This window comes from Colossoma macropomum, unplaced genomic scaffold (assembly GCF_904425465.1).
Source record: "Colossoma macropomum unplaced genomic scaffold, Colossoma_macropomum, whole genome shotgun sequence".
Lineage (NCBI taxonomy): Eukaryota > Metazoa > Chordata > Actinopteri > Characiformes > Serrasalmidae > Colossoma > Colossoma macropomum.
Window position 1 is genome coordinate 208 of NW_023495737.1, and position 144,179 is coordinate 144,386.

At 38.7% G+C, this 144,179-nt stretch overlaps 4 protein-coding genes across 5 annotated transcripts; 2 read left to right on the forward strand and 2 right to left on the reverse strand.

Annotated features, from left to right (window-relative positions):
* Positions 1 to 23,355: 23,355 nt before the first annotated feature.
* On the reverse strand, positions 23,356 to 81,265 carry LOC118802900 (PH and SEC7 domain-containing protein 1). The gene is made up of 16 exons (XM_036563324.1): positions 79,874 to 81,265; positions 77,831 to 77,948; positions 75,268 to 75,802; positions 72,948 to 73,397; positions 65,006 to 65,197; positions 64,243 to 64,323; positions 62,484 to 62,596; positions 60,602 to 60,660; positions 58,271 to 58,360; positions 44,379 to 44,422; positions 37,230 to 37,402; positions 32,937 to 33,007; positions 29,976 to 30,133; positions 27,592 to 27,736; positions 27,308 to 27,451; positions 23,356 to 26,142 (listed from the first exon to the last, which is right to left on the reverse strand). Exons 1-16 carry the CDS (start codon positions 81,155 to 81,157, stop codon positions 25,870 to 25,872), a joined length of 3,930 nt encoding a protein of 1,309 aa, XP_036419217.1. The 5' UTR covers positions 81,158 to 81,265; the 3' UTR covers positions 23,356 to 25,869.
* Positions 81,266 to 103,491: 22,226 nt separating this feature from the next.
* On the reverse strand, positions 103,492 to 109,206 carry fbxl15 (F-box and leucine-rich repeat protein 15). 2 transcript variants are annotated; one of them, XR_005006800.1, is made up of 5 exons: positions 109,093 to 109,206; positions 107,931 to 108,090; positions 106,349 to 106,851; positions 104,455 to 104,807; positions 103,492 to 104,344 (listed from the first exon to the last, which is right to left on the reverse strand). XR_005006800.1 is itself a non-coding variant. In XM_036563333.1 (5 exons), the coding sequence occupies exons 1-4, from the start codon at positions 109,167 to 109,169 to the stop codon at positions 104,618 to 104,620; spliced, it is 930 nt and encodes a 309-aa protein (XP_036419226.1). In that variant the 5' UTR covers positions 109,170 to 109,206; the 3' UTR covers positions 103,492 to 104,344; positions 104,582 to 104,617. The 2 variants fall into 2 exon arrangements, 1 of the variants encoding a protein (XP_036419226.1); XM_036563333.1 differs by having other exon boundaries at positions 104,582 to 104,807.
* A 3,387-nt stretch (positions 109,207 to 112,593) lies between these two features.
* Positions 112,594 to 115,024, forward strand: gpx9 (glutathione peroxidase 9). The gene is made up of 4 exons (XM_036563328.1): positions 112,594 to 112,672; positions 113,395 to 113,525; positions 114,261 to 114,391; positions 114,967 to 115,024. The coding sequence occupies exons 1-4, from the start codon at positions 112,600 to 112,602 to the stop codon at positions 115,022 to 115,024; spliced, it is 393 nt and encodes a 130-aa protein (XP_036419221.1). The 5' UTR covers positions 112,594 to 112,599.
* Positions 115,025 to 132,501: 17,477 nt separating this feature from the next.
* Positions 132,502 to 134,646, forward strand: LOC118802901 (protein rapunzel-like). Its single transcript, XM_036563325.1, has one exon. It carries the CDS (start codon positions 132,522 to 132,524, stop codon positions 133,293 to 133,295), a length of 774 nt encoding a protein of 257 aa, XP_036419218.1. The 5' UTR covers positions 132,502 to 132,521; the 3' UTR covers positions 133,296 to 134,646.
* Positions 134,647 to 144,179: the final 9,533 nt, after the last annotated feature.

Consider the following 144,179-nt stretch of genomic DNA (forward strand, 5'->3'; position numbering starts at 1 on the left):
AGTTCTGCTAAAATACATTCACTGGTCCATTCACTGTAAACATGTAAGTTATGTGAATGAACTCAGCGGAATAGAAGAGGAAGAAATCACTGTACCTGGTGGTGTAGTAGTGACCTCCTCTGTGAAAAGAGTCATAGTGAGATAAATTTAACAGTGTGCATATACAATTTAAAAAATAAATAATTAATACATTTAACAGTATGTAACTTATCTACTGACAAAAGAAACATACCTGATAAGATCACCCTTAGATCCCTTTCAAACTGTCCACTTGTCAGTTGTACCCAAAGTGTAAATGTCCCTTTGTCTTTCATGGATGCGTTTTGAATTGTGTAATAAATTGCAAGATTTCTGCCACTAACAGTGTCACTTTGTAGTGTAGTTCCATTCTTTTTCCATTTGTATAGGATATAGTTGCAGTTTGGTTCGTCTGTAATTTTGCAGGTCAGGGTTAATGGCTTCCCAACTGTTCCATTTATGTCGAGACACCTGACATCATCTAGAAAAAAACAAAACAAAACAAAAACAAATAATGAATACATTGTCAATAAATACATTGTAAAAGTTCACTAAAAACACGCTTTAACATAAGTGAACTGACTTTTGTTACCTTCACTGGAGCAGACTGTGAGAAGCAGGGCTTGGATCAGCACAAACTGAAGTAGACACATGCGGTCCATGGCCTCAGTCATTCTGGAACTGCATGTAAACATGTAATTTACTCTATATAAATATATATAAATCAATAAAGTGAAAGTGGAAAGCAAATACAAACAACCAGATGTTTAATCTACAATTTTAATTGCAATTGCTACACTGCATGCCTACAAAGTTATTTCTAGATTCCTCAGCTAAAGTGAAGTTTGTAGCTACTGATCCCTTTATTTTATTTTGAATTTTTAATGTTACAATCAGAGCTTTTAAAGCATTTTTGTTTTGTTTTTAAAATAATGATAATTGACAATTTCAAAGACTAAACTGAACATCTCAAAAACACTTTAGTTACACTTTAACTATAACTGAAGAAGCATGAGAAGCATTTCAGCTGTATTCCTAAACTAAAGTCCATATCACATTGCTTCATTTACAAAGTGCTTTAGGACAGTGTAACTGGAGAATGACAGACAATGCATATTGCAAATGAATAAAAATCAGTCTGACACATTAATATTTTGTCTAACAGTTTCACTGCACTTTCAAATAAAACAACTTCATATTTTTGCATGATTTGAAAACTCCAGTTACGCTTTGCATTGTATTAAAATTTCACGATCAACGTACCAACAGAAATGCTCCACAATTACTGGGGAAAAAATCTTGTTCCTTTAACTTCCACTACAATTAAGAACATTTCACTTCTCCTGTAAATTTTGTAGGTACCAGGTTTTTTACATCATTGATTTTTTCAAATTGAAGTTCTGAGATTCCTGTTTTTCATTACAAATATGATTGCATGTCCTACTGATGACATCTAAAACGAATAAGTAGTGCTGTATTCAACATTTTCAGTCGTCTGATAAGGGGTCCAGCAATGTTTGAAGATATTCAGTAGGCTATCTGTGATGCTTACATGCAATGTACCTTCTGGGACTGTGGTGGCCTGTCAGTCTCATGATAAACACTTGTGCCTTCATAGTCAATGCTATATATCTCTGTTTCAGATACATAAGGTTTGCTCTGTCATCGTTCCACAAGGTTATTGGCCTCCTGGCACTGTTTTGAGACTGTGATAATTCCACTGACTGACAAACATATAAGGAACACGTAAGGTAGGGTCCACAAATGCATCTCATTATCTGAGGATACAATATCAGTATGTTCCATAGAGCTGTCTATATAGGTCTGACACAGCCCTGTTAACATCTGCCCACAATGTGTTCATTCGTTGGTTATGGATGCTTCTCCCCAATTAAACCTCTGTTTTCTATGCCTCTTTTTCTTATCATTTATTCTGCAACACATTTTCTTTGGTCCTGTCCCTCGAGGCTCCAAGCTGAAAAAGAACTGTGTCAGAATGACTGAGTTACACTTCAGGTAAACAAACTTTCGACCTCTCTCGCGCAGTTTCACTGTCTCTTGTGGGCAAACATTCAACCGCTCTCGCGCAGTTTCACTCTCTCGCGCGCGGATTGTTTCTCTCGCGTAGTATTTCAACCTCTTTCGCGTCCTAAAGGTTCATTCCGTCTCGTGTTTCTTCGCGCGTCTTTTGCCATAATCGGCGTGTCATAGTAGCGTTAGAAGGTTCGGGGCTGGTTAAAGAATATTCAGAGCTACAGTCCCGGACGGCGAGGCCAGGCGACGCCTCTGTTCTGCAGAGCCTGAGGAAAGGATAAAGAGCACTTACAGTGAAGAGTAGCTAAACGCTGCCTGTCCAAACATGACTGAGGTCAGGAGATCCTTGCTGCCCTTTCGAGTCTGAAACTTTACGCTTTCAAAATGGAGTTTTTTCTGCTCACATGTGATACTGATCTCCAGAAACAAACAGTGGAGGGAGGGAATAAAATGACTGCGGAGACCCATCCTACCCATCTAGCTCTGTCTAGATTGTATCGCACTGAAAATCATGACATCAGCTTCGTCTTCAAGTAGAGGAATTTTAGAAATAAATGACATTAGAAATGTATCTTTATTTTAGAACAGTAACAATATAAAGTGTCAGTTTATCACGAGCTGCAACAATATCGTGAACATCACTTTATATTGAGACAAAGTGATTTGTAAACAACTGAAATAGTGTACATACAGACACAGTGTCTGTGTTTTCATACATTTCTAAAAGTTGTTAATGACAGACTTTTTTTAATCTATCCATAAACTAGTCAGTGTAATATCATCCCAAACGTAAACACATCCAAAAGGAAATGAGGACGCCTGACTGCCGCGTTGCAACCACTGATAACACAGCGCTGTTGTAGCTACATAGTGTAATAGTTAAAAAAGTTCAGGACTGAAGGGAGCGATAGAGTCAAGTGCCTGTAAACCACAACTGCTGTTACTGCAATGATCACAACAACAACAAACATGCCAGCATCTGTAGAATGTGTGCTGCTTTACTTGTTGCATAAGTGAAAAAGGGAAACACAAGACTAAATAGTCTCGTCCCATTGACTGTGCAGGACAAGGCAGGTTATTCTCCAAGATTACGCGCTCCTCAACCGGTCAATAGGTTTTCTTAGCAGAGAGCAAAGCACCTCTGCCTGTAGCTCTACATCAAGAACTTCTGCAAAATGTATTAGAGAGATAAATCTGCACTTGCACTGTATTATAAATCGCATATCGCTGCTGTCGGAAAAAAACTCATATCATCATTTTTCAGTTTTTGACATTATTTGAAAGAACCTGTTGCCCATTAGATTGTTTGTAAATTTCATGATGAATGGATATAAAGGAATGACCCAAAATTACTGGGCTTAGGTTAAACTGATTTAGGATGCTGTAAAAACCTCTTAAAAGATTTAAAGTAGTAATATAAAAAGCTGGAACATCTTATAATGCTGTGTAATACTTACATAATAATCTTATTTCTTACAGTAATATATAATACATGTTTAGTATTCTGTAGATAAGTATAGTAATTGTCTGAATTTGCTATAAAATTGTTATAATAATGCTGTACAAATTGTTGTAATGAAGAGTAATTGAGAGTCCATGTTGTAAATAAATAATAAATCTGTTAAGTCCTCTACTTCTTCAAAGTCTTTCACTGCACTCTGAAATGCAAGATTTGTGAGTGGTCAAAACCCCAATAATTTAATTCGCGTAGACCTTAAAAAGACCAGCCCCAAACGCATAGTGAAATAAACCTCGCTCTACTCAACGTAAGATCGCTAAATAACAAAACACTGCTGATTCAAGATCTTATTAAAGAGCATAAGCTAGATTTTATGTTTCTGTCAGAAACGTGGCTTAGTGATAATGGCACAGCAACTCTGCTTGAAGCTGCTCCTGAAAACAACTGATTTATGCATGTAGTAAGACAGGGCAAACGACGAGGAGGAGTGGCCTGCGTTTATAATAGTGACTTTAACTGCAAAAGTACCTCTATTGGTGAATTCATGTCTTTTGAGTATGTTGCAATCAACCTTTTAATGATACGCCTGTGTTAATAATTGTAATATACAGACCCCCAAAGCAAAATAGTAATTTTGTTTGTCAGAAATTGTGGAATTATTATCAGTTGCGTCCAGAAACTACGATAAGATTCTTTAACTTGCATATCGATAATCCTTCAGATAGTAATGCATTAGAATTCATTAGACTTCCAGAGACATTTGATGTGAAGCAGCACGTGGGCAGCTCTACCCACGCTCGGTCACATCCTGGATCTGGTCATCACTAAAGGTTTAAACACAAATGTGTCCCAAATCTCTGATGTTTTCATAACAGATCATTTCTGTATTTTCTTTACAATCAATTTAGAAGTAAAGAAGAAAGTACCTGAAAGTTTAAAAAACGTTACATTGACTCAGAAACAGTTTGAAAGCGTTTATAACTGTTCAGCAAATACATATCTGACTCCATCCTGTAATGATCTAGTCTTCGATCTAAGTGCTAGATTACGGGGAACTCTTGACATTCTCGCTCCAGTCAAACGGAAGAAAAACTCACATACTTATAAAAATCCATGGATGAATGCAGAAATACGCCAGCTTAAATCGGAGCACTTACGGAGGAAAACTAAACTGCAGGTACATTATGATATTATCAAAGATCAGATCTCAATCTATAATAATGCTACGAAGATATCCAGACAGTTACACCTCTAATTAATAGATACAAAGATAATACAAAAATCCTTTTTTCCACCATAGACCGACTAATTAACCCCAGCATTACTGCTAGTGCGTCTCATGGTGATTTATCTTCTAAAATCTACGAAGAGTTCGCAATTCATTTTCAAAATAAAATAGACCTGATGACAGGGGGTAGCTCAGCTGACTGAACCACGTTCCTATAATGTTCCTGATAAGCTACCTACATCAGTGATATGATATATTGTTAGCAATTCACTATCTGGCCCTCTCCCGAGTACTAGCCCTGTTCCCAAAATCACGCCACCTGTACCTTATCATCTCTCTAATCAGTCGCACCTTAAATACTCCTCCCATTCAGCCAGTCTGTGCGAAGTATTGCCAGTTCTTTCGAGTCTGACTACTGAGCGTTTGTTTTGTCTGTCTTTCTGGTATTTTGAACCTCTGCCTGATCTCTTGGAATCTGCTTTTTGTCCCTTTTGCTCTGTCTGCCTGGCCTTTTGAACTGATTTCTCTGTGACGACCTTTTTTGCTTTGCCTTTTTACAACGAGTTTTGGACTGCCTTACTGTTAATAAATCTGCACATGGAACCTTCACAAGTTTCTGACTCTGCTTCGTCACACATCTTTCTCTGCTTCGTCACACATCTTTCTCTGTTATCAACTATAAGGAGTTACAACTGTTACAACAAACTAAGTTCGTCCACATGTGATCTTGACTCCGTTCCTACTTCATTCCTTAAGACGGGTTTTGATTGTGTACAAAATTTAGCTATTATAAATTGTTCTCTGTCAACAGGTGTTTTTCCAGATCCTTTTAAGACTGCCTTGGTGAAGCCTCTAAAAAAAAAAAAGAGTAGCATGGATCCTTCTGTACTAAATTATTTTAGACAATTTTAGATAATTTAAGTAAAGTCTTAGAAAAAGTTGTTTTTTTAAACAACTAAATGTGTATCTAATGTCAAATAATTTATATGAGGAGTTTCAATCAGGTTGTCATTTTAACCACACTACTGAGACAGCATTGATTCGCGTTAAGAATGACCTCAGGCTGAAGCACAAAATTCTTCTGTTGTGATTTTATTAGGTCTTGGTGCAGCTTTTGGTACTGTTGACCACTAGATTTTAATCCAGCGTTTTGAATGCTGGGTTGACCTCTCGGGCACAGTTTTAGAATGGTTTAAATCATATTTAAGTAACAGGCAGTTCATAGTTTCACTTGGAAATCATTCATCAAAAAAGATTTGCCATTTTTGTGGAGTACCTCAAGGCTCAGTCTTAGGGCCTTTGCTTTTCTCTTTGTACATGCTACCTCTAGGTGATGTCATTAGGAAGCGTAATACAAATTTTCACAGCTATGCTGACAACACCCAGTTATACATATACTTATATACTTATACTTATTTCTATTCCTTCTGAAGGTCAAGATTCTGTAGACAGACTAGCCTTGTATCAGATATTGTCGCAAAATTTTCTACAATTAAATCATAAAAAACTGAAATATTGATTGTTGGTACAGAAACTCAGAGAAAAATGATTAATGAGAAATTTGGTTCTTTAGCTTCATATACCAAATCTGAAGTACGAAACCTGGGTGTGATCTTTGACTCTGAGCTCACACTGTTGCAGAAGTTCAGTGTAAACACAGTCGCTAAAGTAGCTTTTTATCATTTGAGAAATATTGCTAAAGTTCAGCCTTTTCTCTCTCAGAGCGACGCAGAGAAACTTGTTCATGCATTTGATACAAGCAGACTTGTCTACTGTAATGCTCTTCTTACTGGACTTCCTAAGAAAACTCTACATCCCTTACAACTTGTACAAAATGCGGCAGCGCACATCCTAACAAAAACAAAACAGAGAGATCACATCACTCCTGTTTTAAAAGGACTGCACTGGCGACATGTATCGTTCAGGGTAGATTTTTAAGTTCTGCTACTAGTTTTTAAAGCTCAAAATGACCTTAAAGCACCCGCTTACATCACAGGGTGTCTGTCTATGTTCCAGCACATAATCTAAGATCTGCAGATAGCGGCCTGCTACAAATGCCCTCTGTAAAATACAGAAAACATGGAGAGACTCTTTCAGTTATTATGCTTCTAAACTGTGGAACTCAGTTCCACCTTTTATTAGTCAAGTTCAAAGCTCACTTTTAAGAAGCACCTAAAAACGTATCTCTTTAAATTAGCATTTAATTAAAACTCTGCGTCTCATGGTGTTTATCTTCTATTTTGATCTGTTTCATTTTCTGCTGATACTAAATAAATACTCATGATTTTGTATAACTATGTTTTATCACCTGTCTGTAAAGCACTTTGAGCTGCCACTGGCATGAAAAGTGTTATATAAATTAAAATTATTATTATTCTTATTAAAAGTGATTTTTATTTTTATTTATTTCAGGTTTTTGGAACCCCTGCTTACTATATAGATTATATTGCACTAAAAATCTGAACTTGAGTCACAGTGAATGAAAACTAATAGAAATTAGTTAATTAACAAGTTTCTAAGTGCAGAAGAGCCTGATCAGACCAAAGTATTCACTCTGTTCACTTGTCTGAAATATTTTTAAGAAAGAAAAAAAAATAGGAAGTCAATAGGAAGGCTCTCTCTTAAAAAGAGAGCCTTCCTATTGACTAAAAGGTGTGTATAGTACTGTGCAGAACTCAAATACCACCTCTATGTTTTTTAAATTCCACTCAGTACAATCATTAAGGATCAAGAAGTGGTTACTGAGAAAAATAGACAAAAAAGAAAAAAATATTTAAACATTCATTTTTCTAGAGATTTTTCTATGGAAAAAATTCACTTGCATATAGAAGGGGAAGTCAAAGAAAATAAGTTTAAAAAAGCAGGAGTTTCCAAAACTGGAGCTCAAAAAGTTATTAAAACATTGAGAGGAATTAAACTCCTATCAACTGTGCAAAGTTAGTAGACCACCAAAACTGTCACCATCAGATAAACAGTACTCAAAGCTTTCATCTTTGAGAGAGAAGACAAAATCAAACACTTTTCCTCCAGATCTGAAACAATCCACAGGTGTTTCTGTCCATCTTTCCACTGTGAGAAGACAATTCAACACAGTGGATCTGAAAGGATGTGTAGCTGTCAAGAAGCTGTTGCTGAGAAAATGAAATAAAAAGAACATTCAGATTGTCTGTTTCAATTCAATCACACAAACCAAAACTTGCAGTTATGTTACACATATGTTAAAAAACACGTTTGCAGAGATGTCAAAAAAGGAGAGAAAGAAAAAAAAGTTAGATGTGGGTGCGGACTGTAATTTGGAGCTGCAGTCCATTGCATTTTCACAGAAAATACTCTTGTGGTTTTCCCACAGGGGTAACTGTTTGGTCTAATTTGGAAATGTTTGATTCTTTGATTTTTAATTATTAGGCCTAAGTTGATTTTTTTTCCACTTAGGTTTTATCACTTATAGAGATGTTACAACCCCACTATGGACTACTGCCTGCAGAACACTAGAGGGTGCTTCATGGCACACCGGTGGTCAGTGGCCCACAGGTTGAGAATCACTGGCGTAGTGTACATTGTGTCCGACGAGGGTGGACTTCGTGTGAGAGTTTGTCTACCCTCCTTGTATGTCGTGTCCTCCTGCATTACCCCTCCCTGTGGTTTGTGCTGGGCTGGGCATTAAGTCTTTGTAAGGACTTATTGTTGAAGTGCTTGTTTCAATAAAGAGCATTTGGCCGTACACACAGTTTTCTTCATCTTTTTTCTGCATAATTTCTGCATTGCTACATTATGTTTTGTTTAGTACTTGTAAGAACATACAAGTGGGTCATTCTACAGCAATGTCCATTTTTTTGTCCCTAGCGTTTACAGATATATTACACTTAAACATGTTAGGGTTACAATTTATTTATATTTTAAAATAAAACAATAAGTTATTTTAACAATTACACCCTCTTGAGCCTCAACTTAGCAATATCGGTTTTAAATCAATTATTTAGAATTCCAAGCACCACAAAAGTGCTTGTCCCCACAGCCATATTTCAAAGAAAAAAACACATTTTATTGCAATTTTAACTACAATATTCTACACATGACTATGGACTTTATAAATTAAATGACAAAGAAAACAAAAGCCAAATAAATATTATAAAATATATAATGACAGTTGTTGTCCCCAGGAGTCGTGTCACTGGTGTTACCGCGTAACAAAAAATCTCTTATTTTGAAATAAAATCACACTGATGACATCACTTGACTTTTCCTTTTATCTGTTATCTGAAGATCTATGAAAAAAAAACACATGTTAAGTCCACTGTGTCTTTTCAGTTATCAGAAATTTTACATTCAGCTCATGATTTCATATGAAGTTTTTAGTTGAAGTCACTGGTGTGACCTACTTTATTCTTACATAATTGTGAAAAAATAAAATACAAATGGATTAAATTTCATATTTTAGTGGATGTTCCATGATTGACAACATGTGGTTTGATGCTCTGTAGCAGCCATTTTGTAAAATGCATTTTTCATCGAAAACATCACTGGTGTTACTGTCTCTGGTGTTACTGTCTCTGGTGTTACCTTTCTTATATGTAACACCAATGAGGATAGGTAACACCAGTGACAAGTGACATCTATGGAGAGATAGAAAAGTGGCTGTTTCTGTAGAATGACCCAAATATTACAGACTAATACACAGAGCACAGCTTCCTGCTATAATAAGTTTGTGTGAAGTTGAGTTTCAAATTTACATGCAGGGAAGCTGAGAGGTGCACTGTCTGAATGTACGTATTCCATGGAGCAGATAGCAGAACATAAGAGATATGAATGACAAGTTCTTGACTTTCATCTTGCCCTCTCTATATCAGTTCAATATAGGTAAGCATCAGAGTTTTACCTGATGTGAGCAGCTGCCAGAGGTCAGTGGAGGGAAAGAAGCAATGCAGCATGTGTGAACTTAGGAGGTCTGCATCCTAGATCAGTCTTGCTGAGATTCAGCTGCAGGTGATGGGCTGCCATCCTAGATGAGCTGTCAACTAAACTTGCCAAGATGTGAGTAGCTGAGTATCTGAAAGTGGGAAAGAGAGGATGAGTTCAGTGTTATCAGCGTAGAGTACAGAGTGAAAAGAAAAGAGGACCAAGCACCAAGCCTGGTGGGACGCCAGTGGAGAGTCTGCATAGAGTGCCTATGTTGATCCTCTCCATGGATACATCCAAATACCCCCAAAGTTATTGCTTCTTCCTCCTGATCCAGATCCTCACCTTCGTGACCTAGGAATAAACTTCCAAGATGCCATTCTACTATCTTGCAGTGACAGGACAAGAAACAAAGAAAATAGTCCTAAAGCATAGCAGCTGCACTGAAGCTGTACAAAACGGCCTCCTCATCTAGATGATGTCCTATGAAAACACAAAAGCAAATGAACTTCCTCCAACATCTCACGCTAACAGGAAGTGTCATTTTCACATCATTAACTTTCTGCTAATACTTGTGACCACTTTTTGATAAAGTGTGATGGTGAGACTTGTGATGCTGATTACCTGAAAATAGTGACTTTTTAGGTGATGTTGTGTAAATTCTCTACGCAGACATAAACACCCAAGAGTGGTGAATTACAGTTTTGAATAATGTACATTTATTTAGGTAATGAACAAGTTTTGTAAACATCAGATCTGTATCATATCAATGTATGAAGACAAAAAAGAAACCAAAGCCTGTCTTTTAAATTTCAGCCAAAACCACAAACATACATACCATGTATGATTTATTTAAAGCTTATATCTGTGTATCTATGCTTATCAATAAACTCAGAAAAAAATAGATAGGCTTAATTCATTTGTTTCCAGTGTTCCAGTGCACAGTAGATTGATGATTTACAATTATGAACAGTTTATGTAAAAAATAAAATTAGGTTGTTTAGCACTGAGATATAGCCTTATTACCATAAACAAAGTAGAAAGTAGCTTGACAAAAATGGGCTCTTAGCTAATTCATTCAAGTGACCACACTGTGTCAGTAATATTGTGCTATTTCACAGAAATCAGATATAAAAAGTGCAAAACAGAAAATAATACATATCCATATTTGCTACTTTTATGCAAAACATTTTACAAAATGAACATCTGCACCACTGGAAACCTGCCCAGTGTTTATATTGTAGCTATACCAAAAAGGACATTGGTGTGCTTTATTAAAGCCTGTAGTTTCAGCACAGCCACACTTTACACAAGAGGCAATTTTTGTCTAACAATTCGCTCTAAGCAAAGCTTAAGTCTTGCCTTCTCGGCTGTCAGCAATAGCGACTTCCCAATCTAAAGGAACACACACAGACCAGCCATCTTTCACAAAAAGGGTCCCTCTCCAAACATCCCAATGAATAAACTCAAAGACCACCACTCTAAAATTAACATTATAATCACACTACAATGTGTTTCATAAAACTGACTCCATCTTTTCAGTTTGTCACTTCATCATTTCCTGTCCCTCCTTTGTCAGCTACGACTGACTGATTGGCACTAGTGAGACAGCTGTCACACTGTTCTTTGAGATATGTTTTGTTTCATGGAGAGGTCATCATTTAGTATCTCTCCAAACAGTCTTCGAGAAACCACTGTTATATACATTTTGTAGAAAACTGCCAAACCAGTGAGGCCTAAGATGGTCAGGATGGCCACAAAATTACAGCCACACGATGATTATGAGGACTGTTGTTGACAATATCATCATTTTCTGTAAAAAACAAAAAAGAAGAAAAGAAAAGAAAGGAAAAGACAACATTACTACATTACTACATTAGCACTAGTGAGACAACTGTCACACTATTTGTGTTTTGTTCCATGGAAAGGTCATCATTCAGTTTCTCTCCAAACAGTCTCTGAGAAACCACTGTTACATATTTTCTGCAGAAAACTGCCAAACCAATGAGAACTAAGATAATCAGGATGGTCACGAAAATTAGAGCCACATTATGAAGACTGACAAAAGTTTCTGTAAAAAAAGAAAAAGAAAACATTATTACATTATAAATGTAAAGCAAAAATCACGGCAGTTTCTACAAATATAACAGAATTTAATAGGCAGATAATTTATGTTTGTGAAGATGAAGTACAAGTGGCATTAACAGTTGCTTTAACAGTGGCAAAAGCGAAGCCCTTCAACCCCTTAAAATCCGAAAAAAAGCTTGTTACACCCAATGGCTTATCATATATCAAGCTGCATGAAAGCAACATAAATTAACTGTTATTCTTTAATTACATCAGTGAGGAATGAAAGCCTGGATGGCCAGCAGGATATTTAGAGGAAGTTCACAAATATCTTTATTGTCTTTATTCTCCTCAACACGTTTCTTTGTGTAGATTATTTGCTAATCATTACATTTGTGATGCTATGTACGTATGTTTAAATAGTCCTGATATAATATATTCACTGGTCCATTCACTGTAAATATGTATGGTGAGTTTTTCTTCTTATGTGAATAAACTCAGTAGAATATTAAAGGTACCTGTACCTGGTGTAGAACTGACTCCCTCTGTGAAAAGAGTCAGACAGAGATAAATTTAACAGTGTGCACTGCGACTGTAAAGAATTATGTAACTTATCTACCAATAAACGAAACATACCTGATAAGATTATGTTGAGATTCACTTCAACACTTCCACATGTCAGTTGTACCCAAAATGTAAATGTCCCATTGTCTTCCGTGGATGCATTCTGGATTGAGTAATAAAATGTATGATTGTTGTTGAGAGTCTTGCCATTTTTTAGTGTAGTTCCGTTCTTTTTCCATTTGTATTCAGTCCATTCGTATTTTGGTTCACACATAACATTGCAGGTTAGGTTTAGTGGCTCCCCGACTGTTCCGTTTCTGTCAGGACACGTGACATTTTCTGAGAAAAACAATAGAAAAACCAAAAATGATGAATACATTACACACACACAGATACTTGTTCACATATACGTGTTGTATGGTTTTATTTCAACTTTAACATAAATGAACTGAGCTTCTCCACATGCAGTGCAACAGTCTATGAGAAACAGGGTCTGAATCAGCACAAACTGAAGCAGACACATTTGGTCTATGGCCTCTGTCATTCTTTAAGTGCATGTAAACATGCATTTAGATTACAGTTCAAAAGTGGAAAGCAAATACAAACAAGCAGATGTATGAGAACAGAAGTTCAGGAAATGATCTCAACTCAGTTCATTGCAGTGCACACAATTTACATTTTTATTCCAAAACTGCTACATTGAGTTTCTTGTAGGTTCTTCAGCTCTTACTGAAGTTCTTACTGATCTCTTTCTTCAAAAATGAGAAATGTCAGAATGAGAAAATCGGGGCTTTGTAATAAAGGAGCATGTATGTTGTATGTTGTAACTTGTATGTTTTGTTCGATTGTTTTTAAAATAGTGACAACTGACAAGCACATATACTAAACTGAACATGCTATAATCACTTTAGTTACACTTTAACTGCACATAGACTCATTATAAGCATGAAAGCTGTGTTACTAAACCAAAGCCCATGTCACATTGCTTCATTTACAAAGACAGATTTAGGGCAGCGTAATTGGAGGGTGATCAAGCAAGCATGTTGCAAATGATTAAAAATCAGTCCAAAACATTATAATGTTGCCTATCAGTATCACTGCATTTATGAATAATTTTAATTCTGTATACATTGTTAGCCATTTAATTTCGGAGATTCCTGCATTTGTTTATAGATAAGCTTTCACGCCAGAAACAAAGAGTAAAGCTGGTGAGTGAGGTGATCCTCGCAACTCCTTTTCAGAATGAAGCTACTTTCAGAATGAATGTGTTCTGCTGGCATCTAATACTGATCTACAGCAACAGCCAGTGAAGGGAGGGAATAAAAGGAGTAAAAGGACTGGAGGAGACTCCTCCTACCCGTCTACTTCTATGTAGATTTCAGTGTATTGCACTGAAAATCAGCTTCATTCAATTTTTTTTAAATAAGATGTTAGAAATGTCTCTTGCATGGCTATAATAATAAAAAATAATAAGAATGTGTCATTTTATCACCAGTTACAACAGTTTCTTAAACATTACTGTCAATTTTGAGAATAATGTTTAAGAAACTAAAATAATATACATACAGATACAAAGAACACAGCTGTTCCGTGCTTGCTTATGTTCCTTAATGACAACAAGGACAGACTTATTCTCTCTGGAAATCTATTCATTAAACTAGTGAACGTAATAAAAAAAAACTTTTATTGCACATCCAAAATATATGTGCAATATATGTATAAATGTAGAACAGCATATGTACATATATATTTCTTCAAAATTCAAAACATATGCCAATTTATTGCAAACTGTGTAACAGCTCAGCACCAAAATTCCACACAAAGAAAAATCTATGTACTTACATACATACACACATTTATTACCTCATTTTCAAACCATACATGCCTCATTGTGTATCAAGCCTATTTAAGTGAAAATGAAATAAAAAACAATTTATAGTATTAAAGTCATCAGGTTTTTATATTTTATAAAAGATCAGGCTAAAAAAAAGGAACATTTACAGTTATTTGATAGCATAGTGGTCAACATTTATGTTTCTCATGTTGGAGACCCTGCTTCAGATTGCACTTTGTGTAATTTGCATTTTAAATTATATAATAAGCCAATATATACAAATTAGTCCATATATTAACAATTATATATATATATATGTGTATATATATATATATATATATATATATATATATATATATATATATATATATATATATATATATATATAGACTACTAGATTACTGTAGATTATCGATATGTAGATTACATATATGTAATGGTATCTTTATTGTACATATATGTTACAAATATGTTTGATTAATAAAATGTGTTTTATTATGAATTTGCATTTCATAATTATGCAGACATATTTTGAAAAGTATATATAAGTATATTCCTTTGCGTGTGGGACTGAAGATCATTGATCTGTTTGAATAGATTGGTTCCTTTATTTGGTTCCTGCTGACCACAAAGAGAGGCTGTGAAATGACATCACTGTATATGGCTATGGCTGAGTTCTCTCTTGGCTCTCTCTGCTGGTTAATTGGTGGTGTTGCAACAGACAGTGTTGTACATGTATTAGCTTGAGCAAACAAACATGCATTCACAACTGTCATTTTTGCTTGAACTCCTAAAAGCCTCAATGGCCTCAATGTGTCAGTAATATAATGTTATTTCATAAAAATCAGATATAAAACATGCAAGACAGAAAAGAAAACATCCACATTTGTTACATACATGCAAAACATTTCATAAACGTGACATCTGCACCACTGGAAACCTGCCTGTATTTACTTTCTCCATTAAACTTGATCCCATCTTTTCATTTTATCACCTCCTTATTTTCTTATTTCTTATACTTCTCCTTATTATTAAGACAGTTTGTCGCACTATTCCCTGTGAAACGTTTTGTTTCTTGCAGAGATTAGAGTTCAATTTCTGAGAAACCACTGTTTTATCGTTTCTGCAGAAAACCGCCAAAACAGTGAGGCCTAAGGTGGTCAGGATGGCCACAGAAATTTCAGCCACGTGATATTTAGGAGGACTGTTGCTGACAGTAGCGTTATTTTCTGTAAAAAAATACCAAAAACCACATATATGAGAATAGAAGTTTGGGAAATGATCTCAACTCAGTGGATTACCTTGCAGTTTTTTTTTACGATTGCTTAAGCATGATTTTAAAAACACGGTTCATTTTGTCCAAAAACTACACGCAGCTCATATAGCCACACACACAAGCAGCAGGAAGCCTCAGATCTTTTGAAAAATTAAACACCTTGTACAAAACTGTGAAATACATGAATAACCAAATACAACACATAAGACCAGTACTGCACACTCACAGTGTTGGGCACAATACTGGATAAATACTGAATACATTGTGCTTAATGTGTTCAGTAATGTATTCCATTACAATATATAAAAAAAAACAAACATGTTCAGAGTACATTTAGAATATATTGATAAAGCACATGGGAAAACATGGTCATATCTTTCTCTTACTTTTTTTTTAATTTAATTCACACTGTTCTTTGCTGTCACTTTTTAGCAGTTTTCTTTCTGTGTTTTTTAAGGGAAATTCACTTATTATTATAAAGATTAAAAATTCGTAACATTTTTTGGGCTTTAGCCAGAATAACTTTTGGTAAAGAAACTGTTAATTGAGGTCCATCTAACAAGCATGTTTGCTACCTGCAGTGCGCTGATTGAAAAACAAATATCAGTGGTGTTTCTTTTGAAGATTTTATGTTTTTTTCTATATTGTGGGAAAGTATTCTAAAAGTATTTCGCTAAAAATGTAAAAAGTAACTGTATTCTGAATAATGCCTTTACTAAATGTAACGTGGACTGTATCACGCATCCCTCCAGCTCCGACTCACCCTGGGACATTTCCCAGAGTTCCCTGGGAGATCACGTGACAGTAGGACCTCCGCAATCCACCAATCACCATTCTCAATTAACTTAATACTGATCTGTTTCACCTGACCTGTTTATCATATGACTTGTCCTAGCTTAGTTTCATAAGCCCAGGCTGTAGACTAAATACTTTGAGAGGCATTGCTTCTCCTGGTAGAGCTACTGAGCATCATATCTGTTCTGATTCTTCTTGACCTACCTGCAGCTTTTGACACAGTCACAGTTTTGTCTATGCTCCACAAATTGCTGTTCATCCCTGGAACTACAGGTCCTCACCATGATCTTGCCATCTCATTTAAGAACTCTTTGATCGTTCTGTCTGAAGATGCAAGAAGTCTTGCTGTGATTCTGGATGGCCAGTTATCATTCTCAGCTCATATCGCCTCCCTAACCCGGTCATGCAGGTTTCTCCGGTACAACATCCAGCAGATTTGACCCTTTCTCACTCAAGAGGCCACCCAGGTGCTAGTTCAGTTCTTGTCATCTCAAGGATTGACTACTGCAACTTATTCTTGGCTGGTATGGCTATGCAGGCCATCAGACCCCTGCAACTCACCCAGAATGCAGCAGCATAGCTTCCATCTTCCTAAGTTCACTCATGTCACTCCACTGCTGCGCTCGCTTCACTGGCTTCTTGTAGCTGCACGCATCAGATTTAAAACCCCGATGTTGCCTACAAAGCCAAAAATGGAACAGCCCCTCCCTACCTAAAGGCAATGGTTAAAACTCGAGCCTTTCAAGCTTCAAGTACAGCATGGCTTCCCACGTCATCCTTCAAGATGCATGGAATACAAGCGTCAAGACTTTTCTCTGTCCTGGCAGGTGGTGGAACGAACTCCCACTGGCTTTCCAAACAGCAGACTCTCTCGTGGTCTTCAAACGCAGAATGAAGACACATCTGTTTTTACAACACTTAAGTGAACACTAGGTTAAGTACTTAGTACAAAACATTTCAATATGTTTAATGGTTTCTTTTTCTCTCTGTATCAACACTTGCTTTTGTTTCTTGCAATATTTGAGCTCAGGACTGGCTTTCTCTCTATTTATAACTAGCGGAGACATTTTCTCTGAGTATAGAAAAAAGCACTTTGTAAGTCAGTCTGGATAGAAATGCTGCCAAATGCTGTAAATGTATTGTTTAAATGCACGATTATGGGGTTATGAAGGGAGGAATATACATTTGTTTTTGAGAGGATTTTTTTCAATTAAAAATTATACTCTCAGGCATTAGACAACTTAACCTCCCCTCTCCCCCCTAAGCAAAGGGCCAAAGGTCCCCAAAAGCATAATGGCACAAAAATATTTTAAGACATATTCAATTTTGTTTCACTGGCTAGCTAGCATTAGTGTTAAATTCTAACTATAGTGATTCAAGAGAGTGGATAAAAGTGCAAAAGAGTAGCAGAACAAGCACTGAGCCTTGTGGGACACCAGCAGAGAGTCTGTTGTAACCATTAACTGACAGGATTGATGCAGTTATTAAAGCAAGGGCAGATATAACAAGTAGTATAAAATAAATGATGCATGCAACTGTTCATTTTTTTCTGGGAAACTTATAAGCATTTTAGACAAGATTCTAGACTAAAACTCATGTCACATTGATTTATGAACATTGGTTAGAATAACTGACAGTGCAAGTTACAAATGATTAAAAATCAGTGTGTAGAAAAATCAGTGTTATCTGTCAGTGTTACTGCAAATGAAACAGTGATCATTAGTAAAATGACTCCTGAATATATTCTTTCTTTTTTAAGTTCTGAGATTCCTCCCTACATGTAAGCATGCAGCTGCTCTGAAGCTGTACAATACAGTACTCAATGGCCTCCTCATCTACATGGTTACATATGAAAACACAAAATTTAAATGAACTTCCTCCATCATCTCACACTGAAAGGAAGTGTCATTTCCACATTACTGACTTTCTGCTCTATAGTGTTTGTTCCCATCATATGTCCCAACACATAGTAGATTAATGATGCACAATAGTGAACAGTTTATGTGGAAAATAAATTTAGATGGTTCAGCACTGATAAGACCTTACAAGCAGATACACTTAACTCCAGTGGTCACAGTAGAGAGTAACCTGATTAACAATTGGCCTTTATTGAGCTAATTTATTCAATGACCACACTGTGTCAGTAATATAATGTTATTTCACAGAAATCAGATATAAAAAGTGCAACACAGAAAATAATACATATCTACATTTGTTACATATATATAAACATTTCATAAAAGTGACATCTGCACCACTGGACACCTGCCAGTGTTTATTTTCTCCATTAAACTGATCCCATCCTTTAATTTTATCACCTCCTTATTTTCTGTCTCTCTCTCCTCAGCTATCACAGACATATTGGCTCTATTGCGACAGCTTTCACACTATTCCCTGTGTTATGTTTTGTTTCTTGCAGAGGTCAAAGTCCAGTTTCTGAGAAACCATCGTTATACAGTTTATACTGCCAACCCAATGAGGTCTAAGATGGTCAGGACGGCCTCAGAAATTTCAGCCACATGATGATTAAGTGGACTGTTGCTGGTAATAGCATCATTTTCTGTAAAAAAGAAGAAAAGAAATAAAAAGGGAAAAGAAAAGAAAAACATAAATACATTATTAACGTAAGGCAAAAATCACAGCATTCTCTACACATATAACAGAATATAATGGGCAGATAATTTATGCTTGTGAAGACAAAGTACCAGTTACTTTAACAGTTACATTAACAGTTACATTAACAGTTACATTAACAGTGGCAAAAGCAAAGATTAACACCTTAACATCCCAGGCTTGTTATATCCAAAGGCTTTTTCTTCAGAAACTACATGGAAAGCAATATAGATTAGCTGTTATTCTTTAGTTATAAAGATGAGAAATGAAAGCCTGGATGGTCAGCAGGATATTTACAGCATGTTAACGAATGTATTCATTATTCTATTCAAAACGTTTCTTTGTGGATTATTTTGTAATTGCTACACCTGTGATGTTATATATTGTTTAAATTGTCCTTATAAAATACACTAACTGGTCTATTCAGTGTAAATAGGTGAGTTTTTTTATGTGATGAAAGGAAGAGAACACTGTACCTTGTGGAGCAGCAGTGACTCAATCTGTGAAAAGAGTCAGACTGAAATAAATTTAACAGTGTGCGCTACAGTTGTGCAGAAATATGTAACTTATCTACTGACAAAAGAAACATACCTGATAAGATCACGCTGAGATTTACTTTAATAGTTCCACATTTCAGTTGTACCCAAAGTGGAAATGCCCCATTGTCTTTCCTGGATGGATTCTGAATTGGGTAAGTAAATGCAAGATTCACAGCGCAATCAGTGTCACTTTTTAGTGCAATTCCATTCTTTTTCCATTTGTATAGGATACACTTGCAGTTTGGCTCATACGTAATTTTGCAGGTAAGAGTTAATGATTTCCCTGTTCCATTTATGTCAAAACACCTGTCATTTCTTGATAAATAAAACAAAAATAAACAATAAATACATTGTTAGTAAATACATTGTAAAAGTTCACTAAACACACACACACACACACACACACACACACACGAACACACACACATTTTAACATAAGTGAAATGACTTTTGTTCATTTCACTGGGACAGACATGGCCTTGGTCTGCGGTTCATGGCCTTAGTCATTCTGGAAGTGCAGTAAACATGTAATTAGATTACAGTCCAGAAGTGTAAAACAAATGTAAACAACCACAGTTTTTACGAATGCTTTAGCACAAATCCACACACACAAGCTGCAGAAATACACAATTGATAGTTGGGTTTAATTATTTCTTGTATATTATTTTCCCCAGGACTCAGTACCACTGCCTTTTTTCCTTGCATCTGCTCATTACAAGTCAGGAACAGATGAAGGAATGCTTGCTTACACAATATTTACTAGCTGGAACTGCTTAACAATACAAGTGGATAGCTAGCTTGCCTTGATAACATTCTCTTGGTATATGCTGCACATGCACTCACCCATTTGTAGAGAATATGGTGAAGGATGACTCATCTTTTCACACTTTTCCCCACATTTCTATAGTGCTTAAGTTTTTTCAGTACTGAAATCTCAAATGTGGATCTCAAATGCTCAATCAGTAGACACATTAGCTAAGTAAGTTCTTTTGACCCAGTGCCCCACTGGATAAACGTTTTTGGAAATAATCATATAGACCAATAAAAATGTTTGTACAGTCAAATTTAACTGAATCTTGATAATTAAAGTAAAATAGGGAAACTTTTACTGAATTTACATTTACACAATGGTTGACTCTTACTTATTTTGAATTTTATCTGGGTGACTGCATTATCAGGATTTTTGAAGCCAGTTGAGGTCAGATGTACATTTATATCAATGCCTATGTATATTGTATATGTATTGTTTAAATATATGATTATGAGGGTTATGGAGGTAGGAATATATACATTTGGAGGTAGGAATATTTTTATTAGAAGCTCCCTCAGACAAAGGGCAAAAGGTCCCCATAAGCATAATGGTCTGAAACTACAGTATTTTGAAGACATAGTTATTAATTATAGTTTCACTGGCTAGCTAGTATTAGTGTCATGTGCCAACTATAGTGATCCGAGAGAGTGAATACCGGGGGAAAAGAGTAGCAGACCCAGCACTGAGCCTTGTGGGACACTAGCGTAGAGTCTGCATGGAGCCCATGTGGATCCTCTCCAGGGATATGTCCAAATACCCCAGAAGATCTTGCTTCTTCTTCCTGATCCAGTTCCTCTTCTTCATGACCCAGAAACTGATTTCTCTGAAGCCATCTCTACAGCAAAAGGCCGTGAAGAGCCAAAAAACACATCTGAAACATCCTGTTCAGTCATTTTAAAGCTGTACACAGCATAGAACTCTGTTGCATTCTAATTCAGATAATGATGGAAAGAAGCATAGCAAATAAATCTCAGCAAACTCCTCTGTCAATCTTGAGCTGCATGTAAACATTTCATTAGATTACAGTGCAATAAGTGAAAGTGAAAAGCAAACACACAGTTTATAAATCATTATAAAGGATGATTTAGTTGTATTTTTGTTTTGCTTGTTTTGTACCCGGTTTATTTAAGAGGGGGCTAGTATGGACAGGAACTTGAGAGGAACTGACATAATTAATGCTGTTATTAAAGCAAGGGACACATAGCTAATATAAAAGAAATGATGCATGCAATCATTTTGAAATTAAAGTGACAATAAATGGGCACTCATTGCACAGCAATGCTAATAACACTGCTACTGACTAATAGCCTGTTTGTGTACTCTGCACTTAATGTGTGCTTACACTTACGCCGTCGGTGGTCAACAGTGAGTGATGTGAGGTGATCCATGCATTTTCCTTTGCCCTTTAGCTGAAACTTTCAAAATGTATAAAACTACAGACCCCTCATCTATTCCTGTCTGGACTGAAAATCACAATATTCATTTTATCTTGATGTAGCAGAATGAGGGTTGGTTGTCACAGTTTTTCTGTTGTATTGCCACAGTTTACCATGGAGATAATTGGTACAATGTTAAAAAAAATGTAAACTGAATTTTAATTGAAAATTAAAAACCGCTAATATACATATACAAATAACAATATCTCTCAAATTTCTATAGGAAGTCATTTTTGCTTTGATGCTAATGGGATAGTTGTCCCCACCTTAACAGACAGTGGTCTTCTGATGTCTTGATGAGCCTACATAAGTGTTGGTCAGCAGAGAAAACATTCTAATGTCCCCTCACATGCCCGTGAAATGAACACTGTGCCGTCCGGCCCCACTCTGCTCTACTGGCTAGTAGGCCTGGACGATATGCAAAGATAACTAGTACAATAATTTCTAGTTAAAAATTGTGATTATCGATTATATAGCCTCCCTACCCACATCCACCTGCCCTCAACCAAAATATACAGTCTATGGCAGCCCCTGGTCACACTGAAGCAAAGTCAAAACATGTCAGCTTTTATTTTTGGTTCCATGCACTCATAGCGCTTCTTAACCAGCTTTATCTCTCTTTCTCTCTCAAACAGAAAAAAACAGACTATTGGGGCACGCACCCAATTCTTAATGGACTGTGAACCACAATTTCTCAGCATATTTAAGAATGTGTTTAAAGCTGTTTTATAAGTCCTCTCTTCTTCGTCAGTTTTCCAACTCGGCCATTCTTACCTTTTAAGCATTGTCATCGGTTTACTTGTCAATCATCAACAATATCCAATTACAGATCTACTGGCTAATAAATAACCTCTTCTAAGTTCAGAATAGTGTTGAATAATAATCACTATGTTGAATAGCCCACTGTGAAGTTCACATATGTAGTTCATTTCTGAATTATGTAGCTCACAACAGTCAGAAAAGTTCACTTGTACTTGTTCAGAATTTAGTGTTAAGGGCTACTTCATTAAAATGTGAATGAAAACTAATGGATGAAAGTAGTTAGCATGTGCTTGTTTGCATTTTACAAACTTTATAAACAATATCAGAATTCATGCATCGTTTCAGCCCCCTCCATACAAAATGAAGGGTTACTAGTGCTGTCCACATTTACCTGGTGGCCAGATGTTTATAAACAACGATTAAAAGGGCATAACCAGGAGACCAAAGAGCTTAAACTGCCCACTAGTCGTGGACTGCAACATCAAGGAAAAGCAGGGAGAAAAAACTGTTTTTTTTTAAAACAAATAGTGGAAAAGATCCATCCTGACAATGTTTTGTGAACCACTAAAATGTCAGAGATACAGATATAGAGCTGTTCAGTGCTTGCAAATATTCCTTAAAGAAGGTTATAGCAGACTTTTCTCTCCAAATCTATTCACCAAAACAACTTAATGTAATAAAAGCTTTTATAATTTGTAGAATTGTGCCTAGAATGGGTTTTCTTCTATTTTACATTGAAAAAAATGCAGTGCTCTCTTGTACACAGACATTTCTGCATACTTCCTTATTTTGGACACTAAAGATTATTGGCCTCTTTAAATAGATGTGTTTCTTTATTTTTGTTCCTACAGGCCATAAAGAGAGGCTATGCAGACACCATTTCCTTACAGAATTCTTTACAATGCAACTGATGATCAGAAATGAAACACCAGAAAATTAAAAGGGGGTATTAAGACAGCCTAAAGATGTATACATGTAACCTTCAACCTTACAAAAAAACGTGATTTGTAGATTTTTCCATCTTTTACATGTAGTAGAGTTTTACCCAGCCCCGTTACCCTTCACAATCCTGGCAGTGAATTAAGAAAAAAGAGCACTAATATTCACGGGAAACAATGCACAGAATATAAATGAAAGCAGACCACAATTTCATGCCGTTTATAAATATTCAGGTGCTGGTTATAATTACAGTTAAAGATTAATATGCAGTTTTTTAGTCAGACAGCAGGCCTTTTGTTCTCATCACAGCCTTACAGGACTGCATAGGCTGTGTTCCATCAAAACCTGACACTGATCAAAAAACTGCACTCATCTGACAGCAGTTGTGCGTGCATGTGTGTGTGAGAGAGAAGCACATGCATGCACACACTCACGCACACTCACAGTCTGTGTGCAGTGCTGTAGTATAGCCATAGAAATGACATCACTCTCTATGGTTATGGCTGAGTTCTCTCATGGCGCTCTCTGCTGGTTAACTGGTGGTGTTGCAACAGCCAATGTTGACCTTAAATCAGCCTGAGTAAATAAAAATGGCTTTGCAACTGTAATTTTTGCCTGAACTCAAAAAAAGGTTAAGCACATTACATTCACATCTTTTTTTTGCATCTCTCCTCTGATTGTTCATCCAATGCTCAACAGCAGAGATTACAGAGATCATACATGGAGTTAACAGTTTGCATTTGACAAAATCTGTGATGTGTTACAAAGGTGCAAGTTGGTCGTATACAATTGATAGTTCGGTTTGATTATTTCTTGCATATTATTTTTCCCAGGACTTGGTACCACTGCCCTTTCTCTTGCTTCTCTTCAAATCAGATCAGGAACAGATGTGGAAAAGCAGACAAGTTTGCTCACGCCTCATTTACTTGCTGGAACTGCTTAACCAAACAGATAAATAAATAAATAAACAATGTGATGAGAAACCTAGAAATGTCTAGAATCCCCATCGTCATGATTCTCTGAGTCATTAACATTCTAATAGACAGCGCCTCAGTAACTAATGTACATATACATTACATAGCATTACAGTTTCACCTGTCCGTTCTTAATAGTGCCTTTATCATACAGGATAAAGCGAGCCAAATGGAAATGCTCTGAGCATACAAATACAGGCCCGTGTCGGACAGATGGATGCTGATAATCCATGATTTAAGATGTGCATCAAATACATTCCACATACATTTGATATATTTCGTCCAGCATACGCCCATTCATCACTCATACACACAACAAAGGACAAATTTCAATGTTAAACAATGCCTAAGTGTTGTAAAAAATCACAGAGACACATTCAGAGAGCTGGGTGGGGAACATAACAGGCCTGAAAGACAGCCAAACTACACACGGTATATTTCATATCACCACTAGATTCGCTGCTTTTCTGCAAAAGAGAGGAGATTACAAGAAGCCATCACTATTCAGCCATGCTGGCCACAGTGGACAAGAACACTCAGCCAATAGAACCAATAAAAGGACAAGGACAGTAATAATATTCAAAGGTAAATAAACTCCAGAGACATATATTAAATGTATCTCAGATAGGAATAATAGTTAAGATTGAGTGCAAGAGACATTCTGGGGCAAAAATGATCATTGTATTTAAAATGAAAGGTTTCTGGTATGATCTACCTACTGTTCATAATAGTCAGCTCGGCCCAGGAGCCTTTTGTAGTCTTAGTGCCATTCATAGCAGACCACTGCGAAGTAATCACTCATTCTGACTCCGTGATTGGCAACTATTGTCAAGTGGTTGCTGAAGTAGGTGGACACAATCCATTCAAAAATGGCCCCTTATGTGATGTTTGGCACTTGAACCAGTGCACTAACTATCAAATAAAGGGCCATTAGGATTTAGCCCAGGTATATACAGAAGATGCACAGCTGTCTGCCTTTATGAGCAAGTTGAAATTTCCCCATCTTACATGATACAACCTATGAATGCTGTTCAGCGCACTGCTCTTGTGGAATGTGACGACCCCTGTTGCTATGAATTTAACAGAGATAAACAGGTAGTTTAGGTATGATTTGTTGTAAAACAAAAAAAGTGCAAGCAATGACTTGCCAAAAAAAAAAAAAAAAAAATCACCACAACACTGAATTGTTTTTACATGCAGGGAAGCTGAAAGGTGCAATGGCCCCTGCATGACGGTAATATTCTGATGCTAACAGTCACTTTAAAGGTATTGAGCTGTTTTGGTCCCAGGGCGGAGGCGACTGGAGAGTGTGTGGATCCATAGAGCAGATGGCAGAAAGACGGATGAGCGGACGTGTCCCCTCTACCCCCTCTCTCTCTAGCTCAGTTCTCTCCTCGTTTCTCAGATCAACATCCTTTAAATACTTTCCTCTGCCCCTCCTCCCCCCACAATCACAACCCAGGACTCTGCTATCATTCACCAGCTGGCCAATCACAGAGTCAGACTCAGTCAGAATCTGTGCCACTTCCTGCGGGCACACAGAGAGCAGGAGGGCGCACACAAGTAAGAGAACGACCTCACTTCCCTTCCAGCACAAAGAGCTTCCAGTATGAGTGGTAACAGGTCACTTTTTGACAGCCTGCCGGTAGCTGTGTCTCTGGCCTTGTCCACGGACGCAGCCTGCTCCTGTACCATTCCCAGTGGCTGGAGGGTCCCTTGCGGTGCTGGGACCATCTCTGGTGCTGCAGGTCAGGCTGCTCTCCTGGAGAGTCGGGCTGGACTGAGCCCTCTGCAGTGAACCCTCTTCTAGCAGCATGGCCTCAAACACGGACAGATTGTCGTCTCCACAGCGCTGCTTTGCTCTCAGCAGCATGCTGTACGTCTCATACCGCGTTTTCTAAGACAGAAAGAGAGTACATAAATATTAATTAATAAAGTTTTTTGGGGAGTGTAGATTTTAAACCAATCTTCCCCCCAGTTTCAGTAGCAGCCAATTCCACCTGCTAGGTAAGGCTCTCCTGTCATACAATGATACCAAGCTGGGAGGGTGGACTCTAGCACGTTCATCCTCTGAGATAAGTGAATCGTTACTGTGTCTTTTCAAACGGCGGCTAACACGTCATTGGACAAAGAACATTGCCAATTCTGTTAAGGCAACTAAAAGATGACCATGTTGGCTAGCATCATGCTGTGTGACGGGGGAGAGGCAGGACCATCCTAACCTCCCAGAGAGCTTGAGGCCAGTTGTGCTCTCTTGGAATCCTGGCCACAAATGGCTGTGGCATCAACAGGGGTCAAACTCATGATCTCCCAGCGAGAGAGCCAATGATTATACAGTTGTGCCACTTGGATTTGTAATAAGCTCTTGAGACAAGATACACAGCATAAAGCTTGACAGGGCAAAGTATTGATGATGGATACATTTTTATTTTGAAAACAGTATTGAAAGCGCTAGACTGCCTCTCTATCCCACATCTTAGTTTCCCTCCAGACCAAATGATGGAGAGAAATATACTACTGTCAGTACATTAACTGAATGGAGATGATCTAATTTTGAAATTTCATCTGGATGACTGCATTTGCAGGACTTATTCCCCTGGAACATCTTCATGGTCGGGTCATCTATTTTTGGTAATTAGATAACAGTAATCTATGCATTTATTAAAGTTCTACAATACGACAAAGTGAAAATTATGAGAAAATGCATTTGTTTCTGAGAAGTTTAGTTTAGTTTTCATCATAAAAACACAAAGTTGTTCATTTTAGTTTCACTCACTAGCTAAAATTAACTCCATGCGAGAGCTATAGTGAGCTAGCTACAATTAAGTCGACATTTTTAACTGTTGGAGTTGAGTTTACATTTGAGTTACTCAGCTAAGCTCAGCTGAGCCACACTTAATAAGCTCTGTAATGTACACTATCATCTGTACTTCTGAATCAATGTTGAACGTTGTTGCTTTGCATGGATTATTCTGCAAATATCAAATGACAAATGATGTACAATGCCCCCTGAGGTCTTCTTTTTACCTTCCAATAGTGGGGCAAGATGCCAAGTCTCTTACCTCAAACTCTAGATATTCTTCCCTTAGTCTGTACTCTTCTAGCTCACGACCTTTGACCTTTCGGTCCGGTGGGTACGAGCGGAGCTCGGCCAGCTCAGTGGAGGTGGCGTGAAAGCGAGCCTCGTGAGCTTGTACCTGCTCCTCCTACACAAACACACATACACACAGCGTTTAGTGAGAACGCACAGTTTGAGAAAAGAGTTTGTGGCTGCAGAACAACCAGCAGAGGCGCAGGAGCCAGATAATGTGCAAAACATGCAGCTTTTCTAGTTTGATCATGCGACCTGTGAGAGTTTGGAGGTAGAGCCTGGCAGCAGCGGGCGGCTGAACTTCTTCTGTGAGCCAATGGCAGCTGGCAGGGGTGGGGCAGAAAACATGGCAGCGACTGTGTTGATGCGAGTGATCCAAGACTGCATTTGTTCTGCATTCCTGCACACACACACACACATATCAAGAACATATCAAAACCACACCAAAAATAATTAATAAGCATGTGCATTTACTCATTACTGTGTATCTGACAAACAGGTGCTACTGCTAGGTGTAAAATAGAGCAAGAAGCAAAAATGCTGGGGTGGAATAGGTTATTTTCTTTGTATAATAATTTTTTGATTCTGGATCTAAAGATGAGCATAAGCCTAAAGCACAGAAAGCCAGCTTTTAATTCTGGGCCAGTATTTTTCATAAAAACACAAACTCCTTGAATTGCAGCTAATCATAAATACTGGGCAAATAAATTTAAAGCAAAATTAAGTTATTTGAATTATTTGGTCCCAAACTATTTATTTATTTATTTATTTATTTATCTATTTATTTATTTATTTACACACACACACACACACACACACACACATAGTAACTGCCTCAAGTCTACGACCCATTGACATCACCAGTCTCTTGATCTTTTGAAATACTCTCCATACATGGATCTAACAGATGAAGCGTTGTGCTTAGGATCATTTGCAATCTCAGTATTTCTACACACTTTCTCTTTTAATCACTTTTTTTAAAAGATGAATCTTTACCTCATCTGCCCACAAACCTTTGCTCCTAGCTAATCTTTGTATTTCTTTTTAAATTTCTTTTGTTCTTGGTGCTGATGAAAGGTTTGCAGAAGCTGGAAATATTCAATACTGCTGCTTTTGCCCAGTTATTCAGAAACAAAAGTTGACATTCTGTGCTTTAGTAAAAACACTGGTAAAATGTGGTATCAATTGCTCAATAAAGCAGAACCAAGAAAGGTGTAGCTACAGATTACAGACCCCTAAGAATGCATATTATTTAGGTGTCCAAGTTGTCTCTCTGTCTCATACACATACATACACACGGACACACACGCACACACACATCTCTGGTCTTTCCATAAGAGCTGTAACTGGGACAGAACTGCAACTGGAGCAGAACAAAGTCTCCTGAGGGACTGGAACATGTGGGGACACACATGGATATACAAGCTCAGTATAACATACATACACCCTCTCACCCTCTCACACACGTGGTGGGTGGCTGAATGATGTGAGTGAAGAAAGAGTATGTAAAAACATCCAGTGTGTGTTTAAAATGTCCTTTAATAAGTATGACATAATTGCTCTTTATGTAAACTCATGCCAGTGTAAACACTACGTAAGTTTTGGGGATTTGGAGACCTCTCTGGTGGAAATGTTTAATTGCATGCAACATGCAAAGAAACGTTTTTAATATCAGTTGTGCTTCAGACCCCTTTCTCGAGCGGATCAATCTGATGACTGCAAGAGCGCTGAAAGGGTATTCAAAGAGAACTTGGTCAAAACTTGGTTAACGTCATGTTTTCTAGGGGTGTGAATTTTCTACTATTGTCATCATATCTTCATCAGTATAAGGTTGATTTTGACAGTGCAGCTTTTGATGTGGAAACTGTCAAACTGAAAGACAATGAAGACACATTATGTTAAGTTTTTGTTCTGACAATAATTTTTGTCCCGTGTTATTTGGACAGCCCCTAACAGATTATCTACAGATGTCCAAACTATTAACAAACTATCAGACGATACACTCAACAGCATTAGGGTCAGGATTAGGACTAACATCAGGATTAGGTTTAGGACTAGAGTTGGGTTTATGATAAGGAAAAAATAAGAAATTTAATAGGTATTTAGATTAATTTAAGTTAAATACAAGGTAAGTCTCTACAAAGCTTCTACAATGTGCTATCTAGATAAAGTGTTACCTAATTTTTACACTTCCCCCTGTAGTTGCTAGTACTGTCTGCTTCATCTGGTAATCAACTGAGCACAAATAAGAGGGGGGCTTCACCCTCTTTCTGTTACACTGTACAGACATCAGTCCTCTCGGTAATCTTCTCTGTAAACTGCTCTCCTTGACCTCCTTATATCTATGATTGATGCTTCAGGCAAAGACTGCTTCTTCAGTTCTTGCTTATTTATTTTAGAATTTCCAATGTGGCATCCCAAGCTGTGAGGTAGATAACCCTATTTTTGTGCCACTCTTTAACATCCTCTTCTTAAATAACTATTGATTTTATATGACAGTGACTAATATGGGACTCACAATGTTTGGAAAAAAGGGGAACAAACAGGCAGGATTCTTAACAATCAGTTCGTGGGTGCACAGTGAAGCCTGATATATAATATATATGTATGGCTTAGGTCTTATTCAGAAATGGACTCACGGAGCCTGGAACAGGTAGACTCTCCAGTCGGCTGTGCGCAGATAGAAGACGTTGGGCCGTTTATGGTAGTCAGTGGCTCTTATGGCCAAGGAGTGATGGATGGACACTGCATTCTTCAAATCTTCATTAGAGAGCTGCTTATCAGGCCTATACTCACCCTGTAACAGCAATTAATTAAACAATTAATTATTACTCCATCAATCAAATCCACATATCAGATCAGACTTTTACACCTGATATATTTCCTTCATCTCTTAATTAATTGACTTTATCTGGGAAATTATTCTTGGCTAAACCCTCAAAGGGCATCAAATACCTGTTAAATGTTAACAAATATTACCAAACACCTATCCTACCCAGATAGCAGCGTGACATTGATCCAGAATGATCATTTTGGTCGTGGTTAAAATTTCAATGTCAACATTGTGTTGGATCAACCTAAAACTATTAATGAAAACTGGCAGCTTCTAATATTGGCAACAGTGATGTTGAATATCCATTAATTTATATGAAGGTGAACTGAATGTTGTTAGTTTGAAACACTGGCAGTAATGACATGGAGTATTCATATTAGTCTGACATGCCAATACGACCTGTGCACCATGCTGCTTGAGTCCTCCTCATAGTACAATATTTTCTTATAGCTAAAAAGAAATCTGTTCTAAAGCATCACTTATTTACCATTATGTTATGGTGGCAAAACTTCTGCTCACAGATGTTCATATTAGCCATGCTAATACGAACATAAATTAAGTATTTGTTAAATTAATTACCAATAAATTAAGTCTTTATTGGTCATTATTGAGCCAAGAAATATGGCTGCTTTTGAAAGAATATAGAGGAAAAGAAATATTCTTACTGCTATGTGTCTTATACAACAAGTGGTTAAAATACAGCTTGATTTCTTGTTTTTATTTTTCTGAGCACCCCAAAGAGAAAGGACATCTCATGAGTAACACAGTCATTTGGTTTGAGTGTGACAGTTTTACTGACAAGTTATTTTTGAAATGTTCTAGCTCCCTTTTAAATAAAAAAAATCTGAAACTAGTAAAAGGTTTTGTTGTTTTAGAGCAAAAAGGTTAAATATTAGCAGCATGTCTTCGATGATTTTTTACTGAAGTAATGGGATTTTTAAGGGTTGAAAAATGACTGAGGTACAACTGGTTTCATGTTGAATTTCTGTTATCCTTTCAACGTTGTTTCAATATTAATTCAGAGTGCATAAAGAATCAACCTTGTATTAGAATATCAATTCAACAGCAAGGCCTTAACGTTGATTTAGCATCGATTCAGTGATTGATATATTGCTTTATGGGTAAGTTCTCAAACGTTTTCATATGTAAGAAAAAAAAATCACTTTTCATAGTGCTGGAATGCTCCTTTTACTTAAGTAAAAGTATGCAGCTTTGAAAGAACTTATGTAGAATGTAAATGTGCTCACTGAATGTTTTACTTTCTCAGTGCCTTATTTTGCCTTCTTTGCTGATTCACTTTATAAATGTGCTCTGCGACATTTACTGAAAGTTCAGTCCAAGACGATAATTGCTACACTGCAAAATGCCATCTGCAATTGTTTCAAATATCAGCAGCATCATCTGACATACAAGTTGCTGACGTACCACATTAAAAAAGGCAAACACTTTTAAACCAATGTTGCACAAGCACAGATCCCTGAAACAACTACTTAAGTGCTGCAATTAAGAAACCGTACAATATAAGTCTTGCAGTGGTTATAATGGGTTTACAAAATCAAAGATAACACGTTAAGGAGTCAAGATTTCACACTGCTGCATTAATTCTTGATAAATATTAACATTTATTGGCTTTTTTTTCTGCCAACATGCTGTCCACTGCTGCCATTTGACGGTTGCCACAGAAAAGCCAGCTGTGTCTCCAAGGGAATCTTCCTGGATGGAACCACCACTTCCTCTTAAGGGGCAGAGTTAGCAGAACCCGGAGCAGTCAGCTGGCACAGGCCGCCAGACCACAGGCTTGACTCCAGCTGGAGCACAGGGCCTTCTGGCCTCAGCCCAGCATTCTGGATTAGCCAACTGATCCGGGAACAGAAATAGAACTTGACTTGCACATGGCTTTGTTGGGTCAGCCAGCTAAAGCGGTAAGGCTGGAAGTCTGCATGTCTGATACTGTGCGAGACAAAAGAGAGCGAGCTTTCTGATACCCTCTGCATGTTCTGCTCTGTTTTAAAATGCAGACTCATTTAAGTTTGTGGTCCCAAAAGAAGTTTAACACTTAGGAATCCAGAATCATATTATGTGGTGTCACCATTAACTCTATGCAATACTAAATCTAGCAGCATGGGGTCGCAGTGGAGCACATGTACAACAGTCCGATGACTGTCGCAGTGCAAAATATCAGTCCACAATAATAGTAAGACTGGCGCTATTGATAAAATTCTATATCTTATGAAATATATCAGGGTATCATGGAATCAGATAGCATTAAAGCTTGCATTACTCTGTGCTTCCTGTACTCTGTGTTAAAATAATGTCTCACAGAATGTCTTTTCTTCTCTTGAAATTATGTCAAAGAGAACAGCATTTAAACGTCCAACAGACAACAGGTTTCCATAAAGAGGTATTATTTATATACTATTTATGTATATTTTATTTTCATTTTGAACTGTTCTTTCAAGAAAATCTGAGGCAACCAGCAAATGTCGCACACTGTATACTGGTACACTGGTGAAGACGATATTTCAGTTTTTCCTTTGTCCCTAAGTGACAGTGTGCACAACACATGCTTCACCATTACTATGTTCTATTTCAGAAACAGTGTTGCTCTTATGGCAGGTAGAGAAATATTGATATTAAAGAGCATCAAAACATGGCTTTGACCCTCTATTGAGTCAACATCTGCCCCAAGAGTGAGAAAGAGAGAAAGACAGAGGCAGAGATGAAGTTAAGGGAAATGAATTTCCATGTCAAGTTAACCCATTCTCACCTTCTGGAGATAAAGAATAAGGCCCTTCAGGACGGCATAGAACGTCTTCCAGCCTCTCTTCCCTCGAGGAGCTACAATTCACAAGATAATGACAACTTGTTAATTTATTACCCAGGCAGAAGAGGCAACAGAGTCTAATGTGCTACATGAATCAACTGTAAAAGCTCAAGGGAGCAGTTTAAACAGTTCTTCTCTCAGTTCTTTATCACTAATAAAGATGTGCCCCAGTTGTCTGGTAAAGGCACTACACCAAAGACTGTCAAGTCGTGTAATGTGTGTATAATGTGTGTATATTCTTCAACAAGTTTAATTCTGAGGTGGGTTTATCCAACCCAACACTCTTTGTGCACTGCACAGTTTATAAGATTCCAGTAGCTGATATATTATTAATTGGGGAAATGTCATTATTATCAGTGAGATAGATGAAAATATTCATTGTAATTACAATAATTATGTGCGCTATTTTTACTTCTGCATGAAAATATAGACTGGTCTGATACCCCATCCAGATGGGACACCATGGCTATACTAGAGAACACCAAATTAAAACTGGACTGCAAATGCTAGATTCATGACTGATATAAAAATCTTTGTGGCTGATACCAATACCAATTTTAGGGGCCAAATAATTCTGGCAAGTATAATTATAGATATATTTTTTGTTTTATACTAGAACAGTTTAATTGGTTTGTGATGTTAAATTTGTTTGTGTGTCATATGTAAAGAGAACCACAATAAAAATAAGCTTTAGGGCTTTATTGGGTTTTAGTCCTCAATGGTGTAAAGTGTGTGTAATGGCTGCTGTGCAGCACTATGTGTATTTTTAATCATCAAATCAATTCAATTCAACTCAACTAACTGATACGATTGGGAGTTTTCAAATGCCCCACTTTTTAAACTCACCGTCTTAAATAATATAAATATTATACACTGAATGTACCTATAATTTTTGTGGGTTGGTTTCTGTTTATTACTGTTTCTTTTTTTATTATTCTCCATTTTGTGTTATAACATGTTACTCTCATGCTAAAGTTTAGGTTATACTAATGCACTAGTTCAGCCTGCACTGATATCATGTAGTCAAAAATAAGGTTTAATTTCTGGAAACCACATTGTTTTACTTATATTTAATAAAAGACTAGAAGCTGATTATTTTGGACTTCTGTGGACCCATGAACAATAGCACTACCGAAAGGTTGTAAGAAAAATATGAATTGGGTAAGACAGGGCTGATTTATATCTAATTCAAGCTGCAGATACACACAGCCAGTCTGCGAGTTGCCACAAATTTGCTGTAACGTAATACACCGAGCGAAATGCCCCCTAACGCTGTTACCTGCCCATTTGAGCAAAAGTTTTTTAAGCCAACAATGCCAAGCTTTGCTTTGCCAAAGTTAAGAGTCAGTACTAGTTGGGGCAGATAGGTCAGTTCTAAAATCTGATTGGCTGAAACACACTGTAAAATAATTCTGCTGAAATTGAGAGCAGGCTACCGTCGAATTGTATGTCATTCCATGGCAGTTTTTAATTGAGAAACATCTTAATTTGTTTCATAAGATGTCTGAATTTATCCGATTTACACCACTGCAATAAACCTGATTTCCAAAAGGTACCTTACGGGATTTGCATTTTTTTTTATTATGTTAGTGCTATGCTACAGCAGTGGTACATGGACATTTAGAGCTTATAACACTACATTTAAAGCTTACAACTGTAACAGATACTAAGGTAAGATATATTTTATAATTTGTATATGTACAGATTCCTTCAGTAATGGTTTGAACTTACATCTTGTCACGTTCTGCTGATGTTATAGTCAATGCTGCTTTGAATTATACCATGTTCTATTAACTTGCTACAGCATTAGGTACACATCAACATTTACACATTTAAGTTAGATCAGTAGTTAGCTAGAAGGCTCACTTCACTGTGTCATTGCTGTAACTGTGAAGAGGCTCACAAACATGATGCTTTTTTAAATCCTGGCAATGGTGTGACCAAACAAAGTCACTAATTAACGCTGCATTAGATAAAACTGCAGGTCATTATTATATTGATTATATATGTCATTGTTTAATATATAAAAGTAAACGCTTACTATAGCTGCCATGTCTGAATTAGCTATGTAATGACCATGTCAAACGAATCAATGACCATCTTTAACCTGTTTAAAATGTCGTATGCTTGCTGAACTTCATTAATGAATTATAGTGTGAACTTGGTTTAAATGCAAAAATGTAAAATGATCAGTTTTGGTTATCGTATTGAATTCTGGGAATTCCACTTCACTACCTCAACCCATCAGCTACTTATGAAGCTCTTGGGAACTCAGACCTTAAAGGGGAAAAAAGGGTGAATACAATCTTCTTAACAACTTTGCATGAAAGAAACTCATGAATGATTGCTTAAAGAGACTACAGCATTTTTCAATCTAATCTACACTCAGTGAGCACTTTATTAAGAACACTACTCATTCACGCAATTATCTAATTAGCCAACTGTGTCGTAGCAGTTCAGGGCATAAAATCATGCAGACACAGGCTAGCAGCTTCAGATAATGTTCAGCCACCAAAATGAGGCAGGGCCAGAGCGAGACTTGTTTTGAGATCCAAAATCCAAAACCCTATTCTCACACACACACACACACACACACACACACACACACACACACACACAAAGTGGGTAGGCCAACACCGTACATACAATTTCCAAACATGTTACTGTCCCACAAAGTCATTACATCAGGCTATAGGTTATTCCTAACAGCAGCGTTGTCATAACTCTACCTAATCCAACAGTTCTGCCCTGATACTAAACAATAGCAGTCAATCAGAAAGCTAGATTCACATAAACACAACCAACACCATAGCACCCTTCACTATAAAGCTTGTGTCCGCTCACCACAGGCACACATCTATCCAGAAAATCTGAAATAATATGAAGAGAAAAAACAAAAAGTTAAATCTACTAAAAGGCACAACGTTGAGGAAAAACACAACAAACTTAAAACCTAAACCTAATCATCAAAGCCAACATATAGGTTACTGCCACGGTGAGTGAACCCAATGAAGACGACATTACAGTTAAAATCACACAGCTGACGCGCAAAGACGAGGAAAAATAACAACAAACTTAAAATCCTAAACCTAATCATTGTAGGCAAAAGCATATTGCCATGGTGGGCATGAAACGTGTTTACGGTCCATTTATGTCCAATGACTCGATGCACTGAAGTAACATTAGGCGCTTGCTTTGACATTTTCACAAAGGCCATGCCAGCTTTTGTAGTTAAAGAGCATTAAGTACCACATTCACAGAAAACCGACAAAGATGACATTTTTAAATTTGTTTTTGGCTTTAGATCAGTAGAAAATGACCCACTTTAAGGAACTGATATGCTTTTAAACGTCCTCAGTCAACTCACATCTTTTACCCACAACTGGAGCTTCAAATTCAAAAACCGCCGCATGATAACAAACTGGCTTGAAGCAATAGAGGATAGCAATGGTTGCTAAGCAGGACTGAGGGCTAAAGAACATAAGGCAGAGTTTGGTGGAGAGCATAATGATTTGACTTAATAAATATTCTTCCCCCATCTGACTGCGTAGGCCTGTGATCAACCTGTGGCTAGGCACCTGCAGTAAAGAAAAAATGTTAACACCTTGTTGATGAAAGAGGTCAATGAAGAATGGCCAAACAGGTTTGAGCTGACAGAAAGGCTACGGTAACTCAGATAACCACTCTGCACAACTGTGGTGAGCAAAAAAGCATCTCAGAAACCACAGCACGTCAAACCTTGAAGTGGATGGGCTACAGCAGCACAAGACCACGTAGGGTTATAATTCTGTCAGCCAAGAACAGAAAGCTGAGGCTGCAGTGAGCTCAGGTAGAACGAGAGATTCACAGCATGTAACTGCACTTGAAAAATCTGTAGGAATGCCTTCATGTCAACATAGACCAGAATCTCAAAGGAGTGTTTCCAACATCCTGTGGAATTCCGGACACAAAGAATTGAGACTGTTTTGAGAGTATTAGCATAGTGTTCCTAATAAAGTGCTTGCTGAGTGTATATCTGTCACATGTGTTTCGTACAACTGTAATTTTGATGTGTTTCCCTGTACTTGGAAAAGACCAAGAAAGCCTTGACTGAAAACTAACTTAAGTCAATGGGCAGCTGCTTGTGTTCCTTTACTAAGCAGAGGGAAACGTGATGAGTTTTTAGGCTACGTAAAAAGGCTAAAAAAACAGTGGTAAATGAACTGATACAGGTGGTGAACAAGGTGTTGTACGCACTCCTTTTGCCATCACAGTCAGCGTGGACTTTGCGCACCAGGAAGCCTGTCTTGTAAAGCAGAGCGCCGGATGGTGGTACCATTCCACTGCCCGTACGCTTCATTCCCCTCGAATTTGAGTCCCCACGCCGCTCCCCCAGCTCAGAAAACGACTTACGCAACTCCTCTTCATCACTAGAGAGAGAGAGAGAGAGGGAGAAAGAGAGAGGGAGAAAGACAGAGAGAGAGAGAGAGAGAGAGAGAGAGAGAGAGAGAGAGAGAAAGGGAGAAAGAGAGAGGAAGAAAGAGAGAGGAAGAAAGAGAGAGGAAGAAAGAGAGGGAGAGAGAGAGTGAGAGAGAGAGAGAGAGAGAGAGAGAGAGAGAGAAAGTGAGAGAGAGAGAGCAAAATAAGAAAGAAGGGGTATTATTATAATGACAAAGTCATAAAGAGAGAGAAGGAGAAGTACAAAGAGAGATACAGAGAGAGAGAGAGAGAAATGAAGAGAAAAATAAGAGTACAAATATGATAAAAGACAAAAACTAGAAACCACAATTCATATCATTACGATGACAATTTCACACAAAAAAGAGAAACAGGAAGACAAACACAAAAAGAGAGATAAACAGAGACTGAATCGACAGAACAATAAGAAAGAAGGGATATTATTATAACAACAATATTAATGACAATTATTATAATCTTGTAGAGAAAAAAAGAGAGATTGACAGATATAAAGAGACAGAAACAGAGAGAGAAGTGAAGATAAGTGAAAAATAAAAGAAGAATTTTTTTGAAAATATTACACACGCTATCATAATCAGAATAAGTATTATTACAATATCACACAAAAAGGACGGATATAGATGGAGAAAAAGATAGAGGCAAACAGAGAGAGAGATAATCAAGAGAAAAATAAGAGGAGAAGAAATATTATAATGAAAATATCATGCTAAATAAATAAATAAAGTAAATAAATAAAGGCACACAAACCCTATTTCTCACTAAATGAAGCACTGGGATGATCAAGTAGGACAGGGTGGAATAATTACTAATGATTTATAAAAATCTCTGCTGTTCTGCTCTGTGTTCTTGTTCTATCATGCAGACGCAGCTGAGTGATGGCACAGGAGTGCTAATGATCACTGTTGACTCACGTCCTCTCTGTACTGAGGCTCAGTGTGATATGACAGGGTTCTGCTGCTTTGTGTTTTCTCTGAAGTGAGAGAAAACTCTTCCCTTTGCCTCTCTCTCTCTCTCTCTCTCGTTCTCTCTTTCTCCTTCTCACTGTGCTGTGCTCACCAGAGGACTCCTCCACTTCACGCTCTCTGATCAAACCACCCTCCCCTGTGAGAGAGACACGCTCGCAATCGATGGCATGTAAGACTGCGTGTTAAGAGGGAATGTGTACGTGCATTTGTTTATGTGTATGTAGAGATGTTAAACACTACCATCTCTCTCTCTCTCTCTCTCTCTCTCTCTCTCTTTCTCCTTTTACAGTAATCTCTCTCCTCTGCAGTCTGAGCAGATCTAAAGCCAAGATCTTTTCCCTACAGGAGAGAACTCTGCCATTATAAAAAGATCTTTCATCATTCTGTGCTGCAAACCAACCATTTTCTTGTAAGAACCCAAAATGCCACAGTTAGCTGAAGACTTTTATTCAGTCCTAATGAAGACCAGTTCTTTCATACCTCAGCTGTTCATTAGCTCACATTAATTCTGCCCCTAAGCTTGTAAAGTATAACTTGTAAAATATGCTTAAATCATTCTGCATGTCTACCATCACTTTGACCACTTTGTCTCTGACAGAAATCTTTAACTAAGATTAGAAATCTAAAGAGTGAGAAAAGGAGAAAGAGAAAAGAGAAAGTAATAGAGAAAGAGTGACATTAAGAGAAATATTAAGAGAAAGAAATAAGGAAAAGGAGGGAAAGAAAGAGTAAGTGGAAAAGTAAGGGAAAGAAAGAGTAAGTGAAAAAGAGTAAGAGAAAGAAACAGAATAAAAAGAGAAAGGAAGGGAGAAGAAGGGAGACAGGAGAAGAAGACAAAAAGAGAGAAACAGAGGAAGAGAGGAAGGCAAAGAAAAAGAGAGATCTGGTAAGAAAAAGAGAGAGGGAGAGGGAAATAAAGAAAGAGAGAAAGAAAGAAAGAAAGGGTGAGTAAAAGGGAGAAGGAGAGAGAGGTCCTGCTATACTCAGTCAGGCCGCGTGACGTCTCTCTCTGGGGAAAAGCTGCCAGCCTGTCTCTGCCACAGGACCAGCCTGGAGCCAACACTGCTACGGAACCTCGAAAGGCCCAAAAATGTGCTACTGTCCTTCCTCTCACCTCACTCAGCCTCTCCTGAACACACTGCATGAATTTAAACCACAAATGCATTTACAATCCAGTTATGAGTGCACAGATGAAAGCACACAGACTGTAAGCAAACAAAAACCACGTGTACAAATAAATCAAAACAATGTGAGGTTATAAACAATTTTAAGAACATGCAATAAAGCTGTGTGCTCATTCACCCCACCCCTCCACAAAAGATATATTGGGCTATTTTAAACCATTAAAAAGCCATTCTACTACTGTGCTAATAGTTCTTCCAGGTATATTGTTTATTTTGGTCATCTGTATTCCACGCTTTGAATTGTTTCCTAAAGAATCACATTCAAACTGAATGGTTGTGAGGTCTGGAATCTCTAGTTTCATGTATATTTGTATAGAATAGCTGTGGGGTAGTTTGGTGTATTCTGTCAAAATCAACACAGTAGTCCTGTTAAAACATTCTGCCATGTTACAGCTCTGAAAGTGAGGGCCAGAACAGCTAAAATGGACCTTAACCAAACGCTGACCCTTAAGTGTCTTGTTCACAAGTGGGCAGTGAAAAAGTGTTCAATCACACATACACAAACACGGCAGACTGACAGAGCATGTGCAGAAAACTTCAAGCTTGTTGCCTGGTAACTGCCAGCCTTAGCTCACACAAAGGGAAAAATAGAGAGAGAAGGGGGGAGGATTGATACGAGAGAGAGCGAAAGACAAAGAAAAGAGAAATCTAAAAAAGGTGATACAGATTCAGAAACAGCTCAGGGAAACACCTAATGCTTAATTACACACCCTGAGATACACTGCAATCACGTGTGTTTTCTTCCACAGTGAAAAACGAGCATAACTGTTGTGCTAATCTGTAATGTGTTGATCACTGGAGAGGGGAGTAAAGAAAAAGAAAAGAAACAAAAATGAAAGACAATGAGAAGGACAGCAGGAAAGAGACAGACTGACCGACTGAGGGCAGAGGGTGAAGTGTATAATTATTGAGGAGCACAATGATTAGGCCTAAAAGAACAGCATGCAGAGGGAAGAGCAGCAGCTAATGAGGACAGGAAGACTGCTTAAAACATTCACTTAACACATTCACACAACCTCACCTCTCAATCTCAACGCTCCAAAAAAGGAAAAGAGGCCTTAAAGCATTCATTTTGACGCTTAAACAAACACGGCGCCAAATCTTAAAACATGTTCACATCATGTTTGTATCACTTGCCACTTTACTTCACTGCAAACAATAGTGTCTGATCAAGTAAAATGATCTCAAATCTAGTCGGTATGTCAAATATTTCCCATTTTGAGATGGTCATGCACTTATTACTAGATTATCTAGCTTATTTCTAGACATTATACACTTGTTTAAGGTAATTTTATTAAGTACAATTATCTCACTATACTGGCAGATAATTTTGCTGGTTTCAAGCACATTTCTTAAAACAAGCAAAATTAGCTGCCAATATAGTGATAATTTTACTTAATAAAATGGCTTAAAACAAGTACAAAATGTCTAGAAATAAGCTAGTCTTAAATTAAGTTTACAACAACCTCAACCAAAGAAATATTAGATTTATTGACTATATTTCACACAATTTTACTTGACAAGATACCATTTTTTGCAGTGTCAGTCCACCTACCATATACAATAGCGTACAAAAGTCTTTCTTTTTTTAATTCCAATTAAAACAGCCATTAGGTACAAATTATTCCAGCAAAATATATATATATATATATATATATATATATATATATATATATATATATATAATACATTTCCTAGAAAGTAACAACTAAAAATATACATTTTTCAGCATCTAGTGTGTCCACCCTTTGTCTTTATTATAGCTATTATTCTTTTTGGGAGTTGCTTTCCATCATACAAAGAAATCTGCAGAGATAATATTTCCACTCCTCCAAAGTTCCGTCTTAGAATTTGGTTGTATTGTTAGTTGGTTGTAGTTTCCCACAATCCCAAACATCCTAAACACATTCAGTGATGTTGAGGTCTGGACTCTGGAGTGGCTTCTGTTCTCACAGAGGAGGGATGAACAGAAACATCTGCAGAGTTTTTCAGATCTGAAGCAAGAAATGGAACGTGATTTCTTCTCTCTCATCTAATAGAAGCGCTGTCCGAGGGGGTTAATTTTGGTGCTTTACTAGGTCTTGCATGGTTGTTAGGAGTCACATTTGACACTCTATCGCTGAATCAGTTTTTATATTCTAGTTTTGTTTTTTTGGCTTTCCCCTTAAGGAAAGTGTATTACTTTATATTTAATCTCCTGAAAAATGAATGACATGTACTGAATGGCCATTTTGACTGGATGTTAAATAAATGAATAACTGAAAGAGTGAGTTCTGACTTTTGCACAGTACCATAGACACACACACACACACACACACACACACACACACAAGGAGAATGACAGAAATATCTCCAATGACAGCCACAGGGCAGAACTGGGACTCTGTTACACATTCATATAGAAAAAAAAGATCAATGAAATTCTGGCACAATCTCAAGCAGGCGACCCAAATTCGATAAAACACAAAGCTCTTCCAGCCAAGCATCTCTACACACAGCCTCATTCAATCTGTGTCTCACTGGAAGGCAATCAGAGAACACAACCTCTATCCAAACTACTATTAACCTAATGAGCAAAACTCATAATAGAAATACAATCAAGGTAAGTGACCAAAACAAACCATCAAACTTCAAACAACAAGTTTATAGACACGTGCTCATCAAACACTTCTTCTGAAATCAGGAGTACTAACGGGGAGTTAGATTTGCCCCCCCCCAATTCACTGCAGTGACAGCCTCTACTCTTCTGGGAAGGCTTTACTCTAGATGTTGGAACATTGCTATGAGCATTTGATTGCATGCACATATAAGAGCATTAGTGAGGTGATTACTGATGTTGGTTCTAGATAACAAATGCCACTCTGTCTCATTCCGAAGGTATCAGGATGAGTTGGAGCGGCGTTCCTGATGCCTCATCACTCTTGAGAATGCAGTTCCACTGCTCCACAGTGCAATGCTAAATGGCTTTATGCACCTCTAGCAGATGCTTGACCTTAGGTTCATGTGTGAGCATCTCATTGTACACCTGTACACCTGTGTCAGCAATTAAAGCTCATTTTAAAGCTACACTATGTAGGTTTTTGGGATCTGGAGACCTCTCTGGTGGAAATGTGTAGTTACATGCCTCACGCAGAAGAACATTCTGTAATTTCGGCTGTGCTTTGAACCCCTTCGACTGCTGATGGCTGCGAGTGTGTTGAAAGAGTACCAAAAGAGAACTCTGTCAAAACTTGTTGAAGGACGTGTATTCTGTGGATGTGAGTGAATGATCTACTATTGTCATCATATCATCAACACTATCATATTTACTTTGCATTTGAGATCTAAATAAACATCAAGCTTCTTTTTCCTCTTTTTCTTCTCAGGCTCAAGCTTCTTTTTGAGCCTGTGCATGTGACGTTAAGACATAAAGACGCACGACATGGTCCAAAGAACTCTCGTGACATCACACAGTTGACCTGTGAAGTGCTATTTCATGCTTCTGTACAGACACCATATTTTTAGCATGTTCTTTTTTCTCATGACTCAGCATCGCTACTTCTTTCAGTTGTAACAAAAAAAACATACATAGTGTAGCTTTAAAGTAGGTTAATCACTTATTAAAAGGGGTGACTGGATACTTTTGAACATGTAATGCAACATATGAACACAGTTACATCAGTGTTTGACAAGAACAGAACCACAAGGAGGAGAGAGGATCGACATGAAGAAATGCAGACATGTCTCATGTCTATCAATCCCTGCTGTTCTCCTTTCCCTCAACATCCCAGGACACCCTCCCCCACCCCAAAAGCAGGTTTCTTGCAGTCTCTCTCTTTCCTCCAGTATCATAATGGTACTTCCAGCACGCCATATATCTCCCTCGCACCATCACAACTCTTCATTTATAATACATGATATGTAAAGTGTAATACGACAAGCTTGTGTGCGTTAAACAGTGCAGCTGTGAAAAATGCTAAGTTATTGCAATGTGTTATGCAGCAAGGCGGCAGAAAGTGGACTGGCCTTTCTACTGCAGCGCAGTGTGTGTATATGTATGTGTGTGTGTATATGTGAGAGAAAGAGAGAGAGCGAGCGAGCAAGGGGGAGGCTATTTTAAGACAGGTAGTAGGAGGACTGTAAGCACACCTTTACTCTGGATGCAAGAAGGCCCCTTTAAAGAGTGTACTGATGTGCGTTTTTTGCCTGTTTGCGTGTGGGTGTGTATGTGTGTGTGCGCGAGTGAGTGCGCTGTACGTTGTGTGTGAGACAGTGAATTCAGATCAGCCAAAGGAGAAGAGCTGCTACTGCGGAGCGGTAGCCATGGAGGCGTAACCATAGTAACAGCACTAGGAAAGCCAGGGACTTTAATTGGTGACTGCGATGGCAAAGCAAGAATAGAAATCTTTGACACAGTAACGCCCTTACAGCATCATCGCAACAGACGTCATCAATACACACAGACCTACCATCAATTCAACGCACACATCCACCATCCCTATTACTGCTGCCACTACAGTGCAGTCTATGTACTGTTGCTCGCTGCTCTGATCTGCCAACGTTCCACGGTCCCTGTATGACATCATAAACCTTAACGTTATTCCATTTTGGCATCACCTTAATGGACTATAAAACTGTGCACTGCACCCACTATCGAATGTTTGGAGGGACCGGTTCTGTGACAATATGGTCATGGCAAATTTTATATGCTACACCAATCGGCTTGCAGAATCTGCAGCCAAGGAAAACATACAGGATCCATTTTCATTATGTAGAGTAGGAGCAAACAAAAGACTCACATTGTCCACTGAAGCTTCTCATTCTTGATGGAGTTGTAGAGAGCCTGCAGAGAGACACAACAGGTAATTAGCCACAAATATTAGTCTCTGAGGATGACAGTCAGAGATATCTCTATCACAACTGATAGCTCATATCCTCTGTCACTGTATGACAATAATGGCACAGAAACAGATACAGAAAGAATGATTGTTTCCTCTACCCGATCCCATCCATACAAAGCACCATTGAGAGTATTGAACCACAAATAACCACGCAGTCAGTACCAATTATCACAGTACTGAGTCAACATGGCAACAGGGCCTTATTCAGGGTTGGCAACTGACAGCAAAAGCTTTCGACGGAAATTCAGAATGATTTGTTACAGAGACACCAACTCAGAATCATGTCATTTTAGATCAGTACTGCATGCTGAAAATGGGATGCCTGCTCTATACACTAACAAAGGAACGTAACATGCTTGTATGTTTTTAGTTGATCTATAGTGCATGTGATCAGTACAAGGAATAGTACCATCAATATGGTGAGATGTGCACAGGTACACAAGTACGCAGCTAAATGTTCGAGGTGCTAGTATTCGCGTACCGAAACCATTATTTGTTTTTAATTTTTATTTTGAGTTTCGCTCAAAATATTTCTTAAGGTCTTCTTAAAGGAACTCTAAATTCCTCAATGATTTTTCGATGTCTTCTTTTCAATTACAAGCTGAGAGAGTGTGCGGCGTAAACCAGAAATTAGCGTGAGGTGCTGGAAATTAGTGTATTCATTCAACACAGCAGACTGCAGACTAATGACTAAAAGCTGATGTTAATAATATGCATAAAGTATGTTATTTAGACAAGCAATCAGTGGTCTAGACTTTGACACAAACATGACTTTTGGTTTTGAATGACATGGAGTTTTTCGATCCACAGCATTACTGAATCAGTTGATATAATTACATAAAATATTGAATTTCGATACCCAGTTCTACTCTTTTATGAAACTGCAAGTTGCCATAACCTAGAGGAAGTGTTACAGCAACATCTACTGAACATCACAGACAGACTAGTCTTTTCTTTTCAGCATCTGTGTTAGGGTTTGGAGTGACAGCTGGAATTTGACTGACAGCTGTTCACAAGATGCCAACTGCTGTAATCAGTGAGATGCTTGAGATGCTCTGGATTTAGATTGATCATGTGAGTAAATGGTGCAGTTTTACAGCTGTATGGAAAGTACATAATCAATGTGTGCATGTGGCTTACAAAATTAACAGTTATCACAGTACAATGAAACCCATTATAGTACTGTAACTTCATAGAGTAGACCATGATTTGTAATTTTATTTTTTTTTGGTAAAGAGAGGACAAACCAACCTTCCTCTTTTACTTGGTCTGGTATAGGGTTGGGGGCTATAATGGTAATGAGGTATACTGCGGTATTCAAACATGATGCTGGTATTTCAAAATTATGATGCGTCATATTTCTATTCCTCATCTTGAACAGCCAAATAAACACATTCTAGCAATTGTACACATCGGGCGCAATGCTTTTTTTTGTTTTGCTGGGGTGTATCACGAAAAGCAGACAGAACACCTATCAAAAAATATCCTTTGCTTCTCATAAAACAGGCAAACTGTGACCTTATCCATGATGCTTTCCAGTTTGGAAAACGCACAAGGAGAACAGAGTGCGTCTCCGCCTCATTCAAGTTTTGTACACAGCCACACAGAACTCAGGTCGAGGTGCTTATGCAGATGCAGATCCACACAAGACAAAGTACAAAACAAACAGGCCGAAGTGCAAATAAGTCATCCTTTTTTCTACAAGCACTGTTTTGCACTTTGGAAATGTTAAAGTAGCAAGGAGAGAGTTATGGCTTCATTGAGCAGTTGAAACTTTGAGTTTAACTTGTATGTTTGTAGCCCAGTTTGAGCCCCATTTGAGCTGCTTTTGGAGATTCTAATTCTTGTAACAATTGCAAAAAAATTCCAGTTGCCGGGACACAGCTCATCTGCCATCTTGGTTGTCCCCATGCCAACCATGTTAGACAGTTAGTTTTACTAAGCCAGACTCAAACATGTTCTGTGGTGAGCAGAGCTGTTGTCATGCTAGTTAAGCTAATGCTAATCACCCCTCCTCTCTCCTAGTTAGCAACGCTGTTTATCATTTATCAATTGTTAGATGGATGGTTTTAAATTTATCGAATGATGACCTGAAATTTGTGTATGGTGTTCACTTATTTGGTGAGTAAACAACTAAATTTTCAGTCTTGAAATAACAAGGACAAGATTACAAAAGCAGTACTTTTTGGAGACGATTTGAAGGAATATAAAAAAGGGGATAGCAGCCAAAAACCCTATTGTGGAAAACCATACATATAACCATAACTTCTGTGAAGCTCCTAAAAAATAGTTAATTCTGTGAGAAATATATTTGTGTTTATGCTTGAGGTGTGCTTGATGCTTCTACATATGCCTGAGGTATGAATATCAATGGCGAATAGTCTTAACATATCAGCCATCATCCAAAAGAAACCAGCAGGCATTTTTCCTCTGGGCCAAACAAATCATACTCACAAACATGTTAATTTCTGCAACAATTAGAGCCAAACAAAGCCAGCGGGAGAACGTCTATAAATGATCTACTAGTGAATGTCACTTCGATATTAACACCCCTCCATCACCCTCCCACACACCACAAATGCATGCACAGTCCAAAACAGCACTGCTCACAATAAATTAGCAATAGTGTGTTATTGTGATCTTCAATATAATGGAAGGTTAGATTGTAGGAAAGTGAGTCTCAAATGTGTGACAAGACATTTTCAGCCATATATGTTAACACAGAGAAAAGGGTGAGACAGGTAAAAGGTGTGAAGGAAAACCAGAGGTGATGAAGAGGTGGTAAACAAGTACCAGGGAAACAAGAGAGACAAGACAAACAAGGTAAATAAGTAGGGGTGTATGATATATTGGTGGCTATTACATTGTTTGCTGATAAATGGGAAAATGTAAATTCTAAACTGATATATGTCCATTTGGATATACATTTTTTTTTTAAGAATAAAAGCTGATGTATAACAGGAAACACATTTTTATTTCTCTAATAAATGCGGCGACCATCTCAAAATAGCATTGATATTTCTTGTTAATGTAAACCCCACTCAACAACATACATCATTTAAAAAAATCTTTAAAGTGGTCTATAATGCATTTTGGAACATAATCTTTTAATTACAACCTATTATTTAATGCATGCACTGACGCATGTGTTGTCACTTGTACTTAACCATTTCTGTTCTTTTCAACTCAATAAAATGCACAGCATAGTGGCTAACTCCATCAGAGATTTCATTTCCTGTTCAGGCAGGGCCAGCACTGTTTTACAGATTAGAGTGCTGGACTCATAAGGCCAGTTTCCCTGACCCAGATCAAGCTTAAGCCTAAACTAAAAAGAAATTCCAATAGTGAATCACTACTGACACTTCAGTAGTGTAAGACAAGGCTTAATCTATTTCTGGAACACCAGTTACATTCACCTACTGTTTTGAATGGCTACAGAGAATAATGACCACTAAATAATGTAAAATACTGATGCAAAATAATGTAAAAAGCTTACAATAGGCTACTTATTTAGCTGCGTCATGGCTATATGCAATTACTTAATATATGTTTATGCTCAGTGCGCTTTATATATATATAAAGATCAAAGCAGTGGTTCCCAACCCTGGTCCATAAGCCCTTCCTGCATTGAAATGAGTGTGTTATTATTATTTTTATAGGCTCAGAAATTCCACATCAGTGCATCCCTGTAAAAAATTGGGACAGGTGAAAACACAAGACAAGTAAAAAGGTGATAGAGGTGAACTTGCAAGTGACGTAATGAGATGTGACAGATGAATAGGTTATAAAGGTAAGGCAAAGAAACAGGTAAGGCAGAGAAGCCAGCGTACCCTCTTCCTCTTCCGGAACTGTGGGTGCTTCTGGCCATCCTGAGCCTTTCCCAGCAGGTCAGGGAACACCAAAGGGTTTGAGGGAACGTGAGCGGGGCGTGCGGGGGTAACGGAACGGGTCCATCATGCGAAAATCTCTCCCATAACGTACAGAACAGAGTGAGCGTGAGCGCAGGCGACCCGCAGAGTGGAGACTGTTCACGCCAATCATGGTAACTGAAAGAGGCTCGATAAGTCCTGAGGATTCTCTACACTGTCCAACAGGCTTTGGATGTTTAGGTCAAGTGGTGTGGCCAATGCTGCAGTCCGACTGGCCACGGAAATCTTCCAGCAGTGGTTGTTAAATCTAACAATCACTTATTCAGAAAGATGTTCTGCTGATGAAAGTGTAGGAAATCAATAAATCTTTACTTCAAGCTGAAGCAGAGGGAGGAAGAAAATATGGACTAAATGGAAGCAAGTGGTAAAAGAAAAAAAACGAAGAACTAGTTTACGGATAGAAGTAATGTCTTTACTAAAAAAACACAAAAATATGTACTGAAAAAAAGTCCAGTTTCAGTGTTTATTTCCCTTTTTATATATAGTTGCTGTTGTTAGGGGTTATAATCCACCTTCAAAACTTATAGTTCCATTACATGTGTGCTACCTTAACTGTCTGTCACCTGCTTTAAGATAAAATGAACTATCACCATGTTTGTCAACAGAAGACCAATACCCCAGTGGAGCCATGGCTTGCAAATACACAAACTAAATATACATGGTAATATAACCCATCTGAAATGCATTCAAAAATAAAAATATGGCTGAAAGATTAATGGTTTTTATATTGAAACTGCAATTTGAAAGTTGATTTTTTTTTAAATCGCAAGAGCTGCAAGTTTTATTATAGCCTACATTACTAACACTGTCTTAAAAAGATTTAAAGCTGGGAAATGTATCCTAATAACACAAAGCTTGTAAACTGCCTGTAGTTGAGCCTGACCAATTGAATGCAACCAAACATTCATGCGCTGTGTACATAACAAAACAACCACAACTAACTGTTAGTCGAGCACAGTGCATTCAGCGTTGAAGCTTCAAGCCAGAAAAGTAAATCTGCTGGTTGTCATGGCCAAGATAACAGACCTGGACCTTCATTTATAGAAAATTATTGCAATTTAATTTGTGGCCAGAAAATTGCAATTAAAAATATTCCTCAAATTGTTCAGCCCTAAATGAAAATGTTGCTCTTTCTCTTTATACAAGCTTTAGAGCTGAAACCTGATGGGATACATAAAGATCACACCTGTAGCTTATACACCAACACTCTAAACCAGTGACTGACCAACAAGCCACTTCTTAGATTCAAAACAGGTGACTATGATACAACAGGAGGCAGCAGGCTCACGCACACACACTCGCAGATGGCAAGGGATGCTTGCAGAAGTGTGAAAGGACAGCCAGGATCCAACAGATGGATGAAACGGGCGGAAACAGAGAGATGACAGAACAGAAGTGAGCACACACCCACACATACATGCAAACACATACACGCTGAACAGAGCTGTGAAGTGTCTTCCTTTCAACGTACAGGGTTTCCAAATCACCCCAAAACTGAATAACCCCAAAACGAAACAAAAGTACAGAAAAAAAAACCCCAAAAATCTTAAAGAAGAAAAGGAACCAAATTTAAGTGCAAATTCACGCTGCAATATCGTAGATCTCTCCTGTTGCTCCCCGCTTCCTCTCTCCCTTGCTCCACTCCTCCTCTTCCCTCCTCCTGGAAAGAAGAACTGAGCAGGACTCCAGCTTCACAGGACATGCGTCATTCTTCTCTTAATCCAACCCGCACTGCTTTTAAAGCCTCCTCTCTTTCTTTTCTTTTCGGAACATCAATAGCCTCCAGCATCAGAACAAAGCTTCTTCATAATCCAGCGCTATGTTCGGTATGAACTGTGGAAAAGTGTCCGGAGCCGAGCAGCTTCATTTATTTTTTTTGGCCTCAGCTCTACTGTTCCTTCCCTATTTCTTTCCCTTCGCTGTGGCTGATGGAAAGTGGTGGAGTCTCAGAGAGACCTGAGAGAGATTGAGGCTGTGAGCTGCTCTCCTCCCTCCCTTTACCTCCCTCTCTCTCTCTCTCTCACTCTGAATGCATATCTCCCTCCCTCTGCGCTCAGCCACTGAACAGCCAATCGTAGCCGTCCAACTCGTCCACACACACACACTCATGCACAGCGTTACACTCTGAAAGCTGATTAACATTCTGCACTTGTCCTTTCTCTGAGGTGAGAGAGAGAGAAAGAGAGAGCTAGAGAGTGCTAAAGAGAGAGAGCGAGAGAGTGAGAGAGCGAGATGAACACAGAGAACAATCAGCACATGTGGGAATGTGTGAAAGGCAGGGCACACTGTACAGTAGGAAACTGCCGCATGTTTTCAATTAAAATGCAGAAAGAATGAAGTCCAGCTCCATTGTGCGCTGCTGTCATTATATAATTACCATTTATAATGTACCATTTCACAATCTGAAGTCATGGCTTTATTAACGCTGCTTGTTTGATTCACAAATATTTTGCTCTTGGAGTATCTGACTATCTGCAGTGACAAAAACAAGACATGAATTTTTCACATGATATGGCTGACATGGCAAAAAAGAAACTACAGAGATGCAGATGCAGAGACAGGGATGCAGGCACGTGTGCACCAAATAAATGAGCGCAGGACAACAGCTCAAGGATTTATGCAGAAACACAAGCTATAAAGCTAATCACCTAAAAATGGGTCAAGACATAACTGACAATCTTTTACACACTGGTGAACACACATAACAAACTGATGCATTTTTCTAGTATGCCAAAACCAGCATTTTGTCCATGTTGATGACTAGAGAGGAGGCGTCCTTCATACAGACCAAATCAGAATGTTTGTAGCTATACATGTTCACTATATTTCCATTCAGCATTGAAGCAACTCAAACACTGGCAATAATGGTAAAACTGTGTTCTGTCTAAGGCTGTAATGTCAAATGTATCCAAGTATATATAAATTTTATTGAAGTTTATTTCCTGTTTTCCAGCTTTCAAAGGCATATCGAGCTGCTATAAGTAGTTTTAATCCTAGTAAGGGATCTTTTGTCTTTGGCAACACTTGCAGCTGAAGCCAACATCATTTTAGAGAATTTTTACTCGTCCAGGTGAAGACAAAGCCACCATGCACTACTGCAGGACCAATAAGAACACCAGAATGTAATGTCTGCTAACGCATTTAAGCTAGCCTTAGGCCAGCCTTCAGTGTTTTAGCTCATGTTTTCACACTAAACAAAGAAAAATATGCGCTTTGTTTAATTCTGCATATGATTCTGTGCAAATGTAGAAAAATGACGAGAAAATAACAATTAAATTGCTGGTCGTGGTTATTATTTCTTGAGCAGGGAGGAAATAAACTAGACCTGTAAGTTTTGGTAGCCCACGTTTGGGTCAATTCTCTTTTAAATGTGCACTGTAAAAACACCCTTATAAAGTGAATTCTCAGTTCAACATGGGAAGGTCAGTTTAAAAAAAGTGGCCAACTTGGACCATTAAAGCTTTACAGCTTTTGATATTTCATCACAAAATCATTTATAACTTAAAAAAAAAGTATTTGTACAAATCCTGTTGTACCAATGTAGCACTACCAGCATTATCCACCCAGCAGTTCTTTGCTGTAATAATGTAACACTGATTTGTCCTCTTGACTGGTCAGCTGTGAATGGCACTTTTTCTTGAGCTGATGGTTTCTCAACTTTAAAACGTGAACCGCACTGCGCAGGCTAGAGGAGAGCTTTTCAGTCTTTTATATTGATTGCTATTACCACCTGCTCACTTCTACAACAATACAGGATGAACTATTTAACTATTTATAACTATTTAAATTTAATGCAATGGTTAAAATAAAAACAAAATGCATTCAAAAAAAAACAGCTACTAATTCTGGAAGGTTTCACCACCAGCACTTTGGGTTTCTACAGTTTCAGACTACGAATTAGGAACTGTTAATTGACAAATATGATCTTTAGTGTTAACATGTTTAATTTTTTACCATGTTAACCCATATATTATGAGTTACTGGAATTAACAGCCCCCCCTTAAATTGGTCACCAGTGAGGGCCCCATCGCTCGATCCCTGAGACAGATAGAGATAAATGACAGTCTAAAGAGGCTGAACATTTCAGCTGGTATTAATGAACAGCAGACACATTCACACAGTCAGCTCCGTCACTGCTGTGGACTGATGCATCTCCGCTGCGTTCACCGTGTGCGCTTCCCAACATGATCACGTCCTTCAGGATGTAATTACCATTTACACAATTACTGCTGTCGTGGCAACAGCACCCACTCTCTGAGACAGACTGAACATTTTCAGTGCAGCGTCCATTCTTACATCATTCATGCAAAGAAGGTTTTTATATGCAGTGATGCTCTGGTTTACTGAGTTCATGTTCCGAGAGCGGACTCGTTTCAGCAACAAAAACACTGCTGTGTGTGTGAGAGATAGCAGGAGTAGGAGGGAAGAAGGCAAGAACTGTTGTTGTGAGGGAGAGAGTGATAGCTAGAGGGAGAACACAGAGAGTGAGAGAGAGAGGGTGAGAGAGAGAGGGAGAGAGAGAGAGAGAGAGAGAAAGAGAGAGAGGGAGAGAGAGGGAGAGAGAGAGAGATGGAGAGACGGAGAGATGGAGAGAGGGAGAGAGAGAGAGAGAAAGAAAGAAAGAGAGAGAAAGAGAGAGAGAGAGGGTGGGTGACAGAGAGAGAGAGAGAGAGAAAGAGAGAGAGGGGGAGACAGAGAGAGGGAGAGAGAAATGAAGAAACGGTGATGGCTTTATATAAAAACTCCTGCTTTATACATCCTGTAACAATACAGGACAAACTCTCTGCTTGACTGTCATCTGTCTCTGTTATTCCAAGCCTTTCTGATCCAAAATAAACTGTCTTTAGTGTTCATTTTCTGCTGAGGTGCCCAATCGTACCAAATTTTCCACCCACTGCTCCACCCACTGGTCCATCAGCATCAGTGCAGTGATGACTTCAGCAACATGAAGAGCACCACAGTACAGCAATCTAATGATGCAACAGGTAAAACGTCTGCTGCAGTGAGCATGTGCCAATGTAAAAAGTATATGATGTAAAAAATATTACAATACTGATCTAATCTTTTATAATAGTTTATGATATTATCACAAAATTGTATTAAGAAAAAAAAACAATGTATGTACAATACTGTAACTGTTACTAAAGGGCAGCATAAACCTATGTGAACTTTTACAGAGGCTTATTCGAGCGCTAGTTGTCATAAAGGCTGCTTTTGAGGTCATTTCACCTCAGCAGGTATTGCAACTGGCGCTTGTTAGAATAAGTGTTTATAAAAGTTAACATAAGTTTATGTCAGTTGTCTTGAAAGGCTTATGTAGTTGTCTTGTAGCCTTATGAACGCTGCCCTTCAGTAAAATGTTACAGATAATACATGTACATACCTGTAATGTTCTGAATGTCATTTTTAATAGCAATAATGTGTTGGCAGTTACACATTTTAGGGACATCTAAATGCAGTTATGTATTTTAAGGTGTACACCATAAAACTGCATGTGCTGAATATCACAACACACCTTTTATTGAATACTGGCACATGTCCACTCAGCAGAAAAGTGAATTTAATGTTTCTTTGTATAATTTATCCAAAGAACACCAACGAAATGTCAGTTTTTCTCTCTCTGATAATCAAATTCAAAACACACTCATATTGACGACACTTTACAGTACATAACCCTGACATCATAAGGTACGGCCACTTTCTTAACTGGTCCTTAATTGTTAGGTCTGCATGGGTAGAAGTACACTCAACCGTTCCAAACATTATAAAAAACACTGTTTGGATATTTGTCACACTGCATAACAAAGGAGAAAAATGTGGTATCAAAAAAGAAAAGTGTTTGTTGTACGTTCAGTATTACAAGTCATTATTTCACCACATCACTTTTATCAAATACAAACATGCACCACCAACTTAAGGACAGTTTAATCGCCATAGATTTTTTCCATATGTCGTAGATGATACATGAAGTAGACATTATGCAAAAGAAAGAATGTTGATCTTGGTACCTTTGCTACAACAAATCTAATTATTTATATTTCTTCCCTATATGCTCCAAAAGTAGTAATGGGTGGTATAGTAGTTAAAATTCTTCCTTCGGTATGAGTTCTCATAACCTCTACACTGACATGTTACAAGCAAACAGACAACACAAACTACAGATATATTATTTACCAAATTCAAGCAGAAACTGACGTTCGTAGATTTAAGCACAATGAGATGCACAAATAAGAAAAATGATTTGAGAAATTCAGACATGAAACAATAATTACCACCACTTTTGCAAAGCATGTGTCTGTTTTTCTATTACAAACCTAATTCCAAAAATGTTGGGACAGTAGAATAGAATAATGAAAATAAAAACAGAAAGCAGTGATTCATAAATCAACTTCGATCTGTATTTAAAACAGTACAAAAATAAGATATTTAATCTTTTACATATTAACTTCATTATTCTTGTAAATATATGCTCATTCTGAAATTGATGCCTGCCACATGTTCCAAAAAAAGGCTGAGATAGGAATGCTGTGAAATGTTAAAAAACATCTTGAACAGGTGATGCAATCATGCCATGGTATATAAAGGAGCACCCAGGAAAGACCTCGTCCTTTATGAGCAAGGATTGGTCAAGGTTCCTCACTTTGCCAAAAATGCATTAGGAAAAATCCAACAATTTAAAAATAAATGTTCCTCAGCCAGAGATTATTAGGATTTTTGGATTTCACCCTCTACAGTGTATAATGACATCAAACATTAAAAACCAAAATGCTTCTGTGATGGATATCACCACATGGGCTCTGAAATCCTTTGACATACCCTTGGTCATTAAACACTATTTGCCAATGCATCCAGAAATGCAAGTTAAGACTGTACTTTGCACAGTCGAAGTCATATATTAACAGCATCCAGAAACACTGCTGATTTCTCTGGGCTTGAGCTCATCTGAAATGGACTGATGTGATGAAGTTGAAATGTGTATTGCGGACATTACTGACAAGTCAACCTTTCAGATGCTTATTTCAACATGACAACATTAAAACCACATTCTGCATTTAACAACAATATGGCTGCATTATCTGAGGTTGCTGGTGCTAGACTACCTGCCAGCAGTCCAGAAGTGTCTCCCATTGAAAACATGTTGCGCATTATTAAGCTCAAAATACGTCAAGGACAGCCCTGTCCGGCTGCACAGATGAAGATTTGTATAAAAAAAGAAATGCAAAAAACTCCACTTTCAAAACTGAATCAGTTTGTGTTAAATGGTAAGACTTAAAACACTGTGTTTTAATACTGTTTAATACAGGTTATGCCAGGCGGCCGGGAGAGTCAGCAGGTAGGCAGAACCTAAAGGCCGAGAGCAGACGACAACCTGCAATAGCAGTGGGTGGACCGATGATAACCGCAAGGGCTTGGTGGATGGTGCCCAAGTCCTGAGCCCAGCCTCCTGGGCACTGCCTCCGGTCCTGCAACAAGGCCACTTTACTATGCCTCATGTTCAATCCCAACGGCCAAGCTGTGGAGAGGGGGCAACGAGCAATGAGCTCTCTTTGCTTCTTGGTTCAGGTGCTTGTGTTACCTTAATGAGAGCTAGCTGACCCTGGTTAGGCTTTGGCAGTGTGGGCACATTCAAAAAGAGCAGAGAGGGGACAGAGAGGGAGGAGAGGGACGAGCAGCAGCATAAAGGTGTGAGCTGAAAGCTTGCACATGAGAAAAAGAGACTGTAAAGCATGGAGAGGTGGCCAGTTATTTAAATGTATGTGTTTTGAGAGTAAAATAAAGTTTAAATGCTTGCTGCAAACGTCCCTCCTGCCTCAAGCGTCCTTCCTTTACCTGAGGTAGCACAGGCCATGCTATACAGGTGAAACAATATTTGCTAATCACTGCTTTCTGTTTTTATTAGCATTTCATGTACTGTACCAATGTTTTTGGAATTGGATTCATAAGATGCCCTCAATATAACCAGTCAATAAACAAACAGCCAGCACAACTGATGTGTTTCTCCTTGTATGTACTCCATTTATATACATGTTGTGTATTTTTTTTTTTTTACTGAGGCCATGGAATGATTTCCCATTATCTGCCATTAATAAACAAACCAAATGAGCTTTTAAAACAGCATCAGTCAAAAAGGCCCTCATTAAGGTGTGGACATTAATGGCTGTTGGACCCAGTGACCACTTCAGATTAAAACATCCTCTTTACTGGAAAACAAATCCAGAAACCCAGCCATCAGTAGCCTTAACGAACCAAACCTCGTTAACACTCATTAGCATAAGGCCAGGGACTATGCTGATTGATTTTAGAATGTGCCTGTGGGCCTAATGAAAGGAACCAAAATACGCCTGGCTTCCTATCTCTGACACAAAGACAATAATCTAATAATGAAATCTAATGAAAAACAGCCTAATGGGGAGACAATTCCCACAGGAAAAACCCCACTGCTCCTAGAACACAGAAAACAGCAGCACATATTACAACAGACAATTGACCCGTGAAAGCATACACACAATAACCACTCACTCATGGACACCACACAACATACCAGTTCTGCAAAGCTGTCTGGAAAAATGGTATATTTAACTGGTTGTGTTGTCTGCATTTTACTACATATGACTCTTAACCCTACCACACACTGGACAGCGGTTTCCAGTTATGCTTAATGTCTCTGAGCAAAACTCAGCATCCAAAATCAGACCACAAACAGCCATCGTAGGCGAGGTGGTTCAAAAGTCACAGAGAAAGGCAGTCGATTTAAAGCTGCAGTATGTAAGATTTGAGAATTTTCCTCTCTGGAAGAAATGTGTAATTGCATGTAACGTGTGGAAGAATATTTTGTAATGTCAGCTGTACTTCGGACCCCTTCCCCAAGTGGATGAATCTGGTGATTGTTGAGAATTTAAAGAAGGATGTGTATTCTGAGGATATAAGTGAATTCATCAAATGATTTTGAATTTCACATCTAAACACTGAGCAGATCTTCTTTTGGAGCCCGTGTGTCACCTTGAAGTCTAGTCCAACACCTCTGACTTTTAAATGATTATTTCAGGTTTTATAGGGTGATTTGTGGAGTGCACAAACATCATATTTTCACGTATTTTTTTTTTTATCTCCGGATGCAGTAACACCATTTCTATGAACTATTTCTATGATTTCTATGAAAATCATGGCGTACCTTTATAACGTTTTTGAAATGTTCAAAAGAAAAAATCTTTGGAAAATCCAAAACACATTATGGACCACTGTCAAGAGCTAAAATATCAGTGCTATGCTATATCAGTGGTATTATGATTAATACCACCTTTACTAGATAAATAAAAATGTGTTTTCTCTTATATATCAGCTGTTTTTATAAAACCTATTATATCCAAAATTATTAGAAATTAATATACAGCATTTTGGAATGAAACTCTTCAAATGCTGATTGTCTGTTACCTCAGATATCCTTTTAGTTCAAAAATAGATACCAAGCGTAATAAATTCATTATATTATGAAGGTTTCATTCAATGGATGTTAAGATGTGAAGTGAGGAGTAAAATGAGCTACATTTGTACTATCTGCTGCATAGAGCAGGCTTTCTGGTGTAGTGTGTGGTAGCCTTTAGACAGCTGCAGTAATCTTTTTGTGTTTCCTTCATTGGTTCAGACAGCTCATTGTTTTTAAATATGACAACATAGAACATAAGAGAAAAACTGATTTGTTTATTGAAAAATTATTAATTTACTATTTGATTGTTTTAACTTTACATGACTATTTGAACATTTCAAATATACGACTCATCTCTAATTAGTCCTCGGAGAAGCGCAGTATTTATGTTTGTGTTTGTGCTCGTGCCTTTGTGTCTGAAATCTCTAGTAATCTACCTTGAGGAGCTCCTTCGGGAAATCATGGCCGCTGTTCAGTCCCTCCAGATTGCCAATGAACTGAATGCAGGACATCCGCTTTCCAACGTTCTGTCAACAGAAACCAGAGTCACGGGCGCTGTTAGGAACACTACAGAGATGTGACAGTTTGAACACTTCCTTTTATAATTATCACTGACAAAATGGTCAAGGATTTCAGGTACATTTGCGAGACTGTTAAAATATATTGAAAATGTACTACACTTAAAGGAACAGTTCAGTAAATTACAGTTTTTAATGCAGATTTGTTGCTGTGGTTTTGGAGACAGTATTTACTGCAGCTACTACAAACCATAAAAATGAAACTTCACCGTGTAGTTGAACGCAGCTAAACACTGCATGTAGCCACTTTAGACAACATATGTTGTGCCAAATTCTCCCTTGCAGAATCTGACTCCACGTCACACAGGCATATGTACACTGGATAACATTCATTATTTCTGCTGTTTCTATTTTTTAAACATATATCTTCAGTTGAAAATTTAAGATTGACAGTTACTTATAAATAGAAAATACAACAGAAAACAATACAATAACAACAGAAAATGCTAGAATAATCTGAAGTGTGCATGTATGCAGATGGGAGTCGGAGTCAGAATTCAGCACAACGCCTGTTGTCTAAAGTGGCTGCAAGCAGCATTCAGCTACATGGTGAAGTTTTGTTCATTTTTATTGTTCTGTAATAGTCTCAGTAAAAAGACAAGGCCTGTTGTCTAATGTGGCTGGCTGCAAAGTTCAGCTAAACAACTTACTTTTGTGCATTTTTATGGTTCACAGCAACTCATACTGTGTCCTAAACCACACTGACAGGTCAGCACCACCTTGATGAAGAGCTGGAGGCTGTTTTAGCAGATTTAGAGAAGTTTTGAGTATGTATTTACAGGAAAGATTTGGGTGCCTATTGACTTCTAGTGTTAGCCTTGTTAGGCTTATAACTCCATTGTTAAAGAAGTAAAACCATACAGCACAGATCAAATACATCTGAAGTAAATGGAAAATTGTGTAAATTAGATTTTTTTGCCAAAACTTTCCTGCAAAAAAAGTTCTTATTATATGCAATCTTTTGAACACCCCCGGTCAAATTAAATGTTTTGTTGATTTTCTACATGAAAGTAAGTGAAAACATCCTCTAGAGGGAATAAAATATTCCTTTTTTTGCTCATTTCCATGCACAATTTCTATTTTTTTTTCCTGAGTTCAACTTATTGAGGGAAAAAAAACTTAAAACATAAAACTTGTGCAAATGCCATAGTTTATTAATTAATTAATTAATTAATTTCAATTAGTTAAAATCAGCAAATAAACAAAAATCATGCATTAAAATGTGCAGAAGTGTGTTCTCTGTAGAGGATGTGTTCACTTATTTTCACTAAGAAAATCAACAAAACATACTTTAAACACAGGCGCCCCAACCTTTGCATGTGACTGTATATCAATACATTAACATGTATAATACAAAAAAATCAATTACATAAACATGCATTCCTGGTGTGTGCACTGCAGGGAGACTGTAGTATCAGGATATTTACATATGCCTTAACTTTTAAAAATACAGGAATCATGCATGGCCATCGGGATTATTCAAACATGAAATGGTATGATCATCACTGGGTTTTATACTGTGGTATGCCATTGAAACTGGTTATCTCTTCTACTGTTACTGGCCTGTTGAGTAACTGACTATGAGTCTGCCTTGCAAAAGAAATTATCCAGATCATGAATCCCAAATGAAACAGAATAGATGACATAAAGCAATGCCTGAAGAAGTCTTTTCGTTCACAGAGTGAGCAAAAAGGGCATAAAATGGACATGCTGGATGTATAATGTCATGTCATTAGTAGGAAACTATAATGCAGGTTTAAAGCTGGTATTTATAGAGAGGGACTTTGATTGGGTCGATTGGAGCAGAGGATGCTCTCTGATCCGCACAGACAGCAGCGAACCATTTTAACAAATTAATTCCAGCACTTCACAGCACAGGAACTCAGCAGGGAACGTACCTCATGAATCTGTGTGAGTGTGTATGTGTGTGTGTGTAGGTGAGAGAGGGAGAGAAAGATGAGAGGAAGAGGGCAAGAATAAAGAAATAATGAACACCAAGGTTGAATCTTAATATATGACCCACTTTTGTCCAACACAGCACTGAGATATTACAAACCATTAAACACAAAATTGATAAAGCATGTTAATGTATTTCCTTCACAAAGATACATGTGGCGAAAACTACTGTTTTGCTGACAACTTAGAAAAATTTTAATATAACCCCCCCCCACTTCCCCTTACTCCCCCCACCTGGCCATGCAGATCCGTGTTGAGCAGCATCAGAGCGCAAGTCAGCGTGTGGATACTGTCTGTGAGAAGAGAGTGAAGCATAAGCATAAAAATGTCTGAATACTCTATAACACAAATACATTACTGCTACTGCGATACAGCAAACTCATGCTGACACCGACTGGACTTCATATCATACATTCCACTTGGCAGGCCAATAGAAAATGAATAAGGTGATTAAACAGTTGGATCAGCAATTGGATTACTCATTTCATAAAAATGAAACATATGAGGCCATGATGGGCAAATTTTCTCATTTGGTAATTGATTGCTACAATCAGGAAAACTGCAGCAGTGCACACATAAAGGTGTAATGCAGTGGTTCTCAACTCCCCAGATCCCTCCTCATTTTCGGTCCATCCTAGCTCCTGAACCATTAGGTGCACTTAATACCTGGGGCCTGTCGCACAGAGCATGTTCATATTAGACAGTGTTCAGTTTCACAAAACCTAACAAATGCAAGCGCGGTTAACCCGTTTTAAGACAGTGCTATGTCGCTTTTTTCAAAGGAGAAAAAAGAACTTAACCTGTGTAAATATGCAGAAAGTAAAGTATTTATTACAATAAAAACAATGCTGTGGCAACTGAGTGCTTAGTAGAGTAGTAATTGGTTTATATTCTTATATTCTTGATAGCTTGATATGGCCAAAAGTATGTGGACACAATTACACAATTAGCACTAATTACTGAGTTCAGGCATACAGCCATACAATCTCCATAGAAAAACACTGGCAGTAGAATGGGTTTTACTTAAGAGCTCAGTGAGTTTAAACATGGCACTGTCATGGGATGCCACCTTTGACATGTTAGTTCATGAAGTTTCCACCCTGGTGGATCTGCCCCACTCAAATGTAAGTGCTATTATTGTAAAATGGAAGCATCTAGGAGCAACAACAACTCCACGCAAACTTACAGAGGGCAGCCACTGAGAGCTGAAGCGCATAGCATGTAAAAATTGCCTATCCTTGTTATACTACAGAGTTTCAAACTACCTTTAAAAGCAACATCCATACAAAAACTGTGTGTCAAGAGCTTCATTAGATGAGTTTTCATGGCCGAGCACCTGCACACAAGCCTAAAATCAGTGTGCACAATGCCAAGCAACAGTGGTGTAAAGCACGCTGCCATTGGACTCTGAAGCAGAGTCTGCTATTGGCAGATGCCAATGTTTGCCGGAGGAGGAATAACGGTCTGGGGCTGTTTTTCAGGGTTTGGGCCTCTTAGTTTAATGGAAGGGTAATGCTTTCAACTTTGTGGCAACAGTTTGGGGAAGGCCCTTACCTGTTCCAGCCCGACTGTGCACCCTGCACAAAGTGAGGTCAATAAAGAGATGGTTTGACATGTTTGGTGTGGAAAAACTAAAGCAGCCTACAGAGAGCCCTAACCTAAATCCCACTCAGCACCTTTGGGATAAACTGGAATATCAATTGTGAGCCAGGTCCCGGTGTCCACACACATTTGGTCATATAGTGTATGTAGTATGATTTGTTTCCTCTGCTGAAAAGTGACATCTTTCAAATGATGAAACAGACCAGACGGGTCTATCTCTGTCAAGAGGTTGTCCCTGATTGGTCAGAAGTTCCATCTTGATTGGTCATGTAGCATAAGTTTCCAAGTACTTCACTGTGATGTAGTGAACCACTGCTATGAGACAAAACATCCAGGGCTAGTTGAACTAAGCGTGAAGTTAGCTGGATAACCAAGAAATCCTGTTTTGTGAGGCCCTGGTAGAGTTGTGCTATTTAGCTTAGAGCAGACATGTGGATTGCCTGGGTGCCCCTGAAGCCTTTTTAAGAACCTCTTTGTAAAGTTTTAGCACTACTTCTCTTTCAGTCACACTTACCTTCAGACAGCATGAGCATAGGGTTGCACTGCAGGTATCGTCGGGAAAAATGAGCTAGCACTCGCTCTCTTTCCTGAGTTTCTCCCATCAGGGCAAATTCCAGCAAGAAGGTCCTAAAATCAACAAACAGCAATACAACTGACAAACACAGCTACACAACCCTAAACAAAACGTCTCCAACATGCCTTCAACTCAGGGTTGGACACTACAGTACTGTTTCAACAACTTCTGAACCTGAAATATATTAAACAATTCTAGACTTTAGCATCACAAAAATTCAAAATGCCTTGAATCTGTGGCAATGTTTATGCCAAATACACTGTGCTTTGAATAAACATGACCAGCAGAGGGCGTAAAAACTTGCAGTGCATGGCAGCGTTGCAAATACCCGGTATGGTGAAGATATTGAAAAAAAGCCAAACCCCTAAAAATTGCACCCTTCAAAACTCTTATGAAAAAATACAGTTAACATATACTGTAATCTAGTCTACTTTTTAAAAGCACCTCTGAGTATTTAGGAATTAAATGGTAGTTCATGACTTCTGTATTAATATATAGGTGACATGTAAGCCAATTATCCATCAACATAGAGAAGGTTGGAAATGAGACAAATTCAATAAGTCAACAGGTTGCCAACCTTTGCCTGATTTATGAAGGTTCCTGAAAATACCCATCTCCACTATTATGGCAATAAGTAAGAAAATTTAACAGGAGCTACAACTGTGTTTTGCTCTCACATACAGCGGGGTGGTTTAAGAAGAAAAACTTTCTTCAATAATCACAGATGGACAACTGCAGGAGTTGGCTGCCTTTAGGAGTCACCAAGTCTCCAGAAATACAGTCAGGCATCACCTCTGTGCCAACACATTATTTAAAAGGCTTGCCAGAATAAAGTCTCTGCTGTTATCAAATGACAAACATAAGCATGTAGAGGTCGTTAAACATCACAATGGCTCTGAAATTTGAACCAGTGTCTATATGACACAAAAATAGAGCTTCTGGGCAACAAAGAGGTGGGTTTTGTGTAAACAGAGTCAAGGTCATGCAGAAAGGAATAATTCTCCGTTAAGTATGGTGATGGAAGTGTAATGCTTTGGGGATGATTTAAACCCAAACTTGATCTTTATAAGAGATATGGCATCAAACACCTTTAAATATCAGATCACTGTAAGGAAGCTAAAGCGAAATGTTTTGTTTATTTGGTTAGATCTTTCATTTGATGGCTGGATCTTCTAGCAGGTCAATGATCTAAAGCCTCAAATATCCTACAGAAAATGGTTCACTGACAACAGAATGAAGCTTCTGCAGTGGCCATTTCAATTCCCTGATCAAAACCATGAACGCTCTCCAAGTAAGGAACAATCACTCAGAAGTGGCTTGAGATTTTCTGGAGGTTATCCTAATCCGGCTGAGTGCTGTTATCATGGCAAAGAGGTTACCCAAATGGAGTGCTGCCAAAACATTGTGGCTTTCGTATTTTATTTTCAGAAAAATGTTTTATTTTGCTGTCCGTATTTCTACTTTTTTGGGGGGGAGAATAATTTTACATCTCTCTCATTATTTACTGTAACTGTGAACTGATAGATAACAAACATTTTTCATCCTTACTAGGGGTGCTAGTAATTATGGAGGGCAGTGTTTTTTTTAACAAAAAACTTTATATGGAGTTTATAATTTCTGAATTTACACATGGCAAACAGATTAAGCACTTGTACTCATCATTTGTCTTCTTAAACCAATAAAAAAAAAGCACACTAACCTTAGCGCTTGGTCCAAAGTCTGTCCCGTAAAATTAAAGTAACCCAGGTACTCTTCAGCCACCATGCGACTGAAGTCATTGCTAGAACAAAAAAAGAAAGAAATCAAAAAGTTACAGTGAACAAAAATATGAACCGAAGAGAAAGAGAGACAAAGAAAGAGTTAGAGAGCATCAGCAAATGACAGATACGTCAGTTTAAGCTTTTCCAGAACAGTTGATAGGGGGTGAAGGAGGTTTGCTGTTCCCATGGTGCATCTGTCAGGGAGGAGAAAGCTCTTAAACTCTGAACACACAAAGGCACAGCACCACTGCCTGTCTCAACAACTGATCCATGCCAGCCAGCGGGGACGCAGACACGCAGAATGGCCCAGATATGACAGAAAGAGTCTGGAGACAAACAGAGGCCTGCAGTCAAATTTATCAAACTGCTCAGTAAGAGTGCTGATCTATGCTCAGATACGGCCTTTCAAATCCCAAATGAACATGATATACAGACATAATAAAATCTATAAAAGATGGAAATGGCGAAAAGCAACACCACCTACCAGGTCTACAGATCTAACACAGGAAATCTGCACTGAAAAGTTCATTTTTGTTAACCAGATTAAACATTAATTATTGTAATCCATATTTTATGACAAAAAACCCTCCAGACTACTAAATATTTCATTTCAACTGAAATCTTCTAAGACAATATCACAGGTGTGATGAAAGACAATAAAGTGCTAAAGCACTGGCTGATTAGAAGACATTCCTCACTCACTTCTTGCTTAAGTGACGTGCAACGTCACACTTCTTGAAGCCGTCAAGGTTGAAGAGCCGCTTGGCTAATCGCTTAGCAGCCTCCAGGTCAGCACGGTTACCGTTGGTCAGCGTGTCACTGCTCCCTAATCCCAAACGCTCACTCAGCTCTTGATCCAGGTCCACATCTGTGGCCAGCCTTGAAGACTTCTCCCTGCACATATTCAAAATATGGCAAAATATGAGGGACCTGAACCTAATTTCAACCAATCAGGGATAAAGAGAAAAGTTTTAATAAATTATAAAGACATACAACAATTTCTTTAACATAAATCTATGTTCCGTGGGTAGAAAAAAAGCACTTCATACATGTTTTTCTACAGATTTTACTGTGAGGACACTTGCACTGGATCGTTTGCTAACATTCGCACTAGAGTTCACAATCATGAATCCTGTGCCCAGTGGCGTACTGCTGGAGTTTTGGCTGTACTTGGAGGGGTATTGGCTGTCAAATGTGTCTTGGAAAGATGGATGCATTTACACTGCCATGACATGTGGCTCAAATGCACCTCAGACCACCTCCTGAAGTGGTTTAATTGATCAGATTTGTATTTGTTTTAAATGCATCTTGCATTTTCATGTGGCTTTCCCTTATTCAGATATAATCCTGATACTTTGCATGAAGTGACCAGATATAAACGGGGTCTATGTGTTGGCCCAATCATCGGGAGAATGCAAGTTGGATTCCCGGTGATGCCACAGCCATCCATTACCCGCGAGTCAAAGAGAGCATAACTAGCTCCCCCTCTCTCGTGATTCGTTAGTCAGCACGGGCATCTGTTAGCTAACATAACAGAATTGGCAGTTAGTGTGCTCCTGAGCTGTCCAATGATGTTGCATTAGTAGCAGTTTGAAAACGCAGTAGTGCTTCACATGACTCGGAGGAGGCACATGCTTGGCTTCACCCTTTTAGCACTAGAAGTCTCCTATCATAGGAAGACCTAGCTGACAGGTGGACATGAAAAATGACTAATGACTAAATTGAAAAGAGCTGTCACCGTCAGTGAAGTAAGCCATTTATTCTCTTATGCTTCAAACCATGGAGGAAAATTCTAAACAAACCCATCAGATATAGCAAAAACCTTAGAGCTGAATCCAGAAACTTTTCCTACTTTTCTCCGATCCTGGAAGAATGCAGAACAATCAAGGAGAGGAAATGAGCAGGAGGAAGGGAGACAATGAGCAGAAGCTGGGGAAATGGGACAGCTGATTCCTTACAATATCATTAAATCTGATGTTGACTATTTATGAACTGAGCCTGTACTCAATCGCAACTGCTACACAGAGCCAGACGGTTTCCATGTTTTACACCAAGTAAAAATTACACATCACAGACAATATATAAACACCAACAAAACACAGATTTGAAGAAGTACAGTTGGATTCCTCTGTGTTGTCCGTCTTCTCTGGATGTGCATGCTATGAGGTCACTGTATAATCTGCACGTCTTCTTGGGTAGCATACACATACGCATACACCTCCAGTATTCGGATAGCTGGTAAGATGAAGTCACAAAATCAGCTGTCAGGTCACAGAGGAAAGGGGGAATTTCAGCAGGAAAAAGCAGTAACTTTCAGGGTTTCTAGATGCAGCCCATGTGTGGCCACATGTATTGCTCAACAGTTCTGGCTTTGACAATACTTGACATTTGTCAGACTTTGATCAAAAGGTCATGGTCTATGGTATATAGAAATGGGAATGAGCAGGGATATAGTGTCAAAGCCATTTCAGTCTGCAGAACACATTCAGTTTAAACATACAGCTGTAACATGCGTTACATTTTCAAACATATCAGAACTAATCATCCAACATCAGCACCTGCTCTTGTGCCTGAATGTAATCAAATCCTCACAGCAGTGTTCCAACATCTAGTATAAAGCAGAGGGTACTATCTCCCTATTAATATTCTTGATTTCAGAAGAACTATTGGCCATATATTGTATATAATAATCACAAACATCAGCCTACTATACTTGTTCTTAAAATATCAGGGTTGCACATCTCTAGAGTACTGTAGGATTTGGATTGTTCTAAGACAGTCAAGTATCACTTTAAAACCCTCATTCTGGCAGCCACAATGATCTGAACACTCTAGTGCTTTTGGGAAACTCACTTCAGGGCATTAGTGAGCACTGGTTAAATTTAGCCACTTTATCAGTGACTCACACCTTAAATCCACGGACAAAAACAAACAGTAACACAAAAAGCTGACTCAAAAAAGGGAGTCAGAACAGGAAGCAGAACGGTTTCTAAAGCCTCTAAAGGTAGCGGACAAACAGGTTCCGGAAAATATTTCTATTACAGACAAGCAAGAGCAAAGCAACACTTGACATGTGAAGGGTGAGCTAGCACTGTGAGGCTTTTTCACTTCTCAAGAGAAAGTGGGGTCAGTTTTTGAATAATTTAATGCAGAGGTCACTTATCTTCTCCACAAAGGGGCAGTATGGCTCTGAGGTTTCATTCCAACTAAGTAGGAGCTCATATAACATACAAGTTTTTTGAAGACTGATCAACTGATTAAAAAGGTAGAATCAGCTGTGCTTCTATCTGACCAGAATGAAAAGCTGTAGCCACGCCGGCCCTTTGTGGATGAGTGATGGATTTCTGTGCTATAAAATATTACATAACATGACAAATTACATATTAAAACCCAAGTTTTTGGCCAGAATGCTCGTTATGTTCCCACTATCCATATCCATCATAAGGATTCCATTGTCATCACTGCAAAAAATGGTATCTAGGCAAGTGGAAGCATCTTAAATTTAATCAATATCTCTAATTTTTCTCATTATAAGATTGTTGTAAAACATATGATCATTTAACTTCTTCGTCTGTGTTTTTACTATTAGATATATTGACTAGAATTAGGATAATTTCATGTCAACATATCATTTTATACAGTGAGGGAGAAATATATGCGTTATACAACGCTTTGAAATGTCTGACGACAGAAATGTCAGTGTTTCATAACAGTTTACAACTCGACAAAACATTTATTCCTGTTTGACTTCAGCAGACAAACTGACAATACTGGAAATGTCAAACAACTTTTTTTTTTTTTAAACTCAATAAAACAAAACATAAGTGACAGCAGTCTTGTTACTAAGTAAATGAATTACTGTTGCGAGTCAATATGAAGGATTTTTCTTTTGCTTTTGCAAAAACTTATGTTAAAAAATTATGTTATTGTTTGCAAATTGCGTAAGTAAAGTAAGGAAACCCAGCCACTCTCTAGGATATTTTTTATAACTTTCCTCACTAACTACATTGACGAATCTTACCTGCATCCTGAATGCCGGCGTGCTGGGACGTACCTATCCTCTGACCCTCCAGAGTGCCAACAGAAAAATGACTGGGCCTTTTTATTCTGGCCCTCCCTGCTAACCCAACTGACGGACCTGGCTCTGATGACCCCTCCACTTCGGGACCCTGTGACCCTCTGACTCTGCCTCTTGCTCATTTCAGCAGTCCTGTTCTGCTCTTTGCCTGTCCTGATCCTGCAGTCACATGGAGGGTAGTGGTGGTCGTTACATTCTCTCATCTCTCGTTCATTTTCTGCCTCTGGTCTTTTCCTTAAAGTGAAAATACATGCGTGTTCCTGAAGTGCCAGCCTGCTCTGTATCCCTCACCACCACCCTCTTCCATCTCTCTCCCCATTACTCACTGTTTGTTCTGGAACTTGGCTGTTCTTTCGTTTCCACTGAGCTGTTATGCCGCCCTCCCCTCCCTCTCTGTAAACTTCTCCAATGACCTTCCACACAATCAGGCATGAATGGGGCAGAAAAATGGCCTTAATCCCAGTATCTCTCAGTGGTTGACTCTGCTAAGACCTATTCCATTTAAATTGTTTGCCTTTCATTAATTTAAGGAGTTTGTTTTGTTCATTGTGGCATCACACCTACCGGACACCTCCAATACAGGATATCTTCAAGTATCTCTCTAACTGGGAGGTAAAAGTCAATAACAATATAAAATTACCCTAAGATTTTACTGTCACAGGTACTGGTGAATCACAAATAGACTCCTTGCGAACACAGAACAGCAAACTGCCTGTGTTTGCCACAGAAAATTGTGACATTGTGAAAGACCATGCTCATGAAAAAAAACTGACTGCAGGAAAGAACGTCTATATCATTACTATTATTACTAGTGGTGGTAGTAATGGTAGAACCATTAGTTTCCAGTTGATTAACTTACTTCTTGATATATAGTGGAAAATACAATGTAAAGTTGCCCAACCCTACTTTCTTTTCAGCTACCGGCCTCTCTTTACCTTATTGATGCTTGATTCAGTGGATATTATCCATGCGGTTGACTAAGTATTGCAAAAAAACACATTTGGATTGACAGTTGGGGTGTGCCATATTCAACAAAGGACTAGTACAGCACTGTTGCGTAAAGGCTTTTCTTGCTTCACCACAATCACACTTGCCCAGTGACGATCAACTGTATCCTATCTTCATCAAAAGTATATTTATGGCCACACAAAACCACTTCCTCAAACCTCTTCCTTCAATTACCAGACCCCTAAATCTGAAAGCCAGAATCAACAAGCTAAACTTTTACACTATTCTCACATGAAAACAAGCACCTGACAGCAGGAAACAACAGTATACTTTGAGTGCGCAAACCAGGACAACAAGAGATGAAAAATGAGACAAGGGTGGAGAAAGATGGGCAGGGGCACTGACAGAGATAAAGAAAGGTGGACACGACTTCCTGCTGTGATGAGAAATTTCTTTTTGGTTGACCTGAATGGGCCTGTCCATTTGTCTCAAAGCTGAAGACAGACCTTGAATTAAACATGGTCTAGCAAACTCAGTGCCACCTGTCACTGGCTTTGGGGATCTGCTTTATCTATGATTTCAGGCAGGCTGAGATCTTTTTGAAGAGAGAACTTGGACTGGAAAGTGAGATGGAGAGATAGAGAGGAAAAAAAAACAAAGAGCACCGAGAGATAACAAAAAAGCAGAAACAAGTCATGCAAGAAAGAAAGAGAGAGTGTGATCAGTAGTAGTTTGGACTCTGAACTGTATTTTTCTGCTGTGGTGGACTTCAACGTCTGGCCCAGTAACTCACACAATAGAGGTACTGTTCCTCTCACGCAAACCAGACAGTGTAGTGTAGTCTCTCTCACCAAATTAGAGCTTTCACTATCGGAAGCCTTTAAAACCACTTCAATTAAAACTTATTTGAAAGTTTCCATTTCATGGAAGACCGAATCCCCCCCAGCAATATAAAAGTGTTTAATGTAAAAAGTGTTACGAGAACCATCACACACACACACACACACACATATATATATATATATATACACATACACACACACACACACACACACACACATACATACACAGATATACAAATACACAAATTTTTCTTTAAGCAGTACAGGGCGGCCAACCAGAGTGGAGGTCATTTGTATATATGAGTTGCAAGGTCACAGTAAGGGATAAAGAGAGATCATGCAAAAGTTAATTATGATCATTTTTGGTACATAAATCGACAAAAAACTGGACCTAAGGGGGGACAGTAAAATATAAGAAAAATGTAGGACATGGGCCGTGTAAAAGAACTGTGACAAAAATGCATATAAATAAGTCTGTGGATCAGGCTTTGTTTCTTACTGTAACAGAAACCATTAGGGGAATTTAAAATATGCTTTATTCTCATGCAAACTACCAAACAGACATTTCCAATTCATCAAGAAGGTAAATCAAATACTTCTTTAAATTGAGTAATTAAGTTTATTAAAGTAAGTGGGACAGCCCTAAAGCAAACAACAACTGAAGACTGGACCACAGTTTTGATACATGGCCTTTGAGTGAATTGATAACCGACCCAAATAAAGAACACAAATAGCCCTTTGAGGCCACCTTGTGGTTCCTCTAAAATATTACAAGTTGTTTGTGATAAACCAGCTGTCAGAGGATTTGAGGAGCTTCAATCCCAGATGAAACTGCAGCCACTGAACTTCAGGAAAAAACATATTCTCATACCGCTATATATAGGAAATCGCCTTTGGACTATATCACAAGTTGCTCTGAGGAAAAGTGTTAGCTAAATGACTACGTAAATGAAAACAGCAGGGCTTGTATCTACATTATTGTCTGATTGAAGTATTTTAATATGCATTGGCAATCAACAGCAGAAACTGCTGCCTTTTTTCAAAATACGCGTAAATGTGTGTGTATATCAACAACTGCTAGTAGTAGTGTAGCTATTTTGACTGTGCATCAGCAAAGCGCAGTGACCTTCAGCTCACATTCACACACACCTGCCTAACTACACACAGCCCCCCCACACCTGTCTGAAGAGGAACAGCCTGCTGCTTCAGTGACCTGACTCCATTCTCAGAAAGGCAAAGTCTTATGTTTAAAGCTGCAGCGTATGCATTACAACTATCACCCGGAGAGTTAGCACCACTTAGCTTGCACTTGACCTCGACCAGTAGTGTTGGAAACACTTCAGAAAAGACTGGTTAACTATCAATTTCCTATCCCATAAGAATACATTAAACTGCAGGTTAACCCTCACAGATAAGGGCCTTGGTTTATAAACTGAATGATAAAATTTTAAGAAACAATAAAAATATAATGCAACGTATACTCTATGCCACCACTCAAGCAAAAGCTGCCAATCGTGTCTCATAATATGAAAATGAGATGGATTTTTTTTTTTTAATGGAAAAAAGCTGGAATTTTTGGGGGATGGAATACGACTTCAGATGACGTTTCTGAGGCTGGAATAGCTCTGTGTAAATACATCAGGTCTACACACTGATCATGAACTGTTATTGCTGGTTACTATTTCTTTACAGCCAAACTGGCCAATGGCTGATAAGTTTGGCCAATTTTAACTAGCCTTTTATTAAAAACCCAAAGCTCACACATGAAACACACTTGTACATTTCTAGTACTTTCTATCAGCTAAACATAAACAGCAATATTTAACACGGGCCAAACTGGCATTTTAAGCTCTTAAAAAAAAAATTGCCTATTTAAGCAACAAATCAAAAAATAAAGTGTGACATCAAGAGTAAGAGGCAACTGAGTATTTAGCACAATGAGTTCTGGATAAACACTACAGATGCACTGATACAGAAACTGTGGGCCAATGCTGATATCCGATATTTTTCAGACACATATCTATTGATGCAGATACCAACACAAACATATAAACATTTATAAAACACAGAAATTGAGACAGCATCAACTTGGATTAGCATTGTGGAGAAACATAAAATATTTGTACCTGTTTATAAATGCAGCAAAATAAATAAAGTGCAGATATTTAAGCACAGAAGCCCAGCATGACCTAAACATTGTGCTCTTCTGCAGTACAGTAATAATATCATCATCTGTCCAAAGCAAATACCTACCAATGCAGACGTGTAACTGATATTATTGTGCACCCCTAATAATTATGAAATTTCGGTAGAGGTTTAGCAGCAGCGTTCAAGTACAGTGTGAATCCACTTACCTGACTCACACAGATTGGCCAAAATCAAAATAATAAATTGTCCGATTGTTGATGTTGGGAGCAAACTGCTGATTCCAATCTTGGCTGGTTTCAATCATGCATCCCTATTTCAAGGCTGCTCTGTAGCTATGCTATTAGGAGTTTAGCAATACACTCGGCCCACAATTTGATCCAGGTTGATGTTCAGTACTGGGTTTACGATGTTATACTCTCACGATATTTTGAACAATATTCAAATGAAGAAAAATGATGACTGTATCCATCTGATTGAGCAACTTACTAATGAACATGCTGGAGTGAGCTGTTGACTTACGGTGGTTGTTTGTAATCTTGTGTTCAAACAATACATTTCCATAATTTATAGAATTTCCATTCTCCTTTTCATTCTACTTTATATGTGCATGTGGGTCTCTCTCTCTTACCTGGGGAGTATATACATAGGGTTGCTGGTCCAGCTGTGTCCACCTGACCTGTCGTCTGAGCCACTGCTGAGCCGTTCACTGGATGGTGCCCTTGTGGCGTCCGAGTCCCCTGTGATGGTTAGTGCTGACTCAGAAACACTGGGCATCTCAACATGTGCCAGTGGGGCGAAGCTCAGCTCCACAATCTGCCGCGCACTCTGGTACATCTGACCCTTCACCTGTGGGGTCAGCGTTGGGAGGTCAAACGTCAGCACAGTCTGTGTGCTGGAAGTCAGAAGGTCCAGGCTGTCCAGACTGTTGTAGGAGGTGCCTTTGGCTCGGTGAGACTCCATGATGCTCTCAAAATGACGACTGAAGGTGTCCAGGTTGTCACCTGAGTGACGGCGCGGACCTCGCACCAGAACAGGCGACTTCAGGGCAGGGTGAAACTTATAGAAACTGTCAACGGGTCTGGAAAACAAGGAAGGTGGAAACATGGAAAAATTGCTTTCAATTACAAACTCAATCTGGTTCAACACAGTCAGGTCTATAAAAGGGGAATTGCACTGATTTTTCTCAACTTCAGTAGAATTTGCTCTAGGACTACAAGATTAATCATACTTTTATCATTAATTCTATCTATATGCACATCCACTATGTTCACAAAAAGACTGCAATGACAGCATGGATCAAATACCATTACACGTAATTTACACGTACAGTGCAATTTATAAACAAGCATACTGGCAGGGAGGCAGCATTAAGAGCCACGTCCACTATTAAACTCCAAGTATACTTGTCTTAGGCAGAACTCTGCTCCATTCCATCTTTAACCATTAGCCTACAACAAGACTTCAAACATCATGACTATTCTTCCTTCCTAGTGTTATGTGTGAAACATGTGTAGCAGTAATGCTGCTGTCACAACAACATTACCTCAAACTTGTACTACCTCATTACCTCAAACTTGCACTACCTCAAACATGCAAGGACCTTTTTTAATGAGTTAAAATATATTGTATTGTTTTTCTTGACCAAGAAAAAGACAGTAAGCAAACCTAAATATGACATTTTCTCCAAATTTTTGTGAACAATTTCTGTACATATTACATATATTGCACCAGGGCCTTTGTATATGTCATATTTTCAGATTTAATAGAATAGATTAAAATAGATTATAATAGATTCAATTTTCCCCCAATACATTATATACTTGTATCTTGCATTCAGCAACAAAACAGTAATTTGTGCACTAAAATGTGCTCCCTTTAGAGAATGTGTTAACTTATTTTCACTGATAAAATCAATAAAAACATGTAATTTGACCAGGGCACCCACATTTTTTCATACAATTGTATATAATAATCAATTTTTGTAGGCCTGTATAGAAAAATCTCTACAAAGAATGCTGACCTTTTTCTAACAGCCTTAAAGTGCACAAACATAACGCGTTTGCAATTCTAATGTAAGTAGTTATTACAATTTCATTATTTTTATCAATGAATGATGCTTTTTTCTTTGCCGTTTGCTTAAATGGAAAGTTAGTTTGATTTCTGATGAATAACACAGTAACCAAAAAAGTCGCAGTTGCAAACCCAATCAGTGACACACTAATTTAATTATAGTTTATCACTCATTTCATCATTGCAACATCCAAGAACCTTATCAAACATCAAATTTTATGTCCATGTAATGCAGCCCTAATTTGCTTACTGGGAAGCAAACAAAATCATGCAGATTTTGCATGCAGTTTTAAAGAAAAATAGTCCATTCCAGATTTTATTACAATGTTAGTGACAGGATTCAGCGCAAAGATATCCATTTTGGCTGTTGTCCAAACAAACAATGAAGCTGTACACATCTCTTCATATGTGTTAATGTAACATTCCTAACACTAAAATGATGGTAAATCAAAAAAAAAAAAAATGTTTTCTTTGAATATTACATTTGCAATACAATTCCCTGCAGCTCCTCTAATGGACAGTAGTAGCTTCAATTTTCAAGTGCCAATTTGTTGACTTGGTGCAGCAAAGCCCCACCTATCCTACCGGGTGGAGAGGTTCATGCATTGCATTGTAAGAGTTTTGCAGATTTACCACCATTTTAGTTTTATCAACATTACATATGAAAACACAAATAGCTTGACTGGCTGACTGGATAACAAACAAACTGGGTGATGAAAATCTTTGTGATGTAAATGTTTTGACACTTGATTCCTCTCACTAAAGAAATGGTGATAAATTTCTCTAGCATGGACCATTTTTCATAAAAACACTATGTTGGAATTTTAAAAATTGGGATGAAAAGTTCAATTCTGTCTGTGTGCGTACTTCAATGATACCTTTTGAGCAACATGCTAAGGATCTCCTCCTCTTCTTGCTCCTGACTGGACAGCTGCCTCCTCAAGTCTCCTTGTGTCCGTACACTGGCCCAGCTGGCTACATCTTCTTCCTCTTCCTCCTCCAGCTCCTCTTCCTCCTTGGCCCCGTCCTCCTCCTCCTCTCCATCTGTCCGCTCGTATGGTGTTCCGCCCAGTGGACTGCTGCCGGTACCAGAGGTGCCCATAACGCTGCGGTTGCTGCCGAATGCTGAGTCAGAATCATCCTTGTCCGCCAGCAGCACCTCGTCAATGTCCGTCTCCCGGTAGCACCGTAACGGAACAGCATCCAGATCCGTTTCTGAGTACTTCAGGGTCCGGCGAATTATACCTGTTTTGGGGGAGGTGCCTGGAGCAGCAGGGGGTGGGGTTACAAGCTCCACCTCCACATGGTGCACATCATGATTGGCTCGGAGAGCAAGCTCCTCTAACGGTAGGGAATTTGGTGGGGTTGGGGTGGAATGACCACTGGGAGGCGCTGTAGTTGGGTCTAGGACATCTAAGTTAAAGAATGAAGCAAATAAATCAAGAGTTTGACATTTTTCTTGGACAAAAGAAATAAGGAAGGAAAGGCAATGTGTAACTCAAGACTCTTTACACTGGAATTGTGTGCTTTCTGTACAGCTTAAGTATCCCAGTGGTTAGCTGAATTATGAAAACGCTGCAGTAACGATGGAAAATGCCTTATTTTTCATGTGGAAAGCACATGAACATGGCTTCGGAAATCACTTGTAGTCTGAAGTTTCTCCAGCAGGGAGCGCTATTAGCATGCAAGTTGCTGCAAACTTGCAGCAGAAGAAGGGAGATTGGGGTGTATGATACTATCAATCATCAACATTTTATGAACTTGAAAATTTTGTGCTATTTATTTTTAGATACCACCCAGGCCTCATGGCTACTCGATGTACATACTGCCATCTCAAGAAAGACGCTCTATGGGTAAAACATGCAACTGTTTGCAAGTAGAAAACGTCCAAAAAGTTAAACATAGTTTTTAATCATTTTTAATTTTAGCAAGCGGAGTGCCTAAAACCCCCTTTTCCATAATAAAATCATGGTAACGCACTGCCTCGAGTGGCTTATTGCTTTTATAAAACAGTGGACAACATAAAATATGATAAAATACACAATTTATCAGTAAATAATTCAGGTTATTATTAATAATAATCAACATAAACAAGTATTCTGCCAAGAAATGCAATTCATTTAGAACACAATATTGTTGCCAAGGAACCACGGACTGCTGAATAAGTAGAACATTCAGGCACCTGTCACTGTATATTGCAGTCATTTCAGGAATGTTTAATGCGCTGATAAAGCACTGTTTAATGCAAAACCTTCACTTTATATGTAATTTTTGGTCACCAAATTATCGAAGGTCTTATTTAGCACCAAGCTAATACTAACTCTCTCCATGCTGGGTTAAATCTCAAATGACTCCCTGCTCCCTACAGTGCACTAGTTAGGAATTTAAATATGTAGAGAGCAGGGAGTCATTTGAGATTTAGCCCAGCATGGAAAGAGTTAGCGTTAACTTGATGCTCCTGCGCTCCAACAGTGCATAATATAGCTAACAAACAGCCATTTGGGATTTAGCCACATCCATACCCGACAAATAGAGCACTATTCTGGCTGAAGAAGCAAGAATTTCATTACTTATATTGCACACTATTTAGGGAGTATAGAGCCGTTTGAGATTCAGCCTGAGCTTGAGGCAGATCTGACTAAAACACAGACATCTGAAAAGTGTAAACTATTGAAGTGACATTTTTTAGACTTTTATGTTGCTGTTTTATGTTAAATTCTATTATGAGTTCTTTAATTCAATCCTGTGATATTAAAGATGGAGTTGTTTGCATGTTTGCTATCCTATTAGCTAGCTGACCAGCCTAGTTGTGGTTAAGAAAATAAATTGTCAGTCTCTCTGTTTAAACAAAGCAGGTTCTTACTTCATCAGTTCACTCAGTGGTCCATGCGAGCAGCATTATAGTCAAAGATTATTCCATTAACAGCATAAGGATTTTTTTCATGAGGTGACACAGAAATACAGAGTTCAGTTGTTGTAAGGCAGTCACTACTGCATAAAATAAAGTTTTGTTTTAATGTTTGGGGTCAACCACTTGAGGTAGGAGAATACATATCAACTTGATTTGGGCCACAAAAAAATACAGTAAATGCTTTTTTGAGGGCATTCATTTTTAAGAAAAAACAAGAAAACTCCTTTTTCACAGGATATGATAGAATATTACTGACAGGACTATTTGCACAGGTTAACACTTTGTTGTATATTAGGTAAAAGGTGGCACAATGTTTACCGAGGTGGGATCACGCAGCCTGTAAAAAACCTCTAGCATTGTAGATTTAGATGGGACCAATATCACTAAGAAACACTGGTAATAACTAATCCAGGTTATACTGTGTAGCTGATTATATCTAATCAACTATACATTAACATGTACTGATTCACAAACAAACCCAAAGGGAAATATACAGTGTGATAGACAAAAACAACAGACAGATCACTCACTCTTCTCTCGTTCCTTTGTTGTGGTCTCTGTTGTGGTGCCGAACAGGAACTCCCACTTAGCTCTAGCAATCTTCTGACAGTGCAGAGATGGTCCCATTACCAGAGGACCACCGTCAGACTACAACACAAAGTCACACTCATGTTTACACATTCTGCTGTTTTCTAATCATGAAATCTCTCTTCTTCACAGCCATTTTAACACATTTAGCTCTCTATCACCTCCTTCCTCTGTCTCCCACACAGATTTGTTAACATTCTTCTCTGTTGCTTTCTAGCCCTCCCGCTCACTCAAACACATGGTACATCATTACAGGTACTAAAACACAAATTAACAGTTTACTTATTCACAAGAGGTGTAAAACGGCATCATGGTGCATCAACCTCCAACCATGCTAATTTTGGTATGTTAGAATTGAACAGAATGTTTTTAAAAAATATTACTTCTTCATTGTTTTTTATTTGCTTTTATTTGTTATTTTATCAGACCTACTTAAAAAGTTACTTCTTGTGGTAACAAGCAACTGAACTATTTATATTCAAGTTAAAAAACTACACTGATTGAAAGAATTGTTCATTTAAATTCAGTTGTTCATTTTCTCTCTCTCTCTCTCTCTCTCTCTCTCTACACACACACATATACACATATACACATATATACATATACACACACACACACACACACACACACATATATATATGTGTGTGTGTGTGTGTGTGTGTGTGTGTATAGATAGATACACATACATACACACACTATCCTGATTGGGTATACAAGGAGAATTCATAAAAGGCTCAGTCGCCTCTCTCTGAAAAACTGTATACAGTCCAGCAGTTCAAAAACAACGTTTCTCAAAGCACAATTTCAAGAATTTTAGGGATTTCACTAGAGATGGAAGGATTGATTGGCTATGTGTCGGATTTGGCCAATATTTCACCAACTTAGCAAATCCTGAGAGCTGAACAGTGACGTAAATCATGAGCCATATTTTGCCCTGCGTGAGGCCTCTTAGTCACAGGACAACGCAGTTCCTCGTTCAAATGCTAGAAGGAAATACAGAGCTTTTGACTTTGGACTACAGGACTAAAGAGAGGCTGCTCTATTTTCTGGGCTGTACAGATGCATTAAAATCAGGCTGAAAAATCAGAGCTCCACTGTCATGGTTGCAACTCAAACAAACATGTCAGGAAAGTGGTAGAACTGTTGCTTGTAGCAGAGCACAAAAGCTTATGACAAGCAACACGCTGACTGAAAAATGTGGAGGTTAAAAACAATATATGGCAGACAAGAGCTGAAAGGCTATGAATGACGGTGAGTACGTTACAGTGACTGTATTCAGCTAGCTCTTGTAGGAGGTGGTGGAACTCCCTGTGTTGTTGTCTTGTTTGTAGAGTGGGATGTACCCAGTGTATGCACCGTTTAGTTGCAGTGCTTCCAAGAAAAAAAGTTTTCAGAGTATTTAGACTGAAAAGCGCTTCAGACTTGATGTGAAGGTCCCACTAATTTAAACTGGCATCTGTTTTTTCGTCCAATCAACCAATTGTGCTGAAAGGTGACTGCCAATCAGTATCCACGCTAAAAACACTGGTCAGTCCATCTCTAGATTTCTCCATCTACGGTCAATAATATTATTAAAAAATTCAGAGAAACCAGAGAAAGCTCTGCGCGTAAAGGGCAACGACCTCAGATGATGCTACATTAAAAACAGGCATGCTTCTGTAAAGAATATAACCGCATGGGCTTGTCAGTAAACATGTCATCAATGTTTGTCACTGCATCGACACTAACCAAGAGATGCAAAATTGGGACACCAAACATCTTGGCGGATAGACAACATCTGTGTTGAGTAGATAGTTGTGGATATTAGATTTTTCCCCAAACTATTCCTTTAGAAGCATTCCAAATTAAATAATAAAATATCAATACTTTGGCCTCTATGTATGGATACTATCTTTAAACCCAAAATATTGCAATATTATTCTGTGTTGATGTTTTCTCCCGCTTCTATTTAACAACACTCAAAAGTAATCATGGTAATGTCTCACCTGTATCCCTGAGCTGGCATGTTCAGTCTGGTTGCTGTTGCTGCTGGACTCCGGCGATAGACATTCTCTGTCCCCGAGACTACCTGTGACCCCACTGGAGCTGGGAGATGAGCCTGGCACTCCGTTCTGCTCTCCTTCACCCCTCTCTTCATGCTCCCCCTCCAGAACCACAGGGCCTAGAAGCAGAGCCTGCCTGCGTGTCCACTCTGTCTGCCTCTCCTGCTGGATTAAAGCAGCTCTTTGCCCTCTCTCCTCTCTGCTCACTACACTCTGAACATTATAGCCCTCATCTCCTCTCACCATTACACTCTCCATCTGTTCTTGCTGCACAATTCCTTCTATCTCATTCTCTTGTTTCTCTCCTGGTCTAAACATCTCCATTTCTTTCTCCTCCTGATCCCGCCACGTCTGCATGGAGGTCCAGCTGATCGGTGCCTCCTCAATCCGCTGACCAATAAGTAGCCTCCTGGAAATCTCCACACTGTCAGATGGGGTATGGTCAACTCTGACTTCGCTGCACCTCTCTGGGTACAGGTCCCAGGCCTCCTCGTGGGACCAACCGATGTACTGTGGCACCCTCCGGCGGTGCAACGTGGGGCTTTCTGTGCTTGTGATGTCACTCCTATGCAAGCGAGGGTCCCGTAAGGGGGAGCCCACGTCCATTTTGGACAGCCACGGATGCATAATTCGGGATGGGATAGCTGGGGATTCAGGGGCTCCTCCTATTGGGATCGGACTATGGGAGTGATTGGCCAGTTCGCATCTTGCTTCCGCGCTCTGATTGGTTGAGGACTCTGTCATCTGTGCGCAAGGAGGAGCCCCATTTGTTATTGGGCTTTCGGAATGTGGTCCATGCACAGGGATGTTCATTTTCATAACTGGGCTCTGATGATGTAAGGGGCCATAGAGGGGCTGTCCCCCAAAAACATTATGGGAAGGGGACTTCCTGACCTCGTCGAAAATGACAGACACTTTGGTGGCTTCTTCTGCCAGCCTGCGTGCTACTTCTGGACTGTTCAGCGCCGAGGATGTATTGCTGCCACTAAGCTGGTTTAGACCTTCAGCATGGGTGTTAGTGATCACCAAACTGCCCTTTTGACCTGAGAGAGGACCGCCATTCTTCTGGGTGGGGCTGGACGGGACTTGCTGGGTTTGCTGGTGTTCATTAGGGCCTTTTTGAAGCCTGGGGCTTGAGTTTTGGTCTAAGGGGATGTTGGCGTGTCCCGTGTGGGATGAAAGGCGGTTTGAGGCAGGGCTCCTGGACAGGCCATATGAAACCCCCATCCTGTCTGCATTATTGTTTGTATGAGTGCTAGAGTCAGGTACAGGCGTCCCTGACCATGACTGACATCGTGCTTGCTGGTTGTGTCGGACACCAGGGCTCCAGTCAGACCCGCGGGCAAACTTTGACCTCAGCTGGGGTGACCCAAAGTCCTCCAGGGCCCGCTGGGTTGCGGCTCGTCCCACTGAGTCAACGTTGGCCCGGTTTAGAGCTGGTGAGCCAGCCTGCTGGTAAAGTGGACTGTTATTGCTGCAGGTGCTTGGGGACCAGGCCGGGTCACTGAACCTTTTATGAGGCTGATCGCCTTCCTCTCTTAGTATGTCATGTGGACTCTCCACTTTCTTGATATTAGCCTTCTCAATGTAGCTAAAGGTGACCACAGACGTGTGGCCGACCTCAGATGTCCGAGAGGAACCATAAGGACGACGGCAGCCTCTGCAGGGCGTCCCTGAGCCGGACCCTGGCACTGAAGCTGAGGGAGAAGAAGAATGGAAGTGTTTCACATGCTTACTGGCCATACTGTGACTCAGAGCAGCACACACATGCTGGCTCAGGTCTTCTGGAGGTGCAGAGGTTTGTGGGGAAAAGTCGGGGTGGTGTGCAGGCTGTAGCTGGAAGCTGACAGAGGCTTTAGGTGGAGGGGTGGAGGTGGAACAGTTCTCCATGGCGATGGGTGGAGATCTGAGGTGCTAGTTGTGCTAGTTCAGTTATAGCTTCGACAAGTGCTGCTCATTTGTATGCTCTATCTCCAGGACTGCATTTCCCATCATGCCCTGGTGCAGATCACACCTCCACAATGAAAGACTTCTAAAGATTGTGGCATCTCTTTCATGCCATTGTAAGAGACAGTGAGAGGCAGAAAATTGTCTTTCTTCTTCTACATGTCAGAGTTGTCTGGCTGCTTGTGTTTATTTTTAGTTCAAACCCATGTCCTTCACAGAGAGAGAGATAGAGAGAGAGAGAGAGAGAGAGAGAGAGAGAGGGAGTGAGAGAGAGAGAGACAGAGAGAGAGAAAGAGAGAACACACAATGTCAATGCTTTTGAAAATACACTGTGCATGCTAAAGCAGGCTAAATGTGAAGTACATCAAAATCACTAATCCAGTTAAAAACAGCAAAGTGGCTGGGGGCTTTAATGCCTCTGTACAGTCATGGGACATCAATACAATTGGAATAATAGACGTCAGAAAAGTCAGTTAACTGCAGAGAAAGAGGAGAAGATGCACTTTTAAGCCCTCTTTCTCTCAGCAATTCCTGTGGAATAAAGCAATTCCTAATGAACAGAAGGAAATCATCATATACAACACAACTGTCCTCAGATTTCACTCGCAGAATAAATAACAGCAATCATGGTTTGTTATACAATATTCCACTGTGAACTGAGAATTTGGCCTTGAAAAGCTGTATCCGAACATTTGACAGTACATCCCATGCTCTAATGAGGCAAAGTAAGTTGAACATCAGAAGCAAGAGGCTTATTTACCATAGCTAACCAAGAAACTAATCCTTCAAATCCGCTGCCCCCCCCGACACATGCACGTGGATTTACGTCACTGTGTATTAAACCTTAGTGACTCATACAGCGGACCTGAATCACACTTATGTTAGTGTACTGTGTAAATGACACTGCAACATATTTGCCAAGGGAGCTTTCTATGGAGGTTAGGAGCAGGAGACTGTGTATATGTGCATGCACGCATGACACCTCATGTATCTGGACTACACAACTCACAAACTTGAGATGTACAATCAGGTCTGTACTGATTTCAGCAACAGATAGGAAAACCTCAAGGCTATTCTTCATCTCATAAGCAGGGGGCACAAATGGACCACAGAGCCAGAGTTGGTTAGCTGAATCTATTTGGTCCACCAAACAACAGACATGCAACTGATTCAGCTAAGCAAGAAATATGTCATAAATCAAGGGTTTAAACGGTGGAATCATTCTACCAGGAAAAAAAACGGACAAACTGGACCCTCAAAGATCCACAGCGTCATATGTGTTAGAGTGACAGAACATACAGAACTTCACTCTAACTTGGAACTTACCTCTAACACCACTGTAACAATACATCACTTTCTATACACTGCAAAATAAGACACTCATCATTAATGCACTCATGCTTCCTCAAATGAGAAACGTTCTGGTCAAGATAAAGGCATGTATTTTAAGCCTATAGTGCATTGGCTTAAGTGTTATATATATTCTTAAATATCCACATGTAACATCTGGACAAGCTATACCACCCAATCTGATCTGTTCATTTTGTATTCACTTTTTATGGGTACATATAAAGCAAATAATTCCATGCAACCAGGCCTCAGCTCTTTTTTTCCCTTCAATTTTTTGTCCTGTTTTAGTTATAGCCAGCCACTTGCTAGCTCAGTCTCCCCCGATCACACTTTGCTACCAAGCTGGAAAGGTATAGGCTAGCATGTGCATCCTCTGAGTCACATGAAACTCTACCACATCTTTTCAAACTGCTGCTAATGCAACATCATTGGACAACTTAACATGCTTGGAGAACAACTGACTGCCAGTGTTGTTACAGCAGCTAAACAAGCGCCTGCATTGGCTTGCACCACACTGTGTGATGGGGGAGTGGAAGGACCATCTTATCAACACAGAGAGAGACAGACCAATTAGGCTCTCTTGGTCTCCCAGCCACGGACATCACCAGGCAGTGGGTCCAGTAGATGATTGTGCCATTTGGAAGCCCATCAGGCCTCTCAATGTATGGATGCCCGTTTCTGCCTCTTGGAAAAAAAAAGCTGTATAGAATGTTATAATAATGGGAAAATTTCTCATAACTATGACTTAGAATTTCATAATAATGAGAACGTTTCTCATAATTATGACTTAAGACCTCATAATAATAACCTACTGTCTTATAAAAAATGGGAATAATACAATTCTCATAATTATGCAATGCTAAGTCATTATTTTGAGATGTTACATCATAATGATATTAAGTTATTCTTATGAGATAGTAAATCATAATTATGAGATACTTATTCACAACTATGATATATGAAGTTGTAGACTTAACTACGAGACAACATTTCATTATAATGAGAGCATAATCACTGAGTCTCATTTTTGAGACAGTGTCATACTTACAGATAAGTCATACTGTATCTCATTATTATGAGAGTGTTTTATAACTATGACTTGCAACGTCATTATTATGGGAAACTTGCTCATTAGTATGACTTAATGGCTTTATTTTTTCAGTGATGGATACAGGCTTCCATTACACAGGCAGGCCTCAGTTCTTAGTGAAATCAAAAATTAAATTTACCTCCTACCCAAAAAAACAATAACTCTCCATGCACAGCTAATAAAAGAGGAGAGACTCTCTGTACACTCTACTCGTGCTTTCTTCCCCAAATTAGGCTAACGCAGGCCCCTCTCTCTCTGAGCCTGCTCTTGCATATCCTGATCAGAGGGAGCCAAGTAAGGTGCATGCACACCTGCACATCCCCACACACCGCTCCAGTGCCACCTGTCAGTGGCTGCCCTAGTTGCTGTCAGACTGCAGAGTGTAAAGTGAATAATAGACTGAAACAGTTTAACAGTCAGTGGACAGCCTCTTACAGATGACATGAAAAGTGTTCTGCAACACCGGTAAACTTTCTCAGCATGATTTCTCATGAATCTCAAATGACAACAGCATGAAGCCATCATGAACAAATCAAACACTGATTACTCCAGCAGGTGACTCACGCTGTACTTCTGCTTTAAAACAGTGTATTAGTATTCAATTAGCGTGTGGAAACTGCCAGGCTTCAGTAATAAAAACTATTTACGGTGTATTATTTAAAAGTATAAAGTGTGATCCCTTGAAGGAGCTTCACTTTCAGGTCACAGGGAGGATAGACTGCCCCCCCCCCACACACACACACCTGGTTTAAAGGTCATAGAGTGAGCTGATTGATACATCCAGTCAGTGTTTCTGTCACACTTCATATCAGCGACTCCCAGCTGCCTATGTTCCCTGTGTCTAATGAAACTAACGTCACACAGCACGTTGCTAATATTAGCTCTGTGGCCACTGAATGGAGCCAGAAGTGAATTCTAAGCCTGCTGCTTTACTGTATGCTAGCTGGCTAGCTGACTACAGTGGCTCGGATTTCAGCAGCATAGAAAGAGGGTGTCATGCAAGTTGACTCTTTGATATTAAGATGATTCTTGGAAGTGATTTTCTTTCAAGTCATGTAAATAAGGTTGGTCTCTAGCCTGGATTCCTAGTCCTTTTCTAACTGTCTCTCTTCCCAACACAAACTCCCACAGCAGCAAAGCAATATGGCCACACTGAAGACAGAAGATCAGTTACAGAAATATCCATCACGAGACAACCTACAGTACTGTAAAAATCAGAGACCACCTATACACCAATCAGGCATAACATTACGACCACCTCCTTGTTTCTGCACTCATTGTCCATTTCATCAGCTCTACTTACTATATAGGTGCACTTTGTAGTTCTACAATTACAGACTGTAATCCTGTGTATTTATTCAATTTTCAGTCAAAAATGGCACTTATGTTGTTCATTTTTCAGGTGATATTTCTGAAGAAGATTAGATATAAGATAATCTACCTGCATAAGAAAAGGGAATGACAAAACTTAATTTAACAAAAGCATTAAAAGATACAGATAAACAACTTCTAAGACTGAACTTTGGAGGAGTGAAAAAACATCCCTGCAGATTTCTTTCGTAAGTGAAAGCAGCCCTCAAGAAACAGAATAGAAGCTGTGATAAATTTAATGGGTCAATGACTGGACACACACACACACACACACACATATATTTTCTAATCCTTCTGGGTCGTGGGGGAGCTGGAGCCTATCCCAGCGGTCACTGGTCGGAGGCAGGAAATACCTTGGACAGGTCGCCAGTCCATCACAGGGCATATAGACTAGACAGACATATACATTCACACATTCACACACCTAGGGGCAATTTAGTGTGTCCTGACTGCATGTCTTTGGACTATGGGAGGAAATGAATGGACACATACTTGTTGAGACTTCTGTGTAATTTTTCTGTAAAATATATGTTTCTGCATTTTCCCCCCAATTATGACTCTTAATGTCTGTTTTGGAAATCAACTAAATGAAGGGTGACTTTTGTACAATACTGTACATCAAAGAACTTTTCATATATTATTTCCTGTGCAGGCAGTTACAACTAGACAACCTCATCCTGTCCATAAAGAGTTCATAAAAATCAAACATTAGGCTGCATAATAGATCATAAGTTAGCACAATTTATGATGCACAAGTGTATTCTTTGTATGTATATGCACTTAAAAATAAAGGTGCTCATGAGGTTTTCTTGGAACGATGCCACAGACAAAGCACTTTTGGCTCCCTAAAGTACATTTCATTCTTTAAAAAAAACTCAACTGAAAAATTCTTTAAGGGACCCAAAAGTGGTTCTTCTATGGCATCGCTCCGAATAATTCTTCTGGGGACCATTATGTTTAAAAAGTGCAAAGGACTGGTTTAGAATTTCACATCCAAGGTAGTTTCATTCTCAGAGAGATCCAGGGATGCCAGGTTCTGCTGCGTGATCAGTGGGTAAAGAGTTGGATGGCGTCTCTGAAATACTGATCGTGCGTATTATGAGACTGCCATTCCTTGGAGGATGATGACAGAGCGCTAAGAATTGTTGTCATAGAGACAGGCCTTATGTGGCAGCACTGTGCTCTGAATGCATGGGCTAAAGCTTGCCTTCCCACCACACACACACACATACCCTTATCAAACACTTCCACAAAACCACCAGAGACTTACAGTAATTGAGGCAAGCATCTGTCTGACAGCAAACATGTTGTTTTGAAAGCAAGTGTGAGAATGTGTTTGTTTGTTCAAGAGACAGTTGGACAGATCACCTGACAGGAACACCTGCTCTTGAAGGGTGCAAGTACAGATCCTGACCTGTAAAGCTCGTCCTTCACCATGACACTTTTCACATGTTCAACAAGCACTCGTGCAGTTACATCATCTCTGCAGACGTCACTTCAGTGGTTTAGTCAAGGTGTCCACAGAGACATACTGCAGAATATGGATTTGTATACGAGGATAAACATTCTTCTAATTCAGTGTTTCTCCATCTTGGTCTCGCAGTGCCTTTGTGCTGTACTTTTTAGGGTGTGTTTACATCTGTAGTTACCTGTTTTCAACCAGACTAATGCAGAAAATAATACACTGTTGTATTAAATTCTGGTTCATCTTGTGTTCACTGGAGGTGTGTGACATTTACAAAAAATGATCTCTCTTTTCTGGATTGTGTTGATAATGATAAGTAAACAATATTTCGCATCCTTCAAAAATGTGTTTGTAAAAGTCTTGCATTGTACTATCTCACTCTTGTTAATAGGATCTTTGGTAACTTTACAGGAGAAGGAAAACAAAAAAAAAAAACATACTTTACTTTTAATGTAAGTCAATGGAACCAGATTTTATCAGAGTAATTTTAGGTTTCTTTTGGTCTATTTCTCATGAAATTTACATACAATATAAAGGGCAACAGGTATTTTCAAATTATGTCAAAAACTGAAAAACTACAAAAAATTTTTAAGTGAAACACCCAAGAAAAACTATAAAAAACATTGCAAGTATTATTACGATAACACAGTGCAAGTATGTGTAAGCCATTTTAAAGCATCGTACAGGACCTACTTTGTAAAACGTTGCACAAAGGCCAACAGAAACTTATAATGTGAGTATTTTAAACAGACACTTCCCCTTAATATAAACAAGACACGTATCCAAGGGAAATAAAAACTCATCATAACTGAATATTAGAATCTGGATAAACATTGAACTGCTCGAAGGTGAATTGTTTTTACATATTTCATTTAATGACAACTTTGCTTATTACATTTGTTCCTGTTTGTATTTGTAAACATCCAAACGAATACAAGATCTGTTTCGCTTAAATTGCATTTCGTAGAAGCACTAAAAGAATTCACTGCATCATGTAGCATACACTGCAAAAAAAAACTGTTTAAATTTTAAAAAGTACGTAACATGGTTGTCTTAAAATTTTGAGTTTATTAAACTTCTAATAGTGAGTTAACAGAACAGTAATGTGTTTTACATTCTGTTGACTTTCAATGAACTCAAAATCTTAAGGCAGTGTAGTAGAATAGACTATAGCGCATGTGCAGTATGCAGTGTGCTAGTATAGACCTCACTGCACCACAAATTAAGCTAGCACAGCTGGCTAAAAATGCATGACTCAAGTTAAAAATGAGTGAACAAACTGCACCAGGAGACAAAATACAGACATCACCAGCCTCACAATGAACACTGTTAGATTTAAATGCTAGACATGGATCATCCTCACTAGCATGGAGGTGGTTTGGCTTTGTAAAGATGGATGTTGCTCAAAAGAGGGCTATCTGGAAACCATGTCAGGAATTGGTTGCCGTTAAGAACAGCTCAACAACTAGCTCATTTCACCATCTGCAAAATAACCACTGCACAGAATATGAAGAATATGAAAAGCTTCGAGAGTCAGCTGTCTAAGATAGGCCTAAACCAGCCAAGGTACATTCAGCAAACTTTACGGTAATCATTCTGCAAAAAAGCGCTTTACTAGGCTACGGTATGCAGTAAAGGTGAGGGCTCTCAAGATGCACTTTTGATTGTTTTTTTGCAAAGTGAGTGACGTAGACAACATATATCTCACACCCCTTATGTTTGCTGACATTAAACCAAAACATGTACATGGGGTCATCAATCAGTGTAAACAAAAAAAAGTCATAACTGAGCAGATTTTATTTTGTGATCTTTCAGAGCTATGCATCTGGTCTAACTCAGCTCCTAGATTTTATTAATGTTGTATTTTATCATATTCTAAATCAATAAGCCATGATCACTGTATTATCACTTTTTCTTGTTTCCATGGATGGTTTGTTTGGCTTTGCTGTAAATATTCCTGGTTTTGTGTCGTGTATCACCCAGCCTTAGTAACCGCAATGCAAAGAGCAACTGCTGTGTTAATTTGAGCCCTCCAGTGTATTCTATAGGTGCTCTGATAGGTGGCAAGTCAAAGACTGGATACACCATAACCTCAAAATACGAGGACTTTTCACTTTCCAATACATATGATGTAATCAGTGGGGGCTGTGGGCTGACGCTTAATAAACATTAAACTGTGTGGAACCAGGGCCCACATTCATGCTAATCTGTCATCAGCTTACACCTTCTTTAGAACACAGAATAGAACTATATGAACTGATGAGACCTGATCTTAGATCAGCGCCATTACTTACTGACCTTACTCTGAGATGATAAAAAGAGCCCTTGATCGGAAGATTTCTCTCTAATTTGAACAATTTCCTTTATAGTCAAGTAGTAGACAGGATCTACACTGAAAGAAAAAAGTATTTTCACTGTCTAAGTACTGTACAATTAAATGTTTGATACCAATATACTATATTTTAATTCTATTAAAATACTACTGTATTCTACAGTATTTTAACACCACTGTTGTCAGTTTAGAGAAATAGAATTGACATTCACAGAATCACCTTTATTTAACAGACATTTGCATTATTTTAACTTAAATTGCAGTAAAATTTAACATAAGAAATTAAACGACTGTAATTTCACAGAATTTTAGAAAAAGAGAAAGCACACTTTAACTGGTTTTGTCTGGGACCCCTGCTGCTGGACTTTTTACAGGTGTTTTTTTTTCATAGTGTAAGACTGTCTAAAAAAATTAGCTTAGCAAAGATATATTATGATCTACACACTGATCCTAGAATCATCAACTATCTGGAGATTTTTCTTATTTTTAATTGGACTTATTATCAGATATGTGAGTTTAGGCTGCAAAACATATCCAGCAGAAACACTACAAATTCAGTCCATATATTTGTACTATATTCACTGTATATGTTGTGTTTATATTTCTATCTCCCAGTGTGTGTGGCATGCACGCGTGTGCGAGTGAGGCAGTGTTTGCCAATCCCAGCCCACTGTACAGTTCTCCATGCTCTGCCACAACTGATTCAACCTACCAACTAATTAATAGGGCTTACTGGTGAACTACACCAAATCCTGTGGGGCAGGAAAAGCAGTAAAGCGCGCAGGGCAAGAGTACACCAGCATGTAAACACTGATATAGAGGGGGAGAGTGGGACTTCCTCTTGTTCCTGTAAATACACATGCCATGACTTGCTTGTAATTCTTCAAAAATATGTAGTTAACTTGTTTTTTCAAGTTCAAAATTGTTCAGACATTCCAAGGTCAGAGAGTGAGAAATACATTATGTGTGAATAAAAGCCAATACAGCTGCAAAGCCACTGAAAAAAAGATATGGTATTCATATAGGGATTAAAATCTGAACTCAAGCTGCTGAAAAGAGTGACACAACAACAGCAATGTACTAATGTATACTACATTATACTCACTGAAGATGCCACAAGGTATGCAATGTCATTTAGCTTGAAACAACAATGGAATATCCACAGAAACAGAGCTGTAGCCATCTCAGAACTAGGAATTTGGTAACTGTCATGTAACTGTTAAACATGCCTACTACCTCTATACTGCCATGCCCATCAACCTATATGTGTCAGTGGGTGCGGTGACAGTATTTAGAAGCATTATGCAAAACGGGCCTACCAGTTAGGGCAGTTTATGACTGCCACCTTAATTCCAGTCATAAATCTTAAAGCTAGACTATGTAAGGTTTGGGGAATAGGAGGAAATAAGTAATTGTACAAGAACAATGGGCCTTATTCACCAACCGTTCTTAAGAAGAAATGTATTTTTAAAACACACTTAAGCAGTTTTTATGCAGATTGTGACATTCACCAACGTCTCCTTATATGGGATTAGTTCTTAGGTAAGAACAGAATCTACACAGACTCAAGAGCACAAAGGTGTACACAGTTCTGCAGTTTAAGAAGACGCCATGAATCTGACAGACTTTTTCTTAGGACCTTTCTCAAGAATACATTAAAAAAAACTTAGAAAAGATTGGTTAATGAGGCCCATTCTGTAAAAATGGTTGCACTTCAGACTCCAAAGGGGACAAATCTGATGACTGTGAGCTTGCTGAAAGAGTATTTAAAGAGAACACAGTCAAAACTTGGTGATGTCTTTTGAGGATGTAAGTAAATTATATACTATTGTCATCATATCTACATCAGCATTATGTTGATTTTACATTTGAGAACTATCCAGATGTTCTTTTTCAGCCTGTGTGTGATTTATGACTGTTAATATGTAAAGACATGCGACATGATCTAAAAAAAATACCTGGAAAATTACTATTTCAGGCAAACTATCAACTATTAACAGGCGAGTAGGGTCAATACAACTTTAAAAAATATATTTGTAATGGAAAATGGTACACTTATGTTCCTCAAAGGTAGAGAAGATGTACCCTTAAGGGTACCACCCTAGTGAGAAGAGGAGTACCGCCCCAGTGACCGTTTAGCACCTTTATTCTGAGAGTGGAGTAGTAGTATTTGTTGTAGTAGTAGTAGTACAAGCAGTAGTAGTAGTGGTAGAAGTAGTAGTAGAAATAGTACTAAAATTAGTAACAGTAGTAGGAGTGGTACTACTTGATGTAGCAATAATAGTAGTAGCAGTAATAGTATTAGTGGAAGCAGTAGTTGTTATAGTAATAGTAGTGGGAGCAGCAGAAATAATCGTAATAGTTGTAGAAGTAGTAATAGAAGTAGTTACCAATAGAAGTAATAGAAGTAGTAACATTAATAGTATTAGTAGTAGTAGTTGTTTGTACCTTGGGATCAACATAGATATGTTCCACTGACCTGTGTCCAGCAGAAAGACCATATCTGTTATGCAATCCCTTTATCTTTTTTAAGGAACACCAGACACTGACGGACAGCGAGGTGAGAGATTTTACTTCTACCAAATACACCTCCTCATGTGTTCTCACTTTCTTTCACATACACTCACACCTCTATTGCCCAGCAACACAACACACTTCTCCCACGACTCATGAATCTGTCTCGTCCCTCATGCACCCTTCTCTTCCGCTCTCTCTTTCTCTCTCCTTTCATGCTTTCCCTCTCACTCTCTCAGCTGATCTCAGACTGTGCCTGCCTGATGCACACTGATCCATTGCTGTCAAGTCTCAGGGTTTATCCGTGTTTTTGCCTCTGCTGCAGTCTCACGGCTGTGAGCGTAAACCTCAAGAGTTTTCACTTTCTTAAAATAAAGTTCCTGCACAGCACTGTGCAGCGTCATCACAGTAACCAGACTCATGTGTGTATATGGATTACACCAGTCAGTGTTTCTGGCCAATACAGCCACCTCACATTAAACATTCCATCACCCACCTCCATAGTAGGATCATCTGACAGGTATGCTGATCTCCACATTACCATGTCGTATAAACGTATGAAACATTTTCTAATACATTTGAGAATTAAATGTAGTATTACACAAGCAAATGTCATTTTAGGAGCTTCAAACCAGCACAGCACATACAGAGAAATGCTACAACATGACATCCCTCTGACCTGCACACAGCAGGAGATCCAGTCCCTCCAGATGCAATTCCACCAACTTCTATTTTATCCAAATGACATTACAGCAATTCAGTCACACAGTCATACTATTCACTGACAGTGCACTACTGATTAACAAACAGACAAAGACAACAATTTAGATCAATGTCACCATTTCCAGTGATCTGATTACGCAGAAAAGCTTTCCACTTGCGACTCACCAACAGACAGCTTAACACAGTATTGAAGAGTTCAGCTTTGGGGCTATTTTGTGGACACTACTCTTCTTCAATTAAAGGACATTTTTTCCTTTTACGTTAAACAGGGAACAAGGAATATGACATATTTTACCCTGATTTTATCTTTGCTGAAGTCTCCCTGACTTGCATAGTGTAACCTCAGTCTTAGTAACTGTAACACAATCAACATCTGCTGGTGTTGAGTTCTGCCCTCCAGTGTATTCTACTGAGACAAATCAGGACTGTAAACATCATGCAGTCTCAAAATGACCTCTTTTCCCCTTTTAACAAATTCCAATACATATAACGGCTTCAAAAATCACCTCTGACACCCCTCACACTCCAGTCTCTTTCTAATTTTCTTCACTGTATATACTCTGCAGTGTTTTGAAGGTTACATATGACCCCTCCTCTACCACACCTGTTCCAGATGATCAACTCCAGGAGCACCTGAATACTCAAGTGAGGCCTGCACTAAACTCTGTAAAAAGGTAGGTCAACAAGGGAAGGGCAGAACCTCCTCATCATTATGCTCAGTACTTTAGTACGTCAACTAGAATGCAGGGATGATGAAGACAACAAACCGAAAGCAACTTGCATACATATCTAAATGCATGTAGGTTCTTATTAGGTAAATATTCTTGTGACTAAAAAGGACCTGGATCTCCCAGAATTCAGTGCATTTATGCAAAGAAGAGGAGAGAAAGATTGAGGTTGGAACAAGTGAAAGCAGAAAGGTAAAAAAAGAAGGTGTGAAAGGTTAGTGAGGGGGTAGGAGAGAAAGAGCGCTGTGGGAAGCAGAGAAAACAGAATGTGGAAGACGTGCAAAAGACGAAAGACTTGATCGCTCTGATCAGTTGTTTTTGTGACTGATAAGAAGAGGACACGCTAGAGGAGGACAGCCAACTACACACATACACAAAAAGAGGGAGAAAGGGTGGGGGGAGATGGAGAGAGAGAGAGACAGAGAGAGACACAGAGAGAGGCAGAGAGAGAGAGAGAGAGAGAGAAAAAAGACAGTGGGAAAGAGGAGAGAGAGGGGAACAGGAGAAAAAAGGAGAGACAGAAAAGAAAGAAAAAAAGATGTTAGAACACATTGAGGGAAAGAAAGAATAAGAGAAAAAGTAAGAGAGAAAGATGGATAGAAGAGAAAGAGAGTGAAATAGGGGAGGGCAGGAGGGAGGGACAGAGATAAGTTGAAAACAGAGAGGGGGCAGAGACAGCAGGAGAAAAAGAAAAAGAGAAAGAAAGACAGGAACAAGAAGATGAGAAAGAAAGAAAAAGAACGTTGGAGAGGAAAAGAAGACTGAGTAAGAGCGAGCAAGAGAGAGAGAGAAAGAGAGAGTGTGAAATAAAAGGCTGACAGAGACAAAGACACAATTCTAAAAAGGAAGGAGAGGGAGAGAGAGAGATTAGGAGAAAAAAAGAAGGAAAAAGAAGATGAGAAAGAAAGAAAGAAAGAAAGAAAGAAAGAAAGAGAAAGAAAGAAAGAGAGGAAAAGAGGACAGAGAGTGAGAGCAAGCAAGAGAGAGGGACACACACGGAGTAAAATAAAAGGCTGGGGGGGGAGGGAGGGGGAGAGGGGGGGAGGGAGGGGGAGGGAGAGAGAGAGAGAGAGAGAGAGAGAGAGAGAGAGAGAGAGAGAGAGAGAGAGAGGAGAGAGAGAGAGAGAGACCTGCTTAGCACAGCTCAATGATGCCGTAGCCTGTCTAAAAATCAACACTGCTGAATCTAATTTCAGTACAAGTGCTGTCTGCAGCGACAAGCTACAAACAAATAACCACAACCCAAACTGCTGGCGCTCAGTCAAACAGCCTCCGGCCACAGCGTGTGCAGATTTACTGCCATAAATGGGGTCTAAAACAGCCCCGGAATTAGTGCCCCCACAGCTGCACCAACAGGTACAGATGGGTAAGACTGTAATCAGTCCTAATGAGACAGTGATGTCTGACCACAAAACAGACTAACATGACAGGTAAATATGACCAGAGCCCAGATCACTGCAGTGGGGGCTGTAGGAGCCATTTACACAGGCAGAAAATGCAGAGGCAAGCAGAATGAGTGGAGGGTGGGGGGAAATAAAGAGAGAAGGAGAGGAAAAGTGGAGAGAGAGAAAGAGGGAAGGAAAGACAGGGATAGAGGGATAAACAGAGAGACAAAGGAGGGGAGGGGAAGAGAAAATATGGAGGAGACAGAGAGACAGGGGAACAGAGAGAGAGAGAGAGAGAGAGAGAGAGAGAGAGAGAGAGAGAGTAGGGAGAGGGAGAGAAAGAAAACGAGAGGGAAAAAGAGGGAAAGCAAGTTACACAGAGAGAAAGACCCAATTATAAGGGGAGAGAGAGAGACAGAGAGAGAGAAAGAAAGAAAGAAAGAAAGAAAGAAAGAAAGAGGATAAGAGGATAAGAGGAAAGAGCGAGAGAGAAAAAAGAAAGAAAGAGGGCAGAAGGACGAATGTTTGTTAGAGGTAACGTCTCTAACCTCAGGGTCCATCAGTAACAGCTGGCTGGTGGCTGTAGTGAGCGGCCTGGCTGAAATCCTCAAGACAGCAAAAGTAATAAAGACAAAACACTCTCCCTATCCTGCGGACATGAGCCTCCTCCACCCCTCACTCATCCTCTGTCTCTCTTTTTCCCCTCATTCACCCACTATCTGTCTATTTCCCCTTTCAATCTCTCTCTCTCTCTGCTCTAGTTCATGATGAAACACACAGCGTTCTGCAGTCCAAATGGCCTTGTACTCTGTCCATTCTACCAGCCTGTGTAATTCATCACCCGTATAGCAAATAACTTTGTCTTTTTTTCTGTAAAGTCTCTGTCTCCTCAGCCTCCACACAGAAACAAGGCTCACAACAGCACAATAATAAGAAAGAGTGTCTGTGGCCTCCCTGTGAATGAGATAAAAACAGGACCAAAGCTTTTAACTTCAGCTGACCTTAAGGGTCAGTCTCTCAGGGGTATTCAGCAGCACATATCTTCACCAGTACTGCCCTGGAAACTTCCCACTGTGCTAAGTGCAGTCAACTCAATTCACAACGCTTTGCAGGATTTTTACTCATTTGTAGTCAAAGGCACTGGGAGCAATCACCACTGACTGTCATTAAAATAAATTTTAAAAATCAACTGAATTCAGTTTTTAACCATGTTTTTATATCAGCATGACACTTTGGATGACCTCTCCTTTGGACGCTTTGGGCAACTGGCCAGTCAGCTACATTTAATATGTGTAAATTTGATTTTTCTGTGAACCGTTCCTTTAAAAAGCAGCACATATATTAGGGACCCAACCTCATCTCATCAGCATCACCATCTACTAGTGCACATATTACACACCCCTCTGTGACTAAAGAAAGAAGAATACAGGTTGTTCAATAAGTGTCTGTTTACTTCAGCAAAGCCACTTTGCAATGTCACCTTGCAACACAATACTGAACCTGCCACACTGTCTAACAATGTGGAAAGTCAGCCCCAACATGGATAAATGGTCATCACTGTAATGCTGAAAATATCCAAAACATCCAGGTCCTCACAGACGTTTGACTACACCTGCAACACCTGACTGAATCACTAGCGCTTGACATTTGTGTAGCAGAGCTGCATGGAGAGCAGTCTGTATTAAAGGGCCCATATCATAGAAAAAATCATTTTCCTTACTTTTATTAAATAAAAGAGTTTGATGCAGTAAGTAAACACCATGGAAGTTTCAAAACCATTCACTCTCCAGTCCTTAAGTCTGTATGTAGAAACAACGCTGTAAAAATCTGATCCTTGCTTTTGCGATGTCATGAAAACAAATGCATTTACATATGTATATCTATTGAACCGAGAACAATATAGCCCTGCTCATTCACACTAAAGTTATCAGGAGTGTTTCAGTCCAGACTGCTTTTTGAATAAGGCTACAAGGCAGGGAAGCCAATTACAACAGAGATCATTTACACATATCAGGCTTAAATCCAGAGCAACAAAAACAGCCTGTTAATGGTACAAAGGAAGAAAACAGTCATGTGAAAATGACAGTTGCCACAGTTAACACATCAAATGATATGAGGACTTCAAAGGACAAAAAATAACTAAGAAAAATGCAGGATATGGGCAGCTTAATGAGAATTTTTAGACACACAGTGTCTTTGTTTCATCCTTCTAATATCACTGAGGAAAAGCAACAACTTTTCGGCAGTGACATTTATTCTAGCAACACCTCACCAAAGCTCCACGAAGTCAGATGCAGAGGTATTTCTCATCTATGGGTGATCAGCTTTTAAACTTGGGCTAGGTATCCTGACAATTATTTAGTATTATCGCCATTAATTACGTTACAATATGTCACAATATGCTTTTCTGAGTATTTCACAGCTATCGTCTGAACTTCTAAAACACTGAACAACAGCACACTTGATTACAAACATCGTAATTAGTCATGTTAAATTTTATTCAGTGCATTGCAGTATGTGAAATACTGAATAAACATCACTGTACTTTAGTTTTTGATGGTATTTTTTTAAATGTGGCACTACTGGTTGTTTTGTCTGTTTCTAACATATCAGATAGTTAAACAAATAAATAAATATTGTGACATTACGTAATGAGAACATTTCACAAAGTATCCTCATACTGTACTTTTGCTATATATATATATGTACACACCCACACATCGATATGTACTGACATATATATCTCACTGCTGTCGTATCTCCAAAATGGTAACTTTACAGGAGAAGGAACAAAAAAAATACTTTTAATGTAAGTCAGTGGAACCAGACTTTATTTTGACTAATTTTGGGTCATTTCTTTTGGTCCATTCATCATGAAATGTTCACACAATGTAATGGACAACAGGCACTTCCAAATTATGTCAAAAACTGAAAAACAACAAAAATGGAGATACAAGGTTTTGCTCTGACAACATCATATTATAAGGCATGTTTTGGTATTGTTTACAGCGCAGTGGCACTGTTTAACACTATTTTACACAAGCACCTGCTGCTTTACAATCTTGTTTTCAAAACAACGAGCTAAACCAAACTATTTGATATATAATAATCACTCTGTACAATCAAGACATCTTTCACTAATAAAGTATCGAAAGTAAAAGCGCATTTTGACCTCAGTATCGAAATTCGTATCGCGTTTGAAAAAGAGTATCGCTACAGCCCCACCTCTTATCTTATAACTGAGCATATGACCTCCATGTCTCATTCAACTGGTCCTCAAAGGCAGCTCTCAAAAACTTGCCAGTGAAGTATTTGGCTTTCATAGGGCTGAACGACAGAGATGACAGAGCAGCTGCCAGGAGAACATCTCCGTCCCTCTGAGTCAACACGCGCCTATTTACTGTCCTTTTTTCTGTCTTGAAGACAGATTAGCAGCCATGAGCCACACAAACTGGATAGGAACTAATCCTGAAGTGAGCATTTTGTCCTCCTATGATGAGCCTTATGTCTTCATCATCAGCTGAGCGGCGTTTCTCAAGAAAACGTTCCCTTCTGCTATCGACAGCAAGATCAAAGATACACAGTAGATGAATGTGGGGGCGGGAGGAGGGGAAATGGAGTTAGTTACCTGAGGATGGCGGGAAGGCTGTGAGGAGACTGCGTCCGTCTGTCCTTCCGTCCTCCGTCTGCTGCTGCTGCTGCAGTCCGCATGAAGCACAGCACCCAGCGCCGGGCTCCAGTCTCCGGCTCCACCGCAGGACAGCACAGAGTGGAGCTCAGCTCCTTCTGAAGCTCTGGTGCTTGTCCAGCAGCACAAACTGACCAGCTGTCCGGCTGTCTTAGCTTTAGTCTCCACCTCGAGCTCCGTGCCCGGCTCGTGGCGCCGGAGGCACTGCACACACTCCTGCACTCACTCCAGCACGCACGCACGCACGCACGCACTCTCCCTCACCCTCCCTGCCGGCAGGAGCATGCTCAGTGCGCGCGCTCGTGCAATCGCTATCATTTTGCAGGTGTGACGACTTTCAGTCTTTTTTTTTTTTCTCCAGAGCGCATGAGGGCTTCTGGGAGGCACGTGCACGTGTTGTTGTTTGCCCTGTACAGTGGGGATAACATAACAGCACTAACATTTCAAACTGAGCTTTGCTGGCTAATCATTTAGATATTACGCGCGCGCCACTTCCTGACAAATTCATACATATTTATGAAGCAATTACAGAAGCAATAGCCTGTGGCGCCAGGGTTTAACTCTATGGCAATGCATAAAGATGACTAAACGTCACTGGCTGAAACAGAATATCAGATGTAATTACATATAACCAGAATACTTTGAAAAGTAGTGGTGGATGAATACTGAATACACTGTCCTAAATGTGTTCAGTAACATGTTCCATTACATGACATAATACAGTAATATATTCAGAATACATACTAAGAAGGCAGCAGGAGTCCAGTACAACACAGATGCAAAGCTTATCTTTTGCAAACATGTCCACTACTGAGGAGATTATTAGTTTGATCATCCCTCAAAAGAGCCCAGTAACACTGTGATTAATAACCAACCCATCACATTGATTTATCAGTCCACTCAGGCTTTAGCACAGGGCTGTCAAACTCAACCACTAAAAGGGTCATATTAAAAAACGTCTACAAATCTGTGGGCCAGAGAACCACTTGTTTTTATTTGACTGTTAAATAACATTTTGCTATAACCTGAGTTGTCTATTGTTTATTCAAAATATGCCAAAACACCAACATTAAAATAAAGGCAGTTGAAGTGAACCTTGAAATATTACATAATGAATACTTGAAATATTCCAAAATAAAACAAATAAATGAATAAATATATAAATAGGCTACAGTACATAACATTATGCACATTACAATAGGCTATATTACATTATGCACATTATGCTGTGGTGCATGCTGGGGATTGTAGTGCAGAGTGTTGTGAAACAGGCTAATATTAATAGAAAATCAAAATAATTTCGTGGGCCAGGTTGGATTATGCTCCGGACTTATCTGGCCCCGGACCTTTTGTTTGACACATGGGCGTTAGCAGGAACTTCAGAGTTTGTAAGGAAGCCGTAATTAAGTTATTTTGTGTTCGTCCAAGCAGCATGTTTTCTGCATGCTGTGCGCTGATTTTCAAGTTCAATAAACAAGTTACTAAACGAGATGTTGTTTTCTATAAAGATTTTTTTTATAAAGTTTTTTTGCAGTGGGTAAATATTCTAAAAGTATTCTCCCAAAATCACCCTAAAGGTAACCATATTCCGAACACTGTCTTTACAATGTATACTTAATTTCTGCATTCTGAATATGAATTCCCAATACTTTTGTTACATCCCAGCTCTGCATATAACTTAGTTTGGAAATGCAAATTGTCTATAAAATACTGTGAGTTTTAGGAGACACACATACATGCGGAGAATCGGCTGGTAGAAGCCAATTTTCTTTAAGGATGTGCCTTTGAACTTTGGTGTTGGCGAAGACTTTTGAGAGTACCTTGGAAGGCAAAGAAAACAGATCATTGACCAAATCAAGCTTCCCTTCTCACTCAAAGCCCGAACCTCTTCTATTTTATTTGGAAACGACAATGATGCTTGGAACAGTTGAATGCAAAATAGGAAGAGGATGGCCAGCTACAAGATAGATGGACACAAGTCAGTGAAACCATTGATGCTTGATGCTCAGGATGCTTGAAGACTCAAACAGAAGACAGGGCATTCTGCAGGACCACTATCCATATGGTCAATACTGCAGCCTAATGTCTGTTGTTGAAAACTGCCATCAGCAACAGTTCAGGATGTTGTACAATTACAGGTAAATTAATCCTGGAAATACAGAGGTGGTAATCAGGCGCAACTTGGCCCAAGTGCAGGGTAAACGGAGTATAAAAAGGGGTACATTAAGCAATGGCAAACAAGTGAGGGGCAGTACAGTATATTTAAATTATTATGTAAATAACAACAAATAGCAATATAACATGGACAAAGTGACAGTGGCTCAATAGATGAAGCTAAAACGCATGTTATTGCGAAAAGCATTTATCTGCTTCTAAGAAATGCTTAAGTACTATCCAGGTTTCTGTTATGACCTAGACAGCACTGTGCTCTACAACTGAACCTTAGATGCCACCACCCTACCCGGCCTACCCCACATTCCACCTGTCAAAGCTGCGGGGGAACATCTTAGCAGCACCTTCAGTTTACCTGCAAAATTCTCTGCTACACTTTGACGTCATTCTCATACAGCTCTCAACATTTGGTGTGTCAGCTACACTCTTAAAAAAGACAGTTCTTCGTGGGGTTTTTGGTAAAGAAAATGGTTCTATATGGAGCCATGAACACTCAAAGAACACTTTGCATGATTAAAAGGTTCTTTGCATCATGAAAGCATTCTTCAGATTGATGGGGAATGCGTTGTTTTGAAAAGGGATCTATGTAGTACCAAAAAGGGTTCTTCTATTGTGACAAGGTCAAGCTTGTAACAACAGCAGAACCCTTTTCAAAAAGGTTCCATATAGAACCATCTACAGCACATCCTTCATCAATTTGACGCACCATTTCAGCATTTCAACTTTTAATCATGCAAAGGGGTTCTTTGAGTGTACAGAACCATTTTCCTTACTAAACAACCCTTGAAGAACCATCTTTTCTAAGAGTGTAGATAAATGCTAATTTCACCCTCTGAGCTGCTTTTAGTGACTTTTTAAAAACATTTTAGTTGTTGGCCCAGATTTTCTGCAAGGTACATTGGTTGAAGGTGGGTGAAAAGATGGATCTAGATGACCAGGAAGACTAATCATTATAGGGCAGTGTCAGACAGGACAGACACCTGCAACTGTGACCATACAAATAGCAAGGGGGCCAAACTCTTCTTCGGTAAAATCATCTCCTAGCAGAACATGGACAGGATGCTTTATTGCATCATGGATGTCACAAAGGCTTAGTACACAACTGCTGCTGGGACATCGTATACAGACGCTGACTCGCCAGGATTCAATCATGTCCATCCATCAGGGGCTCTGTTGTGGTTATATCTTTAAGTGCCCATAAACAGCTCTGTCCAAAGGCTGAAGGCAGTGAGTTGCATGAGGTGGGAGACTGAGCATGATCGACTTTCCTTTTTTCACTGCCCTGGTTGCTCTTTCTAAATGATCCAGCTCTGCTGAACTCATGTTTACTTTGTGCATGTAGTTTCTTGGTATTTTTGCCTTTGGAATAGTATTGAGGAAATTGTAGCTCATTCGTTATTTCCATTACCAACTTCATCAACATGCCTGACTTAATGGCACAATTTTCCTCAGATACCATTTTGACAGTCGCATAAGTTAGAGCTAAAGCTATGCATGGTTTATAGTTTCTTAATATAGCTTGAACATGTATTAGCAAATATGGATTACATCAGCATGGAGAGAGCGAGAGAGATTACTTGGAATAAAGCCAGCCACAAATATAGCACTGATCCAAATGACCAAAATAGTATTTGCGCTAGGATTCCAACAAACACTAGCTTCTACTGACATCTAGTGGTCATTTGGTTGTACTGCAAGCCTTAATACATCTCACAAGATGTTCAACATGCAAAAGTCTGCAGTGTTAGGACCATCACCATATTATACATAAGGCTGACTGTAAAGAATGACCTGAGTGCAGAGAAACCAGTAAAATTTAGCTCATGATTATGAATAAGAACTGGGTTATGGCAAATCTGCAAAGTTCCATGTGTGAAGTTCACCAAATGTTATTAAACATTCACTAACTGAATCAAAGTCAGACCACTATACTGTATAAGATTATATATTCCTTCATACAGCAATTTGTATAAGACAATTAGACATCTTTTACAATAACATTTAACACATGTATACAGAATCATAAAAAAAACATTAATAAAGCAAAACACAAAGTCCACGTTTGATAATACAATGTGTGATACAGTAGAACAGTCTGCCCACAGGAGCTCCAACACCCCTAGCTCAACTCACACAACATGAGCTGAACCAGGTGTGCTGTGATGGGTTATACAGTGGCTTTCACTCTCCATGTCCACACATGAATGCAACTGAAATATAAGAATGATTTAACATCTTTCCAAAAAAAAAAAAAGACATTCTAAATTAAATTCACTCTTAAAAGGGGAATTCCACTAATTTTTCAAAAATAACTGCAGAATTATATCATTAAGATGGGAAATGGTTATGTATTTGCTGCTGATGCCCGAGGCTCTTATACAATAGTTTTGAGACAAGATGTTGATCTATGTATTTGTAAAAATACATTCACGCTAAAGACATACATGCAGAATGTTGGGAGCAAAACAGCACCCAATGAAACCCTTTTATTAAGATTTATGACAATTTCACTGGTTATTTTGGAAAGTAAATAAGTGGCTATATTTTTCTTTTAGACATTACAACCCCTGGTTTCTACCACTGCAAGATTCTCTATAAATACCCACATCAAACCACTCTGCATGACTGCTTTCATTCCAATTTATTATGCAGAACTTTTGGAAAATGGGTGGAATTCTCTTTTAAATGGAGCAGGTGATTGTGATGGACTGTTGAAGGCAAATAATAAACAGCTCAACACCATTAAGTGTCAAAGTAACATTGTTTAAGAACATTGTATTTGATTAACTTCCTAATGAGACCAATCTAAGCCTGGTGCCATTCTTTTCCAAATGCAATTTACTAATAAAGCTTTAAATCTTAAATAAAATTTTATGAATGATTTTTTACAAAGCCATTACTGAAATGATCAGTACCTTAAGATTGTATTAAATGCATCCACATGTGGCGAGTTAACTCCAGTTAACTCAATAGCTAGACCTATACTGACTGTGCGTTACTTTTTACCATCACTTTTATGTTATACAGTAGCAATTCTACTGTGCAGAAATGGAGAAGGTGCATGTATGTCCACTGACACCGGAACACGTCACAACCCACTTGCTCAGTGAGGTATGACACAAAAGGATACTCTGGAAAGTGCAAGTGATTTTTTTCAGTCTCTCATAAGTGCAAAATTAAACAGCAAAAATAATCCAAATAAATAAAATTAAACACTATAAGTCCTGCAATTCTGCATGAATCAGATGAGCCTCCCATCATAATTCAAAAGATTTCTAAAGCAACTGGAGTGCTCAGAATGCATCATATTGTCATAGTAGAATACAAAGAACTTTGCATTTATACATGCAAACGTCGAGTATGACAGATTCAATAAATGTTCAGAAAATCTGGAAATTTGTTTACAAGAGCTAAAACTTTCTAAAACAGAAGTGTGCCAAAGTCCAGTCTGGAGAGCTACTTTAATTTCCCCTGTTAGAATGCACCTGATGCTAAAATTAATAATCAACAGGGGTGCTGTAGCCTCCAGGACTGGGTTTGGACAGATACTGCTGCACTAAAATGCTACTATACATTTTCATATTCCATAGATGATATTGCAGTGTGCCAGCACAGAGAGCTGCTCCAAATAGATCAATGATGAGATAACCTGAAAGATAACAAACAACAGAATTTCTTTATCATTAAAATACATCAAGCAACACATTTTGCAGTAATAGACTGAAACTAGCTCTTAAATACACTGGACAAAGCACTCACCTGTGTCTAGACTGCTGCAGAGGTCATATGTATCATCATTCTCAGAAAAAGACTTAACTGCTGCTGCGTTATATCCTAATAAATATGACCGTATGTGGAGAAGATGCTGGGAGATTAGCACTCTTACTCTGAGATGTATGATACATGTGGTCCCAGGTGGGTTTTATATCTGGAGGTTGATGAAGGGGGCGAAGCCCACGACATCCTGAAGCAGCACTAGCGCCCTTTGGAGGGGAGGTTCTACGTCGATCTCTACATTCCTCCTTCGCAGAACACCCAGGCTGGACTCACTAACATTGTGACAATGATTCACCTTTAGGGACTGCAGTTTAGGGCAATATTCAGCCACGGTCCTACACACAAAGATCATAAAAATCAAAAACAAATGAAACTTCTTAATTATAGTACACAAACACATGCTTATATATGTGTTCATAAGGGGGCAGGAGTACTCAAATGTCAAAATTGAATTTAAACAGTCCATTTACTTGCTCTGGAACAGAGTCTGTCATACACCATATGTCCAGAGGTTTGTAGACACTTGTTCATTCAACATTTCTTCCAAAGTCAAGAGCATCAGTAGTGAGTCTGTCCCCTTATTGCTGCAGTAACAGCTTCTACTCTTCTGGGAGGCTTTACACTAGATGTTGTAACATTGCTGTTAGGATCTGATTGCATTCAATCTCAAGAGCATTAGTGAAGTCATTTAATGATGTTCAATGATTAGTTCTGGATCAAATGAATGGAGCTCTATCACTCCAGATAACACCGTTCCACTGCTCCACAGCCTCATGTTAAGAGCTTTAAACCTGTCTTGCCAAAACCTGGCACTGGCAAGATCATGCTTGGCTGCTCCACAGTGTCCCATTCTATATTCAGTACTTTTCTATGGAGGTTATACAAGCTGCATGTGCACAATTTGCGCTTCTGTGTCAGTAATGGGTGCACCTTAGTGTAGCTGAATTCACTAATTAGAAGAGTTGTCTGGATACGTTTGGACATACAGTGTACAAGACAAATTTTTACGCTGCAGCAAAATGTGCAAGAATTAGGGATGCATCAATATGGGAATTGTGGGCCGATGCCAATATCTGATATTCTTCATGTACGTATCTGCCAATGCTGACACTTATAAAATGTAGAAATTGGGACTAGATCCACTTGGATTGGCCTTACCAAGAAATGTGATATTTATCTGTAAAGGGTTACAAATGCAGATAAATAAATATGATTTTAGTGCAGTAGCCTCACATCTCCTCAACGTCCTGCTCTTTTAGAGTACAATAAATACGGTATCAAATATTGATTTGAAACATCGGTCAAATCTAAACATCTGTCTATTGCTGACTCTTCTGAAGCAAATATCTGCCAATAACAATATGTTCTGATATCACTGTGATCTTCGCCTCATATCAGACTCCTAAACTCTTGAAGTTCGCACAAACACTAGGTCCACAAAACAGACTGACCTGAACAGTTAACCGTGAGATTGGCCTTTAACACTGACACTGCAGAAGACATTGATACGCAAATCAATATATATGTTTATTTATAATGTTAAATATACTTATAAATACACTAACAATGTTTTTATTATTATGTACTTCAAGGATGTTGATCAATCACAGTTCCAGAATAGTTTCTCTGGGTGTTTTGATGAATCAAGGTATTCGTGTAATACAATTATTTTGGTCAAATGTAATGTAACAGTACTTAACTACGTTACATTACTGAGTCGCCAATTTGTTTATAAAATGGTCCAAATAAAATTTCAACCACAATATCTAGCAATATAATCACAAAACTAACACACAATCTAAGGTTCCACAACATATTAAGAATTGTCCATACTGTGCAACACTAACTCACTCACCCCTCACTCTCTATGCCTCACCTGATAGCCTCGTTGCGTACCCTCAGACACCCCGTCAGGTCGAGTTGCTCCAGCTCCCTGCAGCGCTTGGCCACCTCCTCCACAGCCACGTCCGTGATGTTAGCATTAACAGCCACGGAAAGCGAGCGCAGTGAGGGCCACTTTGCCACCACATAACATACAGCCTCGTCCCTCAGCTGCCTGCAGGCGGTGAGGTCCAGAGAGCGCAGGTCCCTGCAGTGGTCAGCCAGGCTCCTCAGTGCCAGGCTGTCCACCCACTCGCAGTGTGCCAGGCACAGATGCTGCAGACGGGGGCAGCTCAGGGACACGGCCACCAGAGCATGGCGACTCAGCCTGACACATCCGCGCAGGTCCACGCGAAGAAGCAACTGGTTCTGACCAATCACAGGGAGCAGCTCTTTATCAGTGATCCAGTCGGAGCAGCCGTGGACGGAGAGGCTGTGGAGGACCTTGTTGTCACGAAGCATGGAGCAGAAAGCTTCCTTTGGAATACGAGGACCTGTCTGGAGACACAGATACACATACATAGATAGATATATACATAGATATTTGCTGTTCCAAGTTGGTCACAATTTTTGTATACATACATACATACATACTGCAAAGGGGCTAAATAGCTAATCCAGAAATATTCAGATTTATATTCAGAGTCAGAGATATACTGTATACAATATGTGACTAAAAAAATAAAGATAAAATGCCTTATCTCTGCCTGCCAAATATTAAGATTTTAGTTTAAACACATTAGGTGGTGAAACAGGCCTACAGACAAGTGCACAGAGTGCAGGCTACACTCAAATTTAAAAACAGGGACAAAATCATAATGTAGGCCACCCCAAATCAAAAATGAGATGCATCGAGAGCTGTTTTATAAACACATCTTGGAACTCTCTGCTGGAGCCCATCCCAACACTCACTGGGCGGAAAGCAGGAACAACCCTGGACAGATCACCAGTCCATCGCAGGGCGGACACACAGACATCAGACCTGGGGCAATTTAGCATTTCTAATTCACCTGAACACCTATTTAGACCGTGAGACGAAACCAGAGCACCCAGAGAAAATCCACACAGACACAGGGAGAACATGCAAAGAACTGGAAAACTCCACACAGAAAGGACACAGGCTCTTCTTACGTTGAGGTGACAGTGCTACCCACTGTGCCACCATGCCGCCCAGTTACTCATTGCTTATCATTGCTTATCTGCCTATATTATGCATATAAAGTAATACAAATCAAATTAATGTCTAAAAATGAAATTCTATTCAACACACAGATGTTCACACAAACAAAAAAACAAAACAAGAATCAAATAAACCTTCTCATCTTCAAACGTACCTAACTCAAGAACAGTATGTATGAGAATGAAAAGCATCCACACTCATTACACAGACTGTCCATACTGTATGGGCCAGTTTCCCAGACCCAGATTAAGCCTAAACCTAGACTAACCTGGATTTTTAAGGGTGAAACACCTTTGGCATTGTAATTCAGTCTAAGACTTGGCATGAGCCACATCCACAAAACTAGCTCCATGAGTTCAGCTTGATGTGCAACATTAGAGGAGCTGGTACAGCTCACCTGTGCAGAGTCGAAAGTGCGGCAGTTGGCCAGGTAAACCTGAACAAGAGAGCGAAAGCTCTTGCTCACGCGCTGCAGGATGACCAGATGCCGCAAAGGCATGTAGCACAGCACATGGGTCACCAAGACATCCTCCCAGGGCAGGTCCAGCAACTGATACCTGCAACAGGACAGCATGTATTCAGACCTGCACTCTTAAAAATAAAGGTTCCTCCTATATGGTTCTTGATGTGGATGTATGGTTCTAATCCCTAGAACCTTTACAATATGAGGAGGTTCTTCACATTCACACTCATACATTTAAGGTCCCTTAAAGAACTAAGAACTATGCATTGATTTCATTAGTGAACCAAAATTCACCCTTCGGCACATTTAAGGGTGCATGTTTGCCTCAATAAGCATCACAACTGCAAAAACAGAAGGAAAGTGCATAAATATCATAAATATCCTCATAAATATCAGCCATACACATACATAGAGATGGTTCTTTAAGGGTTTTTTAGTAAAGGGAATGGTTCTACATGCTTAAATGGTTCTTTACATGGCGAAATTGTTCTACAGAGTGATGGAGAATGTGCTGTACATGGTTCTATATATCATCAGAAAGCGTTCTTATATTGTTACAAGCTTGACGTTTTTTGTGCTATATAGAACCATTTTCAAAAAGGTTCTATATAGAACCATATACAACACATTCTCCATCAGTCTGAAGCAAATCTATGCAAAGAACCATTTAAGCATAAAAAGGGCTCAATATAAAACTCATGGTTCTAAAAAGAACCACTCCCTTTCCTAGAGAACCTTTTTGCTGTAAGAGTGTAACACACGCCTGATAAACACAGGGAGGCAGAGAGGCTTCCACAACATTGTAGTAACACACAGTTCAGTCCTTCTACACTGATTACAAAGTTCCAGCTACCGCTTCACACTTTCATATGACAGAACCACCGCGCTAAAGACACAAACACAGCAACGCGCCGCATTAAATATGGTATTAAACAGATTTTGCGTTATGGAGAGCAGCCCTTTAAACAGAGAGCCGGTAGACAGGCGGCTAACTCGATAGCAAACACGAACACAGGAAGTTTGCATGCATTCCCTGCAAAATGCTTCACAGTTTTACTGTAGATACTAAACGCATGATGTGAAAATGCATCCATACTTGGACCCCACAGGTCGTTCCTCCGATTTTGCGTCCATTGCAGTGCAAGCGACAGGGTGACAGTCATTATTTGTCATGTTTATGCTGACCGGCTGTTTGTCCCACCGCTGTTCTGTGTCCCTCTGTTGCCATCTAGTGTCTGGGGGGAAAGTGTCTTCCCATCCCCCAACACTAGGTGGCAGCAATGTGGCGAGTTCAATTTAGCGCTTTTTAAAATTAAATTTCTTATTTTATTTTAAATTTTATTTGAATAATCACGTACAGGGATCAATATACAGTACCTATTGGAAAAATTGGACATACAGACATACAAGTTTATGTTGAACATATATTAAAATGAAAGGACAACACATACATCCACACATAAATAACAAAATAAAAGTAAATTTAAAATTTGATAAATATAATAAAATCAGATGAATTTAACAATAAATAAATAATAATGACAATAACTTCGATCAGCAAATAAGTCATTCATGGATATGATCTATGTTACTCGATGCAGTGTTTTAATAATGTTTAACGGAAGTTATGTCTTTTTTTTGTTTTGTTTCTGTTGTATTTGTAATGAGAAATCATAAAAAATTTCAGGTTGTTGCAGAACAGCCCAAAATCAGGAACTGATGCCATGACTCTGGATTTGTGTATATGAAACTTACCCAGTAAGGTTAATAGTTTCACAACCTCATTTACTTTACTTGAATTAGTATCATAGTTTAGTAAAAGGACTCATATCTCATTTGTAGAAACACATTTGTACAGGAACATGAAAACTATTAAGGACATTTACTTCCAAAATTCCTTTGAGACAATGCAGGTACAAAATAAGTGAGTGAGTTTCCAAAGCTGAATGGCAAAAAGAAACACATTTTAGCACTTTAGGAGAGTTTACCAGACTCAGGTTAGATCACAGCCCAGGCCAGTGGTCACCAGCCTTCCTCCAGGACATCCTTTTTTCCTACAGAGTTTAATTCCAAGCTAACATGCTGCCTCCCTTTCCTAACACAAATACATCTGATCCAACCAAACGAGCTTCTAAAGAAATTAGCTGAAGCAAGTGTGGCAGATTGTGGCAGCAACTTAACTCTGTAGGAAGGTAGATGTCCAGGTAAAGTAAGCCTTTTTTTTTTTTTTTACCAAATTTAATGGATGTGTAGCTGTGCTCCCAATGCAATCTAAGGTAGATGGATGTCTGTTCTGTTACAGGACCTAATCTTCTCAGTTATCATGTTGCAGTGCTGCCTAGTGCCTAAAAATGTCACCAACAGAGCATCTTCTTTAATTAAGTATCCCTATGCTAAAGGTAATTAGAACCAATCAAATTTACTCTTTGTAAACAAATGGTTTGATTGGATAAATAGTTAAAAGGAATGCTTCATAAGAAATGCTTTTATGTGCTTTTGTTAAAGTGCTTGGATTTCTGTGTCCAGGAATAGACTTTTTTCCTGGACAGAGGACCAAAACACATAATGATCCAGAAAAATCTTGGATGGGTGTCAACACTATCTCCTGGACCAGGGTTAGTGACTGCTGGGCTAAACCAATCTCCATTGACATTGCAGACTAGGCTTAATCCATGTAAAGGACACTGGATCATAGAGTAATAAGGGGCAATCACAGCTTTAAACTGAGGGATCCTAACTCTGGGCCTGAGGAAATTAAGTCCAGCTGAGCTTGGTTTGGTCTGTTAACTGATGAGCTTGTTTGGTTTAAAGTCTAATACCCAGAGCTCCAGCTGATGCTGGCTGGGAGGTAACACAAGAGAAAGCAAAGTTAAAATTAAGTCTGAGCTTTCCTTCTATAGACACCACAGAGGTTCTTCTTAGTGCTAACTTACTTTGCAGAGTTCAGTTCCAGCCCAGATCTAACACACCTAAGTCAGTTGATCTTCTGAAGAAATTTTAGATTTATAGACTAATAGATTAGGATTTGAACTACACCCTGCAGCAAGGTACATGTTCAGGAGGAAGGCTGGTCACCACTGGGTGTTAGCCTACACCACAAATCTTCTTCTTTAAGCACATCTTCTTCAACTCTTCAGCTAACTAGGCCACCAAACGATGTCGTGTTTTGTTTTTCTTTGCCTGTCTCTTTCAGTGGATATCACTCACCCTTTCTCCTTTAATCCTAATAAATGTATAATTCTATTATTTTCTTTAATGCATTATGTTTTCTCTCCAATATACAATGGCCTGTACTGCAATTCCTTTCAACAACTTAGACTTCCTAAAATCAAATTGACATGGCATTGCCAGTCCCGGACACTTGATGAATGAATTTACCATTTTTGTGTTTACCTGATCTAAAACACCTGCCTTAAACCATGGCTTTGAAATGAGGACTATTACAAAATGTGGCTTCAAATCATGTAAATACATGTGCTGTAAATCACAAAATATCTCCAAAATGGCAGCTTTTTAAGGAGAAAAAAAGTTTCCTAAATTTTAGCACAAGCTAATGTAGCAAGTAATTTGAACCATCTCTATTGGTCTACTTGTCATGACATTTTCATGCCATGTGTAAAGTGTAAAGAAAATAAAAATGAGTTTTGACCTGACAGTGATGATATATAATTGTATGACTTGTATGAAGAAAAGCTGCAATTTTAATACTGAATGCTAAATCAAGACACAAACATATTGTCACCCTGGATGGATAACGGCCCATGCTACCATGTAGACTCTTTACTTCCTATTACCTGTTCATTCAGAACGAGAATCTGCATACCTTTGCAAATGTAGCACAAAAAAAAAATTAGCTTGTCAATTCACCCACAGGGCAGGGTTACAATGGAAGCAGCCATGCAGCACAATTGCTGAGCCATGGAGTTGTAGAACTGAGCTGAATGAAACTGAGCTGGTAGCCTTGCAGAAGGTAACTGCAAGCTAACCAGTGTGCTGGTTGACAGGGACATGGCAGGAAATTCAGTTTATGACTTCACTATGGACTCCCTGGATGGGAAGCCGGTGTCTCTTGGAGTCTACAGGAGGAAAGTACTTCTCATCATCAATGTGGCCACCTTTTGAGGCTCCACCATTGAGGAGGTAAACTGTTTGCATGAATGTTTATTGCAGCTGGTTTGTGAAGGCCCAGTTTTGTAGATCAGACTTTGACTAAATTTGTATACAGAGAATCCTGGCCCTTATCAATCCAGAAAGCAATGTGTGATTGTGATAACATCTGGAAGATTATGTGTAATCCGGGACTAAGAGAGATTTTCTGTGAATGTCTGACTCATAATCTAAGCATGTCTACCAAAGAAGAGCACAGAGAGGAGTATAAATGATTAAAAAGAACAACTCTGAGTGTATGATAAATGGACTGCACAAAACAAAATGTTTATTTACCAACACGTGATCAAATCAGACCTAAATGTATTCAGTGTGATTTGTGGGAAGGCATGCATTATAGTAAATCTCAATGAAGAGCAGTGTTTGTTTCTGTGATGGTAAAATCATAGTAGGTTATGTGTGCATTTGGCTGTAGTATCAGAGGCTGAATGCACTTATGGATATGTACGGTGGTCCGAAGTTCACCATTCTTGGATTCCCATGCAATCAGTTTGGACTACAGGCGCCTGGTAAGGAACAATGCTTAACTATAATTCTTCATAGATAAAAATGCACTAATGGCACTGTGTATTGTCCCAGTGCTCTTTATTAAGTTCTGATTCATTTATAGCTTTTACCAATGCAGTTATGGAGGTCTGTAGCATTGCAGTCATTGGAATTTTCCCTTTTGTAACACACTTCAGATCATTGGATTAGTATCATATTTTTTATTATGTATGCTGATGCAGGATAAAACATTTAACAGTGCATTGCTAAGCGCTTATATTGTTTGGTAGCAAAGTATGTGGGGTAGTATGGTCCTCCACATAATACCAGCGCTGTATTATATTTATTATACAAACATATGTGAAATGAACACTGAAACAAATAAATTTGGTAGACTGAATATAGCAACAGCAACAATAGCTGTACAATAGATACAATAGCTTAGTATACCATCATCATCCAGGTCATTAATTGGCCTGTTTATAAACATTGTTAGAAACATGGGAATCTGGTTAGTGTTTTAAAGGCCAGTTATTTTACGACAGTGATAAGTGTGGATTAACTAACTCTTGTATATGAAGTGCATGACTAATCAGAATGATTCCACTCATTTCAACATAGAAACTGTCCTGGAATTTATTACAGCTGTGTTGACTGTGTTTGATGCATCAGTGTAAAGAAAATGTAAGTCAGTATATCACGCAATAAAAATTTTGTTGCAGTAACTGTTCTTCACGTTTCTCAGAGGAGAACCATGAGACCCTGGATGCATTGCGGTGTGTGAGACCCGGTGGTGGGTTCATCCCAAAATTCCCCATGTTCAGTAAAATCGAGGTTAACGGGATGAATGAGGAGCCTCTGTACGCTTATCTGAAGGCAAGTTACTAATTTTCTGAAAAGAACAGGTGTGTCTGAGTTTTTAAATAGACACTGTATGGAATCTACAGGGGAAGATTCCATACAAGCCTTCTTCTGGATGGTAGAGTTTGAATGTAGAGTTTTCTTTCCCTACACAAGCTCACACAGGGTCGGTTAGTTGACTTGATTAGAATCTGTGCAGAAAGATTACATAAGCATGATTAAACCTCTTGATTACATATTCAAGCTTCAGATTGCATTTGCATATCTCTTATTGTTATTTATCGTGTATGACCCAGAGGGAGACCAAATATGCCAAAAAATATAAAGAAAGAAAAAAAAGAAAAAGAAAAGTAATATCTGGGCTGTCAATTTTGAATTAAAAAAGCACATTTGCCCTCATACATGGCAATTTTTATTTCCCACATTAAAGAAAAAGGAAAAGCAACAGGATTAGTCACCTTTCCTTTTTATTAAAAATATTTCTATTAACTTAGAAAATTGAGTAGGCTTGGCCATGATCTTCTCATAAAGTGAGGTCAGCTCACAACAGGATTATCAGTTTCAGTTTCCCTGCTGTAACACACAAAATACACTCCTGAATAGCTGGATTATTAGTGAATTAGTGTATTGAACCAGGTGTCTGAGACCAAGAAAACACTGAACTATGCAGTGATATTGTTTTAATTCCACATAAAAACCCATGAATTAATTAGGTAATAGGATCTCTCTCCTCTTCTGAATTTGTTGCAGGAGTCTCTTCCTTCCATGAACCCTGTTGTTGGAGACACTAAGAAACTTTACTGGTCTCCAATTAAAGCAAATGACATCAGATGGAACTTCGAGAAGTTCCTCATCACTGCGGATGGGGTGCCGTACAAACGGTATGGAACATGTGTGTTTACAAACCGCAGACACTTTCGGTCTTGAAATGGGTTCTGTCATTTTGTGGGCTTTTAAGCTACTTGGGGCTTAAATTCAGCCAGAGCAGTTTATTAGGCCACAACATTAAAGAATCCACTTCTAGATGAAAGACAGAATTTAGAGCAGCTTTGCTTTAATCTCAGTTGCTTTAATGGACATTTGTATGTATAAATGGTTTTGCTTAATTGAAAACCTACTCCAACATATATTTAACATGACGGCTTTTCCTAAAATGTGAAAAATGTGACATAGATTTCTGGTATTATGATTCAGATTCCCATAAAATGTGCTACTTTTACATAAATTGACAATTAATTAGGCTAACAAAACAGTTTAATGCCAACAAGACTAACATCCTAACAAGAACATCTGCTTATGGTTGAAGTCTAATTCATTTTAGACACAATGCAATAAAACTCTAATCTTTTACCATTTTAACTGGACTTCATAGTGCATTTACACTGCTGTTTGACATATTGCGATATTCACTCCAGTTTTCAGTTTTTCATACTGCCTTTTTATTTTCTTTTGTCAGCTTTGACCCCCATTGTCCATTTGAAGAAGTGGAGAGAGATGTAGCAGCACTCCTGTAGAGGAATCCTCAGTCTCTTTTGGTGGATCTCAATCTCAACGACTTATCTTTGATCAGCTTTACAAACAAGTCTCTGAAGGATTTATTATCATAAGCACAATGTACAAACTGATTCAGATTGATGGACAGTGTGCTGTAGAGAGTTCTATATAGAGTCTTTTTTAAAAGGGTTCTATATTGCACCAAAAAGGTCTTCTATTGTAACAAGCCTGACATTCTAACCCTTTTCAAAAAGGTTCTATATATAACCCTCTCTAGCACATTCTCCATCAATCTGAAGAACTTTCCATGATGCAAAGAACACTTTAATCATGCAAAGGGTTCTTTGAGTGTTCATGGTTCTTTATAGAACCATTTTGTCCTTGAAGAATGATAATTCTTAAGTGCGTATTACATTTAGCTCTATATGTTTTGGGCCAGTACTTATTTTTTGATAAGCTCATTATGACCTTAACCAGTAAGAGTGACAATAGCAACCCACACCTTTAATAGTGAATTTCACCAACTTTTTGAAAAGTCATTTAGAGTGGATTGATGTGAAACAGGTACCTGGAGAGAAATTTACCCGGTTTCTTCACAATGGTGGTGGTGAAAAAATAAGTTTTCTTTGGACATGCATGCGTCTTTCATCCATGAATGTATTTAAAGCCAAAAATCTTTTCATAAAACTATTGTGAGGGAGCTTTTGGTAAGTTTATCCAGAGTGGAACATTTCGCATCAAACCCCTCTGAATGACTTTATTCACATCTTAATGGATTATTTATGCGGATATTTAGAAAAATCTGTAGAATTCTCCTTTAAGTCAATTCAAGCTATAGACAAATAGCTAATACAATTCTACACTTTAGTTGAGTTTACATTGGTTTAGCTGGCCTCTGGAATGCATATCTTAGGAGTCTAAAGGAAGGGAACAGGGTACGATTTGGGATGGACCTTAACAACCCAACTCCTCGACCTCACTACAGCTCTGTGAGTGTGTATGGACTGGTGGTAGGAGCAGTGTGAGGATCCCTCAGTAAAGGCCTTCCAGCAGCTGAGTAGGGTCTGATAGGGCAGGAGAGGAACTCTGAGTTTCAGTGTGTTCACTCAAAGACGCCAACTCCACCCAGCTCCAAACACTGAGTCCAAACACTCACAGCATGCACGCTTACTGTTCCTCCATGGAAGTGTGATAGTGTTTCATGTATGACAAATGGAGAGGGCAGTAAAGGTGCTTTTTAACCCTACTGAATGTGTCAGAGGAGTATTTTGTTCTATAGAATGAATGTGTGTGTGCTCGAGATTCACTTTCTTAAACTCTGGAATTAAGTTTCTGCAAGACTGTTGCTTTTCTGTGCTTTGTGACACTTTTCCACACAGTCGTGTGCAAATGTTTGGGCACCCCTGGTCAAATACTTTAAGTGAAAATGAGTACACATTTGCAAACCCACAAATACTGCTATCACTGTTTATTAGCTTAGTTTAACAAATGTGTGCAAAAAGTAAAGGCACATTTCGTATCACATTTTATATTTTGTTCCAATATGTTAAGCTCAGTAAATAACTAGTGCACAGAAAAAATGGCATTTTTAAGTTTGCTCCCAGTAGAGGACGTGTTCATTTATTTTCATTTAAAAAGATCAACAAAATACACAATTTGACTAGGGGCACCTAAACCTTTGCATATGAGCGTATGTATGAACACTAGTCAATATTTACACAGTTGTTTTTATTACATTTTTTAAACGTCCCTTTTTAAACAGGCCAAATATACACATATATATATATATATATATATATATATATATATATATATATATATATATATACATTAACAACAATTAAAGCAAAATTTAACAGGCCAATCAAAATCACGTTGCAATTTGACGTAGCGTATTCAGGAAGTGATGTCACATTTTGTGGGCTGCGGCGCGTTTCTGAATAGTCGAAGTTATGAGTAGAGTCGAGTTGAATGAAGGAATTTTGTACGAGTTTTACCAAACCAGCAAACACTGACAACTGAACTCCAACGAGTATATACTGGTTTTAGAAGGTGGCTGGAATGAGCCGCTCTGGAGCAGCTCTACAGAAAAGACAACAGCGCAGGTGAGCGGGCGATTTTAACGAGCATATTCCCTGTGTAGTGTGTGGAGTAGGCTGTGTGGACATGAGCTGGCCGCTAGGTGTCACTATTTCCTTATGAATGGCGGACATTGACAAAGTTTTTCTTCTTAATCTCCGAGGAGGCCTCCTGTGATTTCATGTAATGACTGAGGCGCACAGCATGTTTGTGTTTGTGTGACTGATGGTTCTGGACAGATGTGCTGTGTAAGTCTTATGTAGAGCTGTGAGGTGAGTTTCAGTATCCACACAGTGCAGAAGGACAGCTTTAGGAGCTTAGGGGAAACTGGCCTGCTGCCGTCCTGTGCACAACATAGGAAACTGTATGATTAAAAAAAAAAAACATAATCACAAGGGTTTGTCTGTACTATTAAATCTACTTACCTAAAGGGGAACTCCAACGAATATTCAAAAAAATCTACATAATTAAATGGTTGGGATGTAAACAGTGCTTCAGAGTAGTTTGGTGTGAAGTCAGAATTGTTTACAGTGGTGGTGATAGGAACCAGACGTCCACCACTAAAAGCTCCCTTACAGAAAGCTATTAAATGTGATCGAAATATATGCTGTCTGGTGCCTGAGATACTGTTTTGCGATAGGTTTGTGATAAAGTTTTGGCTTAAAATGTATTTTAACCAATTTATTTTGATCCATTCATGGATTCGATCGTGATTCATATATAGGGCGCTGTAAGGCAAATAGTCTCCAAAGTAAACTTACTTTTTCAGATTTATGATTATTTTGCCATCATCAGCGTTAGATCTAAAAACTCAGAGGACACATGTAGGTTTACTTGTAGTTTTGGATAGTAAATAAAATGGCTGTATTTGTATTGTAGACATTGTGACCCCTGGTTCCTATCACCACCACTATAAAGAAATCTGAGTCTGTAAGTTTCTCTACAATGAACCACTTAACATCAAACCACTTTAAATGACTCTGTTTACATCTTAAGGACTGAATCATTCTGAAATGGAAAAAAAAAAGATGAAATTCCACTTTAACCGATGAGTTTAATCAAGCATGTTTTGAGAGATATCTCTCAAAATCACACTTTGAAAGACTGCCGTTTTCAAATATTAAGAGCTGGAATTTCTTTTTATAGACTACGTTATTCAGCGTTCTCTTAATGAGTTTTAGAGGAGGAAATCTAACCTAATAACACAGTGATCATGACTGGCACACTACATTTAGTATTTAAGCCCCAAGACCAACTAAATAGAAGTGCTGGTCTTCTTAAAGGGAAAAAAAAACACTTGGAACTTAAAGGGGAATTCCACCAATTTTTAGAAATTTCTGCATACTTCACATGTTGAATTTAGAGTCGTTTGATGTGAAATTGTTCATTGTTAAAAAAAAAAGTTGCCAACTCAGATGTTTTTACAGTGGTGGTGATGGGAACCAGGGGTCACAATGTCTACAACACAAATATAGCTATTTTATTTACTCTCCAAAACCACCAGTGAACCTACATGTGTCTTCTGAGTTTTCACATGTAATTATGGTAAAAAAAAGAGATAAATCTGAAAAATAAATTTTCTTTGGGAACTATTTTACCTTACAACTGCCTGCATGTGCCTCTCCACCATGAATGCATTAAAAATGGCCAAAAGAATTTCATAAAACTACCATGAAACAATGTATCAGACATCAGGCAGTGTATTGTTAACAGTGTCATGGAATAGCTTTCTGTGAGGGAGCTTTTAGAAGCAGTAAACGCTTTAGACGTCTGGTTCCTATCACCACCACTCACTTCTGACTCAGTAAGTTTGTCTGGACTGGAACATTTCTCATCACCACATTCTGACTGAAATACTTTAAGTCTAAATGATTTAATTTTGCAGAAATGTAGAAAAAAAATCAGTGGAATTCCACTTTAATATAAAGAAAATAATCACAATTAAATCACAATGTTGGTTAGAAAGATTGATATTTTCCCCAAATCATTCAGCACTTTTCAGCATCAAACTGTGCACCAGGTGGTCTCCCTCCATGCAGTGAGAACAGCTTCTTTAAAGCAGGTTTAGGGAAAAACAGACCTACATTTTCATTAATTTCTTGTTACCTATTACATTTCACATTATGTTTCATGTTACATTTTTAAGTTAACTGAAGTCTAGAAATTAGTTTGCATGAAGCCGCAGTGGAGTCCAGCTTATGTATTACATTACAACTAAAAGCGAGTCTGAAAATGCACCTTGTTGACCTTCTACATAGGGGGTGGGTGATATGGCAAAAATATTATGACAGTATTTCTGGACCTTTTTACAATACACAGTATGCATCACACAATTTTTCTGAGATTTAATAAGCTGGAACAGATAAAATGGAACTTGTAGTGCCGCTTAAAAAGAATAATAATAATAAAAAAAAATAATAATAATAATAATATTGTAGTGTATTTTGTCAGTATTCAAGTACTGATGGCATCCTTGATATGCTCAGAAAAGTGTATTGTGACACTGTATATCACGATAACGATAAGATCTCGCCATATTGCCCACCCATACTTTTACAGACAGGCTGCTCATGCTCAGAAATTTGTGCTAAGCTGTGTTTATATAGGATAAACTTGGCTAATGTCATACACTGAGTTATGTTTATCATGCCTTATGCTTCTCATTGCCAATAAGTGACAGTATTTGACTCTATATTTATGAGCCCAGAAAAAGATTTGGAGTTCAATGAGCATTATAAAGTGCTGCAGCTGTTGGCAGTTATTGGGAATATTGGGGATAGTGGTGCTGGCAGTAGTGGTGATGTGGTGAAAAGTGCACTCAAGGACACAACAAAGAGACAGAGTTATAACCATTGCTAACACAGACACGAAGATGACTAATGTATCATTGGGTAGTGTGAAATGTGATTTATGTATTGTTGGCTGCTGCTGGAAGGGCTGACAAATGTGAATAGTCTTTTTTATGCTCTCTGACTGGACTGCTGGGGTCAGTCTGAATCTTTTTTTTTCTACTTTTTTCAGCTGCAGTCAAATCCTTTGACATTGTCTTTTGGTTGCAAACTTTAAAATGCAGTTAAGTTTTACTCATGGTGAAATGATGGCATCTGCTTAATTTACTGTATATAAATCATGTGGACGCTGTCAAGAGGTTTTACAAAAATGTACAAACTTTTTTGTTGACTTTATTGAAACAGCACCTTAGCCCCTATGTAACCCCATTTTAGACCTGAAAAGTAGGAAGGAAGAATCCTGCAGTTTCTTGTGTGTTCCTCCTGTTTTGTTGGTGACTCTTCTATTGTGCTGATTAGGTTTTTCCAACTTTAGCTCTATCTACCTCCCTAGAGGCACATTGTCAGGGTACACTGAACTTTTTGGACTTACTCTATTAGATTTAACTCTTATGTTTTAAGCCAGTGCCTAATTATTCATAAGCTCATTATGATCTTAAGCAGTAATAGTGACAATGGTAACCCACATCCTTAAAGCTGAATTCACCAGTTTTTTCAAAAGTCATTTAGAGTGGTTTGATGTTAAACAGCAAATAGCAGATAAACTTACCGACTCTGATTTTTTCACAGTGGTGGTGGTTAAAAATATGTTTTCTTTGGAGACTATTTTGCCTCACAACACCCTGCATACATCTCTCCACCATAAATGCATTTAAAAATGTGTTTGAACCCAACATCTCTTTTTTCGTCTGGTTATCACCACCACTGTGAACAATTCTGACTTGCTAAGTCACTTAATGATTTATTTATGCAGATATTTAAAAAGAAAATATTTCCAAATTCCCCTTTCAGTCAATTCAAGCCAAAGACAAATAGCTAATACGATATTACACTTTAGTTGAGTTTACACTGGTTCAGCTGGCCTCTGGAATGCATATCTTAGGAGTCTAAAGGAAGGGAACAGGGTGCGATTTGGGATGGACCTTAACACCCCAATTCCTCAACCTCTCTTCAACCTCTCTAATGATCCCTCAGTAAAGGCCCTCCAGCAGCTGAGTGAGGTCTGATGGGGCAGGAGAGGAACTCTGAGTTTCAGTGTGTTCAATCAGAGACGCCAACTCCACCCAGCTCCAAACACTGAGTCCAAACACTCCCAGCATGCATGCTTACTGTACCTCCATAGAAGTGTGATAGTGTTTCATGTATGACAAATGGAGAGCACAGTAAAGGTGCTTTTTAACCTACTGGATGTGTCAGAGACGTATGTGTGTCTGTGATTGAGATTAACTGTCTAAAATGGAACATCACATCGAACCACTCTAATGTTCACAAACATTAGTTGTGAATCAGATCTGTTTTCTAAATGATTTGGACCTTGTTATAATTGCTATATACTTGGTTTCAATATTGCAGATTTTTTCAGTATTTCAGAAGGTTTTGAAGTAGATGGGCTACAGCTCTAGAAGACTGTGCTGGTTTCCTCACCTGTCTGCTACAAGCACAGAGATGAGGCTACAGTAGACCAAATGACCAAAACCAATCACAAATTCAAGGTTGGAAATGTGTTGTGTGGTCTGATATATCTTGATTTTTGCTGCAGCAATGTAGAGTCAGAATTTGAGGTAAAGAATAATTATAACACAGAGCATGAGTTGATCATACTCAATGTAATCCAAACTAGCAAGTCCACTTTGTTTGAACCATTAGCGACTAATGGGCAGTACCGGTTCTTGCACAAAGACAGTAATATGAATTTGAATGAAATATTCTGACCTTTGAGATTTGTAGTAAGCCTTTCGACGGTCTGAGATATAGGGGGTAAAAGATAAGCTTTTCTGTTAGAGTATGCATAATCCATTTGAATTCCGTAGAGTACTAAAAAGAACTATATACAAGATTTTCTGCATCATACAGAAAGAGAACCAGGAAAAAGAACGTTTTAAGCATTCAAATGGATCTTTGAGATGTCATGGTTACATAGTTTGTAATTTCTCCAAAACTATGACCTAATGTATAATCACATCTTTGTCATAAAAATAGAAAAATAGGATCTAATTAAATGAAGAACACAAATAGTTGTGTGGTTTTTCATACATTTATTGAACAGAGTGATCCGATATTATATATTTTGTTTGGCACATACAGTGCTTATTGAAAGTTTTACTTTAAGTTGGCTTGGGAAAGCCAGCTATGTTGAAATATTAAAGGCACTACTAGGCCGTTGCTATGCTATCCTAGTTGATTGCTAAGGTATCCCAGGTGGTTGCTACGGTGTTGCTAGGTGGTTACTATGGTATTCCAGGTCGTTTCTTTTACTAAAGAGCCCTTGAAGAACTCATTTTTAATGAGTGTTGTGTAAAATACAAATCTTCCTCCTGGAACTTTTCAATGGATTGAGATCTGGGAGTGGAACAAGAGGTTCACAGCCCAGTCTACAAAAATTAGACTGAAAGCCAGAAAAAAAACATCAGTCCTACTAAAGTTAATACAGTGTTTAAGCTACAGAATGTGCCAAAAATCTGGTATCCTTGACAACAGAGAATGGTTGGATATGCAAGACAAGACAATGAATTCAGTGGTTAAACTTTGCACTTGTTGTATTGTAATTTTTTTGTCATTTAAAAAACTGAGCCTATAGATCCCATGTGTCAAACACAAGGCCCCAATCCTAACTGGTCCGCAAAAGTCTTTTAATTTTCTAGTGACGTTAGCTCTTTTCATGGTGCGCTACACACAGTACGCTACATTCCTCAGCATGCAATGCAATGCAACGCAACGTAATGTCCGCTCTGACTCTCCTACCTCAACAGCAATCTATGGGACAGCGGTTACATCTCAGTTTTACACGATTCCACATCAGTCACATCACCAAACAACTAACTGCCCTTCAGCCAATGTAAACACCTTAACATTAGCTCAGCTCAGCAGAAATTGAGCCCAATAATTAATGAACTTGCAGCAAAGAAAAGATGCCAGGTGTCGAGTTCAAGAATATATAGGTTTAATAGACCCACTCCTGGGGACATTTAAATGTGGGATATTTCAAGTATTCATGTAATATTTCAAGGTCCACTGTAAGTGCTTACATTTTACTGCTGAGGTTTTTGCATATTTTGAATAAACAATGCTCAGTTCGGTTTATAGCAAAATGTTAATTAACAATTAAATGAAGCATAGAGGTTCTTTGGCCCACAGATTTGTTGAGATTTTTTATACGGCCTTTTTAGTGGTTGAATTCGACGCTCCTGCTCTAGATGGTGTTGGCATGCTTGTGGGGATTTCCCCTTTTTGCTTGTGTTTTGCAGTATGCAGCATATTGAGCGGGATGTCATGTTTTCAAGTGGTGTCAAACCTGTAGTGGGCTAGATACTTGGCATGAGGAGAGATTATACATCTTTTGACTAATGCCCCTTGTAGTAGCTGAAATAATAATGCTTGATTTTATCCTTTTTTTTCTGATCAAAATTTTCTACCTTTTTTTCCTCATTTGGTTAAAACCCAAAAGTATTTTTCTGTCAGTTTGTTTGCATCATTTCTTGTGTAGCCTAATTAGAAACTGTACTCATTTTCAGAGGCAATTAGCTCACGGTTCACTTACTGTTTACTGATAAACAGGAAATCTTACTGATTTGATACTCTAAAACAAGCTCAGTATCCCATATCCACATGTTGCATGCAGTCTCTGTCTGTAATGTGGGTTACATTTCTGTCCTATAATATCTAAAAGTAGTTTATAAAAAGTCTTACAGTGTTGGTCTCTGTTTACATGTTGATTTGGATTAAGTATAGTCTTAGTTTGCAGTGGACAATCACTACTGATTTAATAGTTTAGTCTAAGACCAGTTTTGTTCATCTCTGGCCAGAAAATGGTCTGTGGAGATACAGCTTTTAAGCCGCTCTGCATTGGTTTGATGCTCACTGGGGTTAAATGCACACAGCCAAGGCCATCCATCATCGCCAGAACCTTCTGCATTACCATTGATCTACATGGACAATAAGAATAACATGCTTTTATTGTTCTATCCCCAGCAGCCGTTCTTGCTCCAGTGATTGAGTACACAGCTACATCTCTTTAGACACACTCGCCCTGCCCTATTCTGTCTTCCTGTCAATAACGTGGCACTTGTCCAAATTATGGATCAATACCTGCTGATCCTTTTACGCTGTGCCATTATGAAGTCGGTTCTCTGCCGCTGTCACTGACAGTGCAGTTTTTTGGCTGTTGGTGACCGTCTTTCTAAAATATATATTTCTGTTCTCCTTGAAAAAAACGCAGAATTAAACCTCTGAAGGGTAAAAGCTGCATCATATTTAATGGTTTAATTTCCGGATGTTTAATTTTCTTTGGGCTTTCCAGTGTCGTTCATGTGTGCGACTGCTAGAGAGAAAAGCAGCAAAGCAAGTCCCGCCGGGGGAAACAAAACATCTGCTGTAGCTCTCGGCTCTTGGCTGAGAGGGTTTGTTTAGGAAGCTTGGTATTGAGAGCTGTCTGTGACTGTCCTTATTTCCACTAAAAGGATGCTTGCACATCACCACATATTCATAAGTAACTACTCTTATCTACACGTCTTCAAGAGGGGATATAAAAAGCGTGCTTGCTTATATCCATTCATCTGTCTATTTATTTATTTATTTAAATAGAATTTGTAACCATTTTAAAGAGGCATTTGAGTCATTAGAATAGTTGTGTGTACATAGATTACAGCCTACAAATAATGTTTAATGTTTTCTTTAACCTGCTTTTATATATGATTGAGTGGAAATTGCATGATGCCAGATTCTATTTTCAGATACTAAAGCTGCAACAATCATGAATTTATGTGGCCGATTCAGATTTCTTTTTCAGCCTAATTGACTGGTGGTGGATTTTAGTTATTTGTTTAGCTGTTTGTTTGTTTATTTCTTTGTTTGTTTAAACAGTAGCCTCAAGCTCACATTGTGTGGCCACACTAGCACACAAGCTGCAATATAAATAATGTTTGTTAGCTCTTTAATAGGAAAAGTGGCATTTTAAATTCTTAAAGGAAATTTAAGTAGCCTATTTACATAACATAAATAAAAATAGCCAGCTGTCTCTTAGTTAAGCACAATGAGTCATGCATAGTTGTGCTACCGCATTTTGGTACAGGTGTAGCAGCAACATTCAAATACAGCTCGCACTTGCCTGCCTCATGTTATTTATGTCATAAAACTGCAACACAGATCTGCCAAAATCAAAATTAAAAACTGGCTGATCGTATGCTTGGAGCAAAAAATCTGCTAATTCCAATCTTGACTGAATGCATTTGTTAATCTCTGTTCAACGCGAGTAATGATGCTATAATCATGAGTATTAGTCGATACAGATCCAGGTGTTTTGCGTGCCCCTTTATAAACTACTAAGCTTTAAAATGAGCTTTTTAAATTGAAAATTTTCATGTTTTCCCCCAAATTTAAAAGAAGTATATAAAATATATAAAATGTAGTGTTGGTGCTGTTTTGAGTCACCCTTAAAGCCAGTAAATAATGATTTGAAAGTCAGAGGTGTCTGGTTGGATGTTGTGGGAATTTTTCTGACCATGTCATACATTTTTATGCGTTAACGTCACATGTACACATTCTAAAAGGAGTCCCGGCTTGATGTTTAGGTCTCAAATGAAAAATCAACATTATACTGATGAACACATGACTACAGTAGCAGATAATTTACTCACACAGCTTTTGCGCTCTTTCTCTTTCAACACACTCACAATTACTGGATTTATCTGCTCGAGGGGTCCGAAGCACAGCTGAAGTTCAAAATATTCTACCGTGAGTTGTGTGCTGTTACACATTTCCACCAGAGATGTCTCCAAATTTTTAAAACGTACAGTGTTGTTTTAAAGCAAAATAAAATATTCTAATGTATTGCTTAGCTAGCTACTTATTGTACTTATTTTGATGTTAGCTACATATAGCTTCTCTTTATGTATGTGACATAATTTGTGTTTTTCATGTTGCACTACCAGCAATTCCATGATATTTGAGGCGAGACCTTAAAGACTTTAACAGGATACATTATATACATTATTTACAGTAAAGTTGCATTTTAGAAGTTACAGTAAAAAGCTCTACTATGCAGGCATTACACCTTTACTTCTGCATGGCTGTAATGGTTAATAAAGTGCTTTGTATGGTTGACAGTTCTGGGCGCTTGCCAACATCAGTGTATTGAGATTTTGACTTACTGAAATGTAATATACAGAAGATGAGAGTCAAGGAAGCATAATTTGAACCTTTTGCCATACTTGTGGCGTGTTATTGCAAAAATCGACATACTTGAGCACTTGTGGATGCCCCATCTGTGGAACTGAACCAACAACCCTCTGACCAGGTGCTGAACCTCTAGTCACTGCTTCACTGCCACACCTTTTAATGACCAAGTAAAATCAGCACTGACACGAGGAAATCGCATCCTGCATCAGCACTCTGATCTGCTGTTAGGCCTTCAGCCAGGGGCGGCGCTCCGCAGAGCTGAAGGGCCACTCACTCTCTCCTGAGTCCAGCTCATATGCTATTTATCTTCTGTCAGCTTGAATCTGCCCACGATTTTTCATCTACACAACACATTAGTGTCCAGTCTCAACCAGAGAGGCACTGCGTCAGCTCCACTTCGGGCCAGCCATAAATAACGTCGCATCTCGGTCCGTAAATAAACGCCCAAAACAAGAGCTGCAATTCAATCTGATCTCTCACGGATGACTCTATTACAGCGCTGGCCTCCTCCAGTCTAGTCTCTATGAAATCGACTGGAGTCACTTTGCCATGAATTATTGCTGTAGTAAACACCGCGATCGGATTTGACCTGCAGTTGTAAGGGACGTACTTGATTATTGAAGTTAGTTCTTTTTATTGCAGCTTTGACTTTGCATGGGTGATTGCTGTTACGCATTTTTCAGTGCTTTTGTTCACTGAAGATTTTTTTTAAGTCTGCTACTGAAGTGTAGTTTGTACATTTCAGCTGAGAGAAAGTACTATAACCTTAATAATGAAACCCTGAGGATTTTTTCTCCTGTCTGCTGTAATTTTGAACAGAAAAATATTTTAACTTCTGGAGTGTATTTAACCTCATAAACTGCACAGATGTCTACATTTTAAGGTCTATTGCGTAGTAACTGCAAGAAAATTGTCCTTCAATTCTTTAATTTCTGGTCAGTGTGTGATTCTTTTTTTTCTTTTTTTTTTTTCCCAGCATCAGGAAAAAGTAGGACACACGTATTTAACAGAAAAGTACAATGAAACCTTAACAACTAAATATAATATCAAATCTAAGTATTTTTTTTCAGTATTAAGTATGTTCACTTTGCTTTTATTACAGATTCCGTTCTTTTCAGGACACTTGCTTAAAGTTTTTCAAAGAAATTGGCAGGAATATTTTTTCCACACTGTCAAAGTTTAGTCTCAGAAGTTGGTTGTATTTTCTGTTTTTCACAGTCTAAGTAATCTTAAACATATTCAGTGGTGTTGAAGCCTGGACTTAGTACATCTCATTGTTTCGAGAAATGCACTCTCAGGAAAAAAAAAGGTACCAAACTGTCACTCTTTTCACTGGGTACGTCTTCAGTATGTTTTGTTAGGGAACATAACTGCACCATGTTTTGTTATAATTGTGTTTTTCTTTAAGCTATAATGTCACCACACACCCCATCTCATCTCCAGCCTTTTTATTTTATTGTTCTTTTTTAAAACATTAGGTTATTAAGAGGTGCAAATATGTACCTTTTCTCTGAGAAAAATGTTTTTAAGGTGTGCAGTTGGACCTTAAAACCACTGTTGTAGCTTTGAGGATGCGTTCACACTGTACCTTGATGAACGTACCTGCACAGTGCAGCATCATCCTTGATTTGCAAATTTACTTTTCTCAGTAACAGCTTCTTGACAGCTGCACAGCCTCTTTAAGAGGCTCTCATAGTTTTGAGTCATCTTCTCACAGTGGAAGGATGGACAGAAGCACCTGTGGGTATTTTCAGATCTGAAGCAAGAGAGAGCATCTCTCTCAAAGATGAATACTTTACGAACTGACGATGACAGTTTTGTTGGTCTACCAGACCCTTCACAACTGTTAGAAATATTTTTTTGAAACTTTTGAGTATCTTATCTATTTTTTTTTATTTATTATTTATTGTTATTTAGCAAGCTGAGTAAATAGAAAGTATGCCAGTAAATAGTTATCTACCTGATGAAGTAGTTTTTTCATTTAAACTCTTTTTCCTAAATAGTAATTTTCTGCTTAATTATTTCATTTACTGGACTGTCTAAACTGAGCATTTAAATGCTGGGATGATACCCAGCTCTGACTTACAGTATGTCTCTCTATAGATGCCCAACTAATTTTTTTTCTATAAATTGTTGCAGCATCTGGCAGTTTAACGTGTTAAATAGCCCGGGCCTGCCAGTGGGCCCAAAGTTTTATTACACACTTCTATGACTTAAGAATAGCTCCACCAGTTTGCACTGTCCCTGTAGTTACTGAATAATAAGCCTTAGTATGTAATAAACCTGAGATTTTAAAGTCATTCTTGTTGGTTTTCCTACAGTAATAACAATAAACCTGTGAATAAACTGCCTGATACTGAATACTTTGAGCTGCTACTTTAACCTAATTGCTAAAGCCAAACTTATGGGTTTCTTTTGTGTTGAACATTTTCATGTTCACTTTAAATCCCTCAGCATTAATCAGACTGATCAGAGACCTGTGCAGGAGAGAAAATTAAACTTTAGGAGTTTACAAAGGTGCGTAAAAAGGGGCCACAAATGATGCTCCAGATTCTTGTTTCATTTTCATATTTCTAATTAAGCGACCTTCTCTAGCGTGTTGGGCAGACAGACTAGCCTCTTTTCTCTGCTTATTTGATGTGTTTTATCTCTGAGCACCATTCACTCATGGCTCCACGGGATTGGGCCGGCTTCTGGCCACCACAGAGGCAGAACTAATGATGACATTAGTCCGGCTTTGTGCGCGAGGCCACCGGATATGGATTAACCAAGCAAGAAATAATCTAGGATTTCATAATATGCATGAATAAACATGTGATGTGTTTTTTCTTTCTTTTTTTTCTGGTTTAGTTTTTTATCACAGAAAAGAGTTTCTAATTTTTTAAGAGGCTCTCTTTGGTGGGAAGTTTTTGAAGATGCTGGAAAAAGAACAGGGGAGAAGAACTCCTCTTTTCAAAATTTTTTTTATTTGTCTTTTTGCCACTCAGACACTGAGTATTCTGTCCAATGACCCTTTATTCTATTTTCCTTCTCTCTTCTGTGCTGCCTCTGCCTGTCTCTGATGTTCTTTAGTTTTCTGAAAGACTATGTTTTGGATGTGGTGGATGTATTTAGTATCCGTCACTAAACGCTGTGCAGTTTACCACTTCATTAAAGTGACATTTCAAGCCTCTCAAACCTCAGTAACCTCGAGCGTCTACGATCTTTGTACAGGCTTGTTGTGAGAGGAGTGTGTTTCTAAATGCTGATTGCATTACTTGTTAGATACATTAGTCTTGTAGCTACAGTGCAAAACTAGAGATGTAAACTTTGGACACCAAACATGTCTGACTGATGACCTACATATGAAGCAGGGTGCTGTGCATGGATCTGTCCCGGGCCAGTTAGCTGCCTCAGTGAAGACGCAGTGGCAGCTGTTTTTATCACTGAGCTATCAAACTGTGGTCTTCTGGTTGTGGAGAGAAAATCCCAGTTCTGACCGGCAGTGTCTGCTTATTGAAACAAAAGTCCTTTATCAGTGTAAATGTGTCAAATTTGATGGGAAAAAAGTGGTCAATAATCTGAAATCTGTATATTGCAAATTACACAGTATTCATAAGTCTTTTCTTATAATTGATTCAGAATTAAAATTCTTGAACTTAAATGGATGTGCTTTTCAGCAGTAGTAGCTACAGAGCTGGTAAAAGATATGTAATTTTGCGGCCAGATTGTATGTGGAAAAAAAAGAAAACAATAATCTATATGCATACAGTATTACTGCAATTACTATGAATAAAATTAACATTAATCATTAAAAAATAGCATTAGTTATGCATCTTAATGTTTTAAGCATGCAAATTCAATCTTTAATCGGGTTTGTTGATCTTCTGAGTGAAAATAAGTCAACACATCCTCCACAGAGAACACACTTCATATTATAATCCACAATTACTGTTTGTTTGCTAAATTTAATATATTAATATATATTAATAATAATATAAATATAATATAAAATATATAAATATTAATATATTAGGGAAAAAGCATTTTTTATTGTCTCTCAACAAATAAGTAGAAATTGTGCACTATAATCTACTGGAAAGAATGCCATATGTGAGTGTGTTCTCTGTAGATGATGTGTCAACAAAACGTGCGTTGACAAACTTTTGCATATGATTGTATTGTGATATAAAGAAAAACTAGAATAAGAAAATGCATCGACATAAGGTATCTAGTGAGGTATCTAGAACAGCGTATTGAAGCAGTCTCTGATTGCTGCAATTTCACTAACTAATCTCATACTAAAGGCATATTAATCCTCGTTAAACCATCAAACATCCACTTGAATAAAATTGTTCAAAATCTTTAAGCTTTTTCTTCTCATTTATCCCTCACACTCCCCCACTTCAGCTGTGAAGAGATTAGTGTCCTGCAGATGGCAGCTACTTCTTTCTTTTTTTCTTTCTTTCATTCTTTCTTTCGTTCTTTCCTTTTTTCTTTTTTTCTGTTTTTCTCTCTGTCTGTTTTTGCAGTTTGTCTGAGTGCTTGTCAGTGGAAGAGCAGTAAATGGCACGTGACTGATGTCTGGTGGTTTGGCATTAATTGTAGCAGTTTGATAGTGCAAACACTTAGTTGGTGTGTGTTAATGGTTCAGTTACTTAGACTTACAGGAGGTGACGAGGCAACAATGCAGTGCCCTCAGATTCCACTTACCTTATGTGAGTGTGTGTGTGTATATGTTTGTATTGTGTGTGTGTGTGTGTGTGTGCGCGTGTGCATGCAAGTTGTTTGTGTTCTCTTTTTACTCTTCCACTTTTTAATTGCAGCTCAGTTGTTTTCTTGTTCCATTGAAAGCTGTTTAGGAAATGCATGATAAAACATATCAGAATTTAGGTTCTCATGCAAGTTTTTTTTTTTCCAATTTAGGTTGTTAATTAAGTACATTTTACAATAAGTGTTTTTGGCATCTGGATTAAAACTAACCACATTTGTCTCATTGGGTGAATTTGGCATGAGATTTGGACCGATAAGCTGGACCGGCAAAGCCGATTTAGAAACAGAGAGATTATCTGTGATGACACATGTTGGCTAATAATTCTCATTTCATATTTTAACTGATTTATGAAAACTCAGTAAATAACAACTAACAAAAAATGATAACATGGAACCAAAATTGTAAGCTGATGAATAATGTAAAATATGTGAGAAGTAACACACAGCCTATAGTTTATGAACAAAAAGAAAAATAGTGCAAACCTGGTGGTGCAAGTCAGACATGTGTTTTGTCTGTTTTGCCTGAGCGGTGGAGTCGTGTCTGCTGTACTTTCTTGTTATCTTTCTATCATTTCGGTGGTCAGTTTACATAATGTATGCTATGAACTTGAGTCCTCTATCGAGCAGTGGTCAAAATTCATCAGGCAGGCTCCCCTACAACCAGCTATTGTTGTGTACGTGTTACAAACAAAAGGGAATGTTAAAAGGGATCTGGTAACTTGACCCACATTCATTTCCTGTTTATAAAGATTTCTAAAAGACTTTTAGAAAAAAGGGGAATGTAAAGGGGGAATTTAATCTGGATCTGTTTTATTCACACCGGATCATTTTTCAGTCTTTTAGAAACTGCACATATTGGCCTAATTTTTTTATTTATTTATTTTTTAATAAACTGTATGTGTGTGTTGTGGCTGTTGCTGGAGTTTGTGTGTGTTTGTGTGTGTGTGTGTGTGTGTGTGTGTGTGGGTGTGTGTGTGGGTGTGTGGGTGGGTGTGTGTATGGGTGTGTGTATGGGTGTGTGTGTGGGTGTGTGTGTGGGTGTGTGTGTGTGTGTGTGTGTGGGTGTGTGTGTGTGGGTGTGTGTGTGTGTGTGTGTGTGTGAACTGTGAGTGGCTCATGCTGGCTGGCGGTCTCCAGGTTAATGATGGACTAATGCTAGTTTAATTAGGTTCAGCCATCCAAACAGTGGCCCTAGTGGAATCTAACTACTTTCCCTTGTTCCTGTAAAAAGGTCCACTTTTTTAAAATTAAAGCATACTGTTTTTCCTCCACTGTGTTTAGTTTGGGAAGAAAAGAAAACCCTTTTATACTGATTTTGAACTTGGCTATATTTTAATATAAATCAAATATTTAGCTTTAATTGAACAGCATTAACTTTCTGCCTGGCAGGAAAGTAATCTGCAGAAGACCTATAATCCGACAGTCTTTTTTAAGAAACATACAAGTGCAGATATTTCCTGTGTAGGGGAGAAGGGAAATAAGGCCGTGTCTGCCTCTGTGGTTGATGCTCGTTCGTCGTTGTCTTGTGTGTCCACGCCCCAGAGAGAACTGCAACGCCTTCATTACTTTCAAAAAAAGCCTTTTTCTGTTTGCCATGGCTGATACGGAGATCTTAGAGGAGCAAAACAAGCTGAAAAGAGGGCTGGTGAAAGTCCTCGAGTGTGTTGCTACAATCTCGTCAGCGGCCGCCGTGGTGAACCCCATCTTTGGTGTGGCAGGCTCGCTGATCCGTCTAGTCCTGCACCACGTTGACAACGAAGAGATCCAGACACTGAAGTGTGAGTTCAGCAGCGTGAACCGGGCACTGGACGAGATCTCCCACCAGAGCCGCACAGCCCTACTACAGATCAAGAAGGAGACGCTGGACGGCCAGTACTGCCGCGTGGAGGAGAACATCCGCAACCAGTTCCGCAAGTTCATGGAGGTCGTGGAGGCACGGCCCGAGCACCAGCAGAGCAAAAAGGATGACTTTGAAGAGAGCTATGCCAATGACATGGGCGACCAGAACCTGCACACGCTCTACGACGGTGTCATGGGGACACCAAAGCTCTTCAGCAGACCCATCCTGGAGGTGTACATGACATACTCCAAGGGTGACCGGCAGGTGATGGAGCGCCTGTGCACCCGTCTCACCTACCTTTTCTGCATTGGGCTGATTGCCCTCATGGGCTACGCTGCCATCATCAGGGATGATGAGGAAGGATTGAGTGAGGAATGGGCCAAGAAGATGGAAAACCTGCAGGAGAGGATGCAGGAGGTGCTGAGAAGATGCAAGTGATTCCTCCTCCTTTTCCACACAGCAGACTCCTTATGTATTTCCTAGAGCGGGGGTCACCAAACCTGGTGCTGGAGAACTGCCTTCCTGGGGAGTCTAGTTCCAACCATAGCCAGGCACACCTGCTCTAGATACACTGAAAAAAATGGATTGTTGGATAGGAGTTGGATTTACTTAAAAAAAAATAATAATAAAATCATAGCATCATTTTGCAAGCAGCTTTTTAATAGATTCAGCATGAGGGATTTTCAAGTAAGTTGAACAAAGCAGCTTTTGTTGTACCTACTCAGCTGTCTTAAGTTAAAAGTTACATCAGGTCAGCTCAAACAAATAAAGTCCTATTTAACTAAAAAACTAATTTAGTGAATGTAAGCTAATGTAAAATAAACTCATCATAATACTGTAAGTTGCATTTGTTGTATTCCATATACGCATGCATGTATCTTAAATCAATACTTTAACTTTCACAGTCATTCTAGACAAACTGTGCATGTAAGCATGGCAAATGTATGACAAAAAAGAGGAAGGTTCCTCTTAGGCCTCAGCTGCTGCAGTGTAGTGAAGCTCAGGCAGCTGGCCTGGGAAGCCTCGTAGCCCAGAAAGAGTCCTTAGCCATGGCGGATGGTCCCCTCGTGGGTGTGGTGTAGTATTGCTCAGGTGGCTGGCCTAGGAAGCCTTTTAGTCCTGAAAGAGTTCTTAACTGCAGTGGACCATCTCTTTTTCTGCATTGGAGGCCTCATCGCTGTGGTGTAGAGTAGCTCAGGCTGCCGGCCCGAGAAGCTTTGTAGCCCTGAAAGAGTCTTTATCCACAGAGGAAGGTTCTGATCAGCATGGTAGGCCTGTAAAATGAAACAATCTTTCAGTATTTGCTTGAAAATAAGTTTACACATTAAGCTTGAAGCAGGTATTGAACTGGCTTTACCACTAAATTTACTAGACAGTTACGTTTGAAATGTACAGTAGCCATTCTATCGCAGAATTAGTTTATAGGTTCAGTTTAACACAGTATCATAATTTTACCTAATATACCAGTGTCTCCATAGCTGTAACACTCCTGTGTGAATGAGCTTGCATTGTGCATGAGACAGGAGTTTGGAAGTAGCAGAAAGAAAGGGTTTCAAGTAGTGATGACACCACCCAAGTATAAATACAACCCTGTTTTCAAAAAAGTTGGGATGCTGTGCAAAATGTAATCAAAAACAAAATGTAATGATGTGCAAATCATTTAAGCCCTATATTTAGTTCAATATAGACAACATGTCAGATGTTGGAACTGAGAAATTTGATAGTTTTTTTTGAAAAATATATGCCCAGTTTGAATTTGATGCCTCCAGCACATTTAAAAAAAAACAGGACAGGTGCTTGTTTACCACTGTGTTGCATCACTTCTTCTTTTAACAACACTCTGTAAGCGTTTGGGAACTGAGGAGACCAACTGCTGTAGTTTTGAAAGTGAAATATTTTCCCATTTTTGCTTAACATAGGATTTCAGCTGCTCAACAGTTCAGAATCTCCTTTGTCTTATTTTTCCTTTTATAATGTGCCAGATGTTTTTCAGTGGTGACAGGTCTGGACTGCAGGCAGACGAGTTTAGCACCCGGACTCTCTTTACTGGTGTGTTAATGTGTGTTGCGCTGGTCTGATTGGATCAGACACAGCAGTGCTGCTGGAGTTTTTAAACACCTCAGTGTCACTGCTGGACTGAGAATAGTCCACCAACCAAAAATATCCAGCCAACAGCTTCCTGTGGGCAGCATCCTGTGACCACTGTTGAAGGACTAGAGGATGACCAACACAAACTGTGCAGCAGCAGATGAGCTATCATCTTTGACTTTACATATACAAGGTGGACTGACAAGTTAGGAGTGTCTAATAGAGTGGACAGTGAGTGGACACAATGTTTAAAAACTCCAGCAGCACTGCTGTGTCTGAGCCACTCGTACCAGCACAACACACACTAACACACCACCACTGCATTAGTGTTACTGCAGTGCTGAGAATGATCCAGCACCCAAATAGTACCTGCTCTGTGAGGGTCCATGGGGGTCCTGACCACCAAAGAACATGTCTGCCTCAGTTTTAACCTGGTATGTTGTTCTGTAAATGATGAGGATTTAGACATGTTTCAGAGCCTTTTTGCTCCAGTAGGTCACACTACAGCCTACCAACTGTTTTTATTCGCTCCATCAGGAGAGTTACAGTCAACTGAAGTTTTATGACTGACAGAATAAAGCATAATTGCTGGCAAAAGGGATTAAACACACACTGAAAACAAATATGTGACTCACAAAACATCTTTTACTCAAGTATCAACTGCTGAAATGGCCAAAATGTACTTGTTTAAGATATAGCCATTTCTTTTGACCTGTAAGTTTAAGTTAGCTTAAAGACCGCAGTGCGCTTCTCTGCGCTAGATAGCACAGCTAACTTTAGCAGGTTTTTGCTGTTGCTGCTCACTCTTGCTCTCCAACCCAAGCTGAGCTGCATTCAATTACCTGTCAGATTTTCTAAACGGATTAATGAAATACTCAACAAAAAGGCTTCAAATTGGCAAACTGTTAAAAACTGTTGAAGGTAGCTAAAGTTTAGTAAAAAAATGTTTAAAGTTTAGGTTTATTTTACCTTGTAGTGCTCCAAATACATCCCTTATCCCAAGCAGCTGATGAGGCAATTTACGATTAAGCAGACCTTTTCATGTCCCTAAAGCAAATATACAGTATTAGCAAACTATTTTAGGCTGAATAAGTGATTTGTTATGATGGCTAACTCACTTAACTCCATTCAAATTCTTCAGGTAACAGTCACTAACTGCTTAGCTAGTCTTACTGGCCACAAAGAGATAAAACAGCACAAATATAGTGAACTGCGTTCAAAAGTAGTCGTAGTTTCTAAAAATTAAAAGTAAGGCTTGTTGATTTATAATTTTTTTTTTTTTTCAATGTAATTTTTCAGTATAATTTTCAGAAGGCTTTGATTGACTGGATTGAATCATTTAATGTTGGGTAAGGGCACAGAATGTTAGAGGCAGACTGGGACTAAACTGTGCAGGAAAAAAGATCTCCAGGAGGAATGCTGGTGACCACTGCCCTAGAGCTTTGGTCACCAACCATCTTCCTGGAGGCCTAGCTGGTCTTGAAGATCTACCAACCACCAAGTCTGATCTAACAGACCTGGTCCAGCTGATTAAAGGAATCAAAAATGCTAATATTGCTCACAAAAATAAGAAAGAGACAGGTACCAATTTGCATTATGCAAATAACATGCTAATTGGTGACTACAGGTTTCCATTCACTATGAGCCATATTAGCATGTCTGGTCAAACTATTCCTTCGGCTGAAAAGACCAGTTGCTTCGAGGTTTAGATTTGGCTTCCAACTATACTAATCAGGAGGGTCAATCTCTACATGAGGGGGGATGGTGATCATTGCCTTTGTGAGGAAAAAAAAAACTTATCTTGATTATAAGCTTAGCTATATTTTTATATCAAGTATTTAACTTTGATCAAACATTATTAACTTTCTGCCTGGCAACAAAGTAATCTGCAGAAGACACATAACCCAACATACTGAGAATTAATATTTTTTTAGCAACATACAGGTGCAGATATTTCCTGTGTAAGTGAGAAGGGAAGTAAGATACCATCTGCCTCTGTGGTTGAAGCTTGTTCATTAAAATGAATTCATTACCTTCTTTTAAAAATGGGGCTTCTCTCTTAAAAACAAAATCCCTGAAGCAGGCACAGTCTCGCATTGATTAATGTTACAAAATCCATCTTTCGTATGGTTTTACTCTGCAAACAGTTGTAATCTTTATATTTTCTGTTCTGAAGTGCCTTTATAATCCATTGTCAGTTGACCAATGTCAGTGCTGTGCTGGAATAAAGGGAGATTTTTTTCATTAACTCAGCTGTATGACTTCTCATCTTTTGTTTGATTGAATTGTTCCTAACAGCTTTTACAGGGTTTAAACTTCATGTAAAAAACACAATATATTGGCAGTTTATTAGTTCAGTTACACTTATTACTGGTTATTTCCTTTCCAAAGCCTTGTACTGAGTGAGAGGTGTAATAGAGTTCCTATGGAATGTACTACATTAAAATAGACCACAGTTTGAGCAAAAAAGACTCTATGTTGTGGGGAAAAAAGTTCATTGACCTTTTTGGCACTACCTGGAACCATTTCAAAGTTTGTTTGTTTGTTTGTTTGTTTGTTTGTTTGTTTGTTTTTAGAGCAGGCCTAATAATGTGGAATATATATAATAGCATGGGACAACATCCCTGCAGATTTCTTTAAAAAACAGACAGACACACTGAAAATGAGGACAGTGGTTTGTCCTGATGACACTGAAACACACACACACACTCACAGAGTTGCACATGCGAGTGACAGCGACCTGTTCTGCTGTTTGGCAGTAGGTTATTGCGTTAGTTCACACACCGCGATGCATGATGAGTGTGATACTTCAGTAATCATGCAGACAGAAATGAATTCTGTCAACAAACGCTACAGCATCTGTCCTCTCACTGCGTGTGTGCGCGCGTGCATGTGCACGTGTATGCACGTGTGCTGTGGTGCTCTGTGTAAATGACTGACTCTGAGTGCTACTGGAGCGTGCTTTAGTCATTTGTTTGCTGTTTGTTTGTTTCTGATGAGTTTATGCAGTCTGAATAAAGGCCCTGGTTGAGGGCAAATAAGTGCGTCACAATTTCCTGTCAGGCCTGCAGATCTGTTGAAGACTAATTTGATGTGTCCTTTTTGTCATTTTTTCTACTCTTGAACATTGTGAAGTTGTTCCAGTCTTGTCATCATATTATGTATTTTTACCCTTCTCATCTATTCATAGGAGTGGATGAAAATGTTTATATATATGCATTAGCATGGTCGATATGACAATTATCATTACTGTGATAAATTACAGCACATTGTGCTTTTCTGAGTATGTTGTGGATCTTGTCAGTACTTAACACTGACCAAAATAGAACATAATTAGGTCTGGTTAATAGGTTTTATGATACATACTATCTGAAATGTAGGAATACTTTTTTTTGGTCTGTTTTGGTCTGTTATTGAAGTATAACAGTTGCCAAATACCAGCATGTCTAATCATCTCATAGGCCAGAGAAAACAAGTACTCAAGTACTTATATTACATAAAGTAAGATGCTTGTCAGTATGGGGTAAGAACACTGTGCTCACAGTTTACGGCCCAGGATTAATGAGAATTGCTATTAACACATTGCCAAAGTTACCCACAGTGGGAATTACATAAGGGGTTCATGCGAGGGGCTCATGTAAGGGGGGCATATGATGAAATTTAAAAGTTCCTAGTGATACAAATGTTCTTTATCCAATATACTGTGTGCCTTGGGCTTTGAAGCTTTTTAGATTTTAGAATGTTTCTGGTTGTGCTGGGTTGCAGATTGTCCAAAATGTGAGTGAGGAAAGTGATGTGACTGTCGGTGATGATAACTGAAGTGCACACACACACACACACACACACACACACACACACACACACACACACACACAAATTGGAACGTTAAAACACACATGTGAATATTACTACTGCAGTTTTCCCTCGTACATCACGGAAAAGAGCAGGAGTAAGAAGACTTGATCTGGGTGAAAGAGTGTGTGTGCATGTGTGTAGACAGGTGCATGTGGAGTGAGAGGTTGACTGGGACTCCACCAGTGGAAGCACTGTTTTTGGGTTTATCTGGTACTGAATTGATTTATCACTGGGCAGATATCTTTAGCATCTTCAGTGTGGTTCGGGTTTGGTTTGCTGAAGGCAGTGATGCAGTGTTTTCGTAACACTCATTCTGTTGATGATGCTTTATTTTTGCTTATTTTATTGTTATTACAACAAATTTTGTCATTGTGATAAACAGTATGCAGTACTTAAAGTACGCTGAACTGCATGTTTCATTACAAAGAGAGCATAATTTGTCCTCTTTAATTTAGTGCAGTGCAGTATGTGAAATGTCAAAAGGTTCTTAGTACCCAGTTTTTGATGGCTGTTTTAATTGTAACACTACCTGTGCATTGTGCTCGTGTGTCAGAATATTGTGATACATAGCATATGCTGTGAAAATTTGTTTGATTATCATGATATGACATTTACTTTAACATTTCACTGTCGTACTGAAGCCTTGTATCACTGAAATGGTGGCTTCTTAGGGGAAGGAAAAATGTTGTTAACTTTAATGTATGTTTATGCGAACATATTTCATTCCAGATAATTATCTAATATTTCTGTTGTTTGTCATAACATTTCAAAGAGCAGCTGGAATTTGCAAATGATGTTAGGAAAAGAAGAATTTGTAAATTCGTATGAAGCACATATCCTTTAGGTTTGGTTTAGTTTTTTTTTTCACCCCAGATTCAAACCTGAAAAGGTTGATTAAATGTATTTGTTTGACTTTGCTGCTCACTTTCTCTTGTGTGATGCAAAGCTTTTAATACCTTTTGTAGTCCAAAGAGCACACAGAGCCTTCAGACAAGTCTCCAGATTAGCACTAACACTTCCTGCTGCAAATTCTCTGTTAACAAATCCCATGAGTCAACAAAGCTTTAGAAAGTCAAGCAAACAGTTTAAACCTGCAGTTCTAGTCCGTCTGTCCTACATTTCTCAAAAAGACATCGTTTTAATGAAGTTTAATGTCTGTAGCGACAAAATTAAATATTTTAAAACTACTGAAATGTACTTCCTTTTTGCCTTTTAGAACTTGTACATGAGTTTGAAACAGTTTTGGGAAACAGGCCTAGTTGTAGTTGTGCTTTCATTTCATTCTGGTTTGTAATCTAATGTAATCTCTTTCCTCATTTCTGCTTCTCTTTGACCTTTTAGAGTGCATATGCTGCTCCTAAATGACCCAATTAGCAAATGCACTCTCTTTCGCATTTCTTGTTTTGTGATGTCAGGGGTGTGTGTGGCTGAATGGTGTAAGTCTCTCACAACTGAGAACCCTTAAGCATCTGAAGAGGCTTTTAGAAAGTCTTATCACAGGAAGCCTTTTCTGAGAGGAAGTGTTTCTGAGAGGAAAGAGGCTCTCTCTTTCTCTCTCTCTCTCTTTCTTTCTCTCTCTCTCACTCACTCACTCACTCACTCACTCACTCACTCACTCACTCACACACACCACACACACACACACATGCATGTATGCAGCACAAAGCTGATGTGAGTTTGCCATATGGTTATAGAGGGTCCCAGCTGAGAGTGGCCTTTGGGTTGAATCACCAGTGATTTGCGACAGTCCCTTTAAATACCCTCTGATTTTTTTTTTACAAGATAAAGTGGTGACCCTTACACTTGACTTGATCTAAATCTCACTTAAGCAGCTGGTGTCAGGTTTCCCCTTCCAGGTTATAGTAACATGGCTATTTACTGTAAAATCTAATAGGTTGTTAATTTGAAAAAAAAAAACAAAAAACTCTGTAGTCACTACTCCAGTGTTATTATTTAATATGTAATTTTAATTATAAGTGTTGATTTGTATGGCTAATTGGAATCTTTTAGGCATTGTAAAGTCAGTTCTTTTTTGGCTTTTAAACCCTGACTGTGAGGTTTCCTGCTGTTTGATTGAGTGAGCGAAACGGTGAGGATGGGTGCAGTACTGTCTGTGTCCAGTGGGGGGCATGCTCTCCTCAGCTTCAGTAGAGCTGCTCCAGCAGAACATTTCAGGTCGTTGTTCCAGACACAGATTAAGCATAACCTTGTATTAAATTACATTGCCAGTTGGGATTTTCCTTTTCAAACTATAACTAGACTTAATCTGTGTCTGTGAAGATGACCCTTTACCTTCTATGGTTTAGATGTGTCGTGCTAAACCACAACAATAAAAAAAACAGCCAACAGCAACAGAACAGTTATTAGCATGGTTGGAATTTGCCAGTGAAATATACATTTGTCTGCTGTCAGAGCAAAACCTTGTATCTCCAAAATGGTAACTTTACAGGAGAAGCAAAAACATACTTTTAATTTAAGTCAGTGGAACCAAATTTTTTTCCAAGTCATTTCTTTTGGTCCAATCATGACATTTACTCACAATGTAAAGGGCATCAGGTGTTTTCAAATTATGTCAAAAACTGAAAAACGACAAAAATGTCGATACAAGGTTTTGTTCCAACAGCAGTGATATGTACATTTCACTGGCCAATTCCACCCAAAGCAAAGCACTGATGAATCTGAAACATTGATGCAGAATTTTTTACCGCTCCTGTTTTTTGTCAAGATCTTATCATTGTATTGTCATTAGTCATTAATGTCATTAATAATGGATTTCAAGTCAAATAAACCAAATACAGAAACAACGAAAAACGTGTAGGCCTGAATCTAATTCTGCATTTTGTGTCAGAATTATTTGAAGTAAATGCTCCTGAGCTCCTTTCCTTTAAAAGTTTAAACATTTGATTCTTTAGAAAAATGTTCAGTGTGACTTTTTAAAGTCATGCCAGAAGAACAATTCTAACTGTTTCTCTTACAGCACTTTGTGTCCTTTGTTGACCTGATGCTGTATAGTTCTGAGAGGGTGTAAGATACGGAAAGTAAGTGTGTGTCTGTGTGTGTCTGTGTGTGTGTGTGTGTGTGTGTAAGGTGGGGGGGGGCGGTTCTTCTGGCTGTCTCTGGAGGTTTAAGAGGTAATGAAAGAGCTCCTGTCAGGCAGCTTTTGCTGAAGCTATGGAGTGAGAGGAGAGAGGGAGTGTAGATCTTTTCCTCTGAGCGGATTTGTGCAGACTATACACAGAGAAGCCAGTGTGATAGTCAGGCTCAAAGACCACCCATATGCAGGTAGAGAGGAACAGCAAGGTTAACCAAACCCGCCCCCCCACAACACACACACACACACACACAGCTTTTTATACAATGAGGGATGTGGGGGTCATACAAATGTCTTATGTGTTTTTATATATTGTTTTTATATATGTAACACAATGTAAAGAGCAGATAACATTTTCAAATTCTGTAGAAAAAATGAAGAAAAACAGAGATAAAATAACTTGTAACATTGACCTCTCATTACAAGTTAATATGATCTTCACTTTTGTTGTTTTTTTACTTTTTAACAGAATTTGAAAACTCCAGCTGCCCTTTGCAATGTGCTAAAGTTTCAAGATGAACAGACCAATCAAAAAGCTCCAATATTACTTGAAAAAAGTCTAGTTCCATTAATGTCTTTCAAAGTTAAAGGTTTCCTTCACCTGTAAAGTTACCATTTTGGAGATAAGAGATTTTGTTCCGGCAGCATCGAAATGTACGATATTTCATTGCTGTCTGAACAAAACCTTTTAAGTTTGAAGTAACTTTAGAGTAAATGTTAAAAATGCTCTTAACTTTTAATAGAAGTTAATGTAAGAAGATTTTAGTCCAAGTAATTTTGGGCCATTTGTATTGATCCATTCATCATGTATTTTAGACATAATGTAAAGAGCAGCTGACAATTGTAATTCATTTAATGAAAATGAAAATGGAGATATAACATTGTTCTAATGTTGTTTGTCTAAACCTAAAGCCAACCTTAATGTCAGAAACAAAAATACAATGGTTTTGTACATTGAGTTTTTAATAAAGTGTAACTTTGTGACAGTGTAAATAAAGTGTGACTTTGTCTGGTCCTGCAGGTTAGCTGTTTTAAACTGGTTTCCTACAAAGTCAAGACATTTCTGTCCTAAAGTATGGAATCACACACACACACACACACACACACACACACACACACACACACACACACACAAACACACAGGGGCTAAAGATAAGGGACCAGCTTGTAGTGTGTATATAGAGCAGCTCTGTAGCAGCAGAATGTCTTTAGTTACAGCTCAATGGCAGGAATTCCCGCTACTGCAGGTGGATGTTCACCTGAGACACACGTGCGCGCACACACACACACACACACACACACACACACAACACACACACACACACAAACAAGGGAGTGCATGAATTAAAATATATGTGATTATGAACTTGAAAGTGTTACAGAAAGTTTTCCAAATGTGAATTCTCACTGGCTGCTGAAGGGCTTTCCCAGAATTCATTTGTGCCGACCTCATTTAAGCTTTGACAGATCTGCTTCTTCAGTAAGTGTGTATGCAGTGTTTAAAAATCAGTTGAACTAACAGGATAAACTAACAAAGAACATGCATATGCATAACTTAATATTTACACATTATTATTATATAGTATTTACTGAATGACTCATAGAAGTTATTCAGTATTTTATAGTCAGAATAAGGAGTCTTGAGATGAAATCAGGTAAAAATGATAACACCATTAGTGTGATTCTGCATAAAATCAGATGTACAGTTTTTTCTCTGTCTTTGTTTTTTGTGCTTTACACTGTGCTCTCTCTCTCTCTCTCTCTCTCTCTCTCTCTCTCTCTCTCTCTCTCTCTCTTTCTTTCAGGTTCTTTCGGTTAGAGTTTCTGTTCTTAAAGCTTTGTTGAGCCTCCTCTAATGGCTGATTTTGTGTGTGTGTGTGGTGTGTGTGTGGCAGTCATGTGGGCACGCTGGTGTTATCCTTTGCTCTGTGCCAGATATTTGAGTCATGTAAACATGGGCTGGTTTCTGAGGCCTCTCAGAGCCCTTCTGCTAATTGGAGAGTTATATAAGTGGCTAAATCCTCTAAGGAGGGTTTAATTTTTCCCTTTTTTGGTCTTTTGTGTGTTTTGAAAGGCAGGAGGCCCACTTGGTGGTAGAAATACAGAGAGAGAAAGAGAGAGAGAAAGAGGTTAGTGCATTTAGCAGTTCGCTAAAGAAATCTCGCTAATTACCTCCTGCTGTGAAGTTTCTGTAGAAGGTGTTTTTACAAATTAAAGCCCGTTCAGCCATTGTGAGAGTCAGGGTGGCTTACAGAGTCAGCCGTCCATTATGGCTCTGCAGGCCACTG

Excerpts from the sequence above, each read along its gene's own strand:
- fbxl15 (XM_036563333.1), bottom strand. The coding sequence starts at position 109,169 with ATGACAAATAATGACTGTCACCCTGTCGCTTGCACTGCAATGGACGCA. Across the intron at positions 108,091-109,092 it reads GAACGACCTGTGGGGTCCAA|GTATCAGTTGCTGGACCTGC; the intron begins GTATGGATGCAT and ends GTCCTGTTGCAG. Across the intron at positions 104,808-106,348 it reads GTACGCAACGAGGCTATCAG|GACCGTGGCTGAATATTGCC; the intron begins GTGAGGCATAGA and ends CTTTGTGTGTAG.
- LOC118802901 (XM_036563325.1), top strand. The coding sequence starts at position 132,522 with ATGCTCGTTCGTCGTTGTCTTGTGTGTCCACGCCCCAGAGAGAACTGC.
- gpx9 (XM_036563328.1), top strand. The coding sequence starts at position 112,600 with ATGGATATGTACGGTGGTCCGAAGTTCACCATTCTTGGATTCCCATGC. Across the intron at positions 113,526-114,260 it reads CTCTGTACGCTTATCTGAAG|GAGTCTCTTCCTTCCATGAA; the intron begins GCAAGTTACTAA and ends AATTTGTTGCAG. Across the intron at positions 114,392-114,966 it reads GATGGGGTGCCGTACAAACG|CTTTGACCCCCATTGTCCAT; the intron begins GTATGGAACATG and ends TTCTTTTGTCAG.
- LOC118802900 (XM_036563324.1), bottom strand. The coding sequence starts at position 81,157 with ATGGGGGTTTCATATGGCCTGTCCAGGAGCCCTGCCTCAAACCGCCTT. Across the intron at positions 44,423-58,270 it reads TCCCGAAGGAGCTCCTCAAG|GCTCTCTACAACTCCATCAA; the intron begins GTAGATTACTAG and ends GTCTCTCTGCAG. Across the intron at positions 27,452-27,591 it reads CTACCTCCAAACTCTCACAG|GAGGAGCAGGTACAAGCTCA; the intron begins GTCGCATGATCA and ends GTGTTTGTGTAG.